A 143,155-nucleotide genomic window follows, 5' to 3' on the forward strand; every position below is an offset into this window, starting at 1 on the left:
CCTATGGGGCGAATGCAGGCCTTAGCTGAAGCCTGGAAAGCGAGAGGGGTCGGTGCGCACCAACCCCTCTCGCTCTCCAGGCTTCAGGAAGCTCTGCGCAACCCTTGGGAGACTGGCGTGACTTCACGCCAGGCTCCCAAGGGTTGCGCACAGCTGCCTGCACTCCTGGGCTTCGCGCAGCTCTGCGCAACCCTAGGGAGCCCAGCGTGAAGCTGCGCCAGGCTCCCAAGGGTTGCGCACAGCTGCCTGCACTCCTGGGCTTCGCGCAGCTCTGCGCAACCCTAGGGAGCCCAGCGTGAAGCTGCGCCAGGTTCCCAAAGGTTGCACAGAGCTGCCTGCATTCTGAAGCCTGGGGTGCGCTGAAGAGCACGCCCGGGCTTCGCGCAGCTCTCCGTAAGCCTGGGGAGGCCGGCGCGGCTCCCTAGGCTTGCGGATAGCAGGCTGTTCTGGGGGCTGGGGTCAGGGGAAGCTCGGGCTTCCCCCGCGCCAGCCCCATGCCTGGGGGGGGAAATAATTTTTTTCTTTATTCCCCCCCCCAAAAAAAAACCTAGGTGCGTCCTATGGGGCGGTGTGCCCTATGGGGCGAAAAATACGGTAATTGTTACCCAACATGATAACACTATTCCGCCCCCCGCCCCCAGATTTTGGTTTGGAGATGGAGCAGGAAGTGCCTCCTGTTTTATCAGCTTCCCAAACCTAGTTGAGAACTGTAACAGCATCTCCACAGACCATTTTCAATTCGTGAACCGAAAAATCATATTCCAAACACAGGAAATAAGAATATCCTGGTTGAGGAGCAGGGTGGAACAGTACAGGGTGGAACAAACATTTTGAATTGAGAGAGATGAACAGATAGATAAATAGATAGGGCAATAGCTTAAATTTTCCTATACTTAACAATGATGTTGCGCCGAGGTGTTGGGAATGAGAAGGCAAGCTAGAGATTACAGATCTGCGATGAACAGGCATAGAATAATGAAGCAGCATGGAGGGAGAAGCTGGAAGCTAAAAATATAACCCAATTTTAGCCAGGGCAGATTTGGAAGGTGGGCACATGGATTTCTCAGATGGGGATATGCAAGCTGGCAACAGGGACGGCTGCCCTCTACAGTCTCCATCCCCAAGCTGTAGCAATTTCAGGGCTGCATTTGCAGGCTGCATTTCATGAGGAGGGTAAAAGGCCTGCTTGTTTTTTTGTGATGATTTGGTTTATTTATAAGTAATACAGGTGGAACAGGTGCTACGGGGGTGCAGAAGCAAGCAAACAGGCAGCATTCGTGCCAAGGAAGCATCCTTGCTGTTTTCTCAAAAACGTCTGCTGTTTTCTGTGATGTCTGCAGCCTTGCTGCTTGTTGTGCTACATTGGTAGTTTGCTGGTGAATGCAGCAAGGTGGAAGTTGCAGGATATGGATGGGTGTTTGGGGGGAGTAGCCTTTCACCCCAAGAAAGTGGTTCAGGCTATAGAGGGCTATTAAAGTTAGGGATGGTCAAATCTGTCATTTTTGGTTTCTCTCGGTATTTAATTTTTCTAGCCTTAAGTTCTATTCTCCATATGCCCACGTCAGTTTGTGTTTTTTGTTAAAGTCCTCATGAAAATTCATTAGCATTTTTCACCCCATATACACATTTTTGTTCAATTTTTTCCCCAATAGGCACATTTTTGCAAAGCAATTCCTACTAATATAATGCATTTTTGCATGTTGCTTTCACTAAAATATGGACACTTTGCCCTGGTACTGTACAGTTCATGCATTTTCTATACATTACTTGGCCAGAGGATTGCATTGCAAAATCTGGACAAGTGCAAAGTTTGAAGGATGGGTGTTTCAGTTCAGGTCCTTTTTCAGAAAGTGTGAATTAGGCAGATTCTCCATACTCCTTGAAATGCAACCTGAATCCTTATGTACTTCCATTTCAATTAGAACCACAGTTTCTAAATTTGCATCTACTGTGTGCATAAAAAACATTGCATGCAAATGCTTTGTGAATCTGCAATCTCTTCTGCCCTCTTATTTGGGAGATGAGTGTTACCCATGCTACTGGTACACCAACTGACTGAAGGGGGTCTGCTCTTGCCTCAGTTTTCCCTGCACTGGTCACACCCTGGATAGGCTACTGTAATGTGGTTTACACAGGGCTGCCTTTAAAGATGGCTCAGAAGCTTTGGCTGGTCCACTGCCCAGGGACTGGTAGGAGGCAGGCTGCTTCACACCAGTTTCACTGGTCACCGGTGGCTTCCCAAGCCCAAACAACAGTCTGGGACCACCTTCAACCTGCCTGCACTTGCAGCCCTGCAGCGGAAGCCCTTCTCACATGGCTGCTCTGACAGCAGCTAGGCTGGTGATGACAAGCAAGAGGGCTTTGGTGCAGTCACCCCATGACTGTGGGATGTATGAACATCAGGCAGGCTCCGTCACTCCAGCTGCTTGGGAGCGCATCAGCGACCAGGAGTCAGTTTCCTCTTAGAATCATAGAATCATAGAGTTGGAAGAGACCACAAGGGCCATCGAGTCCAACCCCCTGCCAAGCAGGAAACACCATCAGAGCACTCCTGACATATGGTTGCCAAGCCTCTGCTTAAAGACCTCCAAAGTAGGAGACTCCACCACACTCCTTGGCAGCAAATTCCACTGTCGAACAGCTCTTACTGTCAGGAAGTTCTTCCTAATGTTTAGGTGGAATCTTCTTTCTTGTAGTTTGGATCCATTGCTCTGTGTCCGCTTCTCTGGAGCAGCAGAAAACAACCTTTCTCCCTCCTCTATGTGACATCCTTTTATATATTTGAACATGGCTATCATATCACCCCTTAACCTCCTCTTCTCCAGGCTAAACATGCCCAGCTCCCTTAGCCATTCCTCATAAGGCATCGTTTCCAGGCCTTTGACCATTTTGGTTGCCCTCCTCTGGACACGTTCCAGTTTGTCAGTGTCCTTCTTGAACTGTGGTGCCCAGAACTGGACACAGTACTCCAGGTGAGGTCTGACCAGAGCAGAATACAGTGGCACTATTACTTCCCTTGATCTAGATGCTATACTCCTATTGATGCAGCCCAGAATTGCATTGGCTTTTTTAGCTGCCGTGTCACACTGTTGGCGTGATGGAGTGATGAAGATCCTTCAGGTGATGGAGCCAAGGACAAGAAATCCTAAAGCACTCTCTTGTTTTCAGTCGATTTTCCTTGTGCTTAACCACAGTGCCAATAATTTCTCACTGCTATCCTGTATTTTGGGTTTGGGGTGTAGATGTTTGTTATTGCTATGAGTTGGGGAAAGAAAGAGAGTGTGATGTTTGACTTCTGTTTGAATCCAAGGCTGAGACTATGGGGGAAGTGAGGCCCTCTTGGGGTGTTGATGCCATGAACCCCTCCCTCTAGACTCAGGTTGTAGATATGTGTAAATAAACCATATATCCTAAAGACACCACAGTCTCCGCTGTGCCTCAATTCCAAAGGAAACCCAAACCCTGGACAAATGTCTGTAATCCCTCGACTCTCACACCACTCACGAGACTGAGGCAGCATGCAACATTGTATTACCATTACTGGCTTTTATTAATGGATTTATGCTGTTGGTTGTATTGTCTTTCATTTTGGAAGCCGCTTCGGAAGGACTTCATCTTTGAAGGACTAAATCTTTGAATGATGTAGTTGCGACCCTGACCCTCTCCGCAATGCAAACGTGCTGCTGGTCCTGGGAGCAGCACAGCCTGTCCTGTTTCACCCCTTGAGGCCAGACAGGAAGTACCACCCCTCCCACCCTGGCACCTGAGCTGCTCTCATGCCACCCGCCTCTGCCAACACCACCTCTGTGCTGCCTCTGCCACCAGCAAAGAAACAGCTCTGGTACCAGCACTGACTGCCAGCGGGATCATGTGAGGTTTCACTGAAATGAAATGCTCTGTGAGATCTCGTAAGATTTCAGTGAGATCTCAGAATATCTTGCTGGAAATGGGTGCAGAGGTGGCAGAGCAGGTGGGGCACCCGTGGGGTGCTGCCTTGGCAGCTTCCACTGCCTGAGACAGCTGTTTCACACTGCCTCATCCTAGCCAGACTGGCCACTTGTCTGCTATCAATCTGTATGCTGCGTTCCAGCACCCTGGCAGCCTTGCTTTGGATCAATTGTACTTTCCAAACTGTCTCCCAGGGCATCTCCACCCAAGTGCATTGCTATAATCTCACCGTCCTGGTCTCTGATCTGCCATTTGGGCTAACAAGGAGCAGCAGAGAAACATCTGCAGTTCTTGGACGGCTTGTTCAGGTGATGGACCTGACACTCAGTTCACCGCACTCTGCTCTGGGGGGAAACCCTGAGAAATGTGACCCGAGAGACAGGAGGAGAAAAGAAAGGTTGGCCAAACAGTGAAAGGTTGCTACGGCATGTTTTTCTGCATTAGACTCACTTCTGACCTTGGCTTTGGCTTCTGCAGATCCTGAGGCAAGAGGTCAGAGGAACATCTGAGGTGCCGCATGCTATGATCTCATGGAACGCTTTGAGCCATCTTTGCGCTGTTGGATCCAACAAGTCTGATTCGGGTGGGGGAGAAGACAGAGGAAGGAAATGCACCCCAAACTTCCTTCTGCTGCCTCTCCCAGCTGGGTTTGTTACCAGGTGGCACTCTTCTCAGCCCCCTGCACCCCCCCAAAAAAAAAACAGCTGGCACCCTTGAGTATCTATGCAGCCTCTTCCAGTTCTGTAATGCAGCCGGCAGCCTGATATACTCAAAACCTCCCTGAATGTGGTTTTTTTTGGGTGACTTTAGGCAAAACCTCCCTGAATGTGGTTTTTTTGGGTGACTTTAGGCAAATCACTATTTCAGCTTTAGTTCCCTGGTCTGAGAAATGGGAATATTATCATCATCATTATCATCATCATCTTATAGGAGAGTTACAGATAGGTAGCCGTGTTGGTCTGCCATAGTCAAAATAAAAAAATTCCTTCCAGTAGCACCTTAAAGACCAACTAAGTTAGTTCTTGGTATGAGCTTTCATGTGCATGCACACTTCTTCAGATACCTTGCATGCACACCAAAGCTCATACCAAGAACTAACTTAGTTGGTCTTTAAGGTGCTACTGGAAGGATTTTTTTTTATTTTGATTATAGGAGAGTGTCCATTGGGAACTACTTCAGGCGATGCTCAAAAGAGCACCCAGGCAGCCTCTGCTTGCCCCCACCAGCACTGCATGTGGACCATGTGTTGCAAGGGATAAAGATCAGCCAGACGCAGCAATGGAGAATAAGAAGGTGAAGTTTATTGCCAGGCAATAAGGACCCAGTTGGAATCTCTTCCAAAGAACTGGGACCCCGATTGACAGAAATACAGGGGTCTTTATACCTGAGCAAATCACAGCAAATCATAGATCATAAGACAATCATGAAGGATTCATAACTTGGTCAGCAAAATATCAGCCAATCAGCAAGCAGTTGTCACGCTCCTAGCTACTGGTATAGCACTGGTCCTGCACAGGGTTCAAGTTCCGCTTTCCAATGCTCCAGTGACGTTCAGTCTAACCTTTCCCCTAGTTATGACAGGACAGGGAGCTTGGACATTTTGTGGTTTTGCTCTTCCTGTTCTGTGGATTAATTTAGCCTGTTCCTGATGGGGAATTTGTACCAGAATCCCTGACTCATGTCTTGTCCGGGGTGCACAGATGTTTCTAGGGGAAAGGTCGGTTCCTAACTTTGCTGTTTCAAGCAGTTTGCATTTTAGCTAAGGCACAGCTTCCCTTTTGATTCAAGTGGATTTATAAAATACTGTAATCCTTGATTCGTGTAAGCATATATTGAATATATTGATTATTGATAACTGGTTATATGAATAATGTAGGGGTAGCCCTTCCTTCCTTGCCTCATTCCCCCCTTTTCAAGCTCAGAGAGAAGATTCATCTGACTCCTGAGCTTGAACACCACTCAGGACATCAGTGTAACCCGTTGCTTCCTGCAATGGGGCTTGTTCCTGCACTGGGACCTGTTCCTGCACTGGGACCTGTTCCTCAGGCATTGGGACGTGTTCCCTACGCATTCGCTCGTAACCATCGTCTTCTTCTGGCTCATCTGGCACTGGGGGCAAAGCTCTGTATATTGCCATGATGTGAGGGTCAGTGAGATGCTTAACATTGCGGGCTATCATTCCCCTAAGCAAAGACAAACAACAAGGGATTACAGAAAGAAACAACAGAAAACCAATTCCTCCTATGGCTAAGGCGGTCAGAATGCCATGCACCCACCCCTCTCCTGGTATCCACGACCATACCTTTTCCCAGGGATTCTGGGTGGGTGTGTTGTCAGCTACCAGAGACTGCAGTTTTTGCAATTGGTCCTCAATTGTTTTGTTAAGGTCGTGGAATTTAACCTGGCACCGACCTTTTGGGACAATTTTACAAAAACCGCCTGCTCGTGCAAGGAGGTAGTCCAAAACCAATCTATGGGTCAATGTCAGCTGGTTCAAATCCTCAACCTCTGACTGCAAGGAGCGCAAGACATGGGTGGTGGCATTGATAGTTTTCTCCAGCCTGCATGTAAGAGCAAACAGTGCCTTTCTATTTTGCTCAGCAACTATTCCTGGGTAAATCCCCATTGAGAGGAATCCTATAAATCCACCCCCAACGCTCCCTACAGAATTTGTCAGATAAATTTCATCTTCACAGTGGTCGCCCAGGGCCACCCTTTTCCGTCTGCTTGCAAGGTGAGGTACCTTGTGATTGAACTGCACTGCAACCGGAAAGGTAAATGCCCCCACGCCAACACACTGGTAATTTCCTGGATGGAAATTTGTTGCCAATCCATCATATAAAAACCAGAGGTTAGGATCTTTAATCATCCAACCAGAACAAATGGACCCTTGTCCGGTGAAATTAACCGAATATTGAGGAAAATATGGATACAGATCTGAAGAGGTAGTATTGCCCTGGTAGGAGGCATTGTGGGATCCCCAAAGCCAAAATTTATCCGAGCATTGGGTATAATTTCCCAGCCATCCTTTGTCCATGTGGTACTTAACTTGGGGCCAATACTTCCATTTAGAATTCCATACTCCGGTGGCATGACAGCAAAAACATAGACCTTTTGTGGTTCTGGTATATCTGAGATATCTGTAGGGGATGTCATTCATTTCAATAGGTGGGGCTGCAAAGAGACCACTCTGATTGTAAAGTAGGCCTGCCAACACGACATCAGGATCCTTGATTAATCCTGGTATAAGGGACATGTCTGCTACCTTCCTTGGGTGTTCATAATATAGGGTAGCATTTTCCCCATATATCTGGAACATGTGTTCAGCATGGTTTATAAAAACATTACCTACTACCATTGGGCCTCTCTGGAGCCACAAGCACATCAAACTCAACAGGAGCTTCATTTTCATTTTCATCTCCCCCACGTATACCTTCAAGGTTGAATCTTATTAGTTCTGGCTCTAGGTTGATGTTTATACGGTGATCCTTCTTATATACACAATATACAATAATTAGGACCAGAAGGAGTGAAATTGCAACAATTATATAAGGTAGCAGGTACCAGAACATACCCTTCAGTGAGATATAGCCTCCCGCTCGGCCGCACCCAGTGGACTTATTGGTGGTCCCCAGGTTCTGGTCGAACTGGTGAGGTCAACTCACACCGTATACACTCTGCAACTGCTACCTTGAAGGGACCTGTGGGTGGTGGAGGAAAAACAACTACAGTGACCAGTATAGCACCGGGAAATGCTCCTTGGGGAGGTGGGTAGGAAAAGCAACGTATGGCCCTCCTAGGTTCCCCTGGCATGTACTTTCCCTTGTATGTGAACTATTGTTGTGGACCTGCTTGTGCCCAATCTGGTATGTAGAATTCCCAATGAAAGAAAGGAATGTAACAACCGTATGTAGTTACCCAATCCACCCACTTGTCAATAAGGACCCCCCTTTTGTTCACCCTTGTTATTGTTATTTTTACTAAGGGTTTATGAGCAAAGTCTGGCTGGAATCTGGGATTGACTGTAATTTCAACTGGTAGGGGTCCTCCCATACGCTGGTGCAGCTCCTCAATCTTCCGGTGTGCGTAGACTCACTGGCTTCCGGGGTGCAGTGAGAGCAGACCTGTAGTCCCGTCGCCCGTGCTCCTGCCCGCTTCCGGTGGGGCTAGGTGCAGGGGTTCCTAGTGAGCTTCAGCTTCAGAGGGTTAGATGGGTTCAGCTCACAGTTCCAATGACCCTCAGACCGCTTCAGACGAGAATGATGAATCCACGGGGTTACTTCCGCAACTTTCACCGCAGTTGGTGTGGCCAGCAGAACCGTGTAGGGACCTTTCCACCGAGCCGTCAGCGGTTCGTCTTTCCAATCCCGAACCCAAACTCGGTCTCCTGGCCGAAAAGGATGTACTGGTTCGGATAGGCAGATGGGAATGCGTTGGAGACACCACCTGTTTAAATCAAGAAAAATACGAGAAAGAGCCTGGATTTGATCTGCAGTTATTTGCCCCCCCACTTGAGTCAAGTCTGCTGTTTTCCCCCTTGCTATTGGAGGTGGTCTCCCATACAAAAGTTCAAACGGAGAAAGTTTCAGTCTCTTTGTTGGTGAACATCTGATCCTAAACAAAGCAATAGGCAACATGTCTACCCATTTACAATGAGTTTCCTGGCACAATTTTGCTAACTGCGCTTTAAGAGTCCGATTCATCCTTTCTGTTTTCCCTGAGCTTTGAGGTCTATAGGCTGCATGTAGTTTCCATTGTATTTGCAAGGCTTTGCATACACCATCCACTATTGATGCGATGAAAGCTGGACCATTGTCACTGCCTATACACCTTGGAAGACCAAACCTTGGAATGATTTCCGTTAAGAGGCGTTTTATAACCTCCTGGGCTTTTTCTGTTCTAGTAGGATATACCTCAGGCCAACCTGTAAGAGAACATGTGAAGACCAAAAGAGCCTTATACCCCTTTGCCTTTGGCATTTCTGTAAAATCCACTATTAAATTTTCCATTGGCATTAAGCCTGTTTGCTGTATTCCTGGTGGAGGAACTGGGCCTTGCTTGGGGTTGTTTTTTGCACACAGAAGGCATGCCCGTGATACTGCTTCTGCCAGCTGGGAAATCCTTGTTATGTAGAATTGCCTATTCAGGCTTTCCCGCAATGCTGTGGCCCCATAGTGAGTGGATTCATGATATTGTTTCACTATGTTCCTGCCTAAGGCTTCTGGAATAAATACTCGTTGGTCTGGGAGGATAAACCATCCATCCTGTGGTGGCATTCTGTATCCCCCTTCCTGCTGTGCCCATTCCTGTTCTGCCTCCGTGTAGATGGGCTTTATTTGGTCTAAATCGACTGCTGTAGGAAGAAGAGATGCTGTTATAGAGGCAGGTGGCGGTGGCAATAAAGCTGCCCGTTTTGCAGCCAGATCCGCCAATTGATTTCCCTTTGCTGCTTTTGTGGTTCCCTTGCTGTGGCCTCGGCAATGTATGACTGCAACCTTTCTCGGAGCCCACACAGCTTCCAAAAGCGTTTCCAATTCTGGGCCATATTTCAGTGCTTTCCCTTCTGCCCCTATGAGCCCCCTCTCTTTCCACAAAGCTCCGTGGGCATGTAGAGTTAAAAAAGCAAACTTTGAGTCTGTGTAGATATTTATGCTGCAGCCAGCTGCTAGCTGAAGGGCTCTGGTTAAAGCCACAAGTTCCGCTTTCTGCGCTGAGGACGAAATTGGCAGAGGCTGTGCTTCAATGACATCAGCTAGTGTAACCACAGCATATCCAGCCCTCCTTTGCCCCTCCTTTACAAAGCTGCTCCCGTCCGTAAAATATTCTACATCTGGGTTTTTTAATGGTTCATCCTGCAAATCTGGACGGCTAGAGTAAATTGAGTCCATTACTTGAATGCAATCATGAGGTTCATGATCCACTGACTCAGGAAGGGGTAACAAGGAAGCGGGGTTCAAGGTGTTTACAATTTGCAAATGTACTTGTGGGTTTCCACACAAAAGCCCTTGGTAATTTGCCATGCGCTCGTTGGAAAGCCAATAACTTCCTTTGTATTCCATTAATGTCAACACAGCATGAGGCACATTCACATAAATCTTCTGTCCAAAGGTGAATTTAAATGCCTTTTTGACCAATAGGGCCGTTGCAGCCACCGATCGCATACAAGGTGGCCATCCTTTTGCCACTGCATCCAGCTGTTCTGACAAATAAGCTACCGGTCTTTTCCAACTTCCCAACACTTGAGTCAAGACCCCTGCTGCAATTCCAGATTTCTCATGAACGAAAAGAAAAAAAGCTTTTTCTGGGTTTGGCAAAGCCAAGGCTGGAGCCTGCATCAGTTTAGATTTTAATGTATTGAAAGCTTTCCTTTGCTCTGCATGCCATTCAAAATGAGCATTTTCTCTGCCTTTTGTACTTTCATATAGAGGCTTTGCTAGGGTGCTAAAATCAGGGATCCAAATTCGGCAAAAACTTGCAGCCCCCAAAAACCCCCGCAATTGTCTGCGGCTTGTGGGTTCCTTAATGACACAAATGGCTTCCTTCCTTTCTGATCCCAACGCCCTTTGCTGGTGAGAAATGTGAAAACCCAAATATTTCACTGTCTCTTGGCAAATTTGTGCCTTTTTCCGAGACACCTTGTATCCTGCCTCCCAAAGGAGATGAAGCAAATCCTCTGTGGCCTTTTTACAAGTTTCATAAGTATCACAACTGATCAATAAGTCATCCAAAAATTGAAGAAGAATTGTTTTCCCAGGTACTGAAGGGAATTTAGACAAATCCTGGGCAAGGGCTGTTCCAAAAAGTGTTGGCGAATTCTTGTAGCCCTGGGGCAATCTTGTCCACGTTAATTGAGTTTTTGTCCCCTTGTAAGGATCCTCCCATTGAAATGCAAATATTGGCTGACTCTGGGAGGCAATCCGGCAACAGAAAAATGCATCTTTTAAGTCCAATACTGTAAACACCCTTGCTTCTGCTGGAATTAATCCCAGGAGATTGTAAGGATTGGGCAAACACGGATGCACCGTCTGAATTAAATTATTTATCCTTTTTAGATCCTGGACTGGGCGAAATTGATCTGAATTTGGCTTGCGCACAGGAAAAAGTGGAGAATTCCAACTGGACTGGCACTTTACCAAAAGCCCATATTGCAAAAACTTGTCTATATGCATCTGCATTCCCTCTGCTGCTTGTCTTGGAATAGGGTATTGTCTGGTTGCTATTGGTTTTGCCCCTGGCTTTAGGTTTATTACGAATGGGGCTATATTCTTTGCCATGCCTGGTGGGTTGTCCTCTGCCCATACTCCAGGTGGGGCTCTCAGATTTTTAGGAATCTGTGAAATGTCCTTTTGGGAGTCTGTTTTTGATAAAGCCCCCATCATTTTCCATGCCTGTTCCCTAGGCACCGCTACTGTGACAATCCCTGATGCAGCCTGGGGTAATTTCATTTCAGCCCCTCTTGGTGTGAAGGTGATCTGTGCTTGAACCTTTGACAGAAAGTCACGTCCCAACAAGGGGATTGGGCATTCAGGCACATACAGAAATTGATGTGTAAGGGTTTTTCCCCCTATCTGACATTCCTGAGGTTGCAAAAACGGTGTGAGGACCCTATTGCCTGTAGCCCCCACAATTGTCACTGCTTGGTTGCTTTTTGCTTTTAACGGCTTCGTGAGCACCGAAAATTGCGCTCCTGTGTCAATCATGAAATTTACTAAGCGGCTCCCCAGTTTAACCGAGACCATGGGCTCTTGGGAGCCTAAAGAAAGAGTTGAGCCCGGTCTGTCCTATGCATTCTCATTCTCATATTCTTCCAGTTGCGCTAGTCCAACAAAATCTCTGCTACTTCCTCTGTTCCTCATATATCTTCCAGCTTGCATCCTTCCTCTCTGCGATACCCATCCACGTCCACGCTCCCTCTGTTCCCTGTATTCACCTTCTCCCTCTGTTTCCCTTGCTTCAGGGCACTCCTGTTTCCAATGACCTTCCTTTCTGCAAATTGCACACTGATTCCTTCCCAATGGCAATCCCCTTCCTCTTCCTCTTCCTCGTCCTCGTGCCCCACTGGAACCTCTCCCTTGGGCACCCGTGTCAAATGCTGAGCCTTGGCTGATGGCTGCAGCCAAAAACACTGCCTTTTGCTTCATTTCCCGAACTCTGTCCTTCTTAACCTCATTCTCTCTGTTCAAATAAACCTTTTGAGCGATTGCTAGGAGCTGATCCATTTGCAATGTTTCAAAGGCGTCTAACTTTTGCAATTTCCTCTTAATGTCCGTAGCACTTTGAGCCACAAATGCCGCATTTACCATTTGCTTGCTTTCTGGGGCTTCTGGATCAAAGGGGGTGTAAATTCTATATGCCTCCATTAAGCGTTCCAAATAATTAGAAGGAGATTCATCTGGGAGTTGAACAACCTCAGCCACCCTAGAAATGTTCGTAGGCTTTCTGGCAGCACCCTTTATAGCCTTAATAACTTCCTGCCGATAATTGTCCAAGGCGTCCTTATCCCTTTCTGGGTCCCACCCTGGATCTGTGAGTGGATATCTGGCACGGACCCAAACATCTGGATTGTTTTCTGAATTTGGCACCTGAGCTTTAAGATTGTTGTCTGCAGTTGTATCTATCCTTCTCCTTTCCTCAGAGGTGAAAAGAGTCATCAAAAGATGCCTGCAATCTTGCCATGTAGGCAGATGAGTTACCATAATGGAAGCAACCAAATCCAGCATGGCCTGAGGTTTTTCTGAAAAGGGTACCGTATGCGTTTTCCAATTCAATAAATCTGTGGTTGTGAAAGGGACATATTGAAGAGTAACTGCCCTGGAAGGCCAAGGACCCGTTGGTCTCCCATTTGCATCCACTGGCCGTGGCTCTTGGGGCCCCAGAACAGCCCTTAGGGGAAGCATTGGCGCTGGTGCCCCTTTGTTATTACGTAAGTAATAGCCTCCTTTTGAAAGTTTAGGCGAGGCTGGGCTTTGAGATGTGCTGGGCAAATCACTTTCTCTCATTTTCAGGACCAACTTTTGTCCAGAATCTGTAATTGCATCCATCAATTTCCATAATTTTGAACTGTCATGGCTTTCTGGGGTTCTTAATGAATTAATTTGTTCCCCCCATGCTCCAGACATTTGAAATGCGCTGGTTCCCCCTTCTGCTCCCTCAGTCTGTGTTTGCAAGGCTGACATGTCCTGGTTGTATTTCTCCTCGGGAGGGGAGGGTATCGTGCTTTGATCTAGAGCTGCTGTTTGTTTTGGCTGTGAAGGCAATTCTGGAAGGCTAGGCACATCCAGCGATGCGTGAGAAAGTGGGGCTGCCTGCGAAGCACCCGTTGTGGTGTGGGGGGATTTATTCATTGCTGGCTGAGGTTGGCTAGGCATGGGAATCTGTTGAATTTGTCCTGCCATTACATTTTGGTCTGGCAATACTTGCCCTGAGGGCGGCTGTATTGCTTGATTCCTGCTGCTATAATTGTATGGCGGGGGAGGGATTCCATCCTCCTCTGAGGGACCCACATAAATTTTCCTGTCAGCTGCAGAAACTGTTGAGGGTTTTCTGGCTTCCTGCCTTACAGCTAAAATCTCGCAGCTATCACTTCCTCTTTTCATCCAATCTGGATTTTTTAAACAACTGGCAGTCCACTTCGAAATGTAATAATACTGCTCCTTAAACAAATCCGGATTTTTCATTATTGAGTCCATAACCGCCTGACATTTCTCAATTCTAAAAGAGCCAATTTGTGGCCAGGATTTGACCTGCTGGGGCCACATCAGTTGACAATATTTCTTTAAAACTTCTTTACTTGGTCTGACCTCTCCTGGTTCTTCTGGAAAAACTATTTTAAAATTTTCTAACATGCAGTCTAGGGGTGTACAGGCTTGAATTGGTTTTGAGCATTTCCCCCCCATAGTTCTGCAAAAACTTTCGCCAGACAAAACACTTTCAGCTAGGCAGTTTCAAAAATAGATCAAGGAAAAAAACCACAGCACACTTCCTTTTTCAACTCAGATCTTACACATCCACCCGGCGTCCCGGGACTTTCACACAGACACACACAGCTCTTTCTCCCCCCTTGCCTGCGGCAAACAACTTGGCAGAAAAGCACACACTTTCATACAGCGTTTTTCCCTTTTTTTTTCCACTCTCTCCCCCCCACAGCTGTTTTCCCCAATTTTCCTGCAGAACCTCTTCCTATCCTTGGTTGACTCAGCTTCTCCTCCCTCACCCTTTTGGTGATCCTTTCCCTTTAACGGGAGGTTACTGGTGGGTCACCCCGAGTGTTGATCAGCACTCATTTTTTTTCCCTCAACTCACCGTGAGTTCCTGTCGTGGCGCGCCTTTCCTTTTGGCTCCCCTTCAAATTCTCCTTTTTCGGTCCTTGCCTCCGTCTTGTCGGGAGTCCGCGCCGAAGGCGATTGCCCTCCTCCTTCGGAAATGATGTCCGATCGGCGCCTGGAACGAAGCCAATAATCTCCGGGACGTCCTCCCCCCAAGAACCAGAGGCCGGCTCTTTTTGGGTAAAAAAAACCCCACTGGCCTGTGTGATCCGAGTCACGGCACCAAATGTTGCAAGGGATAAAGATCAGCCAGACGCAGCAATGGAGAATAAGAAGGTGAAGTTTATTGCCAGGCAATAAGGACCCAGTTGGAATCTCTTCCAAAGAACTGGGACCCCGATTGACAGAAATACAGGGGTCTTTATACCTGAGCAAATCACAGCAAATCATAGATCATAAGACAATCATGAAGGATTCATAACTTGGTCAGCAAAATATCAGCCAATCAGCAAGCAGTTGTCACGCTCCTAGCTACTGGTATAGCACTGGTCCTGCACAGGGTTCAAGTTCCGCTTTCCAATGCTCCAGTGACGTTCAGTCTAACCTTTCCCCTAGTTATGACAGGACAGGGAGCTTGGACATTTTGTGGTTTTGCTCTTCCTGTTCTGTGGATTAATTTAGCCTGTTCCTGATGGGGAATTTGTACCAGAATCCCTGACTCATGTCTTGTCCGGGGTGCACAGATGTTTCTAGGGGAAAGGTCGGTTCCTAACTTTGCTGTTTCAAGCAGTTTGCATTTTAGCTAAGGCACAGCTTCCCTTTTGATTCAAGTGGATTTATAAAATACTGTAATCCTTGATTCGTGTAAGCATATATTGAATATATTGATTATTGATAACTGGTTATATGAATAATGTAGGGGTAGCCCTTCCTTCCTTGCCTCACATGGAGCTTGGAAGACGCAGGGTGGGCAGATGCCAGGACCCCATCACCCTGGCAGGGCCCATGTTGATGGGTCATTTGAATCCACTGCCTGCCCCCTGCCCCCATTGGCCTGGTGCTCTGAGCTGTGCTAAGTAGGGCTATCTTTTAGATTTCCCACAGGGACCCTGACCTACCACCACCCCAGGGCATTGCAGGGCAAATGAAGGGGGTGGGCTTGCCTGGTGTTGCTCATGAGTTCTACCCCCATAGCTAAGAAAGACTTCCAGGGCCCACAAAGCCCACTGGGGAACACTTTGGCCACTGGCCAGACCCTCTAAGTGTCCAGGCACAGGCCCATACACAGAAGCCATCCCGGTTTCAGATTTGATCCCAGAATGTCCCGCTTTTCCTTAGGACGTCCCTATTTTCAGCAGAGAAATATTGGAGGGTAGGGTAGGTTGTCCCTGTTTTTTACAGATAAATGTTGGAGGGTATGGAGTTATTTGAACCCTGAGTATAGGGAAGTTTTTCAAATGTTTAATGGTTTATTATGTTTTTATATATGATGGAAGCTACAGAAAGCTCACTGGGTGATCTTGGGCCACATGCCATTCTTCTCAAGCAAACACAGCTCACCAGGTTGTCTTGAGGGTGAAATGGGGAGGAGGAGCTCAATGGAAGAAAGGTTGGCTATAAATGTAATGAGTAAATAAGAAGTCGTGCTAGTCTACCTCCCTTGGGATATATTTGTCCCTGAGCGGGTTGAACCAAGCCTTGTGCTACTTTGCCTGCCTTCTCCATGGGAGACCACTGATCATAACTTGAGCAGCAGTGAGGTCACTTGGCCAACTGGAGCGCCCTGGGAATGGCCTGATCAGGGAGGAGAAACAATTGTGTCTGATTTAGTGACTGATGACAATAGCTGCTGAAGATTCCTGCAGGCGCTGTGAGAAGTGATTGTGGAGCCCACCCAGGGACTGCGGCTGCCATCCTTTGTTGCTGACAAAGGATTAAAAACAAAGATGGAAGAGCAGGAATTGTTGGCCTTTCTGGAAAGATGCACAGTATCTACCTGGCTAAAGTGTCCTTTCTCAGTGTTTCCAAACAAGCACCTGCAAGCGGCCACCCAGACTGCCAGGCCCGCTGGGCAGCCCTCTCTGGCAATGCCACCAGCAAGGTCCCTCTGCTTCCCATGGGCTCTGAGAGGGCTGGCATTGGGGGGGGGGAAAGCTCTTTCAAGTCCAAGCCATTGCGGGCTCTCTATGCTAGCTGTAACACCTTGAAGGTGGACCAGTGGTTCCCTGGCAGCTCATGCAGTGCTTTCAAGACAGGTGACACATAGGTGAACTCAGGGAAACTCATGGCAGCCTGGAGCTAGAAGAGACCATGGAGGATCTACAGCACAGAATGAATCCACAGCAGATCTAAGAAAGATGTATCAAGGGTTTGCTGATATGGTCCAAGGCCTATTGAGGCCCCTTCAATGCCTTCATTTCTGTGTTGCTCTGCTTGGAAATGCATGCAAGGCTAGAAACTCACCACAGTGCTTCGCACGCCTGGGATCTTCCTGAGGATTTGTTGCACCTGAATCCAGGGGGACACATCACAATGGATGGAGATGGAAGGTGCAGCAGTTTGAAGGCCCGTGTTCCAAGGCTGCATTGGCAAGTTGACCACCTGTTGTTGCTCATGATGATCTACCATGTAGCTTCATTTCCAGTCGGTGCAAGTTCTTTTATCCACCTGAAATCCTGTAACTTCTTACACTGCAAATGTTCTGGGGCTTTTATTTTTCACCCCACTTTTGTTGCATGGATTTGCCCCTTCAGATGACACTGATGCAACAAGTGGAATGTGATGTGTGGATAGTCCTGTGTAAATCCGCCACTGGCGCTTTCTTATTGTGCCAACATTGCAGGATGCACCCATTTTGGTCCCCGCATTGTTTTGGAAAATGCAAACCAAGTTTGCTTTAGGATGCAAACTGAATCAAGATTCCTCCCTCATCCTTCATTCCAACCTCCATGTGTGAATCTACCCACTTGGGCAGCTGACATGCATATAAATCCCCTTGGCCTTGTTTTCTTCCTCACTTACCTACGATAAGTGAGATGATCAGGATGGAGCAAGACAGGTGCAAAAAATAACTTGAGAGAGAGAGAGAGAGAGAGAGAGAGAGAGAGAGAGAGGCAGCAGGTGAGATGTAGAGAAAGGGGGTGGGGTGAGGGAGAGAGAGAGGGGAGGCGGCTTGTTTTTATCCCAAAAGGGCAAAGCAGCCATTGCATATTCTGTATCTTAAAACATTTCAAGCGTCGCTCATGTGGCTTTGACTGTAAATTATTTTAATCTTCATAATCCTCAAAAGGAAAGCTGCTTATGTGCCTGTGGCTGTTGGAGCAAAGAATATGGGGGGGGTGAGGAGGGGCCTTGTGGCAGGCGCAGGAGGCAGGAGGAGCCGTGAGGCCTAAGGAGGCCAGCAGAACAAAAGGGGGACAGGCACTGGGGAGGAATGGGTTAAGGAGCCCTGCCCTCCCACCAACCCTCTGTGCTTTTCCAAATGAGAAAATAGGAAGCTAGCCTGCACTGTCAAAGCACTGGTCCACCAAGCTCATTATTGTCTGCAAGGACTTACAGTGGCTCTTCAGGGTTTGGGTCAGAGAGGTTTCTCCCAGCCCCACCTGGAGATGTCATTGGGGACTGAACTTGGGGCCTTCTGCATGCAAGACATGTGACCTGCGCGCTGTGTGTGTGTGTGTGTGTGTGTGTGTGTGTGTGTGTGTGTGTAATGTCACATCACTAAGCATCTAAACACACCAGGGATGGGGAACCTTGTTGCCCCTCCACAATGCTGTTGGACTACAACTCCCATCAGCCCCCAGGCACCATGGCTAATGGCCAGGGGTGATGAGAGTTATAGTTCCACAGCAACTGGAAGGCCATAGGTTCCCCATAGCCACAAGACCATTTGAGCTTCCTATGGGGCTCACCTCTGGGAGAGTGTGCATCGAGTTTCCAGCCGAAGAGAGCAACCCTTTACATGTCATAAAGAGGTCCCCCTGGTTCATCGGGGCTCGCTGCCCCCTTTACAGCACAGCCACTGGTGTTTACAGTTCTCCTCTAGAAGCATGCACAAACAGATTTAAACTTAAATGTGCTAAAATGACCTGAAAGCTTCCCATCTGTACCCCCTGAATGCATGAGTTGTGTACAACAACGCCTGCCTGCCCGGCTAATCTGCCTCTTCTCTGACAGCTCAGATCCTGAAGCCATTGGCAAAGTAGGAAATGCAAAACCAAAGAGCTTCAGGTCATTGAATATTTGTTTTACACTGAATAATTCTTTCGGGTGGAAAGAGAACTATTTTAAACCTCTCCTTGCATGTGAGAGACGCTTCCTTGCAGAGGTGGATTAGAGCCCTGCTGTGGGGGAAGCATCCTATGCGGAATTACAGGCTAAGTCAGAAGGGCACAAGAAGCTTCATCTCAGGGTTGTGGGTTCAAGCCCCACATTGGACAAAAGATTCCTTCATTGCAGGGAGTTGAAGACCCTTGGGGACCCTTCCAGCTCTATGATTCTATGAAATAAATGCCTCTGTTCCCCTCTCCTGTTTGCCATTTCGTATTTCTGCCTGTGCTCCTGCAAGTGCACCTTTAAGCGAGGACTTCACGGAATAAAGTCACACCTGCTCCCCTGTTTAGCCCTACCTCTACTTCTGCTCCCACCAGAGTGGCGGAGTTTCTCTGCAGGCACATTCTGCAACATGCCACCGATGTAACAGGAGTGCAGTGCAGTTATACTGTGCCGTCCACACAGCATCCTGGTAATAGGGTTGTCAAATTTGCAGATGACACAACTGTGATTGGGCTCATCCCTGAAAGGGAGGGTGAAACGGATTATAGAGATGAGGTGGAGCAGCTGATAGAGTGGTGCAGAGCTAACAACTTGCTCATAAATACAAGAAAGACAAAGGAGCTTGTGGTGTACTTCAGGAGACAGAAGAGCAACATCCAGCCACTTTTGATTGATGGGGTCTGTGTGGAGAGGGTAACAACGTTCAGATTTTTGGGCATTGAATTACAAGAGGATCTGTCCTGGAGTGTCAACACAAGGGGGCTTGTGAAGAAGGCGCAGCAGAGACTGTACTTTTTGAGAATACTAAGGAAAAACCATCTTCCGCAGAAACTGCTGCTTGCCTTCTATCACTGTGCCATTGAGAGCGTGCTCACTTATGGCTTATGTGTGTGGTACGGAAGCTGTACTGCCCAGGACAGGATGGGGTTGGGCAGGGTTGTTAAGGCAGCAGAGAGCATTGTTGGCTGCCCACTCTCCACTTTAGAGCAGATTTATGCCACAAGGTGCCATAGGAAGGCACTGGACATAGTAAAAGATCCATCGCATCCTGGTCACTGTCTCTTCGAGCTCTTGCCGTCGGGACGGAGATACAGGACGATGAAGACAAGAACGAGCCGTCTTAAGAACAGCTTCTTCTCCAGAGCGATCTCGGCCCTGAATGGGAAGCCCGGACTTTGAAAGTCATCTAATCTCCCTTGCTGTATTATACTGTATTGTTTAATTGTTTAGTGTTTTTATGGAGCAGTCAAGTAATTTCGTTGTCCCCGAAGGGGGCAATGACAATAAAGATATTCTTATTCTTATTCTTATTCTTATTTGGATTGCCACCTGGAGGCACATTCTTGCACTATAAAGGTAAAAGGTAAAGGGACCCCTGACCATTAGGTCCAGTCGTGGCTGACTTTGGGGTTGCGGCGCTCATCTCGCTTTATTGGCCGAGGGAGCCGGCGTACAGCTTCCGGGTCATGTGGCCAGCATGACTAAGCCGCTTCTGGCGAACCAGAGCAGCGCACGGAAACGCCGTTTACCTTCCTGCCAGAGCGGTACCTATTTATCTACTTGCACTTTGACGTGCATTGGAACTGCTGGTTGCCAGGAGCAGGGAGCGAGCAACGGGAGCTCACCCCGTCGCGGGGATTTGAACCACCGACCTTCTGATAGGCTAGGCTCTGTGGTTTAACCCACAGTGCCACCCGCGTCCCTTTTCTTGTACTATAGCACATCACAAACTATCATGTGAATGTTAGTTTGCCCCATACTATCAATATTTATAAATATTGGCTGGAGAATTGCATTGCAAAATCTGGAGATGTGTTAATTTGGAAGGATGGCTATTTGGGTTTCTGTGTTGTCTCAGATAAGGCAAATCAGGTAGACTCACCTATAAACGCAGTGTGACTGGGATCCCTCCCCCTCCCCCACAGCACAAGAGGGAACCTGGACCAGAGAGAACGCCAGCCGTGCAGTTGATTCTGTTGGTGATTTCCTCTGCAAGAGACGGAGCGCTCCTTTTCAGCCAGTCAAGGGACTGTGCAGCCAGTTTATTGAGTAGAACTTGCACGATCACAAATACCCTCAGTCTATGAAAGCTATTCTGGGAACTAGGAACATGTTACGCCATTGATTTTCCTGCCAGGGGACTGGAAGCAACACATTTTCCACAGAAGGATAGTCCCAGGAGGCCCCACTGCCTTTTTGAGCCTCGCTTGGGAGAGTTCTAGGGCACCACAATAGTCTGTTGCTACAAAACCAGAAAGAGAAAAAGGGGGGAAACAAAGAAAAAAGTCATTTTATGGCACCTTCAGGACTAGCGACTCTAACGTAGAAGTCATGGAACAGAACCCTGGCCTGGCAGGAGCCACACACAGGACGGGAGCGAAGAAACTGTCTTAGAGGGGAGCAGCCCACTGTGTCTGTCTTGCTCAGCACAGCTCGCTCTCGGGTGCCTCAGAAAGTCGGCTGTCGTCTCACTGCCACCTGATCCTTCTTAACCAAAGCAGGCAGGGACTGAATCTGAGATCAGGCACTTTGGAGAAGGTCCACAGTTCAGTGGCAAATGTTGCAAAGGAAGCTTCCTGTCACCTGGTGAGGCCGTGGAGCCAAGTAGCTCAGCATCACCCACCGTCTGGTGGTGTGCAGGCTTCCAGGCCAAAGCCCCATCGGGAGATGCCAAGGACTGGACTAGGGACCTTTTGAGTGCAGGATGAGTGCTCTACTGGTGAGTTTGGTCTCTCCCCCAACCCCTGCCAGATACAGAAAATATGAACAGCTGGGGCAGGCAGGCAGGCAGGCAGGCAGGCAGGAAGGAAGGAAGGAAGGAAGGAAGGAAGGAAGTTGTGTTGGTGCTTAAAAGGGGGGGGACCCACCAAAATCTACAAATAGGCAATAAAGGCATTAGGAGCAACCCAAATACTGAAAGGGGGAGTGCAAGCTTTGAGCTCCAGAATTCACCTGAAATTTTACACCAAGTGCAAGGTGTGAGGAGGTAAATAAATTATATCTTGGCTGGATCCTGTAGCCCCCAGGTCTGCATTTAGACTCAGCCTAAAGATGGAGGCCACAGACTGAGTCTGGTACTTGCAGGCATCAGCCAGGTCCCCCTAGAAGGATGAAGCAACCGTTGATCCCTGTTGTTGAAAACACAAAGCCTGGCGGTTACACAAAGTGCACACGAGCCCTTATTAGAGCTTGTGCACAATTGGATATAATGAACATGTGGAAGGGAAAAAACAACAACAAATTGCGTCCACTTCTACACACACGTTAAAGTCCATGAGCCTTTTGACCCTGCGCCCTTTGACACTTGAATGTGTGTCTTCAGGACCCACCCTATTTCCTGATGTCAACTGATTTTAATACTGAGTTTTAATTTCTTGTAAGCCACCCTGGGGCCTGCTGGTAAAGGGCGAGTAATAATGAGCTTTGCATCAAAATGCCCCAGGCACAAACTGGCGCCACTCTTCATTGCATTTTTTCTCTGCGTATTTGTATACACCCAGAGAGACACACATCTTGTAACTGAGAACGACACTTCCTGTATCTGAGGACTTGTGACTCTCGTATATCGCTCTCATAACTTAATATGCAAAGTGGCTTCCAGTTGGGGAAAACTGGCTAGTATCAACAATGAAAGCCAGCGAAACAGGGTACACTAGCAACATGAGGTGGGCTTTACGCTAGGAAAGCTGTTTCTACAATAGATGAAATAATATTTAAGGTGCTTCAAGATCAGGGGTCCCCAAACTAAGGGGTGTGGGCTGGATAAGGCCCGAGAGACTCGTTTATCCAGCCTGCGGTGACCCCCACTGCTGCCGCCCACTCTTACCGGCGCTGCGCTGCGCAGCTGCCCACTTCCGGGTCGGAAATAGCTTGTGCACATGCGTGTTTTTTCCGGTGCACATCCTGGTCGGAGGAGGTCCGTGCACATGCGCACAAGTTATTTCCAGTGCTCCTCCAACCCGGAAGTGCACTGGAAATAGCGTGTGTGCACACGTATGGGCACACGCTCCCCCACCCTCTGGCCCACTGTGCGATAGGCGCTGGAGACACCGGACCGAGGCGCAGTAAGTTTGCGGACCCCTGTTCAAGATGATGTAGTACCTCCCTCTTTTTTACCTAAGCCCAGAGTGGGAACCTGAGAGCTGGTGGCCAGATGTGGCCCCCCAGTCCTCTCTATCTGGCCCCCAAACCTCTCCCTGAGCCACACCCCCACCCAGCGCTGCTCCGCCCCCTCGAGTGTTTTTGCCTGGCTGGAAAGGGTCCTTGTACTCCAGTAATTGCCAGGATTGGGGAGGGGCACCAAGGGTGGGTGGGTGTGTAAAGTTAAACTAGCCTATTATACAAAGTAGGGATGCAGGTGGCGCTGTGGGTTAAACCACAGAGCCTAGGGCTTGCTGATCAGAAGGTTGGCAGTTCAAATCCCCGCAACGGGGTGAGCTCCTGTTGCTCTGTCCCTGCTCCTGCCAACCTAGCAATTTGAAAGCACGTCAAAGTGCAAGTAGATAAATAGGTACCGCTCCGGCGGGAAGGTAAACGGTGTTTCCGTGTGCTGCTCTGGTTCGCCAGAAGTGGCTTAGTCATGCTGGCCACACGACCCAGAAGCTGTACAGCTCACCGGCTCCCTCGGCCAATATAGCAAGATGAGCGCTGCAACCCCAGAGTCGGCCACAGTTTCAGGGGTCCCTTTACCTTTACTATACAAAGTTAAATTTTACATTTGTTGCTCTCCCCACTTTTGCCTCCGGCCACTCCCCCCCTCCTGGTATGAGATCACCAGAAGGCTGCCCAATAGGGAATGTGAACCTTAAGGCTCTATTGACCCGTAAGAGAAAAATAAAACAAATTTTTTTTCATTAGGGCCACACCTTTACTAGGCCAACCAAAAGGCTGCACAATGATGTGGAAGTTTTTAGGTTCTACAGAGCTCTTCAGCAGGTTAGGTAGGAGAGGAAGAGGGTGGGGGGGAACACATTGCTCTTCGATGTGGATTTTGGAATTTTTTTGTGGGCAAACATGGCTACCTTTGATTCTCAGGCAAAGGAAGAAAACCTTTGGTCAGAGGGCCATCTAGTGGCGAAAGATTACAGACAGCTATGTGGGTCCATTAGAAAAAGGGACTATTAAAACAGTCCAAAAATGCACAAAAGCACATAAAGGTTTCATTTTCCTTGTATATTGTTGAGGAATTTCGCTCTTTTCCTGAAACGTTCAGCAAAATTGGTCCTCCTTCCAGTCTTTTCCTTTGTTCCATCACCCACTTACAGACATGAACAAAAGTGTTTTGTTTAACATTAAGTGAGCTGAAATTTCTCAGGAGAGTTTTCGAAGAAATGTTTGAGAACACTCATTTTTCTCTCCTCATCCAAACAGGTGAAGGAAACTACATGCTGTGCCACTGCATTATTTTCAGTAAATGGACCAAAGTGAAAATTAAAATTGAATTCGGATTCTTGTTATTTCTAGACAAAGCTGTGTAGTGTTGGATATTGCATTTTGAGATCAGGTGAAATGATTTGGGGAGCAGAACATTATAACATTGTCTCCAAGGATGTAGCACAGGTTGTTTGCAAGAGGAAGTGGCCTAATTCAAGAGCATATGGCTATCAAAAGACTCTAGTGGGCCACTCCATCCAAATGCTTGTTGATACTCTCAAAGAATCCTGAAAGCAAAGTTACACAGGACATATCCTTGCAGAAGCCATGCTGGTTTCTCTCCAGCAATGCTTGTTCTTCTCTCTGCTTGGTAAGTCTATCTTTAATCATGCTTTCCAGAAGTTTTCCCAGAGGAGACTTCAGCTAATTAGCCAGTAACTTCCTAGATTCCCTGGATCCCCGTTTCAAAAACAGTGTTGCATTGGCCATGTTCCCATCTTCAGGTATGGAGGGTGATCTTAGGGACTAGCTACCTAATTCTGTTCAAAGGCCACAGCAGACCTCTCAGGTCGGTCCCTCCGGACAAGAGGACTGGAGCAGAGGTGTGAAAGATGCATTGTCCTGGTGCACTCACTGTTTTCCTCTTGCCCATGTGCCCCTGTGAAAGTGCTTCCAGGTGATGCCTCCACACATGGAACCTGAGAAATTTGACAATGCAAACATCCATAGCCCCCAAACTGCAGGTATTATGGGAGCCTCAAGCAGGAGACAACAGAGGTGGTTTTTTTTTGCCAAGATGTATCAACTCACCATTCACTCACCATTTCAGAAGTCAGCCCATTAGTTAGATTATAATCACACATCCATACAAAGTTTTCGAGGCTGACCAACCACATTAAAAATCCCCTGATGATTGAAAACGTACCCACAATTAATCAGGCATTATTATTTTTTTAAAAAGCTTCCAATATAAGCACAAATATAAGTCTATACAGTGGTGCCTCGCAAGATGAAATTCATCCGTTCCGCAAGCCTCTTCGTCTAGCGGTTTTTTCGTCTTGCGAAGCAACCCTATTAGCAGCTTAGCGGATTAGCGCTATTAGCGGATTAGCGGCTATTAAAGGCTTAGCGGATTAGCGGCTAAAAGGTTATTAGCGGCTTAGAAAAAGGGGGGAAAGCGGAAAAAAATCGGAACACTTGCAAGACGTTTTCGTCTTGCAAAGCAAGCCCATAGGGAAAATCGTCTTGCAAAGCAGCTCAAAAACGGAAAACCCTTTCGTCTAGCGGGTCTTGCGAGGCATTCGTCTGGCGGGGCACCACTGTAATTATATTAGTACATTGCAGTCAATCACATGCTGAACAGGAGCCAGCAGCATGATGCAGCTGTAGGAATGCTGTTGTAAACAAAAATTGCCCTTTTCCCTTATGGGGTATCCAAGAGCCCATTTAGAGTCCTTACATAGGTTCCCTTTTGGTAGGAGAGAGTAACAGAGGCCAACCAGAGAATATTGAGAAGCAAAGCAGCTAGTAAGTTTGATCTTTATTGATCTGTTGCAGGAGAGAGGAAGGCCCCAGAAAAACGGCATGCAAGGCCTTATAAAGACTTTTGAAATTCCCATCTTGTAGATCCAGACCACCCCCAGAAACATCATACATACATCACAGAAGGGGTGTAACCTAAGACCACCCCTCAGATACCCCATCACAGAAAAGGCGGTCTAAAACAGAAATTTGAATATTGTTTTTCTCCTGTTGTTGTTTATCTCCTGTCTGGCAAGTTACTTGATTGGATTGCCTGGGGAGCCTGGCCATTCTTTTGCAGTGATAAATACTTATTTCCTGGGCCAGGTCACAGGCTCACACCCTATTCATATCTTAAATGTGTCCTTAAGAGAGGATTTGTGAGGAAAGAGACAATGGGGAGGTTTCCCACTTTGACCTTGCAGAGAAAACATTTGGTCAGTTTAGGAATCAAAATGGTTCCAGGTTGGTCTTCCTGTGCTGATCTATGTACGTGTAGTTATGAACATTACCATATATCTAAGACCTCAAAATTCCTATCACAATGCCAACTTGACCCCGCAACCGTGGGAGCCCGAGGCTGTGGCTGCCGTGCAGTGTGCATGGCCCTGGCGCTGAAATTTGTGGGTGCCCGGTTCCTTCATGGGGAATTTTGTAGGTGCTCAGGCACCCAGGGAGTCGGCACCTATGCGCAGCTGGGTGAAGTTGTAGTGTTGCATCACTGATTGCGGGCAGAGCCGCAAACAAGAGTGGGTGGCGTTTGTAGTGCTATATAGTCCCTCCCCCCCGTGCCACCCCAATTTCTGTGTGCCCCCCCCCATGAGGTTCACAGGCTCCTCAACGCAAGCTGACCATTTGGAGCAGAAGTCTCCAATCTTCCAAGGCTCAGGACTCACCTTTAACCTGCAAATGCATGTGGGAACCCGTTTCTTAATTCTTTCGCCCTACATTTCCATGGTGATGGTGCCTTGGAGGACCCACTCAGGGGTGTTGACCTACCAGTCAAAGTCCAGTGGATTTGGAGCCCTGTCATTTCCAACCAGGCAGCCCAGCCTCCTCCTCACCCCCTCCCCCCGGTGCTTACAGATGCAGGGAAAAGATGAGAACCAAGGCAGGAGCTCATACGTGTTCATATGGAATGATCTTTATTACAGTTTAATCTCACAGTTGGCAGCATTATATGAGCATAAAGCACTAGACAGGACTGGAAAAAGGCCTCTGGAGACAGCATGCAAACACTGTTTTTAAGCAAAGAAAACCCAAAAAAAACCAAAAGCCGTCCTTGGTGGCTTTGCGGTTTTAAACTTGCCCTGCCTTCATTTGGTTGGGGGTGGGGGGTGAGTTTGCTAAATTTCAGAGCGTGTTCTGTTTTCTTTTCTTCTTTTTTTTTAACCTTTTTTATTATTACTTTAAAAAATAAGATTTGCAACTTTAGTAAAACCCAGCAAAACGGCTGATTTCCGGTGCAGTTTGAAATAACATTAAAAGGAACAAAAAATAAAAATAAAAACTGAACAAAAATCTTTTTTTTTTTAATAAAAAAAAGGTGTGTTGTGGGCAGCGGGGGTGGGGTAAAAGATGCTGGATTGGTAATTTGGGTATTTCCAGCAGTCACAGAAATACTGGGAGGGGAAGGGAAATCCCTCTGTCTCCCCCACCTCATGGGGGCTGCCTTCCTCTCTCCCCCCCCATCTTCCCATTGTTTTGGTGCTATCTGAATGTCTTACATCTCCCCATGAAAATGGGAGGCATGGAGGTCTGGTTCTGGGGAGAAAGTCAAAGGGGGGAAGGAAGGAGGCGTGGCGGGGAGAGGCGCTTCTGTGAGGAGGGGGTCAAATGGGGGGGAGTGTGGGGTACATGCTACAAACGAACAGTCAGGGTCTCTCCCCGCTATAAGAGAACCGGGATTCCTACAGGACCAGGAGAAGATGTTGGGGTCTCCCATATTTTCTCTCTCCCTCGTGCGTCTACTGGTGACCCCACTGAAAAAGATATGGGTGAGCCTTTTCCACGGAGGAGGAGGAGGGAGGAGCCGCTGGACCCCCACCCCACCCCCCCACCAGCTGGGGCACGGGGGTGGGGGGTAAATATGCGCACAGTCCAATATGTTTCTCTAAATACAGTCCCTTGAGTGGAGGAATTCTGCATTCCTGGAGGGGTGGCCAAGAACCGCTCCCTCGGCCCCCTCGCCAGTTATCCCCAACCCCCAGACGCATGGGCGTGGGAGGCGGGTCGCAGGAAGTGGTGGAGGAAGAGGCGTGTCCAAGGGAAACCCCACCCTCCCGCCCACCTCACAGGTAAAGCTCGCTGGCTTTGATATGCTCTAGCTGTTCCCGTAGTTGGTGGAAGGCGGGTCGGTGTGCGGGGTCCAAGGTCCAGCACTTCTTCATCACCTCGTAGACGATCTGAGGGCAGCCGTCAGGGGACTCCATTTTGTACCCCTTCTCCACGCGAGGGACTACATCCTTCAGAGGCTGCAAGGGGCGGGGGGAGAGGGAAACAGAAACAAAGGGACTGTGTCAACTGGAAGCAATACTGCGCTGGGTTCAGGACCGGGGTCAAAGCTCGCTGGTGGGTCTGGGGCCAGGTCACAAACTCTTGGCTTAGCCTACCTTGAGGGGTGCTGAGAGTAAAAGGGGGGAGTGGAGGACCGTGAGTGCTGCCGTGTGCACTTTGGAGGAAAGGTAAGATACAAATGCTATAATAATGTGGAAGGCGGATAAGGATCTCCGGGGCCTATAAAACTGGCAAGCTTAAAATGCAAGGGAGGGGTTGGGGGGGGGAGGACCCCAAGGGTAAAACAGCAGTGTGGAAAGGAGGAGCCAGTGAAATGGGAAGGGCCCCCAAAAATTCACTTCGCTAAATATTTTAATTTCATGAATATAGACATTTGCACATGGCCTACAAATTCTAAACAAGAAGCTATGAGAATGGAACACAACACAATGCATCTTGTTATGTAAACCTTTCAATGTGGCACTTGGCTCCTGTGCAAAGCAGGCACCCCCATGCCAGCACCTCCAGAGCGGCCCATGCCAGTGCTCCTCTCTGTGAGCGTTGGTTCCTCTGGTGCCAGGAGAGGGGCGCCTGCATGGGGGCTGGACCCTGGGCCACAGCCCCTCTACCCCCCCCCCTGCTATGCCCCTGTAAGAAGGGCATGTATAAGAAATGGGAAATCAGGGAGGAAGACTATACACAAGTATCCAATGTTGCAGGGAGAAGGTCAGACAGGCCAAAGCTCAGAATGAACTCAGGCTTGCAAGAGAGGTTAAAAACAAGGTCTTCTTTGGCTATGGGGTGTTGAGCATAAAAGCGGGGAGGGGAAGAGACAAGTAAATAGTAGGTCCTCTACATGGAGAAGATGGAGAAAAGTTATTGGGGGACAGAGAGAAGGCGGAACTGCTCAACAAGTTTTAGAGTTTTTTAGGTAAGATAAGCTTAAAATAGATTAAGGTAATTTAAATGACAGAATATTGTGAAAGATGGAAAAGATTTGCTGAGATAATTAACAACTAGAATACAAAAAAGGGAGGTGTGAGGAGGTCGTTGAAATAAGTTAATGAAAGTTAAGGATTTGGGAATATTAGACTTGTTTTTTAATTGTTTGTTTATTTTTGTTTTTTGATTTAGATGTATTGTGTATTTTGTTACTTTTTTAATTTTGGTTTTTATTGATCTGCATTGTTTAATTGTTATGTTTATCTACTTCTTTATCTCTTCTCCTTCTCTTGTCTTTTCTTCTTTGTAACTTTAAAAAAAAATTACAAGAAAGGAGATTCTGACTAGACATCAGGGAAAGCTTTCTGACAGTAAAAGCTGTTTGACAGCGGAACTGACTCTCCCTCCTTGGAGGTTTTTAAGCAAGAGGCTGGATGGCCCCCTCTCATGGACACTTTAGTTGAGATTCCTGCATTTCAGGGGGTTGGACTAGATGACCCTCGGGGTCCCTTCCAGCTCTACAATTCTATGGTTCTATGATTTTATTTAATGAGGGGAGCATTTTGGCTGGACCCCATCCCAGTAGCGAAAAATCCTTCAGACTCATTTCAGACACGCTCTCTTCAGACCCTTCTGATCAGGAGCACAGGAAGACTGCCTTATAGTGAGTCAGCCGACTGGCTCCAGCACCGTCCATCCCAAGTGGCAACAGCTTCTGCAAGGGCTTCCGGTCAGGGTCTTTTCCAGCCCTATCTAGAGAGGTCAGGGATTGAGCCTGGGATGTTACTGGGCTGTGGTGGCCCCTCCCTATAAGAAACAGCCTTAAAACTGGACCAGACACCTAGTCCACCTAACTCACTATTGTCCACCCTGACTTGTAAGGACATCCAGAAGAGCTGCTGGATCCAGCCAATGGCCACCTAGCCCAGCATCCTCTTCTCAAGAGGCCAATCAGATTCCTCAATGGGAAGCCTGCAAGTGAAACATGTCCACAACACAGCCATCCTGTGGCTTCCGGCAACTGGCGTTCAGAAGGACTGTTGCCTTCAGCTTTGGAGGGCTGAGCAAAGCCATCGTGGCCAGGAGCCATCGACAGTCCTCTCCTACATGAATTTGTCCACTCCTCTTGCAAAGCCATCTAGGCTGGTGACTCACAGTGGCTCTCAAGGGTCTTAGGCAGGGGTCTCTCTCCCAGCTCCACTGTGGATTGCACCTGGAACCTTCTGCATGCCAAGCAGGCGCTCTGCCATGGACTCACAGCCCTTCCTGAAGCAGGCACCTCAGTCAGGACAGCCTGCTGGGCAGCTGCTGTTCCCACCATAGGCAGTGATGGCCCTCCAGCTGTTTTGGGACTACAACTCCCATCATCCCTAGCAAACAGGACCAGTGGTCAGGGATGATGGGAACGGTAGTCCCAAAACAGCTGGAGGGCCAAGTTTGGCCATCACTGCCCTAAGGCTATGAAAAGAGAAGGCAGAGCAAAAACGCAGTTGCTCCAAGTGTTGGCTGCAAAAAAGGGGGAGGGAGGGGCAGGGTCCCTGTCGAAACATCAAAAGCCGCCCAAGCTGAGCTTCCGTCACTTACAATTCTCGGATAAGGCACTCGCCCAAAGGAGTAGATTTCCCAGAGGAGGATCCCAAAGCTCCAGACGTCGGACTTGGTGGAAAATTTCTGCTAAGAGAAAGGAAGTCCGTCGTTGAGGGAAACGGTTCCTGGGGGTGGCGAGATACTCCCCAAGCCTGGAGATCATCGCACAGCCTCTCGCCACAGCGGCGGAGGATTTGGGCTCTCAAATTTCAGCAGCAGCACCCTCTCCCTCTTGCGCTCTGCTCCATAGCACTGAATGGGTGCCCCCCCCCCACAGCACAGAAGCCAGCGCAACCGAACCAGTCATGCCGTGTCCTAAAACCACCTCTGCTCACCACCCTCTTTTTAGGGAACTGGGTTTTAGCCCTTTCCCAAAGCCACTAAATGCACCCCAAACCACACCCAGCCTCCTCTGCATAATAGGAACTATCGTAGCTCATGACTGATCAAGTCCATTTTGCAAATCAAGCTCATGCCGCCCAGCAGGGGGTGGGGCCTGGGAAGGGGCACCCCCACCCCCCGAGAGTCAGTCCCAAGGGCTGAAGATAGGGGGAAGGAGGGCGCCGCTTGCCCCCCAGGTTGAGGTTCCTCACGCTGGACAGACGGTCATGCCTGTGTCTGTGATGGCTCAGGGCCCCCCCCCCAGGTCACCCCCGTGTTGTGCCACACCTTTTCTCTAAGTGCTTCCGGCGCCGTCCATTTCACTGGCAGCTTGCCCGTGTCCTGGGTTGACGAGGCTTCTTTCGTCAGCCCGAAGTCACTGACTTTGGCAATGTTGTCTTCCGAGACCAGGACGTTCCGCGCTGCCAAGTCCCGGTGGACGAAGTTGTTTACCTCCAGGTACGCCATGGCTTCACAGACGTCTCTGTGTGGGGAGAACAGGCAGGCAAGACTCAGGAAAAGGAGCTGTTGCTCCAGGAGATGATGCCAGCACAGAGCTGTCTCCCTGCATGAGCCTCCTGGCAGCCAAGACCTGCAAGTGAGGTTCTGCTCTGAATTGCAACTTGCAGCACAGGTTGGATTGCAAAGCAGGGCCTGTTTCTGTGGTGGCCCCCAGGATTTGGAATGCCCTGGCCACATTCTCTTTCTTTGTATGTAGGACCAAAATACCCTTTACCTGGTTCTGCTGCTGTTGTATTCTGCACTGATTATTTGTGTTAATTAGTGCTTGCATCTGTTAAATCCTATTTATTTTATTTTTTACATGAAAAGTAGTGCAGGCATTTTAAGACTGAATGATTGAAATGTTATCATTACAGGCCGTAGTTTTGACACTGTGATGAAAGGCCCATCAATCACCTGACATTCAAATCCTTCCCAGCATCTCCTTATCCATTTTCCTCTGTTTTAAACTCCCATGAACACACGCTATCACCCCCAAGCAGATTCTCCTGTGCTTATAGATGCGTCCTCCAAATGATTAGCTGGGAAGATAGAAAACTGCCTTATACCAAAACAACCACAGTTTATTTCTGACAACAACAGTTATAAGGTTGAAGCGACCTCTGCTTCAGAGTATCTGATGAAGTGTGTATTACACAAGAAAGTTCATACCTTAAAAGCTTATATTTAGTTGATCTTTAAGGTGCCACTGGAATTTTAAAAAAAGATTTTTTCATCTTTCATCTTGTTATTTCTTATACCAGAAAAGTCCATTACTTCATTTAGGTTAGTTCTGTCTACACTGATTGACAGCAGCTCTGCAGAGTTCCAGGCAGAAGTCTCTCCCAGCTGCCATTGGGACTGAACCCGGTTGCTCTCTGCATGGAATACTTGAACTTGATCACTGAGCTGTGGCTCTTCCCTGTAATTTTAAAACCAGAGTGTCTGGCATTGTGTAATGCTGTGGGCAATTTATTGAAATGAATGTGATATAATAATAATAATAATAATAATAATAATAATAATAATAATAATAATAATTTATACCCCGCCCATCTGGCTGAGTTTCTCCAGCCACTCTGGGCGGCTCCCAATCGAGTGTTAAAAACAATACAGCATTAAATATTAAAAACTTCTCTAAACAGGGCTGCCTCAGATGTCTTTTAAAGATAGGATAGCTGCTTATTTCCTTCACATCTGAAGGGAGGGCGTTCCACAGGGCGGGCGCCACTACCCAGAAGGCCCTCTGTCTGGTTCCCTGTAACCTCACTTCTCGCAATGAGGGAACCACCAGAAGGCCCTTGGCGCTGGATCTCAGGGTCCGGGCTGAACGATGGGGGTGGAGACGCTCCTTCAGGTATACTGGGCCAAGACCATTTAGGGCTTTAAAGGTCAGCACCAACACTTTGAATTGTGCTCAGAAACGTACTGGGAGCCAATGCAGATCTCTCAGAACTGGTGTTATGTGGTCCTGGCGGCCACTCCCAGTCACCAGTCTAGCTGCCGCATTCTGGATTAATTGCAGTTTCCGGGTCACCTTCAAAGGTAGCCCCACGTAGAGCACATTGCAGTAGTCCAAGCGGGAGATAACTAGAGCATGCACCACTCTGGCGAGACAGTCTGCAGGCAGGTAGGGTCTTAACCTGCGTACCAGATGGAGCTGGTAGACAGAATTAACCTGCACCTCCATGGACAGCTGTGAGTCCAAAATGACTCTCAGGCTGCGCACCTGGTCCTTCAGGGGCACAGTTACCCCAACAAGTATTAAAGGTGGGCCACAGAATGCAATAAGAGAATGCAGAGCTGCAAAAAAGGCAAAACTTTATCTGAAAAGTATACTAACGATTTTTTTCTGGCTAGCCAGATGCCAAAAATGTACAACAGGGATGAGGAATAACCAGCCCACAAGCTCAAACTGACCTGGCCAGAGTTCTTATTTGGTTGGCAAGGCTGTTTTCCCCAAACCATGCTCACATCTGGCATTGCACGTGGTGCCCAAGAAGCACTCAGCTGTCAGGTGCTTAGGGAAGTGCTGCGCAAGGGGCATTGGTGGGGCACATGTCAACCCACCTGCCAACCATGTGATGTTATGAGGGCTCCATGTGACTGACAGGCGGGCTGCCCCATCCACCCATCAAAGTTGTCCCATTGGGGTGGGGCTACGTAATGACCCAGCCGCCAAGGTCACAGAACAGTTTTCTTGAGGGTGTGGCTGAACATGCCTCCTCCAGCTGAGTTTTAAGGGGGGGTCTCATTCCAAAATCATGCATGTCCATGCAAAGACGATAACGCTGACACATGGTTTTATGCGCTGCCGATCTGCCCTCTGTGCAGACATTTATATAACCAATCCACCACCAACATCTCAGCCAGAATGTGACTTTTCTCCTTACGGATCAAGACAAACTGGTGACTGAAAAGACAGCAACAGTTCAACAACTGCCAATAGAATAAAACGGTTGACCCACAACGATCCTCTCTTGATTTTTAAACTGTGTGACTTTACATTTAGCTTTTGGCAACTTTATCTGCTTAGTGATGTTTGCATATGTTTGTACTTGGCACCCAAATTGCAATGGCTGGTGGCTGTTGCAAACATCTCTGTCTCTGTCTATTGATCCATCTGTCTACACACAAACAAGTTCTGATTGTTGTTTTGTGCAGGCACAGATCCTGCCAGTTGGGTGTGTGGCCTTGTCTCGCCCACACCATACTTACAAGGAGAACTTCAGCAGACATTCTCCCCCTAGCACAGACCTCCCTCGGGAGCGAAGGTAATCGACTAAACTTCCCTGCAGACAAAGAGAAGTGGGAAGAGAAGGGTTAATGTCACAAACAGGGTTGGGGGTCAAGTATGGAGTGCAACTCTCAGCCCATTACAAGTCTGGTCAGCTTTCAGCTAAGCAGAGGCGTGCAAGGCACATTCTAGCCTCACCAGCCAGCGCTCGCTCTCGCGCTCTCTCTCTCTCTCTCTCTCTCTCTCTCTCTCTCCTCTCCTTAGTCACCAAGGCCTCTTTTGCTACACAAATTTTAAGGTGCATACATAGGAGACCCTCCCCCAAAAACCCAATCCTTCACCCTTCAAAATTAGGAAATATTCCCTGAAAAAAAGACACTTTATCTGAGTACACAGAACCATCCCAAAACCATCTTGGCCTTCTTAATAGCCCTGGATATTTTCTTTGTAGAAGAAGGAAGCATCTTGGGAAACCCTTCCCAATAGTTCTTTTCACTTGCAAATCCTTTCCAATCCTGTAAACAGACAAACCTCTTGGAATGAATGGGCTACCCCACTGCAAAACTGTTATGGCAAGTATCTGTTACAAAGATCATCTTCTGAGTATGAATGGGGTCGGCCTTTATGGTATATAACCGTTTCAAAAGAATGGCCCAGACTAGCAAACACAATCAGGTATATTGACATACAGGAATCAAGTCACATTCTCAACTTTCTGTTGCAGACAGCCTCTTTCTGTGACCTGGTATGATACTTTTGGGTGGTCTTTGGCTAAGGAGTTGGGCAATCTCTAAAGCCTTTAAAAGTTGTTACACACTCAGTATTATCGGCGAAGATATTAATAGGCAAGATGTTAAATTGTTTTTATATGCAACAATTGCGGCAAGAGTATTGACAGCCCAGAAATGGAAACAATAAGAAATTCTGATGAAAGGAGAATGGCAGACAAGATTAATGGACTATGCAGCATTAGACAAAATGACAGGAAGGACTCAAAACCTGGGGGACCAGAGATTTACAGAAGATTGGAAGAAATATACGAACTATTTGAAGAGCAACTGTAATCAACAAATTACGCTAGTAGGACTACAAGAAGTTTTGTAAGGGGAAATGTATGAAGCATTGCAAAGTAGAGAAAGAATAGAGCTATTAGTTATGAATTAAATGTAATTGTGGAAGTAAGAAATGTATATTTAGTGAATAGATTGGAAAATTTTCAGATGTGATTGATGGAAGTAAAAAAAATGGTATAAGATATGAAAGTATGTTTAATTACTGTTGAAAATGATATGTTGAAAAACTAATAAAAATTATTTAAAAAAATAAAAAATAAAAATTCACTTCACCATGTTTTTATACAGCAGTCGTGCCCCCACCCCCTTTGATCAGGCCACGGTCTGGCCATGGGTCCTGCCCAGCTGCTGAAAACTGCCTGGTAGGGTGGGGCTCAGCCTTTTGAGCACCCCTGGCCAGCAGCACCAGGAAGCCCCCAGGGGGGCACCAGCCCCTTACCTTTGCCATGTACTCTGTGACGAGGTAGAGGCCGCCCTTCTCCTCCACAATCACCCCCAGCATCTGAACCAGGTTGCTGTGCCGGAGCTGCCTGCAATGAGATTGGCCGGGGAGGGAGGGAAGAGAAGGTGTCATCCACAGGCCACTGGCAGGTATCAGAGGCAGTGCAGTGTAGTTGTACGGGTGTCAGTCTAGGAGCCCTTCAGACCAGGGTTCAAATCCCCACCCCACCCCACTCAGACATGAAGCTTACTAGCCTTGGCCCAGTCACCACCGTCTGAGGAATGCTCTCCCCAGGGCAGTTTGGCTGGCACCTCCATTACACACCTTAAGGCGCCAGGTGAAAATGTTCCTCTTCAACCAGGCCTTTGGCCGATTGTTATTCCAACAGCCTTTTAAATGTGTTTGTGGGGGGGGGGGGTTGTTTCGTTTCGTTCTATTTATTTTGTGCTTTTATCATGTATTTTTGTGTTGTGAAACGCCCCGAGATCCTCATATGAAGTACGACATATAAATTTAATAAGTAAATAAATGACTGGTGACACAGCAGGGACACTGCTGACATCCAAGGGCCCAAGGGAGGCTGTGGCCCCCACGCCTTTGCGGATCCTGTTCCCAAGTGTTGGGGGGCCGTGGATACCCCAAGGAGCCTTCCCTACACTCATCTCTCAGAAGAATGTTAGGAAGGACAGTACGTTTCTGAGCACAATTCAAAGTGTTGGTGTTGACCCTTAAAGCCCTAAACGGCCTCGGTCCTGTATACCTGAAGGAGCATCTCCACCCCCATCGTTCAGCCCAGACACTGAGGTCCAGTTCTGAGGGCCTTCTGGCGGTTCCCTCACTGCGAGAAGCAAAGCTACAGGGAACCAGGCACAGGGCCTTCTCAGCAGTGGCACCCGCCCTGCGGAACGCCCTCCCACCAGATGTCAAACAGAAAAATAACTAGCAAACTTTTAGAAGACATCTGAAGGCAGCCCTGTTTAGGGAAGCTTTTAATGTTTAATAGGTTGTTGTATTTTAGTGTTTTGTTGGAAGCCGCCCAGAATGGCTGGGGAAACCTAGCCAGATGGGCGGGATATAAATAATATATTATTATTATTATTATTATTATTATTATTATTATTATTATTACTACTACTACTACAGTGGTGCCTCGCAAGACAAAAATAATCCGTTCCGCGAGTCTCTTCGTCTAGCGGTTTTTTCGTCTTGCGTAGCAACCCTATTAGCGGATTAGCGCTATTAGCGGTTTAGCGGCTATTAAAGGCTTAGCGGCTAAAAGGCTATTAGCGGCTTAGCGGCTTATAAAAAGGGGGGGAGCGGAAAAAAATCGGAACACTCGCAAGACGTTTTCATCTTGCGAAGCAAGCCCATAGGGAAATTCGTCTTGCGAAGCAGCTCAAAAACGGAAAACCCTTTCGTCTAGCGGGTTTTCCGTCTTGCGAGGCATTCGTCTTGTGGGGCACCACTGTATTATTATTATTATTCTGCCCTAGACCAGAGTTAGGCCCCTGGTCCAGCTAGCTCAGAGCTCCCAACAAGGCCTGGCGGCAGTTCCTCGGGGGCTTCGGGTGCGAGTCTTTCCCATCTCTACTTGGAGATGCGTTCGTGGACTGAACCTGGGATCTTCAGCAGGCACAGCAGGTGCTGAGCTGTGGCCCCGGTTCAGGGTCTAAGTCATGCGGAAGTCAGACTGGAGCCCTGAAGCCCAGTCCGTCATGGCGCCCAGCGCCCTTCTCCCAACTCTTAAGCAACCCGGGTGCTTACTCTGGGAGAAATCCCATGCGGACCTACTGACGGGCTTTTGTCTCCATCCTCAGTGCTATCAATCTCACTTCCTTGGGCAAACCTCCGTGTCAAGCTGGCGCCCTGCAGATGTTGTTGGACTCGCCCGCCCCCCCCCCACCAGCACTCACGTCATCACCGAGGCCTCGGCCAGGAAGGCCTGGGCGGTGGCGTCGTTCTTGATGCACTTCACGGCCACTTTGTTCCCATGGTAGTCGCCCAGCATCACATCTGGAAAGAAGAAGGGCAATCTGAAGGGGGGGGCGCAGGGCTGGGAGACACGAGCACAGGTCAAGGTCCCTTGAACCCAGCACCCTGCTTCCAGGGAACAGCAGCCAGGTGCCCCCGGGGAGGTTCACAGCTCAGGCCATTAAGCCACCCTCTCTTCTACCCGAAGCTGAGGTTTGGGCAGATAAAAGGGCTTCTTCGCGCAGCACCGAGTTAAACAGTGGAACTCCCTCCCACATGAGACAGGGATGGCCACTAACCTAGATGACTTTAAAAGGGAATTGGACAAATCTGTGGTGAAGGAGAAGGCTGTCAGTGGTTCCTGGCCTATGCTGTGCTCTCGAAGTACTAAATGCTTCTGAATAGCAGTTGCTGGAAGCCACAGGATGGGGAGGGCCATTGGCTCTCACATAGTTTATCTCCAGGGAGAGAACACCAGTCCACAGCCTGGTCCCTTTCCCTTAAGGGAGGAACATAGGAAGGGTGCCTTACACAGAGTCAAATCACCTTGGCTCAAGGTGGTTTTACCCTGACTAGATAGATAGATAATTTATTACGGTCAAAGACCAGCTCACGTAACATAACACAATAAAAACAGCGTTCATAAAGATAAAATATACAATCGGAGCAGAATGCAGCAATAGCTCATGAGTTAAAATTGAGATATATACATACAGTCGTACCTTGGGTTAAGTACTTAATTCGTTCCGGAGGTCTGTTCTTAACCTGACACTGTTCTTAACCTGAAGCACCACTTTAGCTGATGGGGCCTCCTGCTGCCGCTGCACCGCCAGAGCATGATTTCTGTTCTCATCCTGAAGCAAAGTTCTTAACCCGAGGTACTATTTCTGGGTTAGCGGAGTCAGTAACCTGAAGTGTATGTAACCCGAGGTACCACTGTACACCCGTACAACTGAGATGTGGGCTACCATAAAAAAAAATTGACCCTGAGGCACCCCAAAGGCCGACTTCAGCATTTCCCTTGTGAGGTATTTTATTCTAGAGGATGATCTGTGCCTAGAAATCTGGGCGCAGAATCTGGCTACCAGCCAAGTCGTCTTGTGATCTTTGTCTAAGAGGAGAGAATTAAGTTTAGACTTGTCTGAAAGTTCGACGAGCCTCTTCAGCAAAGGATCAATGGTGGCTCTACGGATCTCAACATAAAAAGGACATCTAAATTATATACCGTATTTTTCGCACCATAGGGCGCACCGGACCATAGGGCGCACCCAGTTTTTAGGGGGGGAATTCAAGAAAAAAAATCTTTTTACCCCCCGCAGCCCCAAAGAGCAGCGTACAGGCTGCACACAACCTCTCCCTGCCCGAGGGGTTGTGTGCAGCTATGGATCAAGCCAAGGCAGTGAGCGGGATGGATCCCGCTCGCTGTTTTGGCTTCCCCTAGCCCCGTGCAGCTGCGTGGAGCTAAAGAATCCATAGCCCCGTGCAGCCTCTCCTTGGCAGAGGGGTTGCGCGCAGCTATGGAGGAAGCCAAGGCAGCCAGCGGGATGGATCCCGCTCGCTGTTTTGGCTTCCCCTTTAGCCCCGTGCAGCCTCTCCTTGGCGGAGGGGCTGCACAGGGCTTTCCTGGCTTTACTGGGAGGTGGGGGGATTCCCTCACCTCTCCCAAAAGCCCGCAGAAGCTGTGCAAACCCTTTAAAGAGATTGCGGCTTCTCCTGGCTTTCCTGGGAGGTGGGGGGATTCCCCCACCTCCCGCAAAACCGGCAGAAGCCGCACGCCTTTTAAAAGGGCTGCACGGCTTCTCCTGGCTTTCCTGGGAGGCGGGGGGATTCCCCCACCTCCCGCAAAACCGGCAGAAGCCACGCGCCTTTTAAAAGGGCTGCACGGCTTCTCCTGGCTTTCCTGGGAGGCGGGGGGATTCCCCCACCTCCCGCAAAACCGGCAGAAGCCACGCGCCTTTTAAAAGGGCTGCACGGCTTCTCCTGGCTTTCCTGGGAGGCGGGGGGATTCCCCCGCCTCCCGCAAAACCAGGCTTTCCCCCCCCCGCCAGCCTTCTAGACAAGTCGGGGGACAGCGGCAAAGGCGCGCCGCGCCCCTGCCGCTGTCTCCCGAGTTTGCGGGGCTGGCGACGGGGAGGAACAGGCTTCTCCCCCCGCCAGCCTTCTAGCCAAGTCGGGGGACAGCGGCAAAGGCGCGCCGCGCCCCTGCCGCTGTCTCCCGAGTTTGCGGGGCTGGCGACGGGGAGGAGCAGGCTTCTCCCCCCGCCAGCCTTCTAGCCAAGTCGGGGGACAGCGGCAAAGGCGCGCTGCGCCCCTGCCGCTGTCCCCCGAGTTTGCGGGGCTGGCGACGGGGAGGAGCAGGCTTCTCCCCCCGCCAGCCTTCTAGACAAGTCGGGGGACAGCGGCAAAGGCCTCTCCCGCTGTCCCCCGAGCTTGTGGGGCTGGCGGTGGGGCTCTCCTGAAGCCTGGAGAGCGAGAGGGGTCGGTGCGCACCGACCCCTCTCGCTCTCCAGGCTTCAGCGAAAGCCTGCATTCGCACCATAGGACGCACACACATTTCCCCTTCATTTTTGGAGGGGAAAAAGTGTGTCCTATAGTGCGAAAAATACGGTATGTTCGGGGCTTCCTATTTCCCCTAACGGGCAAGCGCAAAGTCTCTGTGCGTACGGGACTCTTCTACAGGAGCCTTCCTGAACCGGTGAGGGCATGCCAAGCTTCTAGCAAGAGTATTTACCCTGACTAGAAGCAAGGGGCCCTGCCGACCTGGAGATGCTAGTGTGGACTGAACAGGGGACCTTTTGCGTCTGAAGTGGACCCTCATGAGCTTCCGAGGTTCTTAGCTGAGCCTGGCTCAGGAGAACAGCCGGCTGGATCAGGCCAATGGCCAATGTAGTCCAGCATCATCTTCTCACAGTGGCCAACCAGATGCCTGCAGGAGACCAGCAAGTGGGATTCGAACACAAGCCCTCTTCTCCCCTGTGGCTTCCAGCAACTGGTATCCAGGCGCATTGCTGGCTCTGGCCGTAGAAGCAGAGCACAGCCATCATGGCAAGCAGCCATCAATAGCCCTCTCCCCCATGAAATCTGCCTAATCTTTTAAAGCCACCTGTAGGTTGTTGGCCATCACTGTTTCCTGCAAAAGGGAGTTTGGTAGTTTAACTACGTGCTGCATAAAGAAGTCCTTTATCTGTCCCAAATCCTTGAGCATTCAGCTTCATGGGATATCCATTAACTTTGACCATGACCCTTAACAGAGCCATGGGGGGTGGGGGGGCCTGACTTCCCCAGCTGCAGGAGAAGAAAGATCTCCCTGCGCCATCACTTGCCATCACTGCCCGACTCACCTCCAAACTCCCCTTTCCCAATGATCTGCAGCAGTTTCAAGTCCTTCATGTTGAGGGACCACCCGCCTGGAAGAGGGCAGAGATACAGAAAGGGAGAGGAAGTAAAATAATAATAATAATAATAATAATAATAATAATAATAATAATAATAATAATAATAATATTTATTTATACCCCGCCCTCCCCAGCCAAGACCAGGCTCAGGGCGGCTAACAACCAATAATAAAAACAAATAAGCCGTGTGCCAACTCCCACAGGAGCCCAGCCCAACCAAAGGGTCTGCCCAATCCTGGCGCCATGCTCACCGCGTGAGAACTCGTCCTGAGCAGCCACCGTGCCCTCCATGACCTTTGGCTTGATGAGGCGAGTGCAGAGCCCGTCAGGATCCGAGGTGTAGTGCTGCCAAGTGGAGGGGGGGACAGGGGGAAGAGAACGTCAGATCAAACCAGCGTCCAGCACCCGGATGCCCCTTTCCCACCCAGAGGAGCAGGCTGGCTTGGGTGCTGCTTCTCGAAGACACCCTGAACGCCTTCTCATGGGGCATCCACCAGGCCCTTACTGAGCACCAGCCCTGAGCACCTCTGCAAAGGAGTACTGGCCCCCTTGGCATGCTCGCCAGGAGGCGGGGTTGGACTCGCCGCGGTGAACGGAACTGCTGAAACCCAGAAAAGTGCCGCTCTGACATTCTGAAAAGCACATGCTCCAAAATAAGACTAAGAGCACATATTGGTATAGGAATGTATTAATATGTAAAGAAATATACAGGGATGCGGGTGGTGCTGTGGGTTAAACCACAGAGCCTAGGACTTGCCGATCAGAAGGTCGGCGGTTCGAATCCCCACGATGGGGTGAACTCCTGTTGCTCAGTCCCTGCTCCTGCCAACCTAGCAGTTTGAAAGCACGTCAAAAGTGCAAGCAGATAAATAGGTACTGCTCCGGCGGGAAGGTAAATGGCATTTTCGTGCACTGCTCTGGTTCACCAGAAGTGGCTTAGTCATGCTGGCCACATGACCCGAAAGCTGTACACCGGCTCCCTCGCCCAATAAAGCGAGATGAGCACCGCAATTCCAGAGTTGTCCACAACTGGACCTAATGGTCAGGGGTCCCTTTACCTTTACGCTTACCCTTACCTAAAGAAATATACAATAATAAGAGTACATTCATTTGTAAAAAAGGAATATACAACAGGAAAGACAGGAAGTCTAGAGTGTTGGTATGTATATGATTTGGGGGGGGGGAATTGTTTTTGTTTTTTCTCTTTGATCTTTGTTTGTTTGTTTGTTTCATTATCTTTCTAGCTATACAAAATTTGTCTATAATTTATGTATACATGTTGGAAATTATATTATAGTAAGTCCTGTAATGTAATATGACAACGCTTACCGATGTAATATAAGAATGTTAACAAATAAATAAAATGCAAATTCAAAAAAGAAAAAAGAAAAGCGCATGTTCCACCACCCGGCTGCAGCCCCTTCGTGCAACCTCCTCTCACAACTGCAGAGCTGCCACATCGGAGTCGAGTGACTCCTGGCCCAGAAAATGACTGCCGGAGCAGCGGAAGGTGGCCCTTGAGGGCAAGTGGGCAGCAGCAACACCAACCTGAAGGAGCGTCTCCACCCCCATCGTCCAGCCTGGACACTGAGGTCAAGCGCTGAGGGCCTTTTGACGGTTCCCTCACTGTGAGAAGCCAAGTTACAGGGAACCAGGCAGAGGGCCTTCTCGGTAGTGGCACCCGCCCTGTGGAACGCCCTCCCAACAGATGTCAAAGAGAAAAATAACTACCAAACTTTTAGAAGACCTCTGAAGGCAGCCCTGTTAAGGGAAGCTTTTAATGTTTAATAGGTTATCGTATTTTAGTGTTCTGTTGGAAGATGCCCAGAGTGGCTGGGGAAACCCAGCCAGATGGGCGGGGTATAAATAATAAATTATTATTATATATTATTATTATTATTAGGAGCCAGTGTGGTGTAGTGGTTAAGAGCGGTAGTCTCGTAATCTGGTGAACCGGGTTCGCGTCTCCGCTCCTCCACAGGCAGCTGCTGGGTGACCTTGGGCCAGTCACACTTCTGTGAAGTCTCTCAGCCCCACTTACCTCACAGAGTGTTTGTTGTGGGGGAGGAAGGGAAAGGAGAATGTTAGCCGCTTTGAGACTCCTTAAAGGGAGTGAAAGGCGGGATATCAAATCCAAACTCTTCTTCTTCTTCTTCTTCTTCTTCTTCTTCTTCTTCTTCTTACCTCTGCTTGCCTTCTCACCTGGTCAGCGGTCCCTGCCTGTTGGCTGCCTTCCCCCCCCCCCTTTGCTTCGGTGCTGCTTTTGCAGAACTCACCCAGGAGGCAGAGGAGGGTGGTAAAACTAGAACTGGCAGCATACCATTGTTTGCCCCACCACCACCACTTTCCAGCAGCCACCACATTCCCAAAGGGACAGTTCTGCAAGCTGCATGCAAGAAAATCAGCAAGCAATCTTGTGGCCAGATTTCTTGCGCTGGAAGTCTCGGAAGCAAATGCAGCCCTGGACAGGTCAGTCTTCCAGAGAGGCGTCACAAGGTTTTGGGGGATAGGAAAAGGGGGGGGGAGATAAGAGAGAGGAGAAGCCCAAAGGCAAAAACATGGAAGCTGGGCAAAGGTGGGAAGGAGTTTGGGGTAGAATCTCTGTCTTTGGAACTCCCTCCTAGAGAAGCCAAACTGGCTCCCTTCTTGCTGTGCTTCTGACATCAGCTGAAGAATTCCTTGTTCCAACAGGCTTTTGGGAACTGACTGTTTGTCTGGAAAAGGCTGGTGCGGTGATGTTTTTATTATAGTTATCGGAATGTTTTAATACATCATATGATAGAGTGTTTCAATTCTATTGTTTTTTAATGATTGGTGCCCCTGTTTTTAGCTGATTCTATTTTATCTGTAAACCATCTTGAGCACATGTCTAGGGAAACGGTGGGATGATGATGATGATAATAATAATAATAATAATAATAATAATAATAATAATAATAATGAAAAGATGTAGGCGCTGGCTCTTCTCCAGGTCCTTGAGGGCTGGGAGTTTTGAGGCCTGGCAGAATCCCTTTGAGACGGGGCTGCAGCTCAGCAGAGGAGCATTGCTTTGTGTGCAGAAAGAGACATGAGTTACTCTCCTCCAGCATTTCCATGGAGGGCTCAAGAAAGATGCCTTCTTGGTCTTTTTAGTTATTAACATTTATACACCACTTGATTGTAAAACAAAACAAAACCCTCAAAGAGTTTTGCAAAAAGATTAAAAAAAGAAAATCATGGGGGGAAATTAAATATACAAAAGGTTAAAATACGAAAACAGATTAAAATTCACACCAGCATTTCTAAGCATCTGGGTGGGCTCAGCTAAACAAGAATGTTTTCAGCAGGAGCCGAAAAAGAGTCCAGGGAAGGCGCCTGCTTGATCTCAAGAGGCAGTGAGTTCCAGAGTCTGGGTCCTGCCACACGAAACAACTGACTTCGTGCAAAGGCAGAGCAGGCATCACACGGCCTTGAGCATCCTTTGTGCTGATTCTACTGATATTCTGCTTTATTACAACTTACAGTACTGCAGTTTTATTATTGAAAGTTGATGTTACTCGTGCTTTACCCTAACTATGGGCCCTGATAATAAAAATAATTAAGTCTATTCTATTTGAGAGAGGCTGAATGGAATACACACACACACACACACACACACACACACACACACACACACAGTGGTACCTTGGTTTACGAACTTAATCCATTCCGGAAGTCCGTTCTTAAACCAAAACTGTTCTTAAACCGAGGTGTGCTTTCCCTAATGTGGCCTCCCGCCGCCGGTGCCCTTCCACCGTTCGGATTCCATTCTTAGACCGAGGTAAAGTTCTCAAACCAAGACACTATTTCCGGTTTTGCGGAGTTTGTAAACCAAATCATTCTTAAACCAGACTGTTCTTAAACCGAGGTACCACTGTATCCCAACCAGATGGTCGGGGTAATAATAATAATAATAATAATAATAATAATAATAATAATAATAATCTTCAAAGGTCTGTTGCACATCTAGCCTGGTTGCAGTGGCGGCATCCCCCCACAAGGGGGCAGTAGGAGGTCGACAGTGGCCCACCGCCCTACATTCTGTGGGTTCTGCAGTATTCTTACCCCAGGAGAGCAGCTAGTGGGGGTGTCCTCCTCTGTTGTGTGAGAGGGGGAAGAGGCATTTCACATGGGCTCACCTATTTGGAAGGAGGGCCGCTGACTCCTCTGTTTCTTCCCCCCATCCCAGTAAGCACATGGTCGTCTCCACACACACACACACACCCTGGCTGGGCCCCACACCTGCTCTGCAAGTAGGGCACTTTCGGAATTGCTCAGAGCATCTTCCTGCCTCTGCAAGAAACAGGAAACCCTCCACAAGTCTGAGCTTTGCAGGCTGTGACCGCTGAGCAACCCTAGGTGGAGGGCAGGGGCCCCCGCTGATCTGGCAACGCATCTAGCAACAGCCCAGCTCCCTAGTACTGGCACAAAGGGTGGCAGCTCAGGGGCACAGCACTCCTGATTTTATTATTATTATTTTTTAGATTTTATTGATACTACTCACATTAACACACCATACAGAAAAAGAAAATTTTCATCACCGCCAAAGCAAAAAGAAGAGAATTAATACATCAACTAATAACCTTCAAAACATAAAACAAAAGAGGTCTTTTTCTATCGACCAGACTTCCCGTCTACTCCTTATGACAGATTCTGTATGATTTGTTCCCTGCCACTGCATAACTACAGTAGTAAAGGTAAAGGGACCCCTGACCATTAGGTCCAGTCGCAGATGACTCTGGGGCTGCGGCACTCATCTCGTTTTATTGGCTGAGGGAGCTGGTGTACAGCTTCCGGGTCATGTGGCCAGCAGGACTAAGCCGCTTCTGGCAAACCAGAGCAGTGCACGGAAACAGCGTTTACCTTCCCACCACAGTGCACTTTGACGTGCTTGCATAATGGCTGAATAAATGATCACAATGGCAGCAACCCCCTCTGGCCCACGAGGCCACTCTGAGGCAGGGCTGAAGCACGCAGGCGGCAGGTCAGAACTGGCTCCACCGGTGCGTTTGCTGCCTGAACCTCGCTGCTGCCCCGTCCCAAAGGGACGCCAGCACCGGGAAAGCGATTCTGCAGCTCTGCCCAACTTGGCCCTGCTAGTGTGGCCCCCTTGCTGAAGCCTCACCTCCACCAGCTGCATGAGGTTCTCAAAGTAGACTTCCTCGTCGATGCTGAGCTTGCTGGAGGAGTAGATGATCCGGTAGTGCTCCACCTTCCCCTCGCAGCTGACGCAGAGCGTGTAGTCCCCGGGGTAGTTGGTGCTCTCGCGGACCAGGAAGAGGCCCGTCTCCGGAGGGTAGAGGAGTCTCTCTGCCTGCTCCCGCGTGATCTTCCCATGGAACCAGCTGGGGGTGGGAGAGGAGGAGGGAAGGAGAGATGGAGAGGGAAGGAAGAAAGAGTGACCACGGCAGTCTCCACGAAGCCCACATAGTAGTAGTAGTAGTAATAATAATAATAATAATAATAATAATAATAATAATAATAATAATTTATTATTATAGTATTATTATAGTAGTAGTAATAATATAATAATAATAATAATAATTTATTATTATAGTATTATTATAGTAGTAGTAGTAATAATTTATTATTTGTACCCCGCCCATCTGGCTGGGTTTCTCCAGCCACTCTGGGCAGCTTCCAACAAAGATTAAAAATACATTAAAATGTCACACATTAAAAGCTTCCCTAAACAGAGCTGCCTTCAGATGTCTTCTAAATGTTAGGTAGTTGTTTATCTGGTGGGAGGGCGTTCCACAGGGCGGGTGCCACTACCGAGAAGGCCCTCTGCCTGGTTCCCGGTAGCTTTGCTTCTCGCAGTGTGGGAACCACCAGAAGGCCCTCAGAGCTGGACCTCGTAACCACAGGACCATAGCACTGTAGGTCTGGAAGGGACCCAAAGGGCCACTCAGTCTAACCCCAACCCCCGCCCAACAACACAGGAATCATGGCCAGCCATTTTTCTAACACTTCCATGGGACAGCCTAGAGATTTAAAGCCGGTTGATTTACTTGTACACCCAGCCCAGGTTTATTTGTTTGTTTATATTTACTATTTCTTTATTGCATTTATATCCCTGCTTCTCCGAGGAGCTGAAGCGGTGCGCATGGCTCTTCTCCCTGCTGGAATCCCCACAACCACCCTGTGATGTAGGTCAGGCTGAGAGGCAGCGACTGGGCCAAGCTTGCCCAGGTGAGCTTCATGGCTGAGCAGGGGGATTCGAACCCTGGTCTCTCCCACGTCCTAGTCCTACACTCTAACCACTGGCTCTCAGGGCTCAAAGTTCCGGCCACTGTGCTAGCACCATTAGGAAGATGCAATGCCTTCTGGTCTGTAATGCCCACACTGAAGGAAGGAAGGTTGCATCATACAGCCTCCAACAACTAGGAATTGATCCCCAAGCTAATACATTGTCATATCTGTAACTACATCTGTATCTGTATAGTTCTACAGTGGTTCCCCGCAAGACAAATGCCTCGCAAGACGGAAAACCAGCTAGACGAAAGGGTTTTCCGTTTTTGAGCTGCTTCGCTAGACGAATTTCCCTATGGGCTTGCTTCACAAGACGAAAACGTCTTGCGAGTGTTCCGATTTTTTTTCGCTCCCCCCTTTTTCTAAGCCACTAAGCCGCTAATAGCCTTTTAGCCGCTAAGCCTTTAATAGCCGCTAATCCGCTAAACTGCTAATAGCGCTAATCCGCTAAGCCACTAATAGGGTTGCTTCGCAAGACGAAAAAACCGCTAGACGAAGAGACTCGCAGAACGGATTAATTTCGTCTTGCTGATTCTGCACATGCACAGAGAGCCTTCACAGAGAAAGAAGCAGGTCTGTTGTGTGCCAGCACCCCTGGGAGTCTTCCTGTCGTTTGTCACGGATCAGGTCTTGCGCGTCGTAAGAACATGCAAAGCACCTGCTGGATCAGAGCATTAGCTCACCTAGCCCAGCATCCTGTTCTCACAGAAGCCACCCAGAAGCAGGACCCGAGTGCGAAAGCATTCTCCAAATGTTGTTCCACCTTATCTGGTATTCAGGGATAGACTGTCCCTGGACATGGAGGCTCTGCTATCACAAGAGGCCTCCATAAGAAGAGCCCTACTGGATCAGGCCAAAGGCCCACCTAGTCCACAGATGGCCCAAGGGGAAGCCCACAGGCAGGATCCGGTCTCAGGCCTCTGAAGAATACGCTGTTCTGCTAATTGAAATCCTGGAAAACGGCAGCCTTTCCCTTATCGCGGAATGCACTGATCTGTGGTCGACCTCGAGGGTGTACATGGCCTGCACAACTCAACCCTAAGGGCTGCACCCCCCATGCCATGGCACTTCTCCTGCAAGCACAGACCACTAGTCCATCTAGCGCAGGATCTCCTGCACTGACTGGCAGCAACTCTGCAGAGTTTCAGGCAGCATTCTCCTCCAGCCCCACCTGGAGAGGCTGCTGAGGATCGAACCTGAGCTATGGGGAGCATGGGCGAAAGAGGCAGGAAGTGTGGGGGTGCTTACTGAGGGGAGCTAAGGGTCGGCGCGGCGTCACAGACTGAGACAGAGAACTATACTAGTATATCTGCATTCAGACGCCCACTCAAGTCATGCCGCCCTCTGGGTGGGCTTTTCTCAGCACAGCCTAACTTGCAAAGCAGCTGAGAGGAGAATAGGGAAGGGAGAGGAATCTGCATGTACTGAATGGGTGCTGGCTGGCACACCTTTCCCCAAAGGCCCTTGTGTTCATCTAGGCCAGGCCTCTCCAACCGGGCGCCCTCCTGGACTGCAGCTCCCGTGATGCCTGTCTACTGGCCACACTGGCTGGAGCTGGTGGGAATTGGAGTCCCAATTGAGGCCAGATGCCCCAGTCTAGAACCCCCCCTCCCCAAATATCCTGGTGCTCTCAAGATGTTGCTAGATTACAACTCCCATGACGCTGATGGGACTGATGGGAGCTGGGAGTCCACAACAGCTGGAGGGCATCGGGTTGGGAAAGGCTGATCCAGCCGCCTGCCCATGCCCTCCTCCCAGAGCTGTGCACAAAGCTCGGCTCAGCAGGCGTCTCCCGTCTGCCCAGACTCACGGCATCAGGCTGAGCTTGGTTCCGGCTTTCACCCCTTCCCGCTTCTGCACGTAGTTGGCCGGGATGATCCCCTCGCGGCCCACTTTGTTCTTCGCTTTGTACCAGTTGGGATCCTGGCAAGGGAAAGCAATTGTGAGTGTAGAATCATGGAGTTGGCAGGGACCGCCAAAGGTCATCTAGACCAACCCCCTGAAAAGCAGCAATCCCAGCAATCCTAGCGACTTTCCAACACCCCCAAAGGTGGACTCCTCCATCGTCTCCTCAGATGGATGCACGCAATGAATACATCCAGCGCTTTTCTTCTAGGAAATAAAGGTGCCGGTACTATGTATCCTTGAGCACCTCCAGAAAAAGGCACTGAATATATCTATATGCTGTTGTTCATTTAAAAGAAGACGACGACTTATACATAATACAATTAAAACCATATAAAAATCTATGACCAGAAATCAGTGCTGTTTTTGTGCTGCACTTGTGGAAATTGCACAGTATGTAAACATACAGAATCTCTTTCCTCCATCGTGGGCTATAACGGATGATTTACAGTCTCAGCTTCTGCCCCTGATGGGGTTTATGTCCCGCTCTGTGTCCTCTCGAAATTCACAGCCACCAGGCAGCTCGACACTCTGCCAATGTTTAGCCTCTTCTCACAAATACAGTGGCTGAGTCTGCAAATCCTCTCCCAGGGACTTGACCAAGTGGCTTACTCTTGGAGAACTTTAAATAACGCTCACATCAATTAAATCATATTGCTTTCCCTGTCCCTTTTCAGGTCGCTAGAGAGGGAAGGAAGATCACAGCCGCAGAAGGAAATGCCTGGATCTTGCGGATAGTAGCACATTAGCATCATGTGAAGAGCTCTCTTGGAGCCAAACAAATACCTCCATCTCCGTCCAGGATCTGGTTGTGACAGGGTCCAACCAGACACGTGTGAGAAGCCCACAAGCAAGATATGAGGGCAGCAACGCTCTCCACCTGTGATTCCCCGGCCACTGGCATTCAGAGACATATTGCCTCCGACACTGGAAGCAATTCCTAGTGCCCATAAATAGGGAGGGGCGATATCAGTTTTTCAACAACGTGATGTATCACCAGCCAAACACCGTGATATAGCGATACATTGCAAGGTTGAAAAGCAGAGGGAGGAACAAGCTATATTGGCCTTGGCGCCTTGTGGCTCATTCCTCCCTCGGTTTGAGGACCAGAGCACAGTGAGTCAGGAGCAGCAGCAGCTTCACCTGCGATATACTGCTCCATCATGCTCTGGCCCTCAAACCAATCCTGGGTGGATGTATTGATGCATCGCCCAAGCCTAAGTTTTATTGCTAGTGGGTCGCCAAATGCTGCTTTCGGTCAAAGACTTTCCATTTGGGCTTTCCTCTGCCTCATCCTTAGAAGGGGCCCATCCAGTCCAGAATTCTGTTGCCACGGTGGCCAAGCCCCAAGGGGGAGCCCACAAGCAGGACCCGAGAGCAGGGGTCGGCAACCTAAGGCCCATGGGCCACAAGCGGCCCACGGGCATTGTTTACTGGCCCACGAGCTGCCCACTCAGTGAGTCCCCGCGCACTGTGCTAAACTGGCGCGGCGCAGGGACTCACTTCCGCAGCGTCGGAAATCACATGATAATAATAATAATAATAATAATAATAATAATAATAATAATAATAATAACAACAACAACAACAACAACAATTTATTTATACCCCACCCATCTGGCTGGGCTTCCCTGGCCACTCTGGGCGGCTTCCAAAAGAATATTAAAATACTATAATACATCAAACATTAAAAGCTTCCCGAAACATGATGCCGGAAATCGCATCTGCGTAGGCGCAGATGCTGGTAATCGCAGGCTCCCATGGGCAAGCGCAACCCAGCCCACGGAGGGATCTCTGCTGGAGTGAACTGGCCCAGGCGAGGTAAACCTTGCCGACTCTTGCCCTAGAGCAACAGCAACTCTCCCCGCTTGTGATTCCCAGCAACCCATTTTCAGAGGTCTACTGCCTCCAATAAAGGAACTAGCCAGCTTTGCTGATGGGCGAGAAAAATGAGCCCCCCCCCACTCCCCCAACTTCTGATTTCTCCCTGGTACCCGAGACGGGTGGGTTACCTTGGTGACAGAGATAATGGTGAGGACATCCCCTTTGCTGAACGGGAGGTCCTGATCCGCCGTGCCATGGAAGTTGTACTTAGCAATACATTCCGTACCAGATGGCCAGACGGCCTGTGGGAGAGAAGAGGGACACGGCTGACTCAACAGGGTCTTGGCACTTCACAGAACCACAGAATCGTAGAGCTGGAAGGAGGGACCCCAAAGGCCATCTAGTCCAACCCCCTGCAACGCAGGAATATCAAATAAAGCATCCCAGAGAAGTCTAACTATCGATCCATCTTCACAGAGATTTCTGGGAATTGTAGCTCTGAGAAAGGGAAGAGGCAACCTTGCCAAACTACAGGTCCCATAATCATTTGAATGCTTTTGACTGTTTAATGTGATATTGTGGTGGTTTAAAGGCATGCTGTGAATTTGGCCTTTGTGATTATGTACAATTGTTTCTGAGAAACAAATCTGATTGACAGACAGACACTGGTCATCTAATTCTCTTTTGGAGGACTGAGGGGGGGAACCTAAGAGACCAGGGAATTAGGAGAAGAGGAGGACTTCAGAGCACAGCTATCGCCTGGTAAAAGAAATCCGAGTCTATTAAAATCAAATGAGTTTTGATTGTCTTTTTTTTCTGAAACATAGCTGCAAAAGGATTGAAAGGATAGTTTTGAATGGAAAACATGCTTGCTTTTTTTTTTAAGGGAAAAAAATACCAGGTTGGAGATCCAGGGGCCCCCTACTGTCAGACTACAATTCCCTGCACCTCCGACTGCTGGGCTTTGGGCCAACTGAAATGTGTCCTTGAACTTTGGCAACGACCCCACCTCATCCACCCAAAGCAGCAACATACCAGCCTCTGGAAGGCACCCCTTCCCACCTACCCAGCTAATTAAATGTTGCAGCCCAGATTCACGTTAGGGATGGCAGAGAGGGCAGGGAAGTTACACCTTTGGGCTCTTGCACACGCCACGTTCAAGAAGCCACACGCCCTGCTCTCAAAAACGATGCATCTGCAAAATCTGAAGACTTCTGTAGATTCAGGATGTTGTGCAAAATTCAGAACCTCTCAGCCAGAGAAGGGGGTGGGGAGGAAGAGTGCAAGTGCTCCCCCCTTTGCACAGCACTGAAACCAAGAGGTGCGCACACCCCGCCCCGGTTCTCTAGCGGAGCAGACCAGCGTCTGAGTGCTCCCCAAAATCGTGCTTATTACAAATACACCCAATGGTTTGATTCCTTACTTAGAGGGGTGCTAGCAAATCTCACAGCATTTGCCCTGCTGAGTGCCTGGGAAGCTCTACTGAGAAATTGTTATTTGAGATCAAGGAAACCACACGGATCCGCAGGGCTTGAAAACTTTTTTAAAAATGAGCTTTCTGGGTGGGAAGGGGAGATCGCTCGCTGGTGTACTGTGACACCCCAGTAATTATTCCAGGAATGGATCACAAGCCCACCCACTTTTGTACTTTGAAATCTTGCCCCGGTCCCCCACTATTCACTTGTCCCAATACAGTCCCCATGTAAAAGATGGGGGGGGGCGACTCTTAAGCACCAGGAAGCTGCCTTGTTTCCTCAGAGCATTGGTGCAACTGGTCCAGTGCTGTTGACTTTGACCGGCAGCAGCTGCCCAGAGTCTCAAGCAGAGAACATCTCCCCATCCCTTGTGACCTAACCCCTTAACCAGAGATGCTGCTTTGGGGTGGGGGCCCCAGACCTTGTGCGCCCATCTCCTCCTCGGTGTCATTTTCAAACACACAGCCAAAGCTACTGCTACTCAGAGCAGACTCGTTGAAATTAATGAATGTGGCTACCTCCAGTTCATTCATGTCAATGGGCCTGCTCTGAGTAGGACTAGCATTCGCTATGACTCATTGTAACTTGTTCTGGGAGACTTCTAACAGCAACAGTTGTAATAACAGAACAACTTCTCCTAAAATCGATGAGTCTATGATTCTATATGGAGAGCCTTTTCCCGCCTTACCTGCATTCCTGACATTTTCTCAGGGGGTTCTGGGGACTGGATCTCACAAGAAGGACACGTCACTTGGTACCATGAGACCTGGGCAAGAAAGAAGAAACCTGAAGTCACGCTCCACTTCCTGTGAGCAGAGAGCATTCATGCGCACAGACATGCACCACCACCTTCTCTCACAAAGGAGAATGAGAGGAGAGAGACCCATGGAAGCTGGGAAACCAGGACAGCTCTTTCCCCCTCCAGCATCATTCTCTCATTCATATCATCTTTCTCTCTCCACAGAATACTAAAAACATTGTGACATCAAAACAGCAGTGGTTTGAAACAATGCAGAACATCACACATAAAAAAGCAGCGCTCAACACAAAACAAGTTTTCAGGGTTCATTTTAAGGCCAGTAAAGTAAAATTCCTATGTACCTCCCTAGGAAAGCAAATTCCACAGGTATGGAGCCACCATCAAAAGGGCCCTGTCTCCTGTCCCTGCCAGTGTGATGGATCTCGACAGCCATTCTTAAAGCCCAGGGCAGGTTCAGGTGGGTTTAAAGTCCTTCAAATAACCTGGTTCCAAAAAGTCTAGGGCTTTAAAAAGTCATTGCCAGCACTTGAAATTGGGTTTGGCATCTTATCATTTGTGGTTGTGATATAGAAGTCTCCTGACAGTCTGCGTGTGTGTCAGACATCCGGACTTCAAATCCCTCCTCAAGCAAAATCAAGCCACACCCCTCACAAGAACTAAGAAGAGACGCCTGGATCCGGCCAGTGGCCCATCTAGTCTCACAGCGGCCGGCCAGGTACCCCAAAGGTAAGAAGTCTGGATCCAAGCACAAAAGCAGCTCTCCTATCTTGGAATTCAAGAGCGTTGCAGTGGAGGTACTGCGTCGCCTTCGTGGCAAGGAGTCAGAGACCTCACTCTCCCCTTGAATATTTATCAATCACTCAAAACAATTGATGTTACACGAGCAATGAAGCTCTGTAACACTGAAACTAGCAATGTCACATCACATCATATCATTTATTACCTGCGCTTTACCCAGGGCAGGTTACACCATTAAAAACAATTAAAAACAACTTTAAAACTAAATAGCTCTTGCTGCTACAGAACACATATAAATACAAAGCTCTTTTCCCAGCTGAACAGCCAAGCTAGATGAAGCTACAGGCTCTCTGCAGTGGGAAAGGTTTTACCTGCCCCTTGAACCCCAGGAGAGGCTCATGGGGACAGATCAGTGCAAGTAGTTGCCCCATTTTGGCTCTTTTCTTCAGCCATTCCTCACACCCCACAGGGTAGACCCAGGACCTGCAATTTACTTAAAGAGAGAAAGACAAAACTCCAAATCTTTCAGGGTGTCTCCCTCCTTGTCTCAGTGACTGGTGCCCCTTGACATACGGTTAGTTCTACAGCGCCCAGAGAGGTTTGGCAGATGACCATCTTCAGAAAATGCCGAGGATCCATTAGAACAGCACTGATTGTGAGGGGAAAGCTTGTCAAGAATAGTGAGCGAGGGGAGAGCACTGTTGGGGGGGGGATCTCTAAGGAGGTGCGAATTATCAGTCTGCAAAAAGGGGCGAGGACCCGCAAACCCGGACCCGCAAACCCGTCTTTTGCTCCAAAAGCAAGGGAGGCAATAAGCTCTGGACCTTCAAAGGCAGCTGAGCTCCATCTCCTCTCAACCTCAGCCAGCACAGCCAGTGGCCAGGGAGGATGGGAAATTGGAATTCACCTGCCCCTGGAGGGCTACAGGGTGCCCACCTCTGCTTTGAAGTGTGAGGCTGGGTTTGCACAAATGGCCCACATACCTTGAGAGCCACCTTTCCTTTTCTTCTTGCCAAAGAACCTTCAGAAATGTCCCTGAACTTGAAATCCAGCCTACGATGCATTCAAGTCAAAGTGCAGAAAAAAACCACAAGTGCCCAGCACAGAAATGTCACCTAGAAGTGTGAAATAAATTGAATTGCTCTCCCATTCTGTATCCTAACCCAAAGTCACAGAATCCCTAAATATTCTGGAAGCTGCAGCTGCCCAGCTTTATGTAATTTTGTTATCCAAGTTGCTCACAGCACTTGAAATGATGCAAGCTGATGGGCTTTTAAAAAATTTATGCATTGCTCCATCATCACATTCACTCTCTGAGCATTTGGCCCCTTCAGTTGTCTAAAGCGGGGGGGGGGGGAGCTGAAACCCCCGCAGAGTTGCTGCAAAAGAGCTTCTCCGCATCCACTAGCCTTGCTAGCTGGGGCTGGTAGGAGTTGGAGTCAGCCACATTTGGGTTAAAATAAAGTGCTTTAAACAAAAAACAACCCATAAACCCTTTACTCAACAGCCTTCCTTTCTTCGAAGTTTTAATTTGTTTGCCTCCCACACAAAATTGAAGTAATTTCCACCTTCCAGCTGAAATCAGCAAAAGAGTTTCAAGTGAAAGCTTTGGAATAGCTCTATTCTTTTCTAAAAGGTGTGTCGTCCTCTTTCCTTCGCGAGGATGTGCTCCACGCTTGTAAAGCACCACGACCGCAGCATGCTATTAAAAACACAGGAAAACATACCCTGTCTGATGGCAAAAAAAGGGCTGTTTATGGCCCAGTCACTCTAAGCTGCTTCCAACATAGTATAAAAGCACAACTGTACATCAAGGATTGAAAACTTCCCGATACCTTGAAGGAGACGGCTCAAATATGAAGTCCATAACATTTGTCAAAATAAAAATGTGCTCATCATATTTATTAGTAAAATTCAGAGCCTGGTGGCCTCCCATTGCAAAGTATTTCCCCAGTTGCTCAGCACCCTTATTGCGCACCTGCGGCAGGAGCTCCTACAAGTCCTTCGCACATTCCTCACAGGTAAGCATTTTCAGGGGCAAACCCTTTGCTTTAAGGTGCAATTGCAACTAATGATCATTGGCCATGCTGGCTGCAGCTGATGGGACCTGGAATCCAAAACAGTCCGAATTAGATGCTCAAGACGCTCACAAACACTTTCTTGTTTTCCTCTGAGCCCTGTATCTTTCCTGCACTGCGTTTTGCCTAAGCCTGAGGTGCTTACTCAGTTAACCAGTTAGATTTTTAATCAACTAAAACGGAAGCCCCTTTCATTTGCCACCCCCCAAAAGGTGACAAGTCACCGAATCACAGAACTGTAGAGTTCGAAGGGACTGCAAGAGTCATCTCATCTTGGCTGTGAGTCCTGGGAAACCTGCTCCAAGCCTTGCAGGTCCTTGGTGGTTTGATAAAGTTAGGGTGCTCAACCCTGGCCACCCCCTCTTTTGTCCTGCCAAATCTAGAAGTCAGCTTGCCTTTCCTCTCCTGCTCTACAGCTGCATGTGAGAAATCTCCCCCCCCCCGGGCCACACACCTGTTTGTTGCAGCGCCTGCTATATTTAGGATCTCGCTGTTCCAATCTCCAAGGGAAGCCCCCCTCAAGACCAGCAGCTGTTATTCATAGCAGCCAGTGCTCCAATGCATCTGCTTTGACAGCTGTGTGGCGGCACACTTGCCCAAGGGCTGAAGACGGTGCCCAGAGGCAGGCTGGCAAAGATGCCTGCAAGGAAGGAGCAGCAGCCCTCGGTAGGACAAGGCAGACCGCAAGACGTCCAGAGGGAGATTCTCAGCAGCTGTACTACATCAGCAGCTAGGACTCCGGGGCAACCATTGTGTGGACCAGGATGCCTTTCTGTCTGCCACCTGCCAGACTGAGCTTCACAAGTAGGCACCAATGCAGGCTGGCAGAGGATTAAGAGGGACCTCATGGGCCATCAAGTCACACCGCCTGCCAGCAGGAAGAAGCCTAAACTGCCACTAACCTTATTTTTATGCTGGTTTCTATAGACCTGGCCAGTGGCATGCTAATGTAAAGCAACTGCTGGATCCGGCCCATCCAGTCCAGTCCAGTACCCTGTTCTCACAGTGGCCAACCAGAAGCATCTATTGGAAGGCCGCATGCAGGGCCTGGGGGCAACAGCACTCTGTCCCTTTGTGATACCCAGAAGCTCGTATTCAGAAGCATTTACAGTGGTACCTTGGGTTACATACGCTTCAGGTTACAGACTCCGCTAACCCAGAAATAGTACCTTGGGTTAAAAACTTTGTTTCAGGATGAGAACAGAAATTGTGCTCCGGCAGCACGGCAGCAGCAGGAGGCCCCATTAGCTAAAGTGGTGCTTCAGGTTAAGAACAGTTTCAGGTTAAGAACGGACCTCCGAAACGAATTAAGTTCTTAACCCGAGGTAGCACTGTACTGCCTCTGACAGTGGAAATGGAACGTAACCATCAGGGTTAGAAGTTACCAAAAGCCACAAACTCCACTCAATTGTTCCGTCTATTGCTGATGTCCAGGTTGCATGTGCTCAGCAGGAAATCCTCACTTAAGATCTATACATACAACAAGTGGTACCTGCAACAAAATGTTGTCGTGTGGGGTGCTCCTGTTCGGGATTCAAGCAGACCACGCCTTTTCCCTGAATATCCTCCCTCTTCCATTCTTTCCTGCCCTTCGCTACCCCAAAAAACCATCTGGCACCATTCCATGCTAACTGAGAAAATTAATTGGGCTGCTTTATCTTTTTTTGGGGGGGGGGAATATTCCCTCTTAAATATTCTTCTTTATTTCTGCAAAAAACCCAAACCTGCTAATTCTACCCCCCCCCCCCAACACACACACTTTGCACGCAATGCAAGGATCTAGGTTTGGAGACTGGACATGCTAATAGTACTAGGATTCGGTCCACAAAGGTAACACCCAGACATGATTAACTGGGAGGCCCTTAAAACTCAGCCTTCGCAAGGGGAAGTGAGCAGCAGAGGCAGGCCAGCTGGACTTGACAGACCCACCAGCTGGGTTACAGGCTCCTCCGAACAAACCCCACTTTGTCTGAACCGCCTTGAGCCATGCGGAAGGATGAGATCACTGGCAAGAGGCGTCCATCAGACAAGAGACCTTCTCACTCCCCTCCATCTCCTTCTGAGATGGAGAAAGGCGTAGGTAGGTGATGAGGGAAGACCGGCTGAGCGCTGGCCGGTGCCCAGGATTTGTGCAGGAGAGAAGCACTTGCTCCAGGGGGCAGTCACAGAATCGTAGAGTTGGAAGGGATCCCAAGGGTTGCAGGAATCTCAACTGAAGCATCCGTGACAGAGGGCCATCCAACCTCTGCTTAAAATCCTCCAAGGAAGGAGAGCCCACAACCTCAACTGTTCCGCTGCCAATCAGCTCTTACTATCAGAAAGTTCTTCCTGATGTTTAGTCAGCAGCAGCAGCAGAAAACAAACTTGCTCCATCTTCCATGGGATAGTCCTTGAGACATCTGAAGATGGCTATTGTATCTACTCTCAGCCTCCTCTTCTCCAGGCTAAACATACTCAGCTCCCTCAACTGTTCCTCATAATCCTTGGTTTCCACTACCCTGATCATCTTTCTTACCCTTGTCTGCACATGTTCCAGCTTGTCAACATCCTCCTTAAATTGTGGCGCCCAGAACTGGACACAGTGTTCCAGGAGGGGTCTGACCAAGGCGGAATAGAGTGGTACTATTACTGGCCAAGAAAAAAACCTGTTTGATGGATCTCTTCACACTGAGGCCTCATCCACACTTTGGGTGGGATTCAGCTAGGCTGCTGCATGTGTGGAATGAGGTCTATTCACACAAGGGCACGTGCCCACTCTCTCCTCCCTTACACAGCCCCTTGCTCCGGAGAGGTAGGGGAACCTATGGAAAAGGATAAGGTGCAAAGCATAAGGAGGGGAGAGGGGAGGCCTGCTGTGCAAAGGCCTCATTTTTGCCCCCATACCTACTTAGTGGCACGTTGAACTCCACCCTGCCCATTTAAAACCACTTTGGCTTCCGCCAAAGAGTTGTTAGGAGGCCTCCGCTCACAAAGAAACTTCTCAGAGGGGTTCAACCTCCAATCCCCCTCCCCAGAGAACTCTGGGAATTGCAGCTCTGGGTGAGCCAGAGGGGTCTCCCAGCAACTCTCAGCACCCTTTTCAGACTACTGTTTCCAGGATTCCCTGGAAGAAGAAGCAGCGATGACTGTTCAAAGTGGTATGATGCAGATTGAACTGTAGGGTGAACACAGAGCCCAGATCCGCTTTGTGCTTTGGAAAAGGGGCACTTAGTCAAAAGCAAGTTTTAACTTTCCATTCTCCCCCCAACCTCCCCCCCCCCCATCTACCTGAACAATCCCTCCCCAAAGTCCTCTGGAATGAGGAGGCAGGAGGATGTCTGTGTTGTTGGCTCTCTTTGCCTTGTACCACGAGAGCAGGCTTGGGGAACCTCAGGCCCAAGGGCAGAATGCAGCTCTCTGAGCCTCTCTGCACAGCACTTGGGGTTCTTCCCAGGTCACCCCCTCAGTCTCCAGACCACACACCCCAACGGCCATGTTCTGTGCCCTCTTTAGAAGGTCTTTGATAATGCCTCTTGCTTGCCCAGGTGGAGGGCAGAGAGACTAATAGCAGGTGCACGTAGAAACCCCTTGACCTTTACCGCAGAATCATAGAATCAGAGCTGGAAGCAGTGCTTGAAACTCCGCAGGCGTTTTGCCAGGCGCGGGTCCAATTGCAACCACATAGAGATCTCTGGATGCCAGGATGGCAACCGTGCAGCGCTGCAACAAATGCTGCACATATTGTGCTTCTGTGCTGTTGCGCGAGTCAGCTGGCTCACATGGCAGCAAACCTTGGCGCACTTACTTGAGGGTAAGGGAGTCTTATCTCGTGCCCCTTTGGGACATTTCCCCTTGCCCCACGCAGGATGCTTTTTAGGAATAAGGGGAGGGTGCCCTCTGCCCTCCTCCAAACGGCCTCTGCACCTTCTGCCCACCATGTAAGCCCCAAAACTGTCTGTGTCTTCTGGGGACTCAAAGAAAGAAGATGAGAGAATTGCCCAGGTAGAAATGAGAAGTGTTTATTCACTTACAGTAGCACAGAGCAAACAGCTCCTGTTGGCTTCTTTTTGGTTCAAGAGGCTAAAAATAGCAGGAAAGAGGAACAGAGATAAGGTAGAATCACGGGGCCAGCAGAACAAAAAGCGAGAGAGAAACCATATATTTAAAGTGGTACGGCACGAAACAGGCATGGCTTCGCCCTCCCAAAGAATCCTGGCTCTGGTTTCTTAAGGGTTCTGAGTGCTGTTGGGAGACCCCCTTCTTCCCCTGCACAGAACTACAATTCCCAGAGGGGTTAAACCATAAATCTCTCTTCACCATTTGTTAACCATACCTGTTTACCGTATTTTAAGCCCTATAGGACGCACCGGCCCATAGGACGCACCTAGATTTGGGGGGGAGGGGAAATAAAGGGGGGGGAATTATCCCCACCCCCACCCAGGCGCGGGGTTGGGGCCAGGGAAGCCCAAGCTTCGCCCGACCCCAGCCCCCAGAACGGGTCCCAGAGTGATGCCAAAGCTGAGCGCACAACCTTCGGGAGCCTGGCGCGGCTTCGCACCGGACTCCAGGGGGTTGCGTGGAGCTGCGCCGAGCTCCCTAGGGCTGCGCAGAGTTTCCTGAAGCCTGGAGAGCGAGAGGGGTCGGTGCGCACCGACCCCTCTCGCTCTCCAGGCTTCAGCGAAAGCCTGCATTCGCCCCATAGGACGCACACACATTTCCCCTTCATTTTTGGAGGGGGGAAAGTGTGTCCTATAGGGCGAAAAATACAGTAAATTGTGCATGCTTTTGCACCACAAATATAAAAGCATGCACAATTTAATACAAGCATAGGCTTTTTAAACAGGTACAGTTAATAAATTATTATTATTATTAAAGGTAAAGGGACCCCTGACCATTAGGTCCAGTCGTGACCGACTCTGGGGTTGCGGCGCTCATCTCGCTTTATTGGCCGAGGGAGCCGGCTTTTGTCCACAGACAGCTTCCGGGTCATGTGGCCAGCATGACTATGCCGCTTCTGGCAAAACCAGAGCAGCGCACGGAAACGCCGTTTACCTTCCTGCCAGAGCGGTACCTATTTATCTACTTGCACTTTGACGTGCTTTCAAACTTCTAGGTTGGCAGGAGCAGGGACCGAGCAACGGGAGCTCACCCCGTCGCGGGGATTCGAACCGCCAACCTTCTGATAAGCAAGTCCTAGGCTCTGTGGTTTAGCCCACAGCACCACCCGCGTCCCAAATTATTATTATTATTATTATTATTACTATTTACTAAATTTGTATACTGCCCTATACCTACAGGTCTCAGGGCGGTTCACAAGATAAAATCACAATATAAAAACACAGAATACACAATCAAAATAAAAACAAGAACTCAATAACTCACCCCAACATAATTTAAAAGGGCACTGAATGTCAGTCAACCTGGTTAAAGAGGAACTTTTTTGCCTGGCACCCAACGGTATATAATGAAGGTGCCAGTGACTAGCCCAAGGTCACCCAGCTTCGTGGCTGAGAAGGGATTTGAACTCTGGGCGCTCTCAGGTCCTAATCTGACCCTCTAACCACTACACCACCTGAGAGAGTCAGCTTGCTGCTGCTAAAAAAATACAATAACGCTCAATGGGTTTTTAAAAGGGAACTGGGCAAATGCATGGAAGTCAGGTCTATCAATGACACCGCTAAATGAAACCTCCGTGTTCATAGGCAGTTTATCTCTGAACAGCAACTGCCAAGCAGCGAGGGAGGAATGCCACCTTCATGGCCTGTTCCTCATAGGCATGTCATTGGCTCCTCTGAGAAAGAGAAACTGGAAGATTGGTGGCCTGACCCAGCCGGGCTTCCCTTTACATTCTCTCTCTTTTTTTAAAAAAAATATTTTGCATTCATTTTACATTCTCGTGAATATTCACATTAGTAAGTCACCTGGTTCTGCACTCTGCGGTGAAGAGCAGGTGAGCTGGGCAGGAAAAAGGATGGGGGGGAGCAGCAGAGCTCAGACCCCAAAGGATCTGTGTTTTGATTTTAAAAATTAAAAACAAGAGTGAAGTTGTCAGTGGCCTTTGGCAACACGATCGCAGCCAAGCAGGTTCCTAGACTAGGTGTCCACGTCAACGGCCAAAGTCCAGATTCTCTACCTTTGGCTCTGGGGAAAGAGATGGATTCATGCTGGAGTAGAAGACGTAGAGAAAGCTCTCACTGCAGGATTTCAGTAAAGGTAAAGGTACCCCTGACCATTAGGTGCAGTTGCGGACGACTCTGGGGTTGGCGCTCATCTCACTCTATAGGCCGAGGGAGCCGGCGTTTGACCACAGACAGCTTCCGGGTCATGTGGCCAGCATGACTAAGCTGCTTCTGGCAGCACACGGAAACGCCATTTACCTTCCCACCAGAGCGGTACCTATTTATCTACTTGCACTTTGACATGCTTTCAAACTGCTAGGTTGGCAGGAGCAGGGACCGAACAACAGGAGCTCACCCCTTCGCAGAGATTCGAACCACCGACCTTCTGATCGGCAAGTCCTAGGCTCTGTGGTTTAGACCACAGTGCCACCCATGTCCCCTGCAAGATTTCATTACAAGCCCCCAAAAGCTTGCTGGCAACCAAGGGAGAGGCTTGAAGGCTTGCACACCCCATTCATTCAAAGCACACCAACACCCATTCAAAAATATTCCTGGGAACTACAATATCCAGCACCCTCAACTGTACATATAAGACACAGAGCACCCAGCTTCCCCCAAATAATTCTGAGAGCTACAGTTTGCTAAGGGTGCTGGGAATTGCAGCTCCATTGAGGCAAACAAACCCTCCCAGGATCCTCTGTGTTTTCAGTGTGCTTTTTTAAATACAAGGTGCAGCTGTGACCCCAGCAAGAGGGAAGAGCATGCTTTCACAACACAATTTTTGAATGTGGTTGCCAGCCTGAACTCCTATACCAGGAAATGCAAAAACGTCCCCATGGTAGCCGCCCGGGAGTGACGGCAGCTCAGAAAGCACCGTTTGTTCGGAATTAATCCCGGGCTTGTCTTCTTCTTTGTCCAGTGGTTGATTTGTTTAAGAAATGCAGTTCAGTTTCACAAATTCAACACCACTTTTTTTTTAAAGAAAAAAGTATTTTTTTTACCCTCACCCCGCTCAAATTCCTGCTTGCCCTCTGGAAGCCCAGGTTCCCTGTCCCTTGCATAATGTGGCCCCCAGGCTGTGGGACTAAAACCGGTTCCCGAACCCAGGTTTAAGGACACTCTTAACCCGCTAGTGCTACATGCACCAAACCATGGTTAAAGGGGAATGGGAGACAGGCTGCAACCAGTGTTCGAAATTAGCCAGGCACCAAGCGCATTTTGCACCTGGCTTTCAATCATTTGCGACCAGCTGAAGATGCATGGGTGCCAGGCTGGAGCCTCACATCTTCACCATCTGGGGATCATAGTATCTGGACTGTTTTCACACACTAATTACCCATATTGTAGAATTCTATCAGTTATATTTTATCTGCACAATCGGAATGAATTTCTGGAACCAAATTGCTTTCCCTGTGCAGCCTGAGCAGGAGCAGTCACCATTAAGAAAGAGTTCAGAATAGCACAATACTGTATATATGTGGTCTGTCCTTGGATCAAGTGACTTTTCTTTAAGTTCTCAAACCTAACTCAAGATTGTCATCTGAACTGGCCAGATGTTTAACTGAGAATCAAACACAGTCAGTCCATCATTTGAAAATAGAGCCGCCTTACCCAAAAATGGCAACTAGACATTCCGTTTTGGCAACTGCAATCTTGATTTAGAGCCATTTGACGCCTAGCTTATATATCTGAGTTTTGAACACTGGCTGCATCATGGCTGCAGACCTGAAAGCATCGCTTCTTTGCTGGCCCACAGAGAAGGCATTCCTTATTCGGAAGGGTTGTAGCACAGTGGTTAGAACACATGTTTGGCATGCAGAAGGTCCCAGGTTTGATCCCCAGCAACTCTAGATAGGGCACTTTAAGCAATCCTGGCTTCCCCCAAAGAATTAGGGAGCTATAGTTCATTATGGCCCTTATTACCCACAAATATCTGCAATTCCCAGAGTGGTTTAACAATCAGTTCCTCCTCCCAGGGAATTCTGGGAATTGCAGCTCTGGGAGGTGAATAGGAGCCTCCTAACAAACTCTCAGTGCCAATAACAAACTACAGCTCCCAGAATTCTTTGGGGGAAAGTGGTAACTGTTTAGAGTGGTATCCTAGCACTTTGAATGCATGGTGCTGACGAGGCCAGTATTTAAAATGCTGGGAAACTGCAGCCACTTGATATAGAGAAGAAAACACTGAATGAGGTGGAACAATGGCCTGACTCGGCAGTGGGCAGCTGTTTCGTGGTTCTGCTGGGTCTCTCAGCGGCTTTTGATACTATCAACCATCGTATCTTTCTGGGCCCTCTAGGAGGGCTGGGAGTTGGGGACACTGTTATGCCGTGGTTCCACTTCTTTTTTCTGGGTCAAGTCCAGAAAGTAGTGTGGGGTGTTTGGACTCCTGGGCGCTGACTTGTGGGGTGCCTCAGGACTTTGTCGTCTCCCCCATGCTTTTCAACATCCATATGAAGTCACTGGGAGAGATCATCAGGGGTTTGGGCTGGGTGTTCATCAATATGTAGTTCCACCTCTCATTTAAATCGGAACCAGTGAAGGCAGTGATGGTCCTGTGTGGGTGTCTAGAGGCTGTTGGGGGTGGATGGCAGTCAACAGATTGAAGTTAAATCCTGACAAGACAAAAGTATTATTTGGGCAGGCGGGGGGGGGGGGACTCCCTGGTCCTGAATAGGGTAACTGTACCCTTGAAGGACCAGGTGCGCAGCCTGGGAATCATTTTGAACTCACAGCTGTCGATGGAGGTGCAGGTCAATTCTGTGTCCAGGGCAACTGTCTACCATCTCCATCTGGTACGCAGGCTGAGACCCTACCTGCCCGTGGACTGTCTCACCAGAGTGGGACATGCTCTGATTCTCCTGCTTGGAATACTACAACGCACTCTATGTGGAGCTACCTTTGAAACTACAACTAATCCAGAATGTGGCAGCTAGACTGGTAACTTGGAACAGCTGCCAGGACGATATCATACCGGTCCTAAAGGATCTACATTGGCTCCCAGTATGTTTCCGAGCACAATTCAAAGTGTTGGTGCTGACCTTTAAAGTCCTAAAAGGCCTCGGCCCAGTATACCTGAAGGAGCATCTCCACCCCCATCATTCAGCCCAGACACTGAGGTCTAGTGCCGAGGGCCTTCTAACGGTTCCCTCCCTGCGAGAAGCAAAGTTACAGGGAACCAGGCAGAGGGCCTTTTCGGTAGTGGCGCCCTCCCTTCACATGTCAAGGAGATAAATAACTATACAACTTTTAGAAGACATCTGAAGGCAGCCCTGTTTAGGGACACTTGTAATACGTGATGTTCTAGTATGCTATTGTTGTATTTTTGTACACGCTGTTGACAGATTGTCACAAAATATAATAATAATAATAATAATAATAATTCCAAGAATCCTTGGCAGGGGGCCACCTGACCTCTGCTTAGAAACCTCCAGTGAAGGAGAGTCCACCACCATCTGCTATTTCAAGCAGAGGTCAATACCCCAGTAGAGATGAGGTTAACACAGGGCAGAGCTAGATCCTGCAGTCCAGGCCTGAGGGCCCCACCCTTGGCAGCGGCTCTCAAAAATAGAGAACCATGCAGACTCATGAAATTGTTGGGAGTTTGGTTCAAACCCCCCCCCCCGAAGTGCACTGCAAGTTTTGGGGCAGTGCAGAGAGGGGGGTGAGAATAATCCTCCTGCCTTAGCGAACGAAAACTCTCCGTCTGCTAGGGATTAGGATAAACTCTTCCAAGCGAATGTGATTATTTCACATCTGGCTCCCAGGGAAGCCTTACGTTTTCTGCCTGGGCATCTGGCAGAGCCTGGAGAGGGAGGCAGAGAATGGGAGCTGTACAAGGGGGGCACCTGACCAGCGGTGCTGGGAAGAGCCCGTGAATGAAGGCAGGAGAATGTCTGATAACACGCTGGACCAATGGGCCATCCATGCCAGTGTTGTCAACACTGACTGGCAGCAGCTCTCCGGGGTTTCAGGCAGGAATCTTTCCCAGCACTGCCAAAATATGCTGCCAGGGATTGAACCTGGGACTTTCTGCAAGTAGAGCAGATGTTCTGCCACCAAGCTGCAGCCATTCCCCTAAAATTAAGTTTCTAGTCCTTATGGTTCTAAAAGAGAGAGAGATGGATTAAATAGTAAGCTGCCTTATATTGAACAGACCACTGGGTCAATCAAGCTCAATATTGCCTACACTGACTGGCAGCAGCCCTCCAGATTTCAGATGAGGGTCTCTTTCAACCCTTCCAGGAGGAGCCAGGGACTGAACCTGGGACCTTCTGTATGCAAAGCAGATACTCCACTACTGAGCTTTGGCCTTTTCCTCATGGAGGTGGCCTGGCCCTTAAAGAAAAAAAAGATCTAGGCCACAGAGTGCTTGTTTATAAATTTATATTCCATTCTTCCTCCCAGGGAGCCCAGGGCAGCAAACACAAATGTGACAAAACAATGCAATTAAAAATAATAAAAAACAGATTTTAAACCAATTTTTACATCTAAAAAACATGTAAAACAGTAAAAAGTCATTTAAAGACATGTAGGTCAACAGTCTTTTAAAAATATATAAAGATACATAAAGGATAAATACAAGTAAAGGTGTTAATCAGGAATCTAGTGTGGTGCTTTAAAAAGCCCCCTATTATAGCCTACTGTAGAAGAGTCTTATTATGCTATTTTTATTATTTACAGCCCTGGCCCTAAGGACCAAGAAGAAGTTATACAAATTTAAAATGCAAGATGAAAAACTGTTTTTAAAAAACCCCTTACAATCACAAGAAACGCAATAATAGGAAACAGGGGGCTGCAATTTACCTCCCTTGTTCTGTTCACCTTTGCCCTGCCCCCCCTTTGACCCGCGTCCCACTAGCCCCCCTCCAACCAGGAAGGGGTTAGGGCCCTCGTGGTGGAAAAGGCCCCCCAACCCTGCCCTAGCCTCTAGGAGTTCGCTTTTTAAAATTTTCTCTTCCACTTTTCATAACTGCTCTTCCTTCCTTTGCCAGATCTATTTTTAGGCCCTGCAAGACAGTCAACGATTCTCTGAGCAGAGAGGGCAGCAAATGGAGCCCCAAAGCCCAGGGTCAGCCCAGCAGAGGGTGGCCGGAATGAGGGACATGTCTGAACTGCGCCACCCCGGACCAGGGAACAGCCCTTACATCCCAGTACAGCATTCTTGTTCCGAAACACAGCCTCCCTCCCTCCCCACAGGACAAAAACCAGGCACTGTAGCCACAAAATGAGCACGTTTCCTCCCTCTCTCCAAGTACTCAAACTCTGGACCATCTCATGAAGTTGAGAGACTCAGGACGGACAAGACCTGCAGCTGGTGAGGGTCCCAATACCCCACTCCAACCTTTGCAATCCTGCTATCCTCCAGCTGCTCCAACTCTCAGCTCCAGCCCCAAACAGCCAGGCTGGCAGGGGCAGATGGGAGTGGCAATCCCAAGCGCCCAGCGGGCACCAGACTGGTGGCCAAGAAAAGTAGGCTTCTCGCTAATCAAACTGCTGGCCCACATCACGCCATAGTTCTCCCCACTGACCGGCTGCAATGGCTCTCCAGGATTTCAGGCAAAGGGCTCCCCCAGCTCCCCCTGGAGTTGCCACTGGGAATCAGGCCTGGGGCTTTCTGCATACCACACAGCTGCTCCACCACTGAGCCACAGCCCAACAGAGCATCTTATCGAAACAGGAGCACGACTTGTGTGACTCAGGGAGGCCAGCCAGCTTTTGAAAGCATCTTAAATCAGAGATAGGTAACTTAAGGCCCGGGGGCCAGATGCGGCCCAATCGCCTTCTAAATCTGGCCTGCGGACGGTCCGGGAATCAGCGAGTTTTTACATGGGTAGAATGTGTCGTTTTATTTAAATTGCATCTCTGGGTTATTTGGGGGGCATAGGAATTCGTTGATTTATTCTCTCTTCAAAATATAGTCCTGCCCACCACATGGTCTGAGGGACAGTGGACTGGCCCACAGCTGAAAAAGGTTGCTGACCCCTGAGCAAGACCGATACTTCCACCCCATATTGCTGCAAAAGCAGACTGCGGGAGTGTGCTCTGGCTGGGAATCTTGGGGGCCAAATTTTGAAAGTCCTGGGTTGTACAGGTATAAATAAAAGGAAATTTATCTAACACATAAAGAGTACAAAGATTCATAAAGTTAAAGACAGAGGGAGAGAAAAATGGGCATAATCCGTGCTGGCAAACCCTCTCTGCCTTTGAGGAAGGGTTCAGACTTGATCCTTCAACTCCTTTCTGATTCTCCCCTGCTATGCCAAGTGGCCTAACCTGACAGGAAGAAATCCTGATACGAGAGAGAGGGGTGCCGAGGTGGGGGGAAGCAAATGCCAGAATGACTCATGGTCTTGGGAGCAAGGATGGAGAAGCCGCTATTGGGGAGAGGGATTCCATCCTACGCTGGCACAACAAGTTGTGCAGTTCAACTTGGTGCTGAGGCCCTTGTGCAACAAACGTGCTTCCCCCGCCCCGTCAAACTTTTTGCAATAAAGGGAATTTACGGGGAGACACACTGGAAAGTGTGGGATAACCCTTGTTTTGATGTAACGGAATTTAACTCCCCTGCAAACAATTTGGAAAGAACGTGCAATAAAGTGTCCAGAATCTTCCTAACAACGCAGTCACTCAATTTGCTGAATTCTGCATGGCATCCTCTTCACTTTAAGGAGCAAATCTGGGCACGTCGTTTTGGGAGGAGCATCTGGAGAGCCTCTTCCCATGTGGCATAGCAAACGGTACCTGGAGACCTTGGCCCAAATCCCCACTCGGCTACAAAGCTCATTGAGCAACCTTGCGACAGGACTAACCCTCAAGTGTACCTTGCAGGCTTGTTGAGAGGAGGGGAAACGAGTGCAATTGGGCTCCTTGGAGGAAGGGTTAAAAGGGGAAAATAATAAATGCTGCCTGTGAAATACAGTGCTTAAGAGCAGACTCTGCTCCTGGAACAGCAAGACAAGAATAACTGAGACGAGAGCATGTGCAGAGTGCCTCTCGCTCATCGCTGAACAACAGCTGGTTCCCTAATACTGGAGATTAGAATAACGTCCAAGCAAATAAGGGCTGCCCCCCCCCACAAGGACCTCTTACATACAAATGTACAAATAATGAAGCGTATTCCAGCTGGATGAGAAGCTGGCACACAGCCAAGTTCCTTATCTGAGGTCAGGCTGTTTGGTCCATTTAGCTCAGTACAGTCTGCTCTGAATGGCAGCAGCTCTCCAGGGTTTCATTCACAGACCTTTCTGATCACCTGCGACCAAAGCATTTTAAGTCAGAGGCTGGGAGTCACTGGCCTGTGTGTGGCCCTTTGGGCCTCTTCACCTGGCCCTCAGGACTCTTCCTAAGCCTTACCAGCCCTCCTTCACAATATCTGCAAGTGTTGTTGCCCAGCAGGAATTCGCCCCCGAACTCTGAGGATGCCTATGACTTGCCTGGAGGGAGGAGCACGTGTGTGCAGATGTCAAGGCAATAGAAAACTATTTTACTTTTTAAAGACAACTGAAGGCGGCCCTGTTTAGGGAAGTTTAATGTCTGACGCTGTATTGCTTTTAATATTCGGTTGGAAGCCGCCGAGAGTGGCTGGGGAAACCCAGCCAGATGGGCGGGGTATAAATAATACAGTCATACCTCGGGTTGAATATGCTTCAGGATGAGCGCTTTCAGGTTGCGCTCCGTGGCGACCCAGAAGTAATGGAGCACATTACTTCCGGGTTTCACCGCTTGCGCAGGCGCAGACGCTCAAAATGACGTCAAACGCATGTGTGGAAGCGGCGAATCACGACCCGCGCATGTGCAGACGCGGTCGTGGGTTGCGTTCGCTTCAGGATGCAAACGAGGCTCCAGAACGGATCCCATGCACATCCTCAGGTACCACTGTATTAATAAATTATTATTACTATTATTATTATTATTATTATTATTATGAGCAAAGCAAGCCTATTGTCCAAAAAGGTAATTACATAGAACTGTAAAGTTGGAAGGGACTCCCAAGGGCCATCTAGTCCAACCCCCTGAAATGCAGGAATCACAACTAAAGCATCCAAACTCTGACATCCAACCAATGTCTGTCACGACACTCACCTCCGTCCCTGGTTGTGCCCACCGCTATCAGCATGTGGCCCCTGGGTGGCTGCCCATCAATGAATGTGGGGAGGAGGTACCCCACGCCTGTCTGAATGGTAGATGCCAGCAGGGATCAAAGTGGGAACCCTTTGCATGCCAAGGGTTCTCTACCCACTACCATCCCTCCGACACAGCCCTGGCCCTGCCCAACCCCACTCCCTTCCTCCCTCCCTCTGCTGCTGCTGCTGCTGCTCTCTCCAATTACCTGTCAAGGCAGACATGACCAGCTGGAGGACCAGATGGGGAGGGAAAGTCTCACCTGCCACCACTCCCCATTGCCCTCCAGGCTGCGCCTGCCCTTCTGCACAAGCCTTGAAGCCCCATGCAGCCGGCCAGCCGGCCTCCTCTCCAACTTTCTGCCGATTCAGAGCCTGCAGCCATCAAAGCAAAGAGCAACAGCGGCCCTGCCAGATTGCTCCCCGTTTGGTAGCGCCCGGGATTCACTGGGTCCATGTGGCGGTGGAGGAGGAGGAGGAGGAGGAGCACTGCGCCGTGGGACTCAGCTAGCAGCTTCTCGGCCAACTTGAATTACAGATTAATTTTTAAAGGAAGAAAGAGGGGAAGGAGGTGGGCTGGGAAGAGGAGCAGCAGCAGCAGCAGGGATGGATCTTGCAAAAGAGGGGAGAAAAAGGAAGATGCACTTACAAGACCAGAACAGAAGCTGAGAAGCATCTTGTGTTATATAACAAGTGGAGCAAGGAACCAAGGATACATGACAACTGTCGGGGTGCACTTGGAAGACGTCTCCGCTTCAGACACACACACACACACACACACACACACACACACTCACATCCTCTCCTCTCTTGCGGCTCCGGGGAGGAGGGAAGGTGGGGGAAGGGAGAGCAGGCGGGAAGCAGCAGAGAGCCTGCCTGCCTGCAGCAGCCGCGGCAGAAAAGCTGAAACTGCGGTAACCCAGGATTCTCACGCCGCCCGCCAGTTCTCCGGAAACTCCACAGGGACCAGCTCCACGGCAACTGCCCACGTCCGCCAGGGGTGGTTTCAAAGAGCCGTTCGCCGCCACCACAAGCATGCACACACCAGGATGGTAGAGTTGGAAGGGACCTCCAAAGGCCATCCAGCCCGACCCCCTGGAATGCAGGAAACAAGAGCTAAAGAATCCCTGGCAGAGGACTGCTTAAAAGCTCTCCAAGGAAGGTCCCTCCCCTCCGGAGAAGCAGAATACAAGCTGGCTCAAACTTCAGCCCTACAGGCATTGGAAAGTGGTTCCCGTATCTCACTCTCTCACACACACATTCTCCCATGTTGCAAGAGGCCAGCTCACTCAGGCAGGGCTCCCACCCCCCAGGCCCAGTCGAAAGAGAGGCTCTTCCTCAATATGGTGGGGAGGGGGGAACAGAATAAGGGCAATTTCACCTTTGGTTCTTTTTTCCAAAGCTGCAGCAGGATCCAACGCCCGTTGAAACTTGCCAAATTGCTAAGGATTAAGAGTGAATCAAATCTGCAATTTTACCTTATTTTTTGTGGCAGCAGGGGAGCCAGGATAGGGGAGGGGGGAATGGAAGGAAGAACACAGAGCACTAAAAGGGAAGAGAAACAGGGGCTTTTGCATAAAAACAACAACAACAGCCCAGTGTGCTTTCCTTGATTGCAAAGGGGAAAAAATATGCAAGGCTTGGCAGGAATTATTGTTCTTATTGTATTTCCTCAGTGCCGCAGCAAAAGGGGTCCATGCGATAAGCTAAAAGGAGGGATTTTACTGTCCTGGGGGAGTTACTGAAGACCCCAAGCAGGCAGAGGTTTGGAAAATGAACTCTGGCCGTGATAATAAAGGTGCATAAACTCCTTGGGAAGGTCAAGTGGAAAGAACTGTTAGCTCAGAGGCAGAGTCGCTGCTTGGCATGCAGAAGAACCCGGGTTCAAGCCATGGCTGCATGTCCAGGTGGGGCTGGAAGACACCCTGTCAGAAACACTGAGACCTGAAGAATTGCTGCCTGTCAGTGTGGACAATATGGAGCTTAAGGGGCCAGTGGTCTGACTCAGGGTCAGGCACCTTCCTGGGTTGGCAAAGGCTGGCCTTGGCCAAAGTCAGCTGAGCAATGACTTGAACCCAGCTCTCCCTGACCCTGGCTGCCCACTAAGGAAGAGGCTTTTGCCACTAGGGACTGCTACTGCCCCCATCCTGACATTTAGTTTTCATTTTTATTGATGGCATTTATTGCACAGTTTAACCAGGTCTTTGGCTGATAAACATCCTATCACCTTTTAAATGTGCTTGTGGGAGGAGTGGTTCACCCCTTTTTTCGATTTGGTTTTATTATGTATTTTGTGTTTCTATATTGTATTTTTACCTTGTGAACCGCCTTGTGATCAACGGATGAAGGGTGGTATATAAATTTAATAAATAAATAAAATACAAATTTATATCCCACCTTCCCTACAAGGAGCTCAAATAAAATGCAGCGAACGTGTGACTGCTAGGGGAATCCAGGAGAGTGGTATGTGGTGGAAGGGTCCAATCCTTCCCACCCCCAAACATACTTTTCATGTGCTAAATTGCCATGCACCCTGTGAGCTCTGTTTCAGAAACTGCAAGGACAGATAAGGACTTTTGGGATATTTTGTTTCAAATTTCCTGATGTCAGTAGCAAGCTCTAAGTCATTTGCTGGTCTTAATAAGAAAATATCCATGTTTGGATGTGTGGCATTCACACAGAGATCTGCATGTGGTTCTGTTTAGAGCATGGGTAGGCAAACTAAGGCCTGCGGGCCAGATCAGGCCCAATTGCCTTCTGGATCCGACCCGTGGACAGTCCAGGAATCGCTGCTGGATCACCAGCCCACACGTTCCTTCCCTCTCCCTCCCTTGGCAGCGGCGGCGCCTCCTCCCTCCCTCCTCTTGGCTTCTCCCTGCCCTGTCTAGAGGAGGAAGGGAGCTGGGCTTTGTTAATGCCAGCAACAGCAGCACTCTTGTGGCTGCCACTTTAAGCAGCCCCTCTCCAGAGCCCTTTCACGTGCCACTCATCGTCCCCCCGCCAGCACCGCCAGCTCCTGCTGCTCACAAGAAACAGGTAAGCAGCCACTGGGGCTCTTGCATCATCCCCCCACAAATATAGTCCAGCCCCCCACAAGGTCTGAGGGACAGTGGACCGGCCCCCTGCTGAAATGGTTTGCTGACCCCTGGTTTAGAGTACCGTATATCTGGAATGCTGTTAATGTGTACATTTGGCATGTGCTCCTCGCAGAGGTGAACCGAGTGCCCACTCAGGTATCTTCCCCGATGCCAAGAAGAGGGCCTTTCCTTCCCATTTTCCCGGGTTTCCTCTCCTTTTAAATGTCAAGTCTTGCTTTATTCTGTCTTGTGTATTTAATTCTACTTTCACCAATTTGCTATTTTAAGCTTATTTTCACATATTACTTTCATCTGCTTTCTAATGGACGGTTTGGCAACATGGGGGTGACGTTCATGTCTTTCCCCTGGTGCCCACAAAGTCTCTGAACCTTCTCTTTTTCACTGCCCCCTCAATATGAGTGGTTACCCTTTCTTCCTTTGATAAAAACCACGGAACTGAAGGAGGAAGTTGGAGTGGTGACCCTCTCCCTTCCCACTTCCCTCTTCCAGCTCTATGTACTTTCCAAGGCTTCAATTAACTCTACTCCAGCACCCAGAGGGCGTGGCACCCACTCAAAAATCCAAATGGGCATGAAAAGGTAGACAATTCCCGTTTATCATAAGCTACTGAGATAAATTCACTGAAGGGCAAAGTCTCAGTAATATAACTTGATGGAAGGGCGAAGTCGTATTTTTTTTCTTGGTTTACAAAAGATTTTCTTGATTTACAAAAGTATGTGCAATGTCTCTCTTCTTTTTTTCTTCAAGTAACATTTTTTTACAGATCAGTTTCATTTGTTGAGACATTAGAAAGAAAAGGGGGAAAGAGGTGGAGGGGGGAAAGGTGAGTGGGGGTGGAAGGGCAAAGTTAAAGTCTGAATAATAAATAACATTTATTTAATGAAATTATTTAACAGATATTTATCGTGCCTTTCTTCCTCAGTATGAGTCACTCAAGGTTTCTTGCAACAAAATCTAACACATTTTTTTTTAAACAGAAGCACTTGTCAACATTTTGGGTGTCATTGATCCCATGCTCTGGAACACTATTCCAGCAGAGATTCGGCAGACATCCTTGCTTTTGGCTTGGGAACTGACTAGCCTTTGCAGCTGTTCATGCTTTAAGTTTTGGTTAGGCAGTCATCTTAATGATACAGTGGTGCCTCGCAAGACGAAAATAATCCGTTCCGCGAGTCTCTTCGTCTAGCGGTTTTTTCGTCTTGCGAAGCAACCCTATTAGCGGCTTAGCGCTATTAGCGGTTTAGCGGCTATTAAAGGCTTAGAGGCTTAGCGGCTAAAAGGCTATTAGCGGCTTAGAAAAAGGGGGGGAGCAAAAAAAATCGCAAGACTCACAAGACGTTTTCGTCTTGCGAAGCAAGCCCATAGAGGCATTCGTCTTGCGGGGCACCCCTGTAATCTGCATTTTTATTTTTTAAATAGTGTTTCACATTTTAAATTTGCAGACTGCCCTTATATTTTATGGTATGGCAGAACATAAATATTTATAATCTCTCTCTCTCTCTCTCTCTCTCTCTCTCTCTCTCTCTCTCAAAACCCAACAGATAATACCAATCAAAATAACAAACAGGGAACAAGAAAATGTCAGGAAAAATATAATAAACTGGAACTTTTGTTTTATTTTAATTTAGCAACACACTTGTTTTTAAGTAAACAATTTAAGACTGTAAAAAAGAGCATGAGAATCAACATTCCTTATGGCACAACTAGACTAATATTTTGTTTTTTCAAAAAAAGATGGCGCCTGCAACAGAATGTTGCAGTGGGGAGTGTTCCCGTCCAGGGCCAACCATGCCCTTTACCACAGAAATCCATTCCATCCTCCCATCCAAGTTCCCTGTTGTGGTTTTTCCCCTCCTAACCAACAATCAGTATTCCAAGCATGCACAGTTCTAATCGGGGGAGGGGCTTCCCCTCCCCAATGGTTTTCCCTAAATATTTTGCATTTCTGTAAACCTTGTGATTCCCCTCACCAAAGTCTGTTGACACCTCCCTTCTTGAGCATGGATGGCCCAGCTTTGTCCATGTAAGCACATATATGGGTGAGGTAAAGGGACCCCTGACTATTAAGTCCAGTTGCGGACGACTCTGGGGTTGCGGTGCTCATCTTGCTTTACTGGCCGAGGCAGCTGGCGTACAGCTTCCAGATCATGACCAGTGAACCAGAGCAGCGCACGGAAACGCCGTTTACCTTCCCACAGGAGCGGTACCTATTTATCTACTTGCACTTTGACATGCTTTTAAACTGCTAGGTGGGCAGGAGCTGGGACTGAGCAACGGGAGCTCACCCCGTTGTGAGGATTCAAACCGCCGACCTTCTGATCAGCAAGCCCTAGGCTCTGTGGTTTAGACCACAGCGCCACCCGCGTTCCCTATTTTAAGGGTGAGTTCACTATTAAATAAGCTAACAGGATGTTGTTTTTCTCAAGGGCAGATTTGCCAGTCCAGAAAACCTACAATGCCAGTTCTGTGCACCTGGTAGCCTCCAGCCAACAACAAGGTTGATGCTTTTGTTTCTGTGGCTGCTTTTACGCAGCCCAGCAACTTGCAAAGGGAGCAGAGTGCATTTGGTCCTCGTATCTCTGAGCCATTTCAAAATTAAATTTTGACTCAGTCTAATTGGCAAGTAATTTAATTGCCTATAAACAAAAATACAGAAAACTCACCCTCTAGTCAAGGAATAGAGTGCTCTGACGCTGAGTAGGAGACAGCCTATTCTTTCACATAAAATTAGTGCTTGGATGCTTATCTCACATGCAGTAAAGGGCCCAGGTTTTACTACGCCACAAGTGTCTAGACCATAATCTAACAATCTGCCAACTCTCAATCTCATGGTGCTGCAGGCTTCCTAGCACTGGCAGGACTCAAACGAGCATTAATCTCGTTCTGTCCTCCCTACTACTTAGTCAAATGTTCCAAGAGAACATAGAATTTTAGAGTTTGAAGGGACTCCATCTTCTAGTCCAATCCCCTGCAATGCAGAAATCACAACTAAAAAATCCTTGACATGGCCATCTAACCTCCACTGCTGAATGGTTCTTACCCTCAGAATGCTCTTCCTAGAGTTTAGTCAGAAGAACTTCCTTTCTTGGAATGTGAACCCTCAGGGAGCAGGAGAAAGCAAGCTTGCTGCCTCTTCCATGTGACAGCCCTTAAGATACTTGAAGATGGCTATCTTATCTCCTCTCAGTCTCCTCTTCTCCAGGCTAAACATACCCAACTCTTTCCACTGTTCCGCATAAGGCTTGGTTTCCAGACCCTTGATCACCCAGCTTGTCAATATCCTCTGTAAATTGTGGTGCCCAGAACTGGACACAGGACTCCAAGGGGGGTATGAACAAGGCAGAATAGGTTGGTACTGTGGTTTCTCTTAATCTGGACACTATACTTTTATTGATGCAGCTTAGAATTGCATTAGCTTTTTCTTCTTTTTTGTGGTCACCTAAGACCCCAAGATCCTTCCTAAACATCAGTGAAAGTTTGACATGCTCGCCCTTAAAAGCAGGAATTGCCTCATTTTGCATTTCCTCAATGCCTTTCGGTCGTCTTGACTTCATGCTTCAACTTTGCCCGTAGGAGAGGGGGAAGTTATCACGGGATACAAGTGCAGAAAACAAAAAATAAGGAAACAGGTAAAGACCAGTATTTTCACAGAAAGTTTTGCAACTATCCCAAGAAGCCAACAAGAATTTCTGCATTCTGTTTGCATGGATCACGGCGTAAGAATTTAGACTGCGACTTGTTTTGTTTTGCTTAAAAAAAGCAGCCGACATCACAACCTGTCCAAGCATTCTTCAATAAACTGGAGCATGTATCATCATTTGGTGCCGGAAATGACCATTTGACCTTCTGCAAGAACAGCCTCAGCTGTCCTGTTCTGTGCCTCCTTCATACCCATTGGCTGTAATTTCTCCCTATTTTGCTCTTAACCTGTGAAAAAGAGACCTCAGACCCCACCCATGCTACCACTGGAACACAGGATTGGCCTGCATTACCCCAATAAGCTCTATGTGGGGCTGTTGCAGTGAGTGCAGAATGCTGCAGCACGATTGCTGACAGGAGGCCTTGTCAGCATATAATACCTGTGCTCAGAGATCTCCATTGGTTAGTGATTTGCTCCTGGGGCAGGTGCTACTAAAAGCCCTTAGCAGCTTGGGACCAGTGTACCAACAAGATCACCTAACCCCATATGTGCACACACATAATACCTGTTCCATATTTGTAAGAACTCAATATTCTAGTGTGGCAGCACTGACTCCAGGAAGCTACTTTCCCTGTACTCCTTTCGGCGCCTGCTAAAAACATTCCTGTTTAGAGAAGCCTCCCCAGATGTTTGGAAAATTGATGTGAGTTCTAATCTGTTTTTAATCTATTGTTACTTTAACTTTTTGAAAGTTGTAAAACATTCTTGGGTTTTTTTATTCATTTTTTTTTTTTTTGGTAAGCCACTTTGAGGAGTTGTTATACAATCAAGTGGCGTATACATATTTACTTATTATTTATCTAAGTAAACAAATAAATACGGAGGAAGCTGCCTTATGCTGAGTCAGACCACTAGGTCCACCTAGACCAGTACTGTCTACACTGAATGGCAGCAGCTCTCTAGGGCAGGGGTCAGCAACCTAAGGTCCATGGGCCGGAAGCGGCCCATGGAGGTCGTTTGACCGGCCCACGAGCCGCCCCCGAACTGAGCTGCCCGCTCACGTGCTGCGCTAAACTGGTGCACCGTGGCGCAGAGACGCACTTCTGCGGCTGCGAAAATCGCATCTGTGCATGTGCAGACACCAAAAATCTGGGGGGGGGGCACACGATCCGGCCCACAGAGAGATCTCTGCGGGACTAATCCGGCCCAGGCAAGATAAACCTTGCTGGCCCCTGCTCCAGGGTTGAGGGAAGCAGTGACAGGGTCAGATCCTGTCCACTGAATCATGTGGAACCTACTGTGTGAACCGCACTGCAATTTACATCCCAAGGCACCTTCACACACACCATGCAGCAGTTATGCTTGATGCAATTGATACATCAGGTATTAGCGGCAGCTGCACTACCTTTGGCTCCCTGCACCTTGCCCATGAGATACCCCAAAGTGCTTAGAAACTCGGATCTCTCCATTTTCCAATTTACAGATTTAACCACAGCAGGCCCCAGGGGAAACACGGTAAAACATAACCAGCAAATTAAAGTGCAAAAAGGCTCTTGTTGCTGACTTATTTAGAAGCTTCAGAAATTAACTATTGCCCAATGAATATTCAACAAGACAGGCAGGTTGCAAGCAATTAAAAGCGTCACTGCTGGGAGATTCTCTGAATGGCTGGCCTAAAAAAATGTTTCCATTTTTAGCACCTACGACTTCCTTCCTTCATGGAGGCAGACTTGAGGGCTGAATGAGTCCGCCTGCAAGAGCCGCTGGGTCACAGCACCCTAGAGCTGTGAGCCAAGAGGAGATCTGCATGCCTATCAGCTGGCTTGCCCTTGCGCTGCCTGCTGAGAGGGCTGCTTCCCCTTTTCAGCTATTTTAGATACTTCCCCCTTTAAAGAGCTGGGCTGGACTTCTGACTGCCATGTGGAGGTTTTTGGGTTTTTTTTGCTGCTGACAAAATACTGGGAAAGAGAGGCGGTAGGAGGGACAAAAGCCTATCTTGAAATACAGCTTCCCTCTTGGGTCGCAGTTGCACTGGGTGTTTAAAATTACTCTTATTCCACTTCAAGAACCATGGAGAATCCTGGGAACCATAGTCTGCGAAGGGCGCTGGCCTCGCACAACTACAAATCCCAGCACCTTCCACAAACAAGTTCTCAGGATTCTCCTTGGCAAATGCTTTCCACAAAGAAGGCCTGAGACTCGGTCCCCAATCTCTGTAGGAAGATTTCCCTGCCTGAATGCCTGGGCAGTAGCTGCCAGTCAGTGCAGGTAGACAATACTGAGCTAGATGAACCAGTAGCCTGAGACAATATAAGGCAGCTTCCTGATTAACTCAGCTCTCTTGTGCCAGCAGACCCATAGATTTGCAGAATTGGAAAGGACCCAAAGAGTTTGAAGATTAATTTGCACACTACAAATTTAACCGATGGCTGTGTTTGTGTTTATAGATGATCCCTCCAAGCAGGGACCGTGTAAAATCAAGTGCAGGGATCCCTCCATCAGGGACCAAGTGTAAAATCAATCTTTTGAGCCGCCTTGTGATGGCCTAACACACTCTACTGCCCCAGCAAAAAATAATGTCACAAGTGACAGCACAAGGTGTGGTGATCTGAAGGGATGGAACCACAACTTCAGGCAGCAAGCAGCTCCAATTGTCTTCAGTAGCCGAGCTTAAATAGATGAAGGAACTGCACATGCTAAGGCAATACATAAACTCATAATGGCAAACATGGAAATCAGTGGCAAATTAAGTAACTCCTCCTCTCACTCTTTCCACTACACTAACCTTCAAAATGCAGGTCTGGTGGATCATCTCTTGCCTTTTAACACACCTGGCAACACAATTTCATTCTCTTCCGGCATTAAAGCAGGGGCTGGGGGAATGACAGCACCCCCAACTGCTGGGGAAATGTATCAGCCATGATCAATCTTTGCTCCCTCTCACCGGGTGTTAATGCCAGCAGAATAATCTCTTTCTCTCCCAGTATTAAACCCGAGAGGAGGGGGGAAAGAATCAAGCACACTACCTTCAGCACCTCGAAGGAAAGGTGGGATATAAATGCCATAAACTAAAAATGACAGCACATACAACCGCTGGGAAAAGGCAGCAGTGCTACGGGTACTACCAATCTCCATTCTTCATGTTAATGTGAGCAGGGGGAAGCAAGACAAAGCAATCGCAGAGGCCCTGCAAAACTGTGCGCTGCCTTCCCATCTGGCAAACCACAGTGCGGCTGCTAGGGCTGGATAATATGGTTTTCAATATCGTGATACATCACCAGTTAAAGATTACGATATATCGGTATATCACAATATCTGAAATAAGGAAGGAACTACGTAGAGGCGAACGGGACAATGTCCTGGCAACTGCTACCTAACTGATAAATGATGATATTATCAATCACATGGTCACTTTCAGCAACAAGCAAGCCAAGATGAATCCAAATGAGACTTTTGGTTTTGGGCTTGGCTACCAAATGGACAATCCAAAGTCATAGTGAATACAAATAATCTGAGACTGCCAGACTGCTAGCAGGCCTGCTAGGTGGAAGAAGTGGCAGCAGTAGTGGTTGGTCTGCAAGGCCTTGCGGCAGTGACAAAGGCGGAGACAGCCTGCAAGGCCTTGTCACAGCGGTGGGAGTAGCGGAGGCCTGCGAGGGCTTGCGGTGGCAGCAGGAGAAGGTGGCAGAAGAGGTGGCCTGCAAGGCCTCGGTGAGGCAGGCTGCCCTAGCTTCTGTCACCATCTCCCACTACCACCAGGAGGACTTGCAGGCTGCCACCACTTCTTCCCACTTGCAAGTCCCACTGCTTGTGTCACCACGAGGCCTCGCAGCCTGCCACTACTATTGCCACCATCTCCCGTCACCACCAGAAGGCCTCACAGGATGCTGCTACTGCAGTCACCTCCTGCCACTGCTGTGTGTCACCTCAGGCCTCTGCTGTGAGGACTCACAGGCCACTGCCACTTCTGCTTCCAAATCCTGTCGCCACTGCAAGGCCTCGCAAGCCAATGCCGTTACTGCTGCCATTTCTTGTCACTGCCACAAGGCCTCGCAGTACGCTGCCACCTCTCCCTGTCACAGCCATGAGGCCTCACAGGCTGCAGCCGCTATTGCTGCAACCTCCTGTCACTGCTGTGAGTCCTTGCAGGCCGCCATTGCTACTGCTGCTGCCTCCCATTGCTGTCGTGAGGCCTCGCAGACCACTGCTGCTGCTGTCACCTCATATAAAATAGCCATGATCAAAATGATCATTCTCCCAAAATTAACCTACTTATTCCAAACCTTTCCAATCTGGATTCCGTCAATCCAATTCTGTAAATGGCAGAAAAAAATGCAGTCATTCATTTTCCCAAACAAAAAGTCAAGAATAAGCCCCAAAAATAAGCCCCAAGGGGGTTGGGGAATTCCCAAGATTACATCGCTAATCAAGTGTGCCACAAAATCCAATATATTTTGGAAGAAGAGACCAAACGATGGGTACGCTTGGAGATGCACACATTGGAAAACATTCCCACTACTGCATTCCCATTCCTCCAACACGAGCTGAGAAAACTCCCCTCAACAATCAATAGATTCACACTATCCATGCTTAAGACCGAGACCATCCCCACTAATCCCTTTGGCTCATCACCCGTTATTCTGTCATGCAGCTCAAAGCTTTCACATAGAAACACGGCAAACCAAAGACCTATACTGTTTAGCAGATTTTTACATAAACAATAAACCCATATCAACATAGGAAATACAGGATAAATTAGGGGACATTCAAGTACCCTGACTAACACACCATCAACTACATGCTTTCCTAAATATCCCAACAGTAAAAGCAGCGGCCACTAGGCTCTTGATCACCTTTGAAAGGCTTCTTTTATTGGCAGATGGACATGGTAGAAGGATGGTATCTGCAATATACAAAATACCGCTTCACAACCCTGCAATCTTATGCGACACAATTAAAAAACAATGGGAACATGACATAGGTTACAAAATAAATTCTACCTAATGGACTACAATGTGGTCCAAACCTCCCTTTAAATACATCTCAGTCAAAAGAAGGGATCTCACTTTGAAACTTATCTATTGATTGCATCTGGCATTGAGGAAATTGCCATTAATACATCCAGGAACCTTACCAAAATGCTAGAAAGGCTGTACTTCTACAGGCACATACCTCCACGTGTGGTGGAAATGTCCCCAAATCCAACACTTTCAGACAGCAGTCCTACAAAAAATATATAACATATATAAACAGGTATTGGAACCCACCCCAGAATTGGCCCTATCAAATATTTTCCAAGACAATAACACTCACTTGCACTATAAAGAGCTTATGACCCACCTACTCTCAGCGGCCAGAAACATAATAGTTAGACACTAGAGAGACTTGTCCAGAGTAAGTCTGGACCATTGGTACCAAATTGTATGGGAAATGGCCTTATTATAAAAGTTAACCGACAAACTAAAACTGCCACGAGGACACCTTCACCCCAGAGCTCAAACTGACAACAATGATAGCAGGGCTCTACTACCAGCATACAGATCAATATGGCTAACTTGACCCAATAGTCCATACCCCCCTTCCACAAAGACAAACAAATCTCACTACAGTTCATCAAAGGCAAATACAGTGGTACCCCGCAAGACGAATGCCTCGCAAGACGGAAAACCCGCAAGACGAAAGGGTTTTCTGTTTTGGAGGCGCTTCGCAAGACGAATTTCCCTATGGGCTTGCTTCGCAAGACGAAAGCCCATAGGGAAATCTCCGGGGACCTGTTTTAAATTGCTGGCGGTCGGGAGCAAAGACCTTCGCCCACAGCCGGCCTTCAGAAGAGGTCCTGGACCTCTTCTGAAGGCCGGCGGGGGGCAAAAGTCTTTGCTCCCCCCCGCCTGCCTTCCCGGGACAGCGGAGACTTCTCCGCTGCCCCGGGCGATCTTAAAATGCTGGCGGGCGGGAGCGAAGCGTTCGCTGCCGACCCCCAGCATCTTAAAATCTCCCCGGGACAGCAGAGAAGTCTCCGCTGCCCCAGGCGATCTTAAAATGCTGGCGGGCGGGAGCGAAGCAGAGCGCAACCCAAAAACGCTCAACCTGAAGCAACTTTAACCCGAGGTATGACTATAATCTGATCAAAAGAGAGAAAGACATTGCACGTTCTTTGTAGATCATGAAAATCTCTAATAAAAATTATTTCAAAAAAAAAAGAAAGAAAGAAAGAAAGAAAGAAAGAAAGAAAGAAAGAAAGAAAGAAAGCAGGGAACAGACACCAGCACAGTAGCTCTTTCCTGTGCTTTCACAAGATCCCGAAGGTGAAGCTACCTTCCAAGTCAGTAAGGTAAAGGGACCCCTGACCATTAAGTCCAGTCACGGACCACTCTGGGGTTGCGGCGCTCATCTTGCTTTACTGGCCAAGGGAGCCGGCGTACCAGAGCAGCGCACAGAAACGCCGTTTACCTTTCTGCCAGAGCAGTACCTATTTATCTACTTGCACTTTGACATGCTTTCGAACTGTTAGGTTGGCAGGAGTCCAAGTCGGTGGCTCACGCCCGAGAGGAACTTTCCAGTAACTGCACTCAGGCTCTCAAGGGACCAAGGCTGAGCATCCGAGCCTGCACTTTCCACGCAAGGGGACTCAGCTTCAATCCCCAGCGCCTCCAGAGGGGCACTGTAGAGCAGCATGGGTCAAGCTGGGAGGGGTAAGGCCCAGGCTCAGTGGCAGTGCCTGCTCTGCATGCCCAAGGTCGCAGGTTCAATCCCCAATGGCATCGCCAGGAAGAGGCAGAGAAGACTCTTGTTTGAAACCGTACAAAGGCAACTGCCTGGCAGTAGAGGCATCCCAGGAGCCAAACGTCTGGCAGTGCACAAGGCAGCTCTGGGTGGAACTATCTCCCCCAGGACCTGCAGCTGCCCTCCTTTCTCTTCTGTCCTCCAGCAGATGGATGGCAAAGATCCTTCAACTTCAAGAAGACTTTGCGGGGGGGGGGCAGACGTCAAACGTCTGCTGATCAGGATATTTATTATGTGCTTGCTGCTATTGATCGATTGCTCCCACATCACCATGTGTAATGGGTATGGGTTGCTCGTGCGTAAGTTGCCGCCTCTCCAGGCTTTGTTGCCTTGCTAAACCTTTCTGTCTGGACAGCCCTTCACTTCGTGGCTGCCTCAGTTGCTAGCAGAATCCGTCAGTGGGTGTTTCTTAAATCTTTTCCAACATAAAAGTTGTTTGACACCCAGTCTCCTTCTACTCTCTCTGCGCGGAAGTCTTCTGCGCAGGGTGGGCGTGGGTAGCGGAGGACCCGTGCTCTCCCCGCTGGTGTCCGGTGAAGAGTCCTGGAGCCCTCTCCCCGATTCCCCCATCAGCCCCTCTATATCCCTGGTGTTGCGCTGATTTGCTTCCCCATCTGCAGAGCTGCCTCTCTCCCTGCTGGGCCCTTCTCCAGCATTATTTGAGAGCCTTCCCTCCGCCTCTAGCTCCGATGTCAGTTCCCTGACATCATGCTGCTGCTTTTAACACTATTTTGAGGCTATATTGTGGTGATTTTAAACAATTAACTGACTGGGTGATCCTTGAGTGTTCCAATTAGGTGAGGCAACGATTTAGATATTTTATATAAAAAAGTGGGATAAAATCCTTTTAATAAATCAAACTATTAAAATGAAAATGAATCGCTCAGCAGGATTTTTATGTTCATCCTATTCTCACAGCTAGGCAATTGCAAAAGTGTGCACTTCCTCTAGCAAGAGACTGTGTGTCACATACCCTTGAAATGTTGGTTCCCAAGAGTGTTTATCAGAGTCAGTTCCAGGAATCACAGGAAGATGGGGTTTTATCCCAGCAAGTTTTACCCAGAGTGGACACATACAAATTAATGGACCTGGGTTGGTCTGGGTTGAACCTAGGACCTTCAGCATCCAAAACAGCTGCTCTGCCATTGAGCTACGGCCCTTTTCTTCTCAGAAAAATTACTTCCAGTCTAGAAAGCAGGCTAAGAACTTTGATATATTCTCCCAGGACTTAACCACATGATCCTCCTCCTGCAGAGAGGGAGAGGGAGGAGAGGGGAGGTACTTGTGGACACAGCATGTGTAAAACTGTATTCCTAGACGGCTGTATCCCATGTTCTATGTTCATGGGTGCAAGCTGCAATTCTGACCTGCTGAAAATTGCCAAGGGAATTAATTTGATCAGCACTGGTCATCTGTTCTGTGTTTTAGGATTTTATAATTTAATTATTGTACTATACACCTTGCTGACAAAGGTCTGTATAGTTCAAGCTATGGTTTTCCCAGTAGTGATGTATGGAAATGAGAGCTGGACCATAAAGAAGGCTGACTGCCGAAGAATCAATGCTTTTGAATTCTGGTGCTGGAGGAGACTCTTGAGAGTCCCATGGACTGCAAAGAAGATCAAAGCTCTCCATTCTGAAAGAAATCAGCCCTGAGTGCTCACTGGAAGGACAGATCCTGAAGCTGAGGCTCCAAGACTTTATCCACCTCATGAGAAGAGAAGACTCCCTGGAAAAGCCCCTGATGTTGGGAAAGATGGAGATAACAAGGAGAAGGGGACAAGAGAGGACGAGATGGTTGGACAATGTTCTCGTAACTGCCAACATGAATTTGACGAAACTGTGGGAGGCAGTGGAAGACAGGAGTGCCTGGCGTGCTCTGGTCCAGGGGGTCACGAAGAGTCGGACATGACTAAACAACTAAACAACAACAACATACACCACCATGAGACTTCTTCTTAATGAGCTGGTGGTTTAGAAATACTCTTATAAATAAATCAACAGAACACACACACACACACACACACACACACACACACAGGAAGGAGCAACATTTCCCCTATCACAGCACATCCTGGTAACTGGAACAGCCATGCAAGGCGCCCCCATCTTCTGAGGCCAGGGCCTTTCACTGTCCTCCAGAAGACTCTCCTTGTTCCCACGTGGTTCTCTTTCTGATGCCAGGCAAAGAGCTGCTCATTCACCCAGGCGTTTCCATACCCTTTAGGCCAGTCTTCCACAGCCAGGGACCCCCATAATGCTTAAAAAGTAAAAAATGCTTAAGTAACCTTTGTTAAAAAACCAGAAGCCTTTTTATTAGGTATTGTAGGAGCAGAGATTCCAAAAGACCAGAAAAAATTGTTTATGTATGCTACGACGGCCACCCAGATGCTGTTAGCCCAAAGATGGAAAGAGGAAGCAGTCTTGACCAAAGAAGATTGGCAAACCAAGTTAATGGACTATGCTGAAATGGTGAAACTAACTGGAAAGTTCAGAAATCAAGACGATAAGAATTTTTTAAAAGAATGGGAAATATTTATTATGTATTTGCAAAAGTATTGTAAACAGGTTAATACACTGGCAGGATTTTAAGAACACTTGTAATTTTAGAATTAATATAGGAAATTTGAGGTGGAAAAAATAATTTGGAGTAGAAATGACATGCAGTTGAAAAGGGAATTTAAAGAACGGAGGGAGGAAGTCATGGGATTCAAAGAATCCCATTTTATGGTTCTGATACCGTTGTCATGTATAATTTTCTATGTTTGTTGTTGTTTATTTTTTGTTGAAAATTTAGTAAAAATATTATAAAACAAAAACAAATGTTGGACCCCCAACTTCCATCAGCTCCAGACAGCATGACCAATGGCCAAGCATGATGGAAGCTGGGAGTCCAAAATATCAGGAAGTTACTTTAGGTCACGCTGAAAGTGTATTTATGCTCCCTTTTTGTTTTTAACTTTATTGGCCATGCATTTTCTGCTGTTTATCTTGTTAGGAACACAGAATCATAGAATTGTACAGCTGTGAGGAACTGAAAGGGTGATAGTCCAACGCTTGCAGCGCAGGAATCATAGTTAAATGAAGCAACTTGCCTGCCTAGCCCAGCTTGGCCATTTCTGAGTGGCAAAAACTCTCCTGCGTCTCAGACAGCCCTCTGTCTCTCGTCAACTCTTCTTTTTGAAACCTGGAAGCGCTTGTGGAGGCTTGCAGGATAGATATTTAACAGGCAAATCCAGGCATAAACAGAATGCTCCTGAACAGATTCTGCAGATCCACCCTGCGTGCCTTCGCACTCTTTCCAATAGATGCAGCATTTGATGCCCAAATCCGTGAAGGTGCTACAACGCCACCTCTTTACTAAACAGTTTACTTTTGGGTACACCCTTGTTAAATGCCCCCTGCTGCCGCTGCCGTAAATTCTCCAACTCCCTGCTGCTTTTCTCTCAGTGATAAACCCAGCTTCATTTAGGGCTGCAATGATTCATTGGCTAATCAGCAACACCGATCAGCTAGAAGGCTGCAAACAACTTTTTAAAAGTGTCCTGATTAAACTGCAGATTTAAAAAAATATTGCATGACTTTAAAGTAACTGCGGGTGATGGGCACCATACCAGAATATTCTCTCTCTCTCTCTCTCTCTCTCTCTCTCACACACACACACACACACACACACACACACACTTATGCATGGCAATGCTCTTTCTTTCTTCTTTGAAATAATTGTTACTGGTTTGGCAATGCCTCTTTCAAGATGGTGTCCCAGCGCAGCATATGTCTGCATCACCTAAAAACTAATAAAGCACAAGCGGAAACAGCAACACAATGTTGCAGCGTGGTGTTCTCTAGTTCAAAACTCCAGCCAGCCAGTCATGCTGTCTTTCAGAATGCTCCAATTCATTCTATTCCTCCCCAGTTTTTTGTTATTTCTCCCATCACCAGTTGGTCAGTATTCTGCAGCTGCTGAGCATGCTCAAGTCTCATTGGGTCGTTTTACCCCCAAACTTAGGAGTTTCTCTCTTTCTCTCTCATTGGTACTTTTGCAAACCCTGAAGTGCCCCCAGGCCTGGAGGTAACTTCTCCGAATTGGTGCCAATTGGGCCACATAAGGACCCATGCATAGAGAAGAGTTTGCTATTCATTTACAGCAGGCATGGGGAACCTGCCATCCTCCAAGTGTTGTGGGACTACAACTTTCATCAGTCCCAGCCAGTGAAACGGTCAGGGGTGATGGGAACTGTAGCCCAACAACATCTAGATGGCCCCATGTCCCTGGTATATGGGGTGCTTTCACTTTTCAGTAGTGTTGTTTTCATCTTATGTACATTTATGAATCTTTTAACTGATCAATTGCCTAAGGTTTATTTGACCATGTGACAGCCCTGATTTAAAGTACCTCCAAAAAGTGGTCCTATTGTTTTTATATGCAACAACAGCGGCAAAAGTATTGTTGGCTCAGAAATGGAAGCAAGAAGAAATACCAATGAAAGAAGAATGGCAGACAAAATTAATGGACTACGCAGAATTGGATAAAATGACAGGCAGGATTCAAAACCTGCAGGACCAGAGATTTACAGAAGATTGGAAGAAATATACAAATTATTTGAAGAGCAACTGTCATCAACAAATTACGCTAGTAGGACTACAAGACGTTTTGTAAGGAGACATATATGAAATATTGCAAAGAAGAGAAAGATATTAGTTATGAGATTTAAATGTAATAGTGAAAATAAGAACTGTAAATTAAGTAAATAGATTGGAAAATTTTCAGATGTGATTGACGGAAGTCAAAAAATTGTGTAAGATGTAAAAGTATGTTTAATTATTGTTGAAAATGATACGTTGAAAAACTAATATATTTTTTTATAAAAAACAAAAAGTGGTCCTGAGCATCACAGTGAAGCAGGGAAATTACAGCCCTCTGGCCACTTTGGGCCCATGGCATCTTTTCATTCATTCATTCAGCCTTGAGAAGCTCAAAACCCCTGGCCCTCTTCTTAGCAAGCAAGTGAGTCCATCTGCCTCCTCCACGGCCTCCCTTTCTCCCTGTAAGGCAAGCCTGACAATTTGCAGGGGGTGGGGAGAAATCTCATAGAATCTTAAGAGTTGTGGAGTTGAAAGGAACTCAGGGGTCCTAGCCCAACCCCCTGCAGTGTAGGGATCACAGCACCCCTGACAGATGGCCACCTGACCCCTGCTTAGAAACCTCCAACAAAGGCGAGTCCATCACCCTCCAAGGAAGTTCATTCCACTGTTAAACAGCTCTTACCCTCAGGAAGTTCTTCCCAAGGTTGAGTCAGAATCTCCTTCCCTGTAATTTGAATCCATTAATTCCCCCTAGAGCAGCAGAAAACAATCTTGCTCCCTCTTCCATGTGACAGCCCTTCAGATATCTGAAAGTGGCTAAGAGATCTCCTCTCAGTCTTCTTTTCTCTAGGCTAAACATCCCCATCTTACCTTGGGACTCATCACAACTCCATCATCTTGACAGAGCAGGCATGAGAAGTAGAGAACATGGAGGACACCACAACTGCAGACTTAACCAGTTATGGATAGGCCATTGGTCATAGAATCATAGAGTTGGAAGAGACCACAAGGGCCATCGAGTCCAACCCCCTGCCAAGCAGGAAACACCATCAGAGCACTCCTGACATATGGTTGTCAAGCCTCTGCTTAAAGACCTCCAAAGTAGGAGACTCCACCACACTCCTTGGCAGCAAATTCCACTGTCAAACAGCTCTTACTGTCAGGAAGGAAGTTCTTCCTAATGTTTAGGTGGAATCTTCTTTCTTGTAGTTTGGATCCATTGCTCCGTGTCCGCTTCTCTGGAGCAGCAGAAAACAACCTTTCTCCCTCCTCTATGTGACATCCTTTTATATATTTGAACATGGCTATCATATCACCCCTTAACCTCCTCTTCTCCAGGCTAAACATGCCCAGCTCCCTTAGCCGTTCCTCATAAGGCATCGTTTCCAGGCCTTTGACCATTTTGGTTGCCCTCCTCTGGACATGTTCCAGTTTGTCAGTGTCCTTCTTGAACTGTGGTGCCCAGAACTGGACACAGTACTCCAGGTGAGGTCTGACCAGAGCAGAATACAGTGGCACTATTACTTCCCTTGATCTAGACGCTCTACTCCTATTGATGCAGCCCAGAATTGCATTGGCTCTTTTAGCTGCCGCGTCACACTGTTGGCTCATGTCAAGTTTGTGGTCAACCAAGACTCCTAGATCCTTTTCACATGTACTGCTCTCAAGCCAGGTGTCACCCATCTTGTATTTGTGCCTCTCTAGCTCAGTCCACCTAGCTCAGTCTTGTCTACACAGACTGTCAGTTGCTCCTCAGGAATTCAGAGCAGGTTCTCTCTTAGTCCTACCTGGAGATACTACTGGGGATTGAATTTGGGACCCTCTGCATGCCACTGTCAAAATGAGCTGGAAGAAGGAATAAAATGGGAAATAACTGCCATGGAAATTATGGTCGTTGGCGCATTTAAGCCTTGTCATGTAGGCTTCTAAGCCAGGATTCGGCCACCCCCGCCAGCCAGAACAATTAGCCTGCTCCCAGTAGAGAACAGGGTGCAATGGCCTCTATTAATTTGGCGGCTAGCAATCCAAACAGAAGAACAAAGCCCGTCTCTTCCACTAACTCAGCAGGGCACAAACAAAAAGGCTTCCCACCAACAGCACAAAACAAACACCACAAGTGTGAAGCACCAAAGTGCTGTTTTAACAGAAATTGCTCTGTGGTTGCTTAGTTGCAGACAGCCTGGCTTGCATTTGCTACTAGCAATGTGCTTTATCGAGCCTTGATTACATGGAGAGTTAATTGCAGCACTCACTCACAGCACCAGCAAATCATATGGACACTGGCTTCATCTCAGGAATAACATGGGGGCAGCTATCCCTAACGGGAGGTGGGCAAGCACCAATGAACTCTTAGCTAGGCAAGGGTCACAACATCACAAAACAGTCACATGAACATCATTTAAGGAGCACTACCAGGAGGGACGCGGGTGGCGCTGTGGTCTAAACCACAGAGCCTAGGGCTTGCCGATCAGAAGGTCGGCGGTTCGAATCCCCACGACGGGGTGAGCTCCTGTTGCTCAGTCCCTGCTCCTGCCAACCTAGCAGTTTGAAAACATGTCAAAGTGCAAGTAGATAAATAGGTACCACTCCGGCGGGAAGGTAAACGGTGTTTCCATGTGCTGCTCTAGTTCGCGAGAAGTGGCTCAGTCATGCTGGCCACATGACCCGGAAGCTGTACACCGGCTCCCTCAGCCAGTAAAGCGAGATGAGCGCCGCAACCCCAGAGTCGGCCACGACTGAACCTAATGGTCAGGGGTCCCTTTACCTTACCAGGAGGCTCAGCTTCCATCAGGAATGGGGAACCTCCAAATGTTGCTGGACTACAACTCCCAACATCCTTGACGGTTGTGCACACGAGCAGGAGCTGATGGGATTCAGGAATCCAGCAGCACCTGGAAGGTTGCAGGTTTCCCTGGTTTCCAGAGAGAGAGAACATCTCAGGCCACAGCAAAGTGCCCTATGATCTCATTGCTGGACAAGGAAGTACTGCACACAATCAAAGTAAAGATGGCTAATTGAGGAAATAGACTGCACAGAACCTGATTCAGTTGGGGTGTGCAATGCAAGGACTGATACAGGCCAGTGATAGATAGATGATAGACAGATAGACAGACAGACATATAGATGATCCCTATCCTCATTCAAGTTTAACATCTTAACAGACAGCACATATATTACAGTACTGACTCAACAGAACACCTCTAAGCAGCTTGACAATCTAAAACGTCAATTAAAATAAACCAAGATGAACAAGCATTTTTTTAAAAAAAGTTGATACAAAAATATTAGCCAAAATAAAAATAAAACCTGGAATTTTAATAATCTTACGCACAATAAAATTACATGGTAATTTCATGGGTATGCATGCTGGCAGTGGGGGGAGGGTAGAGGCACCCAAAATAATGTGACGACACCACCTGGCAGAACAAACCTAACAAATTTCCTCACACTATCAGAACAGCAACCCATCTGGACCAGCACTCTGCCTTCAACAGTGGACAGATGTCTAGCTGTTTGCCATAATACTGAAATAATTGTTTTAGGATAATGTTGGGGGGAAATTTAGAAATCATTTCGTTGATTTAGCATTCCTATTTTTCTTTAGATATTTTAGGATTTTGATGTTTAGTTGTTTATTTTTATGCATATATTTACTTACTATATTTCAAAATATTTAATTTTTCTATATTAAGAGCTGCTAACACAGCTAACACAACTAAATGCAAACTGTTTAAAATTATTAAACTAGTATTCATATTAGACCACATGAGAAACAGGAAGCAGGGTTTTTTTACCAAAAAAAGAGAGAACACATCAGCAGATCAACAATCTATAGATCAATAGATATGGAAAGGGATGAGGCTCAGTGGTGCATCTGCTTTGAATACCAAAGATCTGAGTCCACCCTCTGATTCTCCCGTGGGGCCAGGAGAGACCCCTGTCTGAAACATTGGACAGCCACTGCCAGTCAGTGTAAGACAGTACTGAGCTAGATGGCGTGACTTGGCATGCTATATATGATCCTATAGAGCTGTCAACCAGAACTCAAATGCCTGCTAAAATGAATGCAAGGTGCAAGCAACAACTGAGCCAGCCAGTTCTTCTCCTAGGAGGGGACTGTCAAATCTAGGTGGGATGAAATGCCACGTTGCGCTGTTCTCAGATACTGTTTATTGCATTCAAAGCTGGGCACAAACTGCACAATGAACCTTATTTCTGTCTCCAACTCCCATCAGTCCCAGCCAGCCTGGTCAATGATCAGGGATGATGGCAGTTGGAGTCCAGTAACTTCTGGAGGGCCACATCCCCCCCCCCATTTTAATTACACAGGGCAGCATCCAACAAACATCTTGTCAGATCAAGGATTTCCAGTGCTTGCTGCTGCTGCTGCTATTGGGAGTTGCTTTAAGTATTTTTAATGAACGGCACATGTTTTGCAGATATGCATTGTAATATAAAATATCTTACATATAATATAGAATATTTTAAAAGGTTCCAAATTCTTTTGAGGTGTTTTGTGTAACAAGCGACTGACAAATTCAATAAATTAACAATTTGTTCCTTGTAACTAAAAACTTTAAAAGTTACAAACCAAAAAATACTAGATCACTCAACTTGTTTTTCCCCTGAATAATTTTCAAGCGACTTCCTCTTAATCTGTTGAGCATCACATTTTATTCAGATTCGGGGACCTGCAAAATAAGGCTCCTCAAACACCGTGTGGTGACTAACATCTTGCAAAATGTCAAGACGATAATGCCTGCATAATTTTGTGGCCACGATCCTGCCACTGAAAAGTACTGCTAGTGCTTCCATAACTCAGAAGTGCACGCAGGTGTCTTGAAAAACACTCCTGATCTTGTGTGGCTTTGTGTGAATCCACATCGGATTGTGGTTGCAGGTGAAGGTGGTTGCAGCCCAGAAGCTATTAAGAACATAAGAGTCTGCAGGATCAGGCCAAGGTCCCATCTAGTCCAGGATCCTCTTCTCACAGGGGCCAACCAGATGCCCTAATGAGAAACTCAAAAGCAGGATTCAACCACAAGAGCAAACCTCTCTCCTCCTTGACTTCCAGCGAAAGCTTTGTTGCCTACTGACCATGGAGGCAGAAAATAAGCCATGGAGGCTAGAAGCCATTGATAGCCTTCTCTTCCTCCATGAATTTATTTCTCTTTTAAAGCCATCTAGGTTGGTAGCTATCACTGCCTCCTGCAGGAGTGAGTTCCACAGTTTAATTATGCATAATAATAATAATAATAATAATAATAATAAATTTTATTTATATCCCGCCCTCCCCAGGCTCAGGGCAGCTAACAACAACAAAATCACAGTAAAAACGTAATGGGGGGAAAGGGGGGGGAACCAATTTAAAATACAGGTTAAAATGCAATTTAAAATGCCTCATTTTAAAGTAGCTGATAAATCAAGACCATAAGGGGAGGGAAACATAAGGGTCAGACCGAGTCCAAACCAAAGGCCAGGCGGAACAGCTCCGTCTTGCAGGCCCTGCGGAAAGATGCCAAGTCCCGCTGGGCCCTGGTCTCTTGTGATAGAGCGTTCCACCACGTCGGGGCCAGTGCTGAAAAGGCCCTGGCCCTAGTTGAAACCAATCCAACCACCTTGAGACCTGGGACCTCCAAAGTGTTGTTATTTGTGGACCTTAAGGTCCTCCACGGGGCATACCAGGAGAGGCGGTCCTGTATGTACGTGGTACCGTAGGTACTGCATGAAGAAGTACAGTGGTACCTTGGGTTACATATGCTTCAGGTTACAGCCTCCACTAACCCAGAAAAAGTGCTTCAGGTTAAGAACTTTGCTTCAGGATGAGAACAGAAACCATGCTCCGGCGGCGCAGCAGAGAGGCCCCATTAGCTAAAGTGGTGCTTCAGGTTAAGCACAGTTTCAGGTTAAGTACAGACCTCTGGAACGAATTAAGTACTTAACCCGAGGTACCACTGTACTTTCTTCTCTCTGTCCTGAATCTTTCAACATTCAACTTCACAGGATGTTCGAGAGTTCTAGTGTTGGGAGGGATGGAGAAACTTTCCTCTTTAAATTACTTAATCCAGCCTTTGCCCAGCTGGTGCCCTGCAGATGTTGTGGACTACAATTCCCATCAGCCAGCACAGCCATGGAGGGCACCAGCTTGGCAGAGACTGGATTAATCTGAAACAGATATCCAATATCTCAGTCACTCCCTCTCTAATCTACCTCCATTTGAATGAGGCAAGACAAGCCTTTGGCAAACAGACTTGAAATCGAAAATACGGTACACGGCAGAGACTCGCAAGGCAAAACCCGACAGATCTGAGCCACGGAGCGTTCTTGACTTTGCTCTCTCAAAAGTTAGCTGCCTTCTGCCGCAGCCTAAGAGCCAAGAGGCCACGTGCAGACAAAGACAGGCAAATCAGCTGCACTTTCACTTTTCTTGCCTTTATGCATTCACCCTCCAAGAGCCCCATAATTCTTCCTTCTCACATACACACTCACAACAACTCTGTAAGGTAGGCTAAGCTGAGAAAATGTAACTGGCCCACAATTATTCCGGGAGGTCCCCAAGCGCACAGTGATTTCAACCAGCAAGGAATAATGGTTAGAGCACTGAGCTATGATTTGGGAGTTCCAGGTTCAACTCCCTGCTCAGCCATAAACGTGAGCATGGATGACCCTGAGTCAATCATGCCCAACCAAGCTCACAGGGGAGCTGCCAGGCTAAACTGAGAGGGTGAGAGAACACTGCAGGGTTTGGTAGAGGAATTAAGTAAAAATAAAAACCTAACAGTAGGATTCAACTTTGTGCAAGAAAACCTTTGTTCCTGCATTCAGGGGGTTGGACTCTGTTCTCCTTGAGGTCCCTCCCTACTCTACACTTCTATGATTATTCTGGAAACAAAACACACACATGGATCTCTCCATGCAGGTATTTAAAGCGCTGACTAAGGGCTGACTTTGGATTTTAATCCACTGCTGTATTGTTTAATGGTTGAATTGTTTTGAGCCCCGCTTGATTATATATGTGTGTGTTACGGTTTCTTGGACACTGCCCTGAGATCCTGTAGGAGGAAGGGCAAGATAGAAAAATAGCAAAGAAACAAACTTTTCAGCCCGCAATCCGACATGCATTTACCTGGAAGAAAGTGCCACTGAACAGAACGAGCATTCTTTCTGAGTAAACTTACTTTTGTGCTCTGAAAATGTCATACTCACACCACAGAGTACACTTTCATAAACTAAAAGCACAAATGATGAGTTGTATGTAGTTAAACAGGTAAAATAAGCTAAGACTTGATTGGGAAAGTCTTACACATATTTCAATTCTTCCTAAAACCTCTATTGCTCCTTTCCCCCTCCAGGGTGGCAAGAAACGGGCTTTTCCCCAGGATTTATGGAAATTCTACACCCCCATTTTGAACAGGAATAGCAGAGAACAACTTGCAGGCGATAGTCATAAAGGGCTGTGCATTATTTAAAGGGCAATGGAGTAAGTAAGTCGTACTTCCTGATGCTAAGGGCATCTGAAAAACAGGAAGAATCTAACCTGGCCTCCTAACTATGTGGAGCTAGTGGGGACCAGATCTTTTCCCTTCCTTTAATTTCTATGCACCTTTCCAGACAAAAACAACTCCTGCCTGGAAAACATGTATGTATGCAAACATGCATGAAGAAGCCGCTCTCTGCCCTCAGCAGCACGCCACTAATCCTGAGCGCCCAGCCCCACTGAGCCCTCACAGGGGCAGCTTTAATCAGCTGTTGCCAGACCTTTAAATTAGCTGCGGTAACAATAAGCTCCCACCCACCTGTCCCTGAGCCTTTTAAACCCCTTATCCCATCAAATGCCTATTGGCAAAGGGGGGGGTGAGCTTTGCTGCACTGTGCCCCCGCCTGCCCCCAGGCCTGCTGGTGTGACAATGGCTGTTGTGAGGGCGGCAGCACAGATCCCTCCCCGCTGGCCGGACAAGCCACTCCACACACAATATGACTCACTGATGGTGACAATGTGCCTCTGCAAAGGCCCAGCTGGGGAGGACTGTGCAACCACTGTCCGTGGGGATGGACGGCAGCCATACAAAGGCAACGTGGATCTCCAAGCCGCCAGCCCTTCTTCACACTCGTGCAGGCTCCGGCTCTGTGAGGCGCCAAAAGAACCCCACAAGAGGCATTTCTGCTGCCACACACACCCCAGAAGAAAAGTTCATTGAGAACCCCTGGGGGAAGTTAAGAGGGAGCTCTGCACAAGCAACTCCGTGGGGCAAGGAGGGAAGGGTCTGCCAGATGTGGGCAGAAAAGGGAGGGGTAACCAAGGGGTCAGACAATAAGCGAAAGGGAAGAGATGGGTGATCTGCATTCCAGGAAGCATCTATTTGTTTAATTATGTTTTGCTGATGATGATGATGGGACCCCATTGTTTCTGTGTATCGTCTTGGGCTCCAGGAAATGTTCAGTTACCAAGAACCACTGAAGGGAAATTTCATTTATTCTAGGAAAGAGGGGAGGGCGAAACCATCCAAAAGACGGCCTTTCCCCATGGCATTGATTCTCGCCTTCCACACCGCTGAGGTCCCTCCAGGAAGACCAGGCCACTTTCTAAGGTGTGATCTGAAAATATCCCTCCGCCGCTGGTCCTGCATCAGGTCATCACGAAGCCGGACATCAACATTCAAGGCACACACAGGGAGGATGCAGATCCGAAGACACCTCAGCAGCCCGACGGATCTCGCCCACCCGCCAGACCCCGACGGGTCTTGCACCCAGAGAAAGGGAAGCAGCAACGGGGCCGAAGGGAAGTGGCAGGCCTCGTCCAAGTCGAAGGGAGAGCGACTCTCCCCGAGGCAGCGACGCGAGACAGGAGCACGCCCCGCCGCCGCCTCGCACCCTGGGGCGGCTGGGGGAGGCTGATCGGACGGACGGCCTGCCAGCCACTTCCCCTCGGCTTCTTTTCGGAAGCCTTACGTGGGAAAGAGCGCTTTGGTGGGTGTGATGCACTCCCCCCCCCCCGCGCCACGGCTCTTCCCCAGGGACTAGTCACTTGAGTGCAATATCCCCCGAGTTCCCACCCGCCTACAAAGCGCCAGCAAAAGGCGTGAGGAAGGATGGGCAAGTCGCCCCTTTCCAGGCGGCCTGCGAGGAAGCGGGGGGCACGAACCTTTAGATCCCCACAACGCACCGTGGGGCGCCAAGGAATCCGCGCTGCTCACCTCTCTCCAGGCTCCGTGTTGCCTCGGCGGCCCGGCTGGTCTCGGCGAGCCGCTGTGGGGTTAGTCCATGCAGCGGGAGAGCCCCCGGGGACTCGGGGCCACAGGGCCGGCGGAGAAGGCAGCTCCGAGGGCCGGAGGGGTCCCAGCAGCGGGGGCGGAGATCCGGAGATGCAGCAGGAGGAAGGCGGAGGGCGGGAGGGGCGCTCGGGCAGCAGCGGCGGGACCCGGGGCGGGGGCGGGGAAACAATGTAGCGCCGCCGCCGCCGCGAACGTTCCGATTTCGAACGCCGCCGGCTCCCTTTGGAACGTTGGCGCCGCCGGAGTTCCAGGCGCGTCGCTGCAGCCTCGGAAGCGGCGCGGCGGCTGCGAGGGAAGGAGCGGCGCCGGAGGCCCCCGGCGAGGAAGGCGAGCGTCCTTCGCGTCCCACCACCGCTTGCTCTCGTTCCGCGCCCCAGCTCCGCCGCCGCCGCCGCCGGGAGCCTCGCAGGGCCTGGCTGCACAGAGAGAGGGAGACAGAGAGGGAGGAAGCCCCGAGCGGTCCTACGGCGCCTGCGCCGCCCCAGCTCCTTCCTTCCCACCATCGCCCGCCCAGCCCTCTCGGCAGCAGGTCCCTCCCAGCCGGCGGCGGAGGGAGCGCGTCACCTGCCGGCCGAGAGGAGAAGCGGAGCTGCCGGGCCGGCGCGCTCGGGCTCTCTCCCATTGAGCCGCTAAGGCGGTGTAGCCAGGCTCGGGGAACAAGCTTTGCGGCGGGCTGTGCCAAAGTGCGGGGTTGCTACTGGGGATAGAATATTCTGTGTTGCATCCGACTCCGTTGCGCTCAGAGTAGACCCGCTGAAATTAGTGGACATGCATTGTTCATGACCATTCATTTCATTGGGTGCGCTCTGAGTATGGCTGACTCACCAGACACCTCTTTGTAAGTGCCTTGGAAGAAATGGGTGATCAACAGGCCAAGGAGCTTCTATTTATTTCATTAGGTTTTGCTTATTATTTTTATTTATTTCATAAAATTTATACAGTGCTTGATTGTAAAAAAACAAAAACAAAACTCAAAACAGTTTACAAAGACAAAACAATAAAATTATCAGTGAAAAAACCTGTTTAAAACATTCCAAAGATAAAATCGGCAATAAAGTAAATACACACACAGCGGCGTAGCGTGAGTTGTCAGCACCCGGGGCAACGCAAGTAATTTGCGCCCCCTAACCCGGGGCAAGGCAAGTAATTTGCGCCCCCCCCAACCCCTAACCTGCGAGTTGCCGCTGGCGCTGCCGCGCAAACAACGCTGCTTGCCCGGAGGAGGATGGAGGCAGAAGCAGCCGCCGCCTGTGGCTGGGCCGAGGGGATGGCGGCGGCGGCAGGGTGCAGAGGCTGCCCGTGCCCGGCCAGGCGTCGGTGGTGGCGTCGGCGCTGCTGCAGCGGCTGCTCCTCCTGCGAGCAGTGAGCGGAACACAGCGACGGCGGGGGGCGCGCGCGCTAGGGCGCAAGGCTGGCGGTGGCGGCGGGGAGCCCGGCGGAGGAAGGAACTTGTCCCTTCCCTCTGGACTCGCGCCCCCCAGATGTTGCGCCCGGTGTGGCCGGCACCCCTGGCACCCCCCACGCTACGCCACTGACACATACATATACACACATTCAATGTTTCTTGTCTAAACAAACATGTTCTTATATCCCATCTTTCCTCCTAGGAGTTCTCCCATTTTACCTTCTCAGCCACTGCAAAGTAGGTTAAGCTGAGAGAAGCGACTGAGCCAGCGAGTATCCTGGCTGAGTGGAGATTGGAACCCTGCTCTCTCCCAGGTCCCAGCCCAACATCCTGGCTCCCAGTTGGTGGTACATGGATGGGGAACCTTTGTTCCTTCAGGTGTTGCTGGATGCGCTCCCCTGACCATTGGTTATGCTGGCTGGGGCTGATGAGAGTTACAGTCCCACGTGGGTTAGAGTCCTTTTGACGATATGAGCAGCAGACAACCTTGTTATTACCAACAAGTGCGGCTTTCTCTTGACTGAAGTGCAGAGTGTTTGAGGACCGGGACATTTGCAGGGAAACAAAAATGCTTGTTCACAAAGCTATTGTACTACCAACCTTGTGAAACATAGGTAAAGGTAAAGGGACCCCTAACCATTAGGTCCAGTCGTGACCGACTCTGGGGCTGTGGCGCTCATCTCGCTTTACTGGCCGAGGAGCTGGCGTACAGCTTCCGGTTCATGTGGCCAGCATGACTAAGCCACTTCTGGCGAACCAGAGCAGCACACGGAAACACCGTTTACCTTCCCGCCGGAGTGGTGCCTAATTATCTACTTGTACTTTGACATGCTTTCGAACTGCTAGGTTGGCAGGAGCAGGGACTGAGCAATGGGAGCTCACCCCATCGTGGGGATTCGAACCGCCGACCTTCTGATCGGCATGTCCTAGGCTCTGTGGTTTAACCCACAGCCACACCCGCATCCCTTTTGTGAAACATGGACCACTTATAAACGCCATCTCCAACTCCTTGAAAGATTCCATCAACCGTGTCTGCAAAAAAATTTACACATCACTTAGGAAGACAGGCGAACTAATATCAGTGTACTGGAAGAAGCAAAGATCACCAGTTTTGAAGCAATGATTCTTCAACATCAACTTCGTTGGAATGGTCACGTTGTGCGGATGTCTGCTGATCGTCTTCCAAAGCAACTACTCTATTCCGAACTTAAAAATGGAAAGCGTAATGATGGTGGTCAACAAAAGAAGTTTAAAGACTGTCTCAAGGCAAATCTAAAAAAATGTACTGTAGTATAAACACTGGTAACTAGGAAGCACTGGCCTGTGAGCGCTCCAGTTGGAGAACAGCCTTTACCAAAGGTGTCATGGGCTTAGAAGACATTCAAACTTCAAACTTTCAATTGACTAAAATAGTGTGCCCTGATTACTCAATCCAGTGACTCTATCTATCTATCTATCTATCTATCTATCTATCTAAATCGTCTCTCTCTCTCTCTATATATATATATATCTACATACATACAAGAGAGTCATGTGGCGCATTAAAGCCTATTATTATGGCATAAGCTTGCATGGACCACACATGAGCAGTGACATTCCACCATGCCATCTACTGCTGTGTCCTGATAAGTAAGCTCCTTTAAGTGACTTGGGTAAGTGTTGTATAGGATTGCAGCCTTGGATATATTTAATTTGGTGTCAGGCCTAAGTATATGTCAAGGCGAGTGCTGTGATTCCTGCATTGCAGGACTGGACTTTGTTGCATTTTGGGTCCTGTGCAGCTCTACAACTCTACTGTTCCAAGCCAGTTAATGTAATGAACTATCTGCAGATGGTGCACATGCCTCCAACCCAATTGAATGGAGACCCTATGGCCCTGCCAGAGACTGTTGTACTCCAACTCCCATTACCCCCAGCTAGCATAGCCCACTAGTCAGGGATGATGGGAGCTGTAGTTCAGCATCGTGAGGGCCATGTGCTCTTATGCAGATCGGGAATAGGATATATTATCTTCCTGCTTGCCTGGTTTGCAGAGAATTTTGGCTAAGCAGGTAAGTATGGATTGCCTGACGGATGGATGCCTTTTCTTTCTGTAGGTTGATTATAGTGCATAAGCCAACATGCAAAACAGGATCTTGAAACAGCAGCAGCTCTGTTGGCACTAAGCGCCACTGAGGATCCATGGAGGACTAAACATTGTTAAAATGTAGATGGGGTTAGGATTTGTATGAGTTTCTCTAAACTTTTTGCAAAAGTAGGTGGTTTCAGAACTGAATGCTGCTGAGCAGGGCCACATGTTCACTGTTCCCGGGACAGGGAGAGGTGCCCCCAAATGGATCTTCTCAATTTTGTACCATCTGTACCACCCTAAATTCAGTGCTGCAGTTGATGCTGAACAGTCGGTGTGACATGCCCTGGCCTGCATGCAGGGTGACAGGGTCCAATATCATGTGGCAGGTCACATTTGCAGATTTGCAGTGCACTCCACCCTGCATGCCAGATGACGGCGTTGTTCAACACAGAGAAGGCCATGTTGAGCAGGCATGGTGCACCCCGCCCTGTGTTGCTCAGAGACGGGTCCAATATTGCGCTGCAGGCTGTGTTTGCCGTTTGCTGTGCGTATCTCACCATGCCCTGCATGCTGGGTGACAGTGTGCACCGCCCTGCAAACTAGGCAATGGGGTCCCTTGCTTCATGGCAGGCCGCATCTGATGGCTGTGACATGCAAGCTAGGTGACAAGGTCCAATATTGCTCAGCAGGCCGCATTTGATGGTGGAATATGGTTAGAAAAGCCCAAAATGCCACAAAAGGTAAAGAATGGTCAGATAAACCAAAAAGGTGCCAGGGGGGCGGGCACATCTTCAGAAACAAGCACAATTTAATCAGTACTGAAGAATGCTCAGGAAATGTATAAGGTACAAGGAAAAGCAGAACACACTGAGAAACATGCTGAATCCCACAAAAATCAAGAAAGCTTGGGAAAACCATAAAGTCTTAGAAAAGGTGGAAATGGTCTGGAAAAACCCAAATGCCAGAAAAAGCAAGGGTCGTCAGAAATTATTTTACCGTTGCTGTATTATTTTACTGTTGTTAGCCACTCTGAGCCCGGCTTTGGCTGGGGAGGGCGGGATGTAAATAAAATTTTATTATTTTATTATTATTATTAAAAACCCAAAAGTCCCTGATAAGAGAAACACACTTAGGGAAAATCCCACCAGTACTGAAGAGTGTGAGAAGAATTTGGGGCATGAAAAATAATAGCACCCTGAGAAGAACGGAAAACCACAACAACTGGTTTATTTCACCATTTTTCAGGAATGGCGGTGAAGGGCATTTTGAGTCTTTCTGATCACCTTCATTTCTTCTAAGACACTTCATTATTGGTGGGATTGTGTTTGTTTCTGAATGTGTTCCCCCTTTCTTTGGGTTTTGGTCCATCAGACCATTCTTCACTTTTCCTGGCATGTTTGGTCTTTCAGCCCATCTTTCAGCCTTTCTGAGAATCTATTGTGATGATTCTTCTTGACAAGTTGTTGCCATTTTACTTGTTTCTCTGTGCTTTTTACCATTGTGCACTTTTTATGGTATTTTGCATATTTAACTTTCTATGGGTTTCTGTGGTTATTTTGACCATTCTTCAATATGTCGGATTTTGCACATTTCTGTGGGTGTTTGGTCATTCGTCACTTCTTCTGGCTATTTGCTTTTTCAGACCACCTTTTATATTTTCTGTGACTTAATGGTTGTTCTGAGCATTCCTCACCATTTGTGGGATTTGGCTTGTTTCTCAGTGTGTTCTGCTTTCTTGGACATTTTGCTTCTCAGCATTCTGCACTGGTCAGAATCTGGGGGTTTCTGAGGGGGTTTCCCTTTTATGTTGTTTTTGTCATTTCAGGCTTTTCTGACCCATCTTTCACCTTTTTTAGGACCTTATGCTCCATCTGAGCACTGATGGGATTTTGCTTGTTTCTGAGTGGTTCTCCCCCTTTTAGGGTGAATTGCCAGAGAACAGCATTTGGAGTACAAAGTGCTCACACCCCATTCTCACTTTCCTGTGTGCAGCTTGAGGTAGTAGACAATTCTCTCTACCTGGGTCCCAGCATAAACAGCAATCTCTCCACCATCGCAGAGCTTGGCAAGCATATTGGTAAGGCAGCTTTGGCAATTGCCTCTCCAAAAGGGTATGGGAAAATGTGATGCCAACAGCCAATACCAAGATGAAGGTCTATTAGGCTTACGCGTTGAACACGCTGCTTTATGGGAGTCGTGGGCATCTTACAACCGTCATGAGCGATGCCTCAACGCCTTCCACATGCACCGTGTCAGGAGGATTCTGGGTATCACATGGCAGGACAGAAGTCAAAACAAAGATATGCTCTTCTAAACCCACATTCCTAGAATGTTTGCACTCCTGTCTCAACGACTCAAACTACAAGAAAGAAGATTCCACCTAAACATTAGGAAGAACTTCCTGATAGTAAGAGCTGTTCGACAGTGGAATTTGCTGCCAAGGAGTGTGGTGGAGTCTCCTTCTTTGGAGGTCTTTAAGCAGAGGCTTGACAACCATATGTCAGGAGTGCTCTGGTGGTGTTTCCTGCTTGGCAGGGGGTTGGACTCGATGGCCCTTGTGGTCTCTTCTAACTCTATGATTCTATGACTTCTACGCTGGTTTGGTCACGTCCACAGAATGGAAGATGGCAGGATTCCCAAGGAAGTTCTCCACTACAGGCACAAGGCAAATTGGCAGGCCAACTCTGTGCTACAAAGATGTCTGCAACCACGACATGAAGGCTGGCAACATCAACCCTGCAATGTGGGAATCCCTTGCAGATGACCAGAGTGTCTAGAGATAGGCAGCCATGTATCCCTAGCAGTGACCAGAGGAGAAATGACCACTGGAGGGAGTAGAGAGACAAAACATCTCGGTGTATCTGCAGCAACAGAACTGGGCACTTTCAATTGCCTCATCTGCAACAAAACATGTCTCTCCCAAATTGGTCTCTACAACCTCAGCAGGTACTGCAAACTTCCAACAGCCTGACCTCACCTGCAAAGTCACACTCTTCCACTGTGTCCCAAGACAGATGAATGCCAACAATGCCATGTAAATAAATAAAACTTCTTACATGAATATGGGAGGTCTGGGACAATGGATTCAAAAACTGAAGTATTTTACCATTTCATAAGATGGCTGTCTGTCCAGTATAAGGCAATCAGCAAGCTATCAGGTCACTTAACAGACACCAGACAAGCCACACTCTCAAATTTATGTTGTAGATCGTCTCTTTCTGTGACCTGGTTATGATGCTTATAGGTGGTCTTTGGGTTAGCGGTTGGGCAATTTCTAAAGTCTTAAAACAGAGCTTTCCAAATTGTCTGTCGTGACATGTTAGTGTGCCGGCTGCAGGGTGTAAGTGTGTCATGCAAACACTGAGTAAAACAGAATTACACACACATACATATTGTGGTCCACAGACCTAAAATACACAGTGCAGTAATGGTATACATGTATATCAAGTTATTATTGAGGTATAAAAGCGGCCTTGCTAAGCCAAACAGAGGGGCCTTACCCCGTACATACTTTACTGATTCTTACTGCCTCCCAGAATTCCTGTGTCGCGAAATGGTGCATGACTCAAAAGTGTGTCACCGACGGGGAAAGTTTGGAAAGTTCTGCTTTTAAAGTTCTCACACACCTTTGTTGTGAGCAGGGGGGCGGGGTCTCTGTTAAACAAAAGATCTCCTCCGTCTCCTGTGACCCATCATGGACTTGGGGTCCTAAGAGGCAACCCTAAATGTTTGCGATAGAACACTCAAGCGGCGCATAAATTTCACGAGATAAATAAACGAGCAGGTGGCGGCGGACGAGGCAGCGAGGCAGGCAGCTCGTCGCGGGGGCGACGCGGGCGCTTCCCCGCCTCCCGCCGCCGCGGCCTGCGCTCCCTCAGGCGCCGCCTCCCTTTCTGGAAACTTCTCCGCCTCCTCCGCTCGGCCCGCCCGTCCGAGGGGGCGCTCGTGAGGTGAGCGCGGGCCCGGCTGCCGAGCGGAGAGGCGAGAGGAAGCAGGCCCAGCGCCTCGACGGAGGAGGAGCCCCGCTGTTGCCGCCAAGCGCCGCCTGGCGAGCCCCGCTGCTGCTCCGGCCGGATCGCCGAGGGAGAGAAGCGGCCCGTGCTTGCCCGCCCGGGAGAAGCCGCGGAGGCCGCCATGACCGCCGAGGAGGGCAAGGCCGAGGCGATGAGCGCCGCGCCGCCTCAGGAGGGAGAAGCGGCGGCCGTGGACGTCACCCCCGGCCGCGACGGCGGAGTCCTCAAGGTAAGCGCTCCGAGCTCGCGGCCCCGAGGCCTGCGGCGGGGAAAGCCTGACAACAGCCTCGCGGAGTAGGACAGCCGCGGTGACGCCTCCCGCCGCCCCGCACGTGAGAAGGGGACAGGCCTTGGAAGCACGCGCGCCGCCCCCGCTCGCCCGGAAGGATCCCGGGAGGCGAGGCCCAGGGAATTCCCGGGAAGGTGCGCCCTGAGTGTAGTAGAAGGGGGTCTGGAAGGTGCCCGAGGCGTGCGGAGGAGGGAGACGCTGTTCAGTTTGCTCCCGGGAGGGAAGGGTCGGACTCGGACTTCAAATCCATTTCAGTGTTTAGGCTCAAGAAGTTGCGGAGTAGCAGCAGAGTGCCTCTGAGCACGTGCAGAATGCCCTTCTCGCCCCCGATTTGTATCCCAGCAACTTTTCCTGGCCTGCGCTTTTAACAACATGAGAATGAGGGTACCATGTGCGTCTCCCCCATCCTACACAGTCACTTCCCTCCCTAAATTTCTGTATTGCCAAGATAGCTGTTCTTACCTGTCACTAAGTGGCCACCCTACTAGACACTGTTGATTTTATTCACCCTACATGTATATTCCCCAAGTGATAGATAGATAGATAGATAGATAGATAGATAGATAGATAGATAGATAGATAATCAATCTCTTGGGGCATCACTTGGGGCAGCTTACAACAAATTGAAATCACAGTATTACCCTGAAACAAAAACATTATGCAGTAAAATACAATGCAGGAAAAGGAGGTGTAACAGATAAAAACCAACTCAGTAAGCAGCCTTGGCAAGATAATGCGCCTAGGGAGCAGCCTCACAGGTCACAGGAGCTTGGTGTTTATTTTTTCCTGGAATGCATGGATCACTTCAGACCACTAAGTGTGTATGGATGGATGAGGGAGTAGTGACACCTAAATTAAGACATGACTTGCAAAGGAATGAAGTGCATATTGAAGAGGGTTGGTATAATTGCTTCTCTTGGTGGTACCTTATGCTTCTTTAACATCCACTTAACTGTGTGTTGCACACAGGTAGGCCCTGCCATGACCAACTACAAGTTTCCTACAACACTACTTTCCAGAGGGGTAGGCAGTTACCAGATCACATCATGCACAAGAGGCTTGATTCTTCTCAGTGGTTAAATATCGGCTTCTGTGTTAGAATAAAATAGTGCAGACCACAGAGAAGCCTTTTCTTTGTTGTGCAGAATACAGACCCTTGTGAGCAGGCAGGAGAGTTGCATATGCCTCAGGTTGCTGAACCACTCCGGGTGGTAGCAAAGGAACGTTGTGTTTTGCTTTAGCTTTTATTTAAACTTATATTTTATAGCTTCCTTAAAATTAGTACAAATCAAAAAACAAAAGGCAGGTGGACGATTGATGTATTTCTGTTTCCAATTATTGCTTGCAAATTAAACATGCAAAGTATTTGCAATCTATTGTAAGCCGCTCTGTGATCTTCAGATGCAGGGCAGTATGGAAATATCGTCATTATCTTTATTGTAAGAAGCTGTTTATACTACTGTTCTTTAGATAGAAATTGAAGTTGACTCACCCAAAATGTACAGAGGTTGGTATTTGATCTAGTTCAGATCCAAGTCTGCTTTGTTCATCAGTGTGCCTCTTGTAGTGATATTATGACACCTGACAAGTATGAACCCTTGTGAATCACAATTTGAAAATGAAACTAAAAGTTAACCACTGCAGTCTTTTGTGGAATGACATAAACTAAGACGCACGTGCCTTAAACTGAAATTATATCCCTTAAAACTGCAGACATCAAAATAAACCCAGAGCTTGAAAGGCATCCAACAGTTTCTAGGGAATATGGACTGTGCCTTTTTTATTGCAGTTGTTTTAGATTAGTGTGTTAAAGGGCAGCACCAGGAACTGGGGTCAGAAACAGACTAGCAGCCAGTGAAGAGTTGCACAGCCACTTTCTGCAGTAGCTGCAGTTTCTGATCTGTCTTCAAGGATAGCTCCATCATACAGTGCATTTCAGTACAGTGGTACATCGGGTTACAAATACCTCGGGCTACAAACACTTCTGGTTACAGACTCCACTAACCCAGAAGTAGTACCTCGGGTTAAGAACTTTGTCCCAGGATGATTTCAGAAATCACGCGGCAGCGGGAGGCCCCATTAGCTAAAGTGGTGCTTCAGGTAAAGAACGGTTTCAGGTTAAGAATGGACCTCTGGAACTAATTAAGTTCGTAACCAGAGGTACCACTGTAGTCTTAGCTCAGAAGTTGCCTGAGCGTTGATAACTGTTTGGTCACTCTATCCCTTGATTAAAAGTCACTTTTTTTCTGAAAACCGACCAACTCAAGTCAATTGAGGAGTCACAGAGACATGAACAGGTAAGAAGGGGCAAGAGAGAAGCTACTAATTAAGGAACAATAGCTCTGAAAAGCCTCTAGCACCAGTCTTCATTATGTAGGCTGGTGTCACAATTGTGTTTTAAGACAAAAATTGCCAAAAATGTTTTAAAAAGGATGGAAAAGTAACATGGGAATCACCAGGATATAACACATTGCTGATGTCATCAGAATTTCCTGTAAAAACATAATGATTAAAGGATGTTATTTCAAATTAAATAGCATGGAAGCAGTCTTATTTTGCAAAACTAAATTCTGGATTTCTAAAGATTATACTCCCCAAAAGGGGATAAGGGAGCAAAAAGTCAAAAAAGGCCTAGTATTTTATTTTGTGACAACAGAACAGATCAAATGGTAAAGGAATGGGCTGCTATACGGAATCATAGGAGTTGGAAGGGATCCTAAGGGTCATCTAGTCCAACCCCCGCAATGCAAGAATCTCAACTAAAGCATCCATTACAGCGGGCCATCCAACCCTCTGTTTAAAAACCTCCCAAGGAATAAGAGTTCTACACTTTCCAATACAGTGGTACCTCGGGTTAAGTATTTAATTCGTTCCAGAGGTCAGTTCTTAACCTGAAACTGTTCTTAACCTGAAGCACCACTTTAGCTAATGGGGCCTCCTGGTGCCGCCAGAGCACAATTTCTGTTCTCATCCTGCAGCAAAGTTCTTAACCTGAAGCACTACTTCTGGGTTAGCAGAGTCTGTAACCTGAAGCGTATGTAACCTGAGGTATCACTGTAGTGTCTGTTCCACTGCCACTGTTGGTTCCACCAATTGCAGCAAACGCCCCTCCGTAGACCCCATAACCATCAAAATGTAGCAGATCCCACCTCTCTGTGTAACACCATGCTCAAAAACCTGGACGGGTTATCTAAGGTAAAATTTTGAGACTCAGGCAGAAGTTGAACAAATAAGAAAGATTTGTTTTACAGAACAAAGTTGGCAGAACAAATGATGTGTCAGGAAATGATTAACTTAATAATTATGCTAAATATCGTGGATGCTACAGGGTTCTAAACAAAGTAGTAAATGCACAGCTTTTAAACTTCAGTTGCTTATTTTCAGTTACTACTCTTCAGTTAGGTGTTACAGGTTTCTAGACTAGAAAGTAAATGTTCAACTTATTTCTAGTTAGGTTACTTCAATTTCTTAAAACGTAATGGCATAGGTGTTAAATGCATTTGTTCTTAAACAAGGTCAGTTTTTGTCAGTTTCCCAACCTTCTACCAATCACACTCGTGAGGTACTTCTGGGAGTATAACAAACCCAGGGGGTCACCTCTTAACTTCTCCTTCTAGAATATCTCTCTCCTCCTGACTGAAATGAGACTCCTTGTATGGAGGTACAGTGGTACCTTGGTTATCAAACTTAATCCATTCCAGAAGCCCATTCCAAAACCAAAGTGTTCCAAAACCAAGGCGCGCTTTCCCATAGAAAGTAATGCAAAATGGATTAATCTCTTCCAGACTTTTAAAGGCAACCCCTAAAAGAGCAATTTAACATGAATTTTACTATCTAACGAGACCATTGATTCATAAAATGAAAGCAATAAACAATGTACTATAAAATAATTAATGCAGTATTGTAGATGATAAGAATTCAATTTAATTTTTTTTCTTACCTGCACTGATGATAGTCATTGTTTGGATGGGGTGGGGCTTTTATTTATTTCAGCAGTCACACAATCAATCAATCAATCAGTAGCTGAACTGGGTTCCACACAGTCACAAAATCAAATTAACCAAAAAAGCCTCAAAAACAAAAACGCAAAAAAAGGAAAAACAAAAGCACCAAACTTAATCTGTTCCGGAAGTCCTTTTGACTTCCGAAATGTTTGAAAACTAAGACGCAGCTTCTGTTTGGTGCAGGCGCCCAGGAAACAATAGCCGACAGCTGCATTGGGCATTCGGCTTCTGAAAAGCATTCAAAAACCAGAACAGGGAAGACAGGGAATTGGAAGCTCTCCCTATTTCTTTTCAGCCTCTTTTATATCTTTCTTATGGTCCCTTTTTATTTTTCCTCCTCCTTGTTATACTTACGTTTTGTTCTGCAATTTGAAGTTCCCTATCCCAAGATGAAGGGCCCTCTGTGAGGGGCAAGGCAAAGAGGATCTCCCAGAGTGAGAGGCTGGGGGAAGAGGGGGAGGCTCCCAGGTGAGAGCTGGGAGGGCTCACTTTTCTGTGTGTGGAGTAAGGGTTAAGACTGAATTTTGATAGAGGACTTTGTAAGTTCATTTTCTTCTTCCTTTGCTCATCTTTCCCCCCATCTTTTTTCTTGTTTAAATTAGTGTGATTTTTATTGTATCTTATGTGGAAAACTTTCAATAAAAATTGATTTTTAAAAAAGAACTTATTCTGTGTTCATTCTAATTGATAAATACTAAATTTAAGGAGAACACTGTAAAAATCCAGCAATTTCGGCTGCTGGCACGTTTTTAGTGCTGAAGCTGGTGGTGACAGAGTGCTCCTTTTGTATCCCTTCTCTGTGTGCACACCTGTCAGTCTGGAGAAAAGTCAGTGAAGAATAACTTTTTTTGGAGCAGATGAACCTGTGTAATAGTAATCATGAGTTGCTTAAGTTTGCAAGGGGAGGAATCTGCTGCTGTCGAGTTTGTTTCTTTTTTTGTGGAAATCTTCAACTCATGTCCCAGAACAGCCATGCCCCCCCCCCCCACGCAGCCATGAAGCTCACTTGTGGTAGTCAATCTTAGTTCAGCCTACTTTGTAGAGTTTTGCAGAAATTAAATTATGCTACCACCACCCCTAGAAAAATAATGTACAAGGCACAAACATTGTACTTTTCTCCCATTTACATGAGATCCAGTTCTTAGTTTGACTATACTGACTGTATAAAGCAGTCATAGCTGAAGAGTCATGTTAGAGGTGTCCATTTAACAGCTGTGCTGTTCCAAAAACATTTGTAATTCCTAAATAGTTCAAAGGTAGACTAAACATCGCTATAAAACTGAGCTGAAGCTCTGACAGCGGAATAATCTAAGTAGAGAAGGGAGTGTTGCTAGTATTTATCATCACAATTTTCTCATGCAGAAGATCTGATCACAAAATCTCATTTTATAGTGAGGGTTTGTGAACTGAAGCCTAGTAACTTAGAGGTGCCGTTAGCTGCAGTCAAGATGTCTTAAATCTTTAACAGCAGGAAATGGAATTTTGCAGTGTTGATTACATTCAAAAACAGTGAAGTACAACCCTTTAACACTTGTTGAATGAATAAAATAAAATAGTGGTAAAACTAGTATCAGATGGCATTGCCACAGCAATCTGTAAAATCTTTCTTAACAAACTTGGTTTACTTCTTAGGGTAGCATGGCTTCCTAGTAGTTCATATAAATATTGTTTTGTTTCCCCCACTACAGATTATCAAGAAAGAAGGGACAGGGACAGAATCACCCATGATTGGTGATAAAGTGACTGTTCACTATAGTGGATGGCTTCTAGATGGCACAAAGTTTGACTCAAGCCGGGACAGAAAGGACAAGTTCTCGTTTGACTTCGGCAAAGGTAGTGCGTTCTATGCCTTGTACACAATAACATGACCTCTTCAATAGCATTTTTTAAAAATGATGCATTGCAAATTCCATATTAAATGATGATCCTCTTAAGTTGTAGTGTAAAATGTTCGTTGTCCCACACTTTTGTATATAATTGTCTTCTCATTATGGGAACAGAATTTAATTGTTATGTGGTTTCATAAATACAGTTGAATAGAAGCCACAATAGCATATGCAGATTTGCTTTCACAATTGTTGTTTGTCAGGAATGCCACACAGGCTATTTTCACTTGTTGCTCTGTTAAATAGAAATGTATCAAGCTAATACGATGAGTATAAATTGTTAGGCACAACTACAGTTTGCACAAATATAAGTGTAATGAAGTACCGTATTTTTCACCATATAGGACGCACTTTTTCCCCTCCAAAAATGAAGGGGAAATCTGGGTGCGTCCTATGGGGCAAATGCAGGCTTTCGCTGAAGCTTAGAGAGGGAGAGGGGTCGGTGCGCACCGACCCCTCTCGCTCTCCAGGCTTCAGGAAGACATCTGCAGCCTAGGGAGCCCTGCGGGAGTTCCCGCAGGGCTGTCTAGGCTGCGGATAGCAGTCTGCTTCCCGGAGCGTTGGGCGCCCTGAAAGCAGAGCGCCCGGCACTTCGGGAACACATCTGCAGCCTAGGCACCCCTTGTGGAAGGCCCCACAGGGATGTCTAGCCTGCCACCCAGCGGGCAAGGCGCCCTGAAGCAGAGCGCCCCGCGCGCCGGACAGACATCCGCAGCGTCGGGAGCCCTGCAGGAGTTCGCCGCAGGGTTTCCAAAACTTGGGTCTCCTACTGTTTTTGGACTACAATTCCCATCATCCCTAGCTAGCAGAAACAATGATCAGGGATCAGCTTTCCAAAAACAGCTAGAGTTCCAAATTTGGGAAACCCTGTTTTAAAGTATTCCAGTACTTTTAGTCATAATCTGTTAACTTCCTCTTCACTTTTTCTTCTTCAACATTCCTAATATAGATAGACAAGTGTCAAAGAGGTGTCCTGGTTGTTTAGTTCAGTTGGAGTTTGTGACTTGCTTTGGGGCTTATCCCTGCAATGTCTTTGCTTTTTGCTAGCAGAGAGAATGTGGATAAATGCCTACTGATGACAGCAGCTTCTTACAGGTGCTTGCTTTTTAGTAATGTGGCCAAATTCTTCTTTTTAGGTGAAGTCATCAAAGCTTGGGACATCACTGTGGGAACTATGAAACTTGGAGAACTTTGTCAGATAACTTGCAAACCAGAATATGCCTATGGCTCTGCTGGCAGTCCCCCTAAGATACCTCCCAATGCCACACTGATTTTTGAGGTAAGCCAGGGAGGCTGTTCTTTCATCTGTAGCAGAAGCAGGACAACTGCTGTCCAAAGCAGCTGTACATGTTTGCCAAGGCTAAAAGCTGAACAGCTGGTGCCAGAGGCAGCAGAATCAATGAGTCCCTGTAGATATGGAACTTGGTTGGCGAAAACAGAACAATATTTGAAGAGTACAGGCCCTGTATTACCTTTGTTGTAAGAAATGAAATAACAGATTTATTCATTCAAGTTTACTGCTGTAAGTAGAAAACCAAATTCAGAAATAAAACAGAAAAGTTGACCAAGTGATAGAGTAAAAGATCTCAATGTAATTAAAACATAGAATCTTAGAGTCTTCAAAATGTCTTTCCAGTAAAAATGGTTTAGTCAGCCATACAAACTGCAAGAGAAACGTCTGAAAAGAGAGTTCGGTTTGAGGGCTCTGCCTTTTGCCTTCACCTGCATGTGAAGCAGAACTGATGGTCTTAGCATGTGGTGATGGAAAGGGACTCAGTTGGGAAGAGGCATTCTCCTAGGTACCCATTCCAATATTGCATTACAGTGGTGCCCCGCAAGACGAATGCCTCGCAAGATGAAAAACTCGCTAGACGAAAGGGTTTTTCGGTTTTTGCGTTGCTTCGCTAGACGATTTTCCCTATGGGCTTGCTTCGCAAGACGAAAATGTTTTGCGAGTTTGTTCGCTTTTTTCTTAAAGCCGCTTGAAGAGGCGCAGTTGCGACGGACCGTGCTTCACAAGACAAAAAACATCGCAAGACGAAAAGACTCGCGGAACGAATTAATTTCGTCTTGCGAGGCACCACTGTAGCTGAATACTCCTTTCATAGTTCTGGTCACTGGGCTAGCTTTTCAATAATTCTTCCCCCCCCCCCTTGTTCATTTTTATTTTAACTTCATTTCGTATCATACATGTTCAAATTATCTGTTTCAATTCCCCACCCCCACCCTGGTTTTAAAGGAGGGTTACTTAAAATAATAATAATAATAATAATAATAATAATAATAACAACAACAACAACAACAACAACAACAACAACAACAACAACAATAATACCACCACTTCTTCAGATAATGCTACTTTTCCTCCTACTTTTCTGTGATAAAGTCAACCCTTCAGAATTTCACCATGGGCTAAATCTGAATTTGCATTATTTTGTTCATTCCTCTAGATAGAGCTGTTTGAGTTCAAGGGTAAAGACCTCACAGATGATGAAGATGGTGGAATTATCCGAAGAATTCGTAAGAAGGGAGAAGGCTACTCCAAACCCAACGAGGGAGCTATGGTGGAGAGTAAGTAGCAGTAAAAAGATGATGGATGGGGATGTTGAGGCAGGTCCCATAACAGACACTTTTCCTGCATTTGGGAGCATGAATAAGTTTCTAAGTGCATTAACTCCTTAAACTAAAAGTTTTTTGTTCTGTTATCAAAGAACTTCCTTCAAAAAAAGAAAAGAAAATGGCATTATGTTAAAATTAGTATCTGAAGTCCTGCTCTCCTGGTCTCGGCTAACAGGCATCAGAGATGAGCCCTTTTCTATGGTGACCCTGCATTGGAAGACTGTTCCCAGGAAAAGACCTTTCTTTGTTGGCTTTGGCAGAATGGGGAACATGTGGCCCTCCAAAGGTCCCCCCTCCAACTACCATCAGTCCCAGCTAGCATACCTGATGGTTAGGGATTACAGAAATTGTATATGGAGACATTTTTGTTCCTGTCCATGTTTGGGTAATTTTATGGTGCTGAGTTTTTATAATTGTTCGGCTTTTACTATTTTTAATGTTGTATTGTTAACTGCTTTAATATTCTGGAATTTTAGTGTACCATTACTTTTTGTTGACTGTGTTGCAAGCCATCCTAAAAGGCATGGTTTGGCTGTATTAAGTAACTATACCCCTGTCTCCTCTCATACCATGCTAGATAATCATGCTTAGTTATTGATATAGTGCTTTAAACTGCTGAGAGAGGATAATATATATAATCCCAGTAATCCAGTCTAAACATGCCATTTTTTGTATCAGTTGAAGTGGAAGGTCGGCATGGAGACAGACTATTTGACAAACGGGAGCTGCGGTTTGAAGTAGGAGAGGGAGAAAACTATGACCTTCCTCCTGGCGTGGACAAAGCACTTCAGAAAATGGATAAGTTGGAAGAGTCCGTGGTGTATCTCAAGCCCAGGTATATACACCTTGCTTTGAAGCAATCCTGAAACACCACTTTCTTGGGTGCATGAGGCACACCCTATTGTTGCCACTGCAAATAGACTCAGCTTTGGGGATTGGGTATATCTGTAGACAGTCTTATGAGGTTGCTTATTTAGAGGTGGGTGATTTCGAAGGAGCAAAAACAAGCAGATCTGGATCTTAGAAGCGTCTCATTTCTTTCACAGCTATGGTTTCGGAAGTGCTGGGAAACCAAAATTTCAGATCCCTCCAGATGCAGAGCTACAGTATGAAATCAAACTTAAAAGTTTTGAAAAGGTAAGCAAAGGAGGGGTTTCTTCACATGAAAAGGAGATAGAAAGAGGGTTCACGTTAATCCATCCGTGACAGGATGCGTGTGGCGAAAGAAATAGAAATGTATTACAATAACTTGCATAAAATGAAGCTACAATATACTTTCCCAACTTTTATTGATTTAAACTTATTTGTTCCATGTGATATTACTATTGTTTTTTGTTGTAATATTATATCTGGAGCAGGTTAGGGTGCAGATGGTTTTAAAAATCCGCTGCTACAACCTTTGGAATTCCTGGTGAAGGGTGGGAATAGCCTCATCCTGTTTGGGGGGGGGGGTTGATATCGCCAACTATGCACATCGTTTCACAATGGAAAGCCACAGCACATCAAAAGGCTTCATGGAGAGCAGCATTGAAAGGGAAGGCCAGAAGCTCAATAGCTGGTGACAGCTTTTCAGCTTTTGTAGTCAGTCAGGAATGTTTCCCTCACTCTCTCCCACAGTGAGAGATATCAGTTGCAAACTCTGGGGCAGGAAATTTCCACTTGGTTGCAAAGGGGGCGCTCTTGGGTTGCAAAATGCAACTGGCACCCAGTTAGTTTTGAACACTGGTTTGACTTCACCCCCAGAGGCACACTCCATTGTCTTTCGAGACAGATGGATGCCAAAAACAATTATGCTTAATGAATGTATAAAGTTTTCTTTAAAAAAATTAATAAATCAAGGTTGCTCTTAATCCCATCTTCCTTTCTGATTGATACCTGAATGCTCTGGAGGAATTTCCAGCTAATACTGCTGGTTCCCTGCCAGTCTTAGTCTCACTGTGGAATGGTGGTGTCATGACTCAGTGACGAGGATAAACGAATCAGAAGCGTTAGGGTTAATGTCTGAGGAACTGGAGCAGAGGTCTGTTGAACCTAGCAGGCAGGAGGCTGCTGAACCAGCTCCCACACACCAAAGCTAGGACCCTCACAAAACCCTTTCCTTGCTCTTCATAAACCAAGTTTCTCCCACACGTACCTCACCAGCCCAACAGCACAGGGAATGTACCTTAGTAGGCAGCCAGTGAGTAAAGGAGACGCATCACTTTTCAAGCCAGAGCCATGTCTGCTCTCCCCAGGTCACACCAACATGAACCCTCTTATGCATCCTCTTAACTGTTTTCACCAGGGTGAAGTATGTCATTAAACTGTGATCATGCCTCTTGCATGCCTGCATTGGAGAATGGAAGGGTGTGTTTTTTGGGGGGGTTGCTATTGTGTGGCTGGAAGGTATTCTGTACAAAAGACAAGAATCACATTTCAGCATTTGTCTAAAAACTGGAAGAAAGGGAGATTGGTAGATCTCCCTGGGAAAGGAATTCTACAACTGCCTTATCTATCACACATTAAATTAAATTAAATTAAATTAAATTATATGATATAGCAGTTGTCAAATTTAGGCTGCAATCCTGTACTTGTATACCTTGGAGCAAGTGCTATTGAACTCAGTAGGATTTCTGAGTAAACATGGATGCAGTTGCACTGTTAAGTAATAAGTAATATATCCTTGAAATATTATCACCTCACATTTCAAATCAGTAGTTTCTGATTTGAGCTTTCAATTTCATCTCCATGGATTTCACAGAACTGATGGTTCACACGTACTGAAACAAGCATCTCTACTTTTTCACATACAGTATTAACTTGCTTAGTGATTTGGTTGTACGTTTCCAAACCTTTTCTTTCACACACTGCAGAAGATGGAGTAATATGAAAGAGATGAGAGTTGTACAGGAATTGCAATGGCCTAGTACTGCCAACTGTCTTACACAATTATTAGAAATCATTCGGAGGACATAAAGGGCGGGTAAAACAAAATTTTGAAGCCTTGTATTTAGAAACTATTTTACTCAGTATTTTAAAAGAAAATAGTTCACAAAAACCCAATGCCTCCAATTTCTATTTTTTCCATTGGACATAATTGAGAGAAGATCACTGGAAAGATGCTTTGTTGCACTTTGGCTGCGACAGGGAACCACGTTGCAGATAGATCTAGAAGCTATAAAAACAGCATAGCACAATCTGATGTTTTTGGGATACTGTATAGGGAGAAGACCCAAAAATAAAGGAAGGGACAGCAAGGCGCTAAATGCTAAATTTCTGCTGTGTGCAGCATCGGCATACGAGACGTACAGACATAGCTCAAGAGATGTATTATTCCTCTGACTTACATTTAACCAGCCCTGAATGTGGTGACCAGGTTACCCTTGCTTGCTGCTTCCATTTTCTTGTGCCACATTGTCAGTGTGTGGTTTATGGCCAGCAGTAGAGGCAGTAAACTGACATGTGTATCTGCTTGCCTGGTGTCTCTCCACTTTACGCTTCTATACAGTTACATGCCATTCTTCCATAGATGCCTTGTCTTCAGAAAAGCACCCCGTTGATTGGTTTCTTTTTTGTCTGGACAGGCTAAGGAGTCATGGGAGATGAACACCAATGAAAAGCTGGAACAAGGGTCCATTGCAAAGGAAAAGGGCACTCAGTATTTCAAAGTGAGTGTAATAGGGGATTTCGAACACCCCTGGCAGATACTGAAGTAATGTTGAGTGTGCCATATCTTTTGATTTGCATTCCTCTGAAATTGTGGTATGGGTGTATGATTGGAATTTGGACTAAAAGCACTGTATGTTGGAATGGAAGGAAACTGTTTCCAATGCTGAAACTTGCTTATAGGTACCATAGTCATAAAAGTGAGGCCCATAGTTTCACTAGCTCATTCTAATGCCCCAAAATCTACTTGAGTGTGATGTACAGCAAAGTTTTCAAAGCTTTATTAATCTATATTGTACTCTGCCTACGACCAGGGACGTCTTACCCATAGGCACTAGGGGTGCAGGGTGCCAGGCTCTCAGTGGCACTAGGCCGAGAGTCCGGGGCCCGAGAGTTGAGTCTGGGGAAGAGCCCACCCGTTGGTCGGAGTGCTGTGGTGGGCTGTGCTGCTGCGGTTGGCTCTGCGTCGTGAGTTCAGGGGTGACCGAGCCAGCAAGGCGCTGAGGTGGCCGGCCAGCTCCGCCCTCCTGTGTGCCTGGGGGGGGGGGTGCCAGGCAGATCTCTGCACCCCGGTGCCGCATATGCCTACGGCAGTGAAATTTCTGGCACCTGTTGGATAGGCTGAGATGATAGCATAGAATATAAATACTACAACTTCGAAAGGAATAAAGCTGTCAACATTTGTACTCCATTGAGGGAAGGCAGGTTAACTCCTGTGCCCCTACAGCAGAAGGCAGGGCTTAAAATCTTTGATATTAAGAGACAAGGAATGGTCCTTTCCCACTCAGCAAATTCTTGCCTTCTAGCATCCAAGAGGCTTTTGTGGCCTTATAGGCCATATACACCCTCCGCTGTCTTTTTTAACTAGAGGCCACTTTAGATAGATACAAGACCCCCATTCAACATGGGTAGCAAGGATTTTCCCATGGTGCTAGGAGTGATACAGTTAGTTGTCCTAGAGGGGCATCCAGCCAGATGGGATGGCAGCCCAAGTGGCTGGATCTTCATTTTTATAAGGTGGGAGAAGACCAGGATCAGAACAGGGAGCCCCTTTAATGGGCCATGAGCGTTCTGTTTCCTCATGTTCTCTGACCCCATGAAAGCATATTGAATCACCCTAGGTGAATCTAGAAGGTGCTTGTGATCTTATTCAGAGTTGGGCATCAAGGTGGGAGATCCCACAAAGCAGTATGAGAGAGATTCCCTTGAATTCTCTTCTTATAGCCTGTAAATTCCTACTGGCTTCATGTCAGTCTGAAACAGTGTGAATTGGTCTAAGCATTGGCACTCCTGGCAAACTCACAGCTATCCAGCAAGAATGTAAAAGATGCATGTACTGTCAGAGGCCATCTCGGTAGGGGAGCCACTACTAAACAATACTACCCCATCTATTTTTGTTTTTTTAAAAACAGTGTTTTAATTCATTGTTGCAAAGATATTTTGGAGAGCAATGATAGCCCTTTCCCTTACACCCCTATGCTGTGTGTCAGGGACCTATTCACTTTGGTCTTCCTGTGCCAGAAGTGTGTCATTTAAGGTCCCGAACATTGTCAACAAAGCTGAACAGTTGAGGAACATACACTACTCTGCTTCTGTGGCAATTATTTTTTTAGTTGGTCCATGCAACCAAGTGTTAAGCAATTGGGAGTCAGAAATCCTTGCTGACTTACTGCAAATCATCCAGAGATCTACTAGTAAATCCCAATGTACCTTTTATCTACCCTGATCTACACTGTAAATTGGATTAGCGTTAAATGCCACACTGTCCATTATGCAATGAGAAACTAAGGAGTCAAGGAATATATCATAATTGCCATGAGTGCTAGGGAAGAGGTGGGTGCAACAAGAGATAGAGATGCAATATGTTGAGCTGAGCTACTCATAGCAGGGATGGAAAAAATGTGTCCTTCCAAATATTGGATTCCAACCTCTGTCAGCCCAAGTCAGCAGAGCCAGTTGTCAGAGATGATGAGCGTGATAGTCTAGCTTTCCTGAGACACCTGGTTAATGCTTCCTTTCCACAATCATAAAAAGGTAAAGGTACCCCTGCCTGTACGGGCCAGTCTTGACAGACTCTAGGGTTGTGCGCCCATCTCACTCAAGAGGCCGGGGACCAGCGCTGTCCGGACACACTTCCGGGTCACGTGGCCAGCGTGACATCGCTGCTCTGGCGAGCCAGAGCCGCACACGGAAACGCCGTTTACCTTCCCGCTAGTAAGCGGTCCCTATTTATCTACTTGCACCCAGGAGTGCTTTCGAACTGCTAGGTTGGCAGGCGCTGGGACCGAACAATGGGAGCACACCGCGCCACGGGGATTCGAACCGCCAACCTTTCGATCGGCAAGCCCTAGGCGCTGAGGCCTTTACCCACAGCGCCACCTGCGTCCCATGAGTTGAGGTAGAATTCACGTTCTGCCCAACTAACCATGCACGGCTACCTGCAACTAAAGCTACATTAGAATTTTTGCCCTATTCTAGCTTCAGCTGAACATAATGGTGACGTTATGTCAGCCTGCCTGCTGGGGATCTGCTGGGTAGGGAATATGGCCCTCTAATCCATTTGAGTCTGATGCCATACTGATTGCATTCCAGGAGGGAAAATACAAACGGGCAGCATCACAATACAAGAAGATAGTGTCATGGCTGGAACATGAAACAGGACTCTCGGATGCAGAGGAAGCAAAGGCCGAGAGCTTGAGACTTGCCGCCCATCTGAACCTGGCCATGTGCCATCTGAAGCTGAAGGAGTATTCCCAGGCCTTGGAGAACTGCAACAAAGTAAGCAGCACTTTAGATACAGTATCCAGGAATGCAGGCAGGAGTGTCAGCCAGTAATAACAAGCTTCCCGGGCTGTGCTGTGATTGAAGATGTGCAAAGGGTACCCAAATGGTACCCTTTATTGGACTGGTAATATAGTGTGTATGTGGATTTAAAATAATTAAATCCTTTTATTTGTAAAGCTGTTTTCAGACCAGTTGGTTTTCCAGCTAGCACAGCAGCTGCTGCACTCCTGTGACACGAAAAACCGAGTTGCAAAAGCTGGAAATGGGAATACTATTCCATAAAACTTTCATTAATTGTATATTCATGGCCTGTGCCAAGTAGGGGAACTTGAGAAGAACTCACTAGCTTATCTCCTTTCTCTTCTCTTATTGTATCCCCAGTATGTGCAAATACCTCCCTGCTGATATAGAAGAGGATAAACAAACTAGTGTCATATGTGAACAGCTTTCCAAAGCTTGATTGAGCCCCTAAAACTGCCCTAACCCCATCAGTTACAGAATGGATGCCCAGGCAGATTGTGTGCTGTCTGCCTCAGAACACCCCTTCCCCCAACATATTCCCACTCCCCAACTGCTGTAAAACTAAATGAAGGGGAGGCGGGAAGCTAAGAACAGCCTTTGTAATCTGGGCATTTGTGTGGGAAAATGGCTGAAAGTCGCTCAGTGAATACCTTTCCAACCCGACCTGTTTCGAGTGGGAAAGGGTGGTGAGCCAAAAAACAGTCAGAGATGGAAAGTTAAGCAGCCACTTTCTCCCCCAAACTCTTGTTTTGGCTGTTCAATTCTCGACACCCAAAAGCTGCTTTTAAAGCTGCTTTTGCTTTAAAATGGTTTGGGAGAAGATGCTTACACTGTACCCAGTTTAGGCCCTTGCCTCCCATTAGCCACTGATAAACCACTTCTCCGTGAATTTGACTAATCTTTTTTACCTTGAATCTATCTAAGCTAATGGTCATTGCACCTTGTGAGTGAGTTGTGAATAGCGTAGATGGAGTCAAATAATGAGAAGGCAGATTGACAGCTGAGAGGTCTATCCACCCATAGTAACTATAATGGCAGAACCTATACTTTGGAAGACCAAGGAGAAAATAGAAGCAGCAGGGGAAGAGATTCATGCTGATCATCTGGCTGGTCACTGCTGAGAACAGTATGCTAAAATAGCCTCATGCAGCAGAGCAGTTCTTTTTCTGTATCAATACTTTTCTTCCCAGTCCCCCAAGCAAGCACATTCTTCCTCTTTTCTCTTTGCTGCTGCTCCCTCCCTTCTTCCTTCTTTGGATAAGTGAGGCTGCTGCTGTATCTCATCCCCTCCCTCTCTAAGGCTGCTGAGCTGTATCTGTCACATATAAACCTTTAAGACGTTTTAAGTCTCTTACTGGAGGTCTTCACCACATTTTGAGAGCCTAGGTTATAACAAGTACATTATACTCCATTTTGTGTTGAAACACAACATTTCCTTTAAGTGCATGCTTCAAAAGCACCAGAGGTGTCTAGTTGCATGTTCTCATGATGATGTTTGGATATTTTTCCTAATATTTTTTCTTTACCTTGTCTCACCTGCCTGCCAGGCTCTGGAGCTAGACAGCAGCAACGAGAAAGGCCTTTTCCGCCGTGGGGAGGCTGAGTTGGCTGTCAATGACTATGAACTAGCCAGAGCAGATTTCCAGAAGGTGCTGCAGCTCTACCCAAGCAACAAAGCAGCCAAAGCGCAGCTAATAATTTGTCAGCAAAAGATCCGTGAGCAGCATGAGAGAGAAAAAAAGATGTATGCCAACATGTTTCAAAGACTTGCAGGCAAGGAAGCAAAGGTAAGCAGGAGTGTTCTGCAGAATCACACCTACGTTTTCACCAGTAAACAAAATAGTCTTGTCTTCACCCAAACTTGTATACTATAAGAGGGCGATTTCATTTTCCTCTATGGATTGTCAGTGTTTCAGCAGTTTTCCTAAAATACATTCCTCTTGAAACATATTTAGGTGCTCCCGAGCCATTCCTTACTTTTAAACCCTCTTAAGTCCCTAACTCCCTGGTTGGTCATGAGATGAGGGTGGTTACTTTTTCCTCTCTTGAAAAAGTACCTTAAGCTACAGGAAGAATTTGGAAGAGGGACACTCTTTCCCATTCCATCTTTCAGCTCTACGTGCTGAACATCTACTGGATCCAACTTCTATCCAGATCCCTTAAAAGTGAAGTGTGTGACCCACTTTCTCCTTTTGGGTGGGGGAGCTGATCCAGGGGAGCGGGGGGGGGGTGATAATAGGAGATGGTACTTGCAGCACTTGCTCAAAAATTAAAATGTGCTCTCAGGCCTCAGAAGGTTGACAGCTCCCGATTTAAGCCCTCTGTTAGTTGTTTCATAACTCTTCAATTTGGATTATATTCCTTTGGTTTAGAAGATTACTGTATCAAAAACTGGGGAACCCTGCTTTAATAACACTCAAGCAACTTAAGAGGTGATATTCCTTCTTACCATGTTTTCCTCTGCCATATCTTTTCTGTAGGTGGAAGCTGATGCAGTCTGCAGAGAAGAGACAGAAATGAAAGATGAGAAACAGAATGGAGTTGAAGAAAAAGCAGATGATGTAGAAGCTTGAAGCTGAAATGCTGTTCTGTTAGTTTTGTAAAACTGAAGAATTTCCAGTGAACTAGACCTTTATTTTTCTATCTGATTGAATAAGAGGCAGGGGCTGGGGCTATGGTGCTGCTTTATGTCTGTCTGCATAGGAAATGTAAGTGGCAGAGCAGACCTGGAGTAATCTTAGGGACGTTATTTATTCAATCATGCATTCTGACTTGGTTGCTCTTGATCTTGAGAATTCTATCAGGATCATTTCCTCCTTAGTTCCATTTTGTTTTTTTCACTGACATCTCTCTTGGGTTCCACTTTAATCTAATCCCAAATCCCACTCTTCACTTTGTTTCTTTGGCCTTTTTTTAAAGTAATCATCTTACCCACAATAAGGTAATTGTATGGGAGACTTATGAACAAACAAAACCACTATGTCCCTTCTACTATAGCCTCATCCTGTCTTATTTCCTCTGTCAACACAGGCATCCTTCTCCCATGGGCAAGTGTTGTCACCTTTCTTGTAATGCCTCCCCTTTTGCACATTGCTGAAGATTAAGACTGTGAGGTCCAAAGCTTGAGCAATAAAGTACCAAAAGAAAAGAAGGAAGTGTTGAGTAGATGCCATGTTCTGTGAAACTTTGAATTAAACTACCACGAGGCGTTCACACAGCATCCATAAAAACAGTGCTGAAACACACCAGCCAGAGAGCAACACCTGCATTCTAGCCATGAATGGAAAGATGCAATCCATGCACATCAGGAGCAGCCAACGCCCACCCCCAGGGTCCTTGGAAAGAATGGTAAATTGCGATACAGTGCCCTTTGAAGGCATTTGCTGGGCAATGGCTGCAAACCAGGCTAGGAACTCCACCAGTCCCTGTGGCAGTAGTATTTTTTAAAAAAAATGAACTGAGGAAGGAAACCTGTGTTGCCAACCCCACCCTACATAATTATACTGGTTATCCCTTAAAAAATGTTTTTAAAATCATTACATTTATGCAGCTGTGTAATGGGACTGTGAGGCACCATACTGGAGTATATGGTGGTGTGCCATAATTTACTGCAGAATCGATGAAATATTGGGGTCCATTCGGTTTTGAGTGGAGAAAATGGGATGTCGGGGGGGGGGGCGGGGGAGAATCTCCCCTGGGTTAAATTGGAGTATGTTGATTTATACTAGCTCCTCTTTCATCTTTGCCAGAGGTAGGAGCAACATCTGAGGAAGATTATTTCTCACTTGTTCCCCATGTGTATTAGGTCTGGCCTAATACACATGAGCCTAGCACACATTTTCAGGCAAACAGGTCTGCCATCCTGTTTTAACACAATAAGCTCAAATTAAATCTTAACATTTATTGAACCCAAGCGTTTAGCATGCACACACCTGAGAAGCAGCAGATGGGAATTCAAGTGCCACCAGGAGGAAGAGGGACATACACCGCCACTTAACTTTCCCCCCAAAAATGTCAGGAACAAAAGATAAGGGGCTCCTGGAACTCAACCCCATATTACTAACTCTACAGAACAGCTCCCTTACCACCAGCCAGAACTGCAGACAGGTATCAGACATGGAGCATTTGTGAACACACCCAGCTCCAACACCCAGTCATCACCACCAGGCACCAAGGGCTGCTTATTTTTTATGTGTAAGGGGTGCCTGGCTCAAATCTAGGGCCAAAGGCCCTTCTGCCTGTTAGGCTAGCCCTGCTGGGTAGCATCCCAGCATAACTCATTGCCCAGATCCCTCCTCATGACTAGACAACAACAAAAGCAGTGCTCGCCCCACATCTGCCCCATAAAAGGCTGGTCCCTGACCATACAGCTCCATACAGCTCATCTGACTGACAAACTGGAACGTGTCCAGAAGAGGGCAACCAAAATGGTCAAAGGCCTGGAAACGATGTCTTATGAGGAACAGCTAAGGGAGCTGGGCATGTTTAGCCTGGAGAAGAGGAGGTTAAGGGGTGATATGATAGCCATGTTCAAATATATAAAAGGATGTCACATAGAGGAGGGAGAAAGGTTGTTTTCTGCTGCTCCAGAGAAGCGGACACGGAGCAATGGATCCAAACTACAAGAAAGAAGATTCCACCTAAACATTAGGAAGAACTTCCTGACAGTAAGAGCTGTTCAACAGTGGAATTTGCTGCCAAGGAGTGTGGTGGAGTCTCCTGCTTTGGAGGTCTTTAAGCAGAGGCTTGACAACCATGTCCAGAGTGCTCTGATGGTGTTTCCTGCTTGGCAGAGGGTTGGACTCGATGGCCCTTGTGGTCTCTTCCAACTCTAGGATTCTATGATTCTATGACTGAAGAAAAAAGAGAGGCCTCTGGCCCTGAGCCCACTGGGCTGCTGCCTCCTTGCAGCCACATCCTGGATTCAGCTGCAGCCACAGTCTATTAGGGCACCGCATGTGGTCCACCATATGTTGTGGGGCTCAAACTCTCCAGACAGCATGGCCAAAGGGGGATGAGTTGCAGTCCAACAACCTCTGACCGGCTGCTGATTCCCCACCCAACCATATGTCAAGGTGCAGGGGACAACCCCTGTCTGTCACTCTCCTACAATAAAGCTTATATTGTGGTGGTGTTTTTTCAAATTTTATTTTTTAAATTTCAAACTCAGATTGAAATTTAGATAGAAGAAGGGGTAGGATATCTGAACTCTTATGTTTTAAGTCCTAGCTTTATAAGTCCCAGTCACAGATGCACCCTTCTTTGGCGATCCCTCGTAGCCAAGTAAGGTTGTCTTCCATGAACACGGTTTTAACAGTGAGTCCGTAAGTGACTGGAGGCTAATTCTGGATCCACACATCCTTCCACAGTAGGTTTCCGGGCAGGAGTTGAACACGGTGAGGGTTTGCCAAACGTGCCTTCCTCTTAGCATGTTTCTCCCTTTTGTCCTGAGTTCGAGCATCTTGAAAGTCCACAGCACCTTTGGTAAAGGCTGTTCTCCAACTGGAGCGCTCACAAGCCAGTGTTTATACTAGATTTTTTTAGATTTGCCTTGAGACAATCTTTAAACCTCTTTTGTTGACCACCAGCATTATGCTTTCCATTTTTAAGTTCAGAATAGTTGCTTTGGAAGATGATAATCAGGCATCCGCAGAACATGACCAGTCCAACAAAGTTGATGTTGAAGAATCATTGCTTCAACACTGGTGATCTTTGCTTCTTCCAGTGCACTGGTACTAATTCGCCAGTCTTCCCAAGTGATGTGTAAAATATTTTGGAGACATCGTTGATGGAATCTTTCGAGGAGTTGGAGATGGCATTAATAAGTGGTCCATGTTTCACAAGCATACAGTAAGGCTGGTAGTACAATAGCTTTGTAAACAAGCATTTGGGTTTCCTTGCAAATGTCCCAGGCCTCAAACACTCTGCACTTCAATCGGGAGAAAGCTGCACTTGCAGAGCTCAGGCGATGCTGGATTTCGGCATCAATGTTGACCCTTGTGGAAAGATAACTGCCTAGGTAGGAGAAGTGATGGACATTTTCCAACGTTACACCACTGAGTTGGATTTGTGGTGCTGCAGAGGGGTAATTTTGTACTTGTTGGTACAGCACTTTGGTTTTTTGGATGTTGAGCAACAGGCCAAGCTTTTCGTAAGGTTCTGTGAAGATATTTAGGATGGTTTGGAGGTCATCCTCTGAGCGTGCACACACTACGTTGCACACACTACGTTGTCAACATCATACTTAAGCTCTATGACAGAAGTTACAGTAACCTTACTCTTTGCTTTCAGCCTGCTCAGATTGAAGAGCTTTCTTTCCATCTGTTTGATACAGTGATACCTCGGGTTAAGTACTTAATTCCTTTCAGAGGTCCGTTCTTAACCTGAAACTGTTCTCAACCTGAAGACCACTTTAGCTAATGGGGCCTTCTGCTTCCGCCGCGCCGCAGGAGCACGATTTCTGTTCTCATCCTGAAGCAAAGTTCTTAACCTGAAGCACTAGGTTTCTGGGTTAGCGGAGTCTGTAACCTGAAGCATATGTAACCCGAGGTACCACTGTATATGATTTCTACCCCAATGGTGAGTTTCCCTTCAACAAAGTAGGATTATGGCAATGAAAATAATGAATAGAGTTGGGGCAATAACACAACCCTGTTTAACACCTGATCCCACTGTGAATGGTTCACTTTGAGAGCCATTGTAATCTGCGATTGTTGCTGTCATATTATCATGAAGGAGCCGAATGATGTTCACAAATTTATCTGTGCAGCCAATTTTCAGAAGGACAGTCCACTGGCCATTATGATTTGCAGTATCAAAAGCACAGCGAGGCACAAAAATGGCGGAAGGAACCAGGAAGCTCTGCCTTCACGCATGAGTTGGGCGACTCTTCCATCGGCGTATCTCTACGCGCGTTCCCTCCGCGAACGAGAACTGCGGTCTCGCTTGTCCTCCGCGTCCTAGAGCGGCTGCCCGCACCACCCACGCCTCCGCTCTGGCCAAAAAGCCTCGGGCCTCTGTGGTGCGGGGCGCGCCATGAGGTCGGTCAGCTACGTGCGGCGGGTGACGCTAGAGTTCGGCGGGAGCCTCTTCCCGCGCGCCGTGTGCCTGGGCGACGCCGACAACGACGCGGTAGGAGCGCGCGCGGGGCAGGCCCAAGCGCCGCCGCCCCTCCTCAGCCCGGAGCCCCGCCAGCTCCAGTCGCGAGCGGCTCCTCTAAGCGGAGTGTGACTGAAGGGGGCAGAGGAAGTAAACAGTGGGATTGGGAGGGAGCGGAGGAGGCGCGCCGAGGAGCCTCCAGAACGGGCCGACGGCTTCGTAACGGGACGGGTTCAGACTGACACGCAGAGAAAGGGAAAATAATAAGAGCGCCTCATCTGAAATCCTGTGGAAAGTTAGATGAGGTATTACTGACACGAATAGGAGTCGCCCAAAATGCAGCTGCTATCCGAATGATTAATATACCAACTGAATTTGTAATTAGAAGTGTGTGTGTGTGTGTATATATATATATATATACATACACACGCAGATATATATATATATAAAGGTACCCCTGCCCGAACGGGCCAGTCTTGACAGACTCTGGGGTTTGTGCGCCCATCTCACATCTATTGGCCGGGGGCCAGCGCTGTCCGGAGACACTTCCGGGTCACGTGGCCAGCGTGACAACGCTGCTCTGGCGATCCAGAGCCGCACACGGAACGCCGTTTACCTTCCCGCTGGTAAGCGGTACCTATTTATCTACTTGCCCCCGGGGGTGCTTTCGAACTGCTAGGTGGGCAGGCACACACCCATACACACACACACACACACACACACACACACACACATATATATATGTTTGTATGTCTATATATATTTGAGAACCGCAGCAATGTAAGAACTGGACAAAAAACAATGATCAAGGAGCGCGGGAAACCACTTTGATTACATTGTATAAATTTGGAATTATTTTGATATTAAGTGGTATCTATAATTGGCAAACAATGTGGTAATATTGGGTAAGTGTTGGGAAACTAATAAAAAACTATTTTCAAAAAGAAAGAAAGTAAACGGCCCCTCAGAGCGTCTTGTCCCAGAGTTTGAGGGATGCCAGTGCTTCGAGTTTTCTTGTAAAACCTAAGGTATCCTCCCTCATGCTTCCTTCAGCCTGCAGTGCTAACAGCAGATTAGTTGTGCTGCAGGACTTAAATAAACTCAGTCCCTGCAACTGGCAGCATGAGAATAGTCTTGAGGAGAGTACGTATTATTATTACTGTATTATTAATTAGATTTATATACTACCCTTCATCACAAGATCCACAGGATAAAAATACAAGGTGAAACCACCAGTAAATAGTTAAAACAAAAAAATACCCTTCCACAAACACATTTAAAAGGCTGCAGAATATTAATCAGCCGTATTAAAAGAAAGAAATACAAATACAATATACAAATTAACATATAACACTAACAAACAATTTAAAACACTCCCACCAATAAACAACCTGCACCCAAGTTAAAACCCATTCCTTTAAAACTATATACAAAACTATTTAAAGGAATATCCTTTTAAACTAAAACTATATCTGAAGAAGTGTGCATGCACACGAAAGCTCATACCAAGAACTAACTTAGTTGGTCTTTAAGGTGCTACTGGAAGGAATTTTTTTATTTTAAAACTATAATTTGATTACAAGGGTGCTGGCCCACACCCTCATTCCACTCCCAAAGTGCCACCCCTAAAGGGACCGTTCTCTTTGCTGTTGCCCTTTGTTGGCAGCCCCACCAGGGCAGGCAGTTTCAGAAAACCTCAGACAGACCAGGCTTAGGGATATTGACCCCTAGTTTCTGCTTCTGCCGTTTATTAGAAAGTGGTCATGAAGTGGGATCATCCTATGGAGATCATTTTGATCACAAAATTGGCTTGCAGGGAAAGGGTTCGTCGCCTTCTATTTCAGCCCCATTGTTCTTGTTTATGTTATAAAATGCAATAAAACTATATTAAAAACCAAAGGAGGGAAACGCCTTCTTGTTAATATCAGTTCTTTTTCTTTCCAGCTAAATGAGCTAGTGGTGGGAGACACTAGTGGAAAACTATTCATATACAAGAGCGATGAAAGCAAGCCTTGGAATGTGCGCTTATGTCAAGGAATGGTAAGTAGAAATTGAAGTTTGTAGGCCTCTGAATTCTTCTACCTCCGGTGACCTTTGTGCAGTTTCTAAGTAGATGCCATACATAGGCTGATAGATAGAATCAAAGAATTTTTGAGAGTTGCAAGGGACCCTAAGGGCCATCTAGTCCAGCTTCCTGCAATGCAGGAATCACAGCTAAACAATCCCTTGCAGATGGTCATCTAAGCTGTTTAAAATTCTCTAATGAAAGAGAGTCCATCACACTTGAGGCAGTCCACAGACACCAACAAACTCAAATCCAGCTTTTTTCAGATTAAAGCTCTGAATTCCCACAACAGCTTATAGCGATTTTATCTAACTCATTTTTCCTGGTCCCCCCCTCCCCGCTAGTTCATAGAGGGCCACTTTGGCATGTTATAAAGCTATTATCGTCACTCAACCAAACAATTTCTGCCAAGGTTGTGTGAATAAAGGTTTCAGAAAGTAATCTCTTGGATTTCTATATAAGGGGCAGGCTAACAGATAATGTGTGATGTCTCCCACCTGAAACTGACCACAAATACAATGACTGACTGCATATGGTGGGCATGACTTGGAGACACAGCCCCAAAATAGCATTTTTTAAGGAAACTGGTGAGAGTTTGGTCACATAACTAGTCCCAAAATGCTTTGTTCTCAAGAGTGGATACCAAGGGAAACATTTGGTGTTTCTAATTAGTGTTAGATCCCTTCCGGATCCTATTCAGAACAGTCAGTCTCTTAGTTGACACTTATTCAAGGTAAAAGCAGGGCTCAACTCTGGAAAATAATAGTTCAAAACATATTTCCAGAGTAGGCATAGGCATTGATGCTGCCTCTCTACTCATAATTAGACAGGTATTTACACCGTAAACCATTTCCTAAATCTAGGGAAGCTCCTAAAATGGTTTGAATTCCTGCTTGCCGTTCAGATTCTGTTTTCATTATTCCACTGGGTTTCTTCACTGCCCAGTTATGAATGACCACCTGTAGAACAACTGGGGACCTCTTTCTAGAAGAGTCATCATAGGAATTTGGACTTTCCCTCTCATTCACTACCTTTCCAAGTATTTTTTATTAATCCATCATTTGCTGCCTTTCCCTCTCATCTGCGCTGTAGAGCAGGAAACTTGGAGTGCCAAACTGAAGCCTCCAGAGTCCATTGAAAGACATGAGATTGGGGCTTGAATGATTAGATTAGGTGATGGGCCGGGAACAATTCATTGGAAGGTAGCAAGTGATTTATCAGCATATTCATCCACCATCAGTAGCCGTGGGTCTGAAGGGGTTAAGTTGAGTATGGAAAGTGACTCCTCCAAGGCCATCTCTTGAGCATTCATATTGGTGTAAAAACAGGTTTCTCAGTTCAAATTTCAATCTTGATAGATGCCATTTAATTGTTTTGTTACTGGATCTGATAGCGATTTAGCTATCTCCTGCCTGTCTCCATTATGATGTACTTCAGACCATCACTAACTTAGTTTAGGAAGGTTTTGGACAAAGTCCCCCTTGATATTCTTGCAGAGAAATGCTGGTTAGACAATGTTACCATTAGGTGGATTTGTAGCTGATTGACTGACTGTCCCAAAGAGGATTTCCAGATAAAAATGGCAGAGAGTAAGGCTGCTCGTCCTTGAGCTCCATTAGAATTTAGTGCTTATAGTTTTATTTATTTGCATTTATTATCTGTCTTTACCACCTTTCCCTTCTTGTTAGTTAAGGATTTTTAAACTGAAAAGTGTTATACTTATTTTTAAAAAAATCTTTCTGTCTTTCTTCCAGCTTACTTGTGTTGGTGTTGGGGATGTATGTAATAAAGGAAAGGTAAAAAAATATTCACAGTTTATATTTATGTGCTATTTCTTTGCTGATATACTACTAAATAACCTCAAACTCTTCCTGCAATACTCGGAGAGAAGAAGGATAATGAGTTCCTCAACATTGGGCTCAAACATTGAACAAGTCGGCTTCTGTCAAATGGCAAGAAAAGTGATATATTTCATATTGTTGTGAAAATGTTGGGAATAAACACTGAAATCTTATGTACATTTCCATAGAAATACAGCATTGGGAATTACTTCCCCGTAACAATGCTGAACCTTAGAATGAGACTGAAATAAGGGTTGCATATTGATGATAATTAATTTATAGCCCACCTTTTTCCCTGACAGGGACTCAAGGTGACTTACAGAAAATAAGAACAGCTAAAAGCAAAGAAAAATCCCAACTATTAAAACACACACACACACACACACACATACACAGACAGCCATGAGATTTGTTAAAAACATAATTACAATAAGAACAGCACAGCAACAACCTCTTCATTAAAAACAATCAGTTCTGTTGGTAATTTGATATAAGATACACACACAGTAAGGACGTGGGTGGCGCTGTGGTTAAAACCTCAGTGCCTAGCACTTGCCGATCGTATGGTCGGCAGTTTGAATCCCCGCGGCGGGGTGAGCTCCCGTCGTTCGGTCCCAGCTCCTGCCCACCTAGCAGTTCGAAAGCACCCTTAAGTGCAAGTAGATAAATAGGTACCGCTTTATAGCGGGAAGGTAAACGGCGTTTCCGTGTGCTGGTGCTGGCTCGCCAGAGCAGCTTCGTCACGTTGGCCACGTGACCCGGAAGTGTCTTCGGACAGCGCTGGCCCCCGGCCTCTTAAGCGAGATGGGCACTCAACCCCAGAGTTGGTCACGACTGGCCCAGTGGAAGTGTTCACAGTACCAGTCACCACACAAAAACAGAGTAAGGTTCAAATCTTTTACTATTGTAGAAGTACCGTATTTTTCGCTCTATAGGACGCACTCTTTCTCCTCCAAAAATTAAAGGGAAATGTGTGTGCGTCCTATGGAGTGAATGCAGGCTCCTTGGCTTCAGCAATAGCAAAGCGCTGAGGGAGTGCTCCCTTCGCGCTCCGCAGGCTTCGGGTTCCTTTCGCTGAAGCCAGGAGAGTCTTGCTCTCCCGGCTTCAGCAAAAGGAACCTGAAGCCTGCAGAGCACAGCGGGAACTCGTGCTGCGCTCCACAGGCTTCAGGGATAGCCAGACTCTCCTGGCTTCAGTAGAGAGGGAGACCTGCGCAGCGCCCCTTCAGCCAAGCAGGAGGAGAAATGGAAGGGGCTCCCTTTCTCCTGCCGCTTTGCTGAAAGGGTGCTAAGCAGAGAGGGGGATAATTTTTTTTCTTGTTCTAAAACAAGGTGTGTCCTATGGTCCGGTGCGTCCCATAGAGCGAAAAATACGGTAATATGTTCAGCAAATAGCTCTGGACAAAGCTATACACGGGGAAGTTGGAGGCTTTTCAGATACAGATATTTACTGATACATACAGATATAGAATATCACTGTTGCTCTAACCCACACCCACTAAACAAGACAGACTGAACACTACAACTAGATGACATACATCAGTCACAGATAAAGTCAGGGCTCTGAGCCGTTACTACAGCAACTGGCTCATTTGACCTTGCATCTATGATTACCTGACCCAAAGGGTGATTTATTCTCATGAAAGGGATTAGCTCCTTCCAACATCCAGCTACTCACAACAGTTCTCAGAAGGCTGTTGGAATAAGAAGGTCTTCAGTTGGCCTTCGGTTGAAGGCCAACAAGAAGGGAGCCAATTAACTTCTCTAGGGAGGGAGTTCCAAGGCCTGGGAGCAGCCACAGCAGATACGGCATTATATAAATAACAAGGCACTTTAGAAGATGAGTGCCTTTCTTGAGGGTCTTATAATTTAGAAAATAGACACAAAGGAGTTGGCCCAGAAAGCGGGGAGAAATGTAGGCAGGGTAGAAAAAGGGGAAAAGGTAATTATGTCAGTTAAATTAATTGCAGTAGGGAATGTGGATGAGGAAGCTGTTGCAGTGGTGGAGTTAGAGGGGGAACTTGGAGGAAGTGAGAGGTGAGGCAGTTTGAGGCATAGGGAAGAAAGGATGGAGTGGTGGTGCGGGAGCAGGAGAGCTTTGGATGACTGAGCGTGTTGGAGCAGAATGAGCAGCCCTGTGGTTTTAAGGGCAGATTATAAATTTTGTATGAAACAAGAGACTACTAAAGCATAGGCAAAATTCTATACATGCTTTGTCACTGATAAACTTGGAAGGGAATTGTGTATAGTAAATATGCAATAAATATTTTCCGCTTTAATGATGACTGTTTTATGTTTTCATTTTGTGTCTTTTTATATTGCTGCTTTACTGGTTCTAGGTTGTGTTTTTGTTATTTTTAGACTGCACACTTCTTGGAGATACTTAAAATATTAAGTGGTATGTTAATGCCTATGAATGAATACATAAATAAGCACTATTACCTGGAAGGTTGAAACTTAAAGCCTGTCCACAATTACGTCTTGCTGTTGCTCTGCCGCCTAATTTGATGTTGCCTTTTTATTTTTTGATTGTATTTTAACATTTTTATTGTAAGCAGTCCAGAGAACTCCAGTTATGGGGTGCCATTAAAAATTATTAATAAATTTGTTCTCTGTCACTGTCAGTGGGGTTGCCCAATCCCTTTTTAATGCATGGAGCTTATCGTTATGAGTGTCAGTTGCCTCATTGCTCATGCTATCCTCTCTTTCTTACCACCGCTTATTTATCCATACATTTCTCTGTCAGAATGTGGTTGTTGCTGTGAGTGCTGAAGGGTGGTTTCATCTCTTTGATCTCACTCCGTCCACCAAGCACCTTGATGCCTCAGGCCACCATGAACTCCCAACAGCAGAAGACCAGAAGCTTGGATTCAAGCAGCACATTCCTGCCAACACCAAAGTTATGCTGATTAGTGACATTGGTGAGCAATGGCAACATGCAGTACAAGGGCTTCATAGAGCATAGGAAATGCAATGTGGGGGGGGGGGGAGTGACACAAGCCAATGAGGAAGCAGAAGAGGGGGAAAAAACCCAAAGAACTTTTCTGTCTTTCTGAAGCCGTGAGTGTTCTTCTGCAACTTGAGACAGAGAAGGAACAAATATAAGACCAAATCTCATCCAGCAGAAATAATAATGCAAATTAAGCACTTATACTAGGGGTTTTTAAGGAAAGATTTTTTATTTTTAGTTGAACTTGGCCGTGAGCCCTCCCCCCAGTGTTGCACTCATGATCAAACTCTCCCTTAAAACTAGAAAAGTTAAGACTGTGTCTCCCCAGTGTTTTATACTGTTAGAGAGGTCCTTCAGCTCATTTATGAGTAAATCATAGATAGCTAAGATGCTATGGTTTAGGCCTGTAAGATTTAAGGAGCAGATTTCATGAAAGTGGCTGGTATTCAGCAGCTGAGTGAGAGCTATCCACTGACCGGTGAATTGTTAGTGTCTACCCTTTAAAAGGTACCAAAGGAGAAAACAGCAGGATCTCATTTCCCACTCCCACCTTTTATTTTCTCGGTCTCTCTCCACCTCACCCCCCTTATCCACATATGCACATTGCGGCATTCTGCCAACACACAAACCTTTTTTTTTTTTTTATAATAATTTTTATTACATTTTTTACAGAAATAACAGAACAGTCAAAGAGTAAAAAGAAAAGATAAAAAGAAGGGAAATAAAAAAGAAAAGAAACACAACCACTTCAATGACTTATTTCAAATTTCCATTGGACTTCCCCCGTCCCCCGCACAATGCATTCTTAACAATAAATTTATCAGCAAATTATACCCTTATTTCGTGTATTTCTTTATATTTTCAATTGCAGTTTAGATTTAAATCTCTTGATCACCATATACTCTAAAAATATACCATAATATCGTTTTTACCCATTTAAATCTTGGTTCTTTCATAAATCTTATCAAATTTCATAAATATTCAAGTTTCGTTACTGGAGCTAAATTCCCAATCATACGACATCTTATGTTTCATATAACTTATAATACTTTTGCAAATAGTCTTTGAATTTTTTCCAGTCCTCCTCCATTGCTTCTTCTCCCAAGTCCCGGATCCTTGCAGTCATCTCGGCTAGTTCCATGTAGTTCATCAATTGCGAGTGCCAGTCCTCCAGTGTGGGCAAATCTTGGGTCTTCCAATACTTGGCGATAAGAATTCTTGCTGCAGTTGTAGCATACATAAAAAAGGTTCTATCCTTTTTAAACACCTTCTGGCCGACAATGCCCAGAAGGAAGGCCTCTGGTTTCTTGGGAAAGGTGTACTTAAACACCTTTTTTAACTCATTGTAGATCGTTTCCCAGAAGGCCTTCAGTCTTGGGCAAGTCCACCAGAGGTGAAAGAATGTCCCCTCAGCTTCCTTACATTTCCAACATTTGTTATCGGACAAATGGTAAATCTTAGCTAACTTAACCGGGGTCATGTACCACCTGTATACCATCTTCATAATGTTTTCTTTCAAAGCATTACATGCAGTAAATTTCATACCGGTGGTCCATAACCTTTCCCAGTCTTCAGACATAATATTATAACCAATGTCCTGGGCCCATTTTATCATTGCTGATTTAACTGTCTCATCCTGAGTGTTCCATTTAAGCAGCAAGTTATACATTCTCGATAATAACTTGGTCTTTGGTTCAAGCAATTCTGTCTCAAGTTTCGATTTTTCCACCTGGAAACCTGTTTTTTTGTCTAACTTAAAAACCTCATTAATTTGGGCATAATGCAGCCAATTTTGCACCTTATCCTTTAGTTTTTCAAAGCTCTGCAGTCTCCAATTGCCTCCAATGTTTTCTATTATTTCCCAATATTTCGGCCAGTATGCCTCCATATTGGTTGTTTTCCGAGCTTTGGCCTCTATTGGTGAAATCCACCTCGGAGTTTTACTCTCCAATAAGTCTTTATATTTTTTCCAGACCATATATATTGCTTTTCTGACAATATGGTTTTTAAACATTCCATATGATTTACCCTTGTCATACCACAAGTACGCATGCCAACCTAACGAATTGTTAAAGCCTTCCAGATCTAGGACATCAGTGTTTTCTAGTAAAATCCAATCTTTCATCCAGCAGAAGGCCGCCGCTTCATAATATAACCTTAAGTCCGGCAGGGCAAACCCCCCTCTCTCTTTTGCATCAGTTAATATTTTAAACTTTATTCGGGGCTTTTTGCCCTGCCAGACAAACCTAGAGATATCCTTCTGCCACTTTCCAAAGCATTCCACTCTGTCCACAATCTGCAGGGCCTGAAACAAAAACAACATCTTTGGCAAAACGTTCATCTTTATAGCTGCAATTCGGCCTAACAAGGATAATTTCAGTCTTGACCAAATTTCTAAATCTTTTTTAACTTCTAGCCAACATTTCTCATAATTGTCTTTAAATAAATTCAAATTCTTAGAAGACAGATTCACCCCCAGGTATTTCACTTTTTTAACAATGTTTAGTTCTGTCTCTTTCTGAAACCCTTCTGTTTCCATAGCCGTCAGATTTTTCCCTAACACCTTAGTTTTTTGCTTGTTCAGCTTAAAACCCGCCACCCGACCAAATTTCTGGATCAGATCCAAAACTCTTTTTGTACTGGGTTCTGGCTCCTGTAGTGTTAAAACCAGATCATCTGCGAATGCTTTCAGTTTATATTGTTTCGCTCCGACCCGTATTCCTTGTACCTGCCGATCCTCCCTTATCATGTTCAGCAAAACCTCCAGGACTGAAATAAACAGTAAAGGGGATAGGGGGCACCCCTGGCGTGTTCCTTTTTCAATATGAAGTTCTTCTGTCACCACATTGTTCACTATCAACTTAGCTTTTTGTTCAGAATAGATTGCCTCTATTCCGTTCTCAAACCCCCTTCCCACTCCCATCCCTTCCAAGTTTTTCTTCATAAATTTCCAAGAAATATTGTCAAAGGCCTTCTCCGCATCAATAAAAATTAACACTGCTTTGGTGTTAATATTTGTTTGTAAAAGTTCCAGAATATCGATAATATTCCTGGTATTATCAAACAAATGTCTACCTGGGAGAAAGCCTGCTTGGTCCTTATGGATTACTTCATTTAATACTTTTTTAAATCTGTTAGCCAAAACATCCGCAAATATTTTGTAATCCACGTTTAGGAGTGAGATGGGGCGGTAGTTCTTAAGTTGAGTCTTTTCAGTTTCCACTTTAGGTATCAGTGTGATGAATGCTTCTTTCCACGTATCTGGTGCCTTCCCTCCCCCCATAATCTGGTTGCAAACCTCCTCTAGTGGTTGTATCAAATAGTCTTTTAACGTCCTATAATACTTGGAGGTGAGTCCATCCGGTCCTGGAGATTTGCCTAACTGCATGTTCTGAATGGCATCCTCAATTTCCTGTTGTGTTATTTTACAATTCAAGATTGATCTCTTCTCTTGAGATAGTTCTGGAAGGCCATTTTCTTTCAAAAATTGTTCTATCTCGGCTACATCCTCGGATCCTTGTGTGTATAGTTTTTTAAAATATTTCTGGAAGCACTTTCTAATTTCTCCGGGTTTCTGAATGTTCTTTCCTTCAACTTCTAGATTGGTAACATAATTTAATTTTTGTCTCTTTTTCAACTGCCAAGCTAGCAGTTTCCCACATTTATTTGCCGACTCAAATGATCTTTGTTTCATTTGTTTAATTCTCCATTCCACTTCTTGGTTGATCAGTTGCGCATATTGTGACTGGTGGAATTTAATTTCTCTTAGAGTCTCTTTTGATTTTGGATTCAATCTTAGTTTTTTCTCACCGTCTCTTATCTTCTCCAATATCTTGTCTTTTTTACCATTCCAGAGTTTTTTCTTAATCGTATTCTGTTGTATCAGAAACCCTCTCATAACAGCTTTACTCGCGTCCCAGATTGTTCTTTTTTCCACCGAGGTATTTAAGTTGATTTCAAAATAGTCCTTTAAAGCTTTTTGGGCCTTCTTTACAATCTCTTGATCTCTTAGCAGGTTGTCATTCATTTTCCATCTGAAGGAATCGGCAGTAGTAAATCTCATTTCCATTTTCAAAGCGTTATGGTCGGAGCAAGTCTTTGGGCAGATTTCTATTTTTGAAGTCTTAGGTGCCAGCCCTCTAGTTGTCCAAATTTGGTCGATTCTTGTCCATGACAGGTGGGCTTCAGAAAAGAAAGTTCCTTCTTTACCTAGGGGGTTTCTCGTCCTCCATAGATCGATTAAATCCATATTGTCAGTTAATTCAAAGAAAGTTTTTGGTAGTCTTCCATCTTTAGTCAAGTTCTGATTCTGCGACTTATCCATCAAAGTAGAGACAACCCCATTCATATCTCCCATCATAATGATGTTGGAATAGTCCAGATAGTCCAATAATGTCTCATGCAGCTTCTTATAAAATTCTGATTTCCCCTCATTTGGTGCATAAATTCCCAATATCAAAACTTTTTCTCCTTGGGTCGAAATTTCAATAGCCAGGATTCTTCCTTGTTCATCTTTAAACAAAAATTTTGGTGAAAGATTCTCTTTGGCGTAAATCACCACGCCTCTCTTCTTTACTCTGTCTGATGAGATAAATTCTTGGCCTAATCTTTTATTTGTTAACACCTTCCTGTGTAGCCTGGTCACATGTGTTTCTTGCAAACAAATTATATCCAAATTCTCTTTCTTTAAAATATGGAAGATCCTTTTGCGTTTTTCAGGGGAATTCGCGCCATTAATGTTCCAACTGTACAGCTGCAGAGACATCCTGTGTCAATCTGTTTTTACTCTTGTTGGGTGTCTTCTTTTTTGTCCGAATCCGAGGGTGGTAACTCTTTTCCTGACTCTGGTGGTGGCCAAATAGCTGCCGCTCCTTTCTGTAGGTCTTCTCCGTGATCGTGTAGAAACTTCTGGCTATCCTCTTTCGTTTTGATTTTTATCTTCTTTCCTTTGTATTTAAACGACAGACCTTGTGGAAACTCCCACCTGTAAGGTATTCCGTTACCTCTCAAGAGTCCAGCTAGGTCCGTATAGTTAGCTCTTAGATCCAGTAATTGTTTAGGAATATCCTTGTAAATTTGTGCTCTTCTGTCCTGGATCACAAGTGCTTTGTTGAAATGTAAATCAAGTAGCTTGTCTCTCTCCTGTTTAGTCCTTAAAATAATCAAACAGTCTCTAGGCCTGTCCTTCCCGGCAACTCTTCCCAATCTAAATGCAGTCGTTATTTTAAAGTCTATGTCTTGATTTATACCCCAGAATTTGGAAAATTCTGCCGTTAAGAAGCCAGTCAAGTCCTCTTTCTCAATCTCTGGGATAAAGCGTAATCTCAAATTATTTTCCCTGTTTCGCAATTCCACCAAAGACAGGTAGGCCTGCTGGTCCGTAATATGTTTGTGGAGCGGCCTTACCTCTCCTTTCAGTTCCTCCACTCCTTTGGCTGCAGCCTCTGCTTTCCCAATCGCAGCCTCCGCCAATTTTCGATTTTCAGATGTTACGTCGTTTAGATTACCAATATCTTGTGAATGCTTAGCCACCTGTTCTGAAAGTTTGGTAATTGAGGATGTGGCTAAGTCAATTTTTGCAGTTTGATCATCCACTTTTTTATTCAAAATTGCGAATTGTTGTAGCATTTCCTCTAACAAAGTGTTAGATCCTCCAGATGCCATATCCTCGCCTATTAATTGTTCAGCTTCTTCAGCTGGAGTTATTGGCGAGGGTGCAGTCTGTAAAACAGCAGGGACCGAAGATCTACGTCCCTGAGAAAACAGGGTTGTTTGTGTCAATTTGCCTTTCCCTGCCTTCGACGCAGCTCTTGTTTTCACTCTGTCACTCATTCCACACCTGTCTTTGGATTCAAGGTCAAACTGTCAAAAGTTTCATGAGAAAGGCAGGCCTTGGAGTAAACAACCAAACCACAGAGAGACAAAGCAAAGTTGGTTCCCAGAAAGTTGTAAATCCCAAACTCCACTAGAGGGAGTGATGTTACAGTTCAGGAAAGAAGAAACAAAGTTTCAGTCGCCATTAAAGTTCCTTCAGTTAAGTAAATTAACAATAATCCTTGGAAAAGACCTTTTCCCTCTGGCAGAGCTCTCACAATGTTGCCACAAGTTTCTTAAAAGGTGCAAAGTACAGTTGTTTAATTGTATCCAACAGTAATGCCTCTAAATATCCATTTCAGGTTGTAAATGTATCCGCAAAGTAGCCTTTTGTTCCGCTGCAAGTCCGGAGACTGGGGGTTTTAAAGTCTTTAAAATTTTTAGAGGTCTAGCAGAGGAGAAAGTCCCCAGATAAGATACAGAAAATAACAAGAAAATAAGAGTAACTTGCCTCCTTCAATTTCCGACTTCTCAGGACGTATGATGTCTCTCACTTTAAAACCTCTCTGTGCTGCTTCCAGCTTGTCAGATCTTTGCCTTTGATCACTAAGCATCGTCGGGAGACGGACTTCCTTTTTCTCGTCTCCCGCTTTCAGCCGAATTCATAAATTTGTAATCCAATTTTGAGTAAGTCTTACTCACGAGTAGTTGATTTGTAATCCAATGTAGAAGGAAGAAAGGTCGGCGCTCATCAGTAACAGCCGCGCGGCTTCACTCCCGCAGAAAGAGCGATGAATCCACAGCACCGCTTCCCCTCCGCGCTTCCGGAACCCCTTACGGGGTCCCTTCTTCGTTTCGGGGGTCGCTCTTGGTGCCCGCCGGATCCCACGGCCACGAGCTCACTCTACTCGTGGTTTTTCTTAGTGGGTCGTCGCTTTGCCGCAGCGAACGACCCTTTTCTGCGGAGCCCCTCTTCGCAGCGCAAAGAGGACCGCCATTACTTGCTTCGCGCCGCCTCCGGAAGTCTCTGCCAACACACAAACCTTAAGCTGTATTTTGCTTTCTGCAGATGGAGATGGGAAGAGTGAATTGGTGGTGGGATATACAGACCGTGTGGTGCGAGCCTTTCGCTGGGAAGACACATCTGAGAGTTCAGAGAATATCACGGGACAGTTGGTGCTACTCAAAAAGTGGTTGCTGGAGGGACAGGTAGGCTTTTGAAAATCAGTTTCATCCAAGAGTGCCTTTGCCCAGGAAGGGGCCATTTACAATTGGCCTATAGTTCAAGTCTTTAGGATCTAATGAGGCTTTCTTAAGGAATGGGCTTCTGCCTCTTTCAGACACGTTGGGACCATCCTTTTAGAAAAGCATTCATTACCTCTTTGGTCCAGTGCTGTGGAGGGAGTAGAAACCAGACTGGACAGGACTGGAGGAGAGAGAGTTGAGAGAGCAGGTGTGAGCAGCATGCTGCAGGAGTTGGGAGCTGAAAGGTAGCAAGAAGGGAAATGGGGTGGTACTTGGAGAAGAAAGATGGGTTAAGGGATGGCTTTTTTGGGAATAGGGGAGACAGTGACATGTTTAAATGCATGGTAGTCAGCTCATTCAGCAAAGGCACGTGGTGGTTTAACCAGTTACTTGGGTTCCATTTCCTCTCTCTTGGCTAAAATAGGTGGATAGCCTATCTGTAAATCCAGGCTCAGACTGTTCTCCTGAGATGATGGTGTCCCAGCCTGGGTGTGGTTATGCAGTCTTACTGTGTACTTGGAAAACAGAGCAGCAGTCTCCGACAGAGAGGATAGACAGTTCAGCAGCTGGCAGGTGAGACAACTGGAATCCAATGGGGCAGAGCAAGACAGTCTGACCATCTCTATTTATATTATGGAGCTTCAGGAACAGCTTCATGGTTAAAATGGCTTGGAGCAGTATCCAACTAAACAGTTGCTAATGGACTTTGGACTGCACAGGGGAACTTCCTATCCCCTTCTCTCCCCACATTTCCCCTCAATTATGTTCTGGATTCAACCCCCCACTTTCTGGAAAAGATCGAGGAAGGCATGCAGGGAGAGGAGGGGCGGGAAGTTGTGTAGCGCAGAAAAAAAATAATGCTTGGGGATTCCCCTGTTTCACTTTTTATGAGTGTTTGCCAAACTAAATAAACTTTCCATATTGCTGTGTTTTAAATTTAAGCATGGGACCCAGGTGCGAGAATTTTGGAAGCGGAAGGAATAAAATAGCAGGCAACGTTAGGCCCAAACAGACATCAGTTGGTCATAATTGCTGGCATAGTTACTGATAGCACCCACCATGCTAGGAGAGATATACATAGGACCATGTCTCCTTATGGCATACCAGGAGGTGAGGTTACCCAGGGAGCGAGGTACTGTGCCTCCAACATTATTCATGTCCATCTTCATTCCATGGAGCCACGAGGTTACAAGTGAATCTTCGCAGGAAACACCAGGCAGCTTGGGATTCCAGAAGGAGCATTTCTGTGGCAATGGCAATGAACGGGGAGGTGTTTTATTCCTGCTTGGCCAGCCAGTCTGGAGAGTGGAAGATGACAATTCTCCCGACAAGGATCTACATGTGACCCTATCTGTCCAGTCAGAGGAGAGGCATCCCAGTGTTAAGGCTGTCCTCCAGGAGACTGGGAATAGAAATTCACAAAAAGAATTTCCTTTCATTCCAGGATGATGTGGAACCATTCGTGAGCACTCACTGGGTTTGGTCAGTCAACTAGCTACAAATCCACCTAACAGTTACTTCGTCTAACCACATTTTACCAGCTTCTTCGCAAGAAGATCATGGGGGACTTTGTCAAAAGCCTTACTGAAATCAAGATACACTAAATCCACAGCATACGCCGGATCCACCAAGCTTGTAACTCTGTCAAAAAAGAAAAGAAAAGAAAGGAGCTTCATCTGACATAACTTGTTTTTGAGAAACCCATGCTGGGTCTTAGTAATCACAGCATCCTTTTCTAAGTGTTCACAGACTGACTGTTTAATTATCTGTTCTAGGCCTTTTCCTGGTATCAATATCAAGCTGACTGGTTGGTAGTTATCTGGGTCTTCTTTTTCCCCTTTTTGAAGA

At 47.1% G+C, this 143,155-nt stretch overlaps 3 protein-coding genes across 12 annotated transcripts in view; 2 read left to right on the forward strand and 1 right to left on the reverse strand.

Moving 5' to 3' along the window:
* Positions 1–26,504: 26,504 nt before the first annotated feature.
* On the reverse strand, positions 26,505–98,017 carry CSK (C-terminal Src kinase). Of its 9 annotated transcripts, none has more exons than XM_082237437.1 (13): positions 97,480–98,017; positions 53,070–53,147; positions 51,095–51,208; positions 48,988–49,100; positions 46,051–46,270; positions 41,159–41,252; positions 40,854–40,919; positions 37,455–37,554; positions 35,539–35,629; positions 34,008–34,081; positions 31,077–31,272; positions 30,405–30,494; positions 26,505–27,856 (listed from the first exon to the last, which is right to left on the reverse strand). In XM_082237437.1, exons 2-13 carry the CDS (start codon positions 53,082–53,084, stop codon positions 27,674–27,676), a joined length of 1,356 nt encoding a protein of 451 aa, XP_082093563.1. In that variant the 5' UTR covers positions 53,085–53,147; positions 97,480–98,017; the 3' UTR covers positions 26,505–27,673. The 9 variants fall into 9 exon arrangements, with proteins under 9 accessions (XP_082093563.1, XP_082093564.1, XP_082093559.1 ...); XM_082237438.1 differs by having other exon boundaries at positions 97,428–98,017; XM_082237433.1 differs by lacking the exon at positions 97,480–98,017 and adding an exon at positions 96,269–96,364.
* Positions 98,018–105,058: 7,041 nt separating this feature from the next.
* Positions 105,059–123,445, forward strand: FKBP4 (FKBP prolyl isomerase 4). Its single transcript, XM_082237447.1, has 10 exons — positions 105,059–105,275; positions 111,028–111,172; positions 112,362–112,504; positions 113,676–113,796; positions 114,523–114,679; positions 114,891–114,981; positions 117,408–117,491; positions 120,082–120,267; positions 121,842–122,081; positions 122,775–123,445. The coding sequence occupies exons 1-10, from the start codon at positions 105,168–105,170 to the stop codon at positions 122,865–122,867; spliced, it is 1,368 nt and encodes a 455-aa protein (XP_082093573.1). The 5' UTR covers positions 105,059–105,167; the 3' UTR covers positions 122,868–123,445.
* Positions 123,446–127,250: 3,805 nt separating this feature from the next.
* ITFG2 (integrin alpha FG-GAP repeat containing 2) overlaps positions 127,251–143,155 on the forward strand; it is a 26,325-nt gene continuing 10,420 nt past the window's right edge. Inside the window, exons 1-6 of one of the 2 annotated variants that reach the window (XR_014223331.1) lie at positions 127,251–127,425; positions 129,337–129,432; positions 131,212–131,253; positions 134,045–134,219; positions 141,132–141,271; positions 141,732–141,880. Coding sequence is in view for 1 of the 2 variants with exons in the window: in XM_082237450.1 (XP_082093576.1) it covers positions 127,330–127,425; positions 129,337–129,432; positions 131,212–131,253; positions 134,045–134,219; positions 141,132–141,271; positions 141,732–141,880 (698 nt within the window). In the remaining variant the exon portion in view is untranslated. The remainder of the gene's footprint in view (positions 127,426–129,336; positions 129,433–131,211; positions 131,254–134,044; positions 134,220–141,131; positions 141,272–141,731; positions 141,881–143,155) is intronic. The other variant, XM_082237450.1, reaches the window with a different exon arrangement.

The sequence above is a fragment of the Podarcis vaucheri genome (assembly GCF_965113315.1).
Source record: "Podarcis vaucheri genome assembly, chromosome: 9".
In the NCBI taxonomy this organism is placed as follows: domain Eukaryota; kingdom Metazoa; phylum Chordata; class Lepidosauria; order Squamata; family Lacertidae; genus Podarcis; species Podarcis vaucheri.

Excerpts from the sequence above, each read along its gene's own strand:
- FKBP4 (XM_082237447.1), top strand. The coding sequence starts at position 105,168 with ATGACCGCCGAGGAGGGCAAGGCCGAGGCGATGAGCGCCGCGCCGCCT. Across the intron at positions 111,173-112,361 it reads CTCGTTTGACTTCGGCAAAG|GTGAAGTCATCAAAGCTTGG; the intron begins GTAGTGCGTTCT and ends TCTTCTTTTTAG. Across the intron at positions 113,797-114,522 it reads CGAGGGAGCTATGGTGGAGA|TTGAAGTGGAAGGTCGGCAT; the intron begins GTAAGTAGCAGT and ends TTTTTGTATCAG.
- CSK (XM_082237431.1), bottom strand. The coding sequence starts at position 80,944 with ATGGCAGCAGTAACGGCATTGGCTTGCGAGGCCTTGCAGTGGCGACAG. Across the intron at positions 35,630-37,454 it reads GCCGAGGCCTCGGTGATGAC|GCAGCTCCGGCACAGCAACC; the intron begins GTGAGTGCTGGT and ends ATCTCATTGCAG. Across the intron at positions 30,495-31,076 it reads CGGAAGCACTTAGAGAAAAG|CAGAAATTTTCCACCAAGTC; the intron begins GTGTGGCACAAC and ends CCTTTCTCTTAG.